Source organism: Cervus elaphus, chromosome 30 (genome assembly GCF_910594005.1).
Source record: "Cervus elaphus chromosome 30, mCerEla1.1, whole genome shotgun sequence".
NCBI classification, from domain to species: Eukaryota; Metazoa; Chordata; class Mammalia; order Artiodactyla; family Cervidae; genus Cervus; species Cervus elaphus.
In genome coordinates this window covers 15,966,115-16,110,293 of record NC_057844.1, presented here as the reverse complement: position 1 = coordinate 16,110,293, position 144,179 = coordinate 15,966,115, and the positions used below count along the sequence as shown (strand labels likewise).

The 144,179-nt window shown below is 42.7% G+C and overlaps 2 protein-coding genes and 1 non-coding gene across 5 annotated transcripts; 2 read left to right on the top strand and 1 right to left on the bottom strand.

Annotated features, from left to right (window-relative positions):
* Positions 1-23,510: 23,510 nt before the first annotated feature.
* Positions 23,511-55,861, bottom strand: GPALPP1 (GPALPP motifs containing 1). Of its 3 annotated transcripts, none has more exons than XM_043891894.1 (9): positions 55,660-55,861; positions 48,063-48,195; positions 46,780-46,884; positions 43,299-43,404; positions 39,739-39,870; positions 38,407-38,571; positions 34,246-34,344; positions 27,142-27,360; positions 23,511-26,529 (listed from the first exon to the last, which is right to left on the bottom strand). In XM_043891894.1, exons 1-8 carry the CDS (start codon positions 55,745-55,747, stop codon positions 27,142-27,144), a joined length of 1,047 nt encoding a protein of 348 aa, XP_043747829.1. In that variant the 5' UTR covers positions 55,748-55,861; the 3' UTR covers positions 23,511-26,529. The 3 variants fall into 3 exon arrangements, with proteins under 3 accessions (XP_043747829.1, XP_043747828.1, XP_043747830.1); XM_043891893.1 differs by having other exon boundaries at positions 39,739-39,873; positions 55,660-55,860; XM_043891895.1 differs by lacking the exon at positions 55,660-55,861 and adding an exon at positions 55,381-55,606 and having other exon boundaries at positions 39,739-39,873.
* Positions 55,862-55,907: 46 nt separating this feature from the next.
* NUFIP1 (nuclear FMR1 interacting protein 1) lies at positions 55,908-87,336 on the top strand. Its single transcript, XM_043891892.1, has 10 exons — positions 55,908-56,375; positions 57,373-57,455; positions 58,938-59,036; positions 59,612-59,674; positions 60,365-60,441; positions 69,844-69,936; positions 73,475-73,668; positions 80,217-80,333; positions 83,601-83,833; positions 85,135-87,336. Exons 1-10 carry the CDS (start codon positions 55,970-55,972, stop codon positions 85,249-85,251), a joined length of 1,482 nt encoding a protein of 493 aa, XP_043747827.1. The 5' UTR covers positions 55,908-55,969; the 3' UTR covers positions 85,252-87,336.
* Positions 87,337-104,641: 17,305 nt separating this feature from the next.
* TRNAE-UUC lies at positions 104,642-104,713 on the top strand. Its single transcript has one exon. It is a non-coding gene; the product is annotated as a tRNA-Glu (tRNA).
* Positions 104,714-144,179: the final 39,466 nt, after the last annotated feature.

Below are 144,179 nucleotides of genomic sequence, written 5' to 3'. Positions count from 1 at the left end.
TTTAATTTAAATTTCCTATTAAATTTGAATTTCAGATAAACAGTGAATACTCATTTTAGTATAAAGCATGTGCCAAATATTGCATGGGACATACTTATACTAAAAGATTATTCACTGTTACTCTGAAATTCAGATTTAACTGGGCATCTTGTATTTTTATTTGCTAAACCTGACAATTGTACCTCCAAGGTGTAGGACAGCAAGACAAGTACTGCCCTACAGAAACAGAAAAATAAGATGTGAGGGAAATTCAGGGCCTGCTATTCATACCGACCGTCCAAACTTTGAGGCCCTTTTCTCTGAGCAGAGCATGTACTCCGTGTAGAATCAGAAAGCATGAGAGGCTTGATTTCCCAGGCTTCCTTAAATATATATGAGGGCACTTGCCAGGGAGCTACATCTACCCTGACTCTGATTCGAAAGTTGCTATTCAGCAGCCGCAGGCGCCGTGCAGAGTCCATCCTGGTGTTGGTGATGACCGTGACCTTGGCCGCACCCAGGGTCCGGTGCTGTCAGTGGAGGAAGCTCTGGGGTCCAGCGTCCATAGCAACAGCAGCGTCTCTAAGGCCTTATCTTGAGCGCCATTCCTGGCTGCAAAGCCTTTGGTGCCTGGTGCAGAGTTCTGGTGCCCCCTGGGACCCTGCAAGGTGCCAACGTTCTTCTGATGAGTGCTTTTTGCTCCTTAACTATGTCAGAGTCAGTTCTGTCCCTTGCATGTAAAAAGTGTGCATGCATAGTCCATGAAGGGTGAAATATAAGCCTTTTCAGACCCGAGAAATTGTGGAGAGAAGAATACAGAGGAGTGAGAAGAGAATGGCCCGGGAGAGAACAGAATGGGCAGGACTGTGTCTGGAGAGGAGATGGACACAGTAAGTAGGGGAGGGTGGAGGCCTTGGGGGGAACTCCTGTGCTAGTCTTCACTCGGGAAGCTGTCCTGGGGGTTTGCAGCCAGTTCTGGCAGCCTGATGGGGATTATAAGGATGGGTGTCCATTTGGACTGCATCGTGCTCGTGCTCTTTAAGCATTCAAATATTTTCGTTTTATTTTTCCTTTCTAAAACTGTAGCTAAAAAACACATAATATAAAGGCTGCCATCTTAACCATTATTAGGTTGAAAGTGAAAGCAAAAGTCGCCCAGTTGTGTCTGACTCTTTGTGACCCCATGGACTATAAGGTCCATGGAATTCTCCAGGCCAGAATACTGAAGTGGGTAGCCTTTCCCTTCTCCAGGGGATCTTCCCAACCCAGGGATTGAACCAGGGCCTCCCGCTTTGCGGGCAGATTCTTTACCAGCTGAGCCACAGGGGAAGCCCATTATTATCTGGTTGAGTTCAGCAGTAGTCAGAGCCTTCACACTGTTATAAAGCAGATCTCCAAAACTTATTAGTCTTGGAAATCTGAAACTCTCTCCTCATGAGACAAAACTCCTTCCCATCCTCCAGCTTCTTTCTGTTTCTATGAATTTGACTCATACACTATTTGTCCTTTTGTGTCTGGCTTATTTCACTCAACATAATCTCAGAGTTCATCCACGTTTGTGGTGTGTGACGGGATCTCCTTCTGAAGGTTAAACAATGTCCCCTTGCATGTGCAGACCACATTTTCCTCCCTCATTCACCGATCAGGGGGCACTTGGGTTGCTTCCAGCTCTTGGCCACTGAGTATGAGCATGACAGTGCAGACAGCTTTCGATGGCTCTTAAATATTTTGAAATTGCTCTTGAGTGCAAGCGTTTCATCTTGGTGAGAGAGAAGGAGTTGTGGAGGTTTAGCTGTTCAAAGTCTCCCTTGACTCCCGGGTGGCCCAGATACCATCTAGAGTGTAGCTGAGGAGCTTGATGGGGGCAAAAGAGGTGGTTTTGCAGCTAACAGCCGTGCAGGGAAGAGCACTCAACCCTGGGTTGATGGGGAGTCACAGAACGACCTCAGAACAATGGGTCAATGAGGACTCATCGTCCAGGGATTGCTGCTGGGCTGGGTTCACCTGAGTTAGACTGAGTCATCATGGATTTCCAGACTCAGATACCAGCATGACTGGCAGCACCCCAGGGAAAAGAGCTGCTGTGCCAGATTCCCGAAGTCCCCAGCCCTTCCCGACCATGACAAGGTTGCAAAAACCATGGAACTCAGCACTCTTTCAGGAAGAGAAGCTCTCTGGGAACCACAGGCTACCTACAGGATTGGTCAAATTGTTGTATTAACTATTGAGTTACTTCTGTATCTGGCAAAGGTGTGGATAAGACAGAGAAGGAAAGGTGGATCAGTGGCAGTTGTGGTTCAGTCTCTAAGTTGTGTCCGACTCTTTGAGACCCCATGGACTGCAGCACGTCAGGCTCCTCTGTCCTCCACTATTACCCAGAATTTGCTCAGATTCATGTCCATTGAGTCAGTGATGCTATCTAACCATCTCATCCTCTGCCTTCCCCTTCTGCCCTCAATCTTTCCCAGCATCAGGGTCTTTTCCAATGAGTTGCCTCTTCACATCAGGTGGCCAAAGTATTGGAGCTTCAGCTTCAATATTAGTCCTTCCGATGAATATTCAGGGTTGATTTCCTTTAGGATGGACTGGTTTGATCTCCTTGCTGTCCCAAGGGGCTCTCAAGAGGCTTCACCAGCACCGCAATTCAAAAACATCAATTCTTGGGCACTCAGCTTTCCTTGTGGTCCAACTCTTAAACAGTTAACTTTTTGTTACCCTGCTCTATTTCCTTACCTCCCAGCTCACATGATGTGCTTCAGCCCCACTGCCTGCTCATCACTCCCCCAACCCACCCACACATCATCGCTCGGGCTCGGGAATGCCCCCATGGAGTTCTGAGCAAGCAGCCCGGCTGTTGCTGTCTGTGTCCTGGAGAAAAATCAATGGTTTCCAAGGCGCCTCAGCTTCAAACCCCGCGGGTTTCTGTTCGTGCAGTTCCCTCGGGGTGGATCTCTCCCATTGCCACTTGAAAAAACACATTTGCCCCTCGAAAGTCAGACCAAATGCCATGCCTGGGATATTTACTGAGACCTGTGTTCCCTCTCCAGGCAGAATCAATCACAGCAGTTTCCCCAGCCTTTTGTGTTTGATGGTTACGTGTCTGTCTGCCTCGCTGGGCCATGAGCGAGCTGACGGCGGAGAACACACGGTTCTCATCGTTATACCCCAGCTCCTGACCCGAGCCTGAGCGGAGCACTGTGGGCCTTCCTGGGAACAGACTCCCCCCACCCCCGGGGCCATACCCCCATCTCTGGCTTGTAGAAAAGCTTTAGTCTCCTAGGCTTTCACTGAGTTCCAAAGAGCAAATTTAACCAGAGAAGTGAGAAAATGCAGAAACAAAGGGAAAGAGGCAAGCAAGACAAAATGAGAGATTAGCCATAAAACAAAGTCAAGGACCTTTAGCTCCTCTTCCAGGGATGTAGATAATATCCCGAACCATACCCTTGAATTGTTGTGCAGATATTAAAACCCCCACCAGGTGGAAGAAGTTAACTGCATGTTGACCACAAGCAAGAAGGTCCCAACACCGACTGGAATCAGAAGACTGATGAAGTTAACACCGGACATACCACCTTGTCTCCTTACCACCAACCAGTCAGAAGAATGTCCAGAAGGTGACCATGTACGGAGCCCTCTCCCTCATTTGCTATGGAGGAGAGTCAGGAAGCCTAAAGACAAAGGTAGAAGACTTTTTCTAGGAATTGGGTTGTGAAAAGGAAAGAGAAGAAGATGATCAGAGAGAGTAAAAAAAAAATTTTCAGGGACTTCCCTGATGGTCCAGTGGTCAAGACTCCATGCTCCCAATGCAGAGGGCACAGGTTTGAACCCTGGTCAGGGAACTAAGATTCCACACGCTGTGCAGCCAAAACAAAAAAAAAAAATTGTTTTCTAAATAATTATTTTTTGGCTGTGCCACATGGCAAGCGGGATCGTCCTCAACCAGGGATTGAACCCATGGCCCCCGCTGCATTGGGAGTGCAGAGTCTTAACCAATGGACCACCAGGAAGCGAAAAAAAAAAAAATTTTTTTTTTTAAATAAGAGAAAATAGACTTGGACCTGCTTGTATGTTGAGAGGAAAATGCCAAATGAGGGGATGGACTGAGGATCAGGAAAGAAGGGGATAATTGAGGCGTGAAGGAATTTGAAGGGACTGGGGAGCTGGAGGTTGGGTGCAGTGGGGGATTGGAGGAAGGCTGACCCTTCGAACCATAGAGGAAGGGCATGGAGACAGGAGCTGACGAACAAGTCTGCGAGCAGTGGCAAGTGTAGGGGTTCAACGAGAGACGTCTGAGGGAGACTGTGCCCGTGGACTCTAGCTAAGTGAGCTAGGAAACACCTCATTTGAGGGGGCGTGATGGTGGCCCAGCAGTAAAGTATCCACCTGTAATGCAAGATCAGCAGGAGATGCGGGTTCAATCCCTGGGTCTGGAAGATAACCCGGAGGAGGAAATGGATACTTACTCCAGTATTCTTGCCTGAAGAATTCTATGGACAGAGGAGCCTAGCGGGCGACAGTCCATGGGGCTGCAAAGAGTCGGACACGATGGAGCACACATGCACACAGGACCATCTCACGGTGATGCAGGCTCCAGGGGCACAGCTGGGGTTCACATTCTCTTTCTGCTGTTGACCAGCTTACATCCTTGAGAAATTTACTGGAACACCCTGTGTCTCCATTTCTCATCTGTACAGCGGAGGTGATAATACTCCTCAATGCATCGTTGTAAGAATTTTAAGACTTTTTTGATGTGGACCATTTTGTCTTTATTAAATTTTTTTTTTACAACATTATTTCTGTTACGTTCTGTTTTTTTTAGCCCTGAGGCATGTGGGATCTTAGCTTCCTGACACCAGGGATTGAATTAGCAGCCCCCCGCATTGGAAGGCCAAGTCTTAAAAACTGGGCCACCAGGGAAGTCCCTGGATCATTGTAAGAATTAAATGAGTTAGAATCTGCGAAGGGCTTCACACAGCCTGGGCATAGAACAAGCTCTGTATAGCAGCTATTGTTGTTATCATCTTCTGTACCCCCATTCTCTGTGAAGCCAGAGGGTTTCACATGCAAGCTGGATGCTGTAAAGATTTGGGCCAGCTGTTAAGCAAAATAGGAGAAGGGAGTAAGAACATGAAAGATTGCTGAGTTACACTGTGGGGTACAGATAAGACTGGAAGATAAAGCTTGCCAGCAGTGTGAATCTTCCCAGCTGTGTGAAATTATCGCTGGAGAACCTGTAATAGGGGCTCCCCAGGTGGCACAGGTACGTAAAGAACCCGCCTGCCAAAGCAGGGGAGACTTAAGAGACCTGGGTTCGATCCCTGTGTCGGGAAGATCCCCTGGAGGAGGGCATGGCAACCCACTCCAGTATTCTTGCCTGGAGAATCCCATGGACAGAGGAGCCTGGTGGGCTGTGGTCTGCAGGGTCACAAAGAGTTGGACACGACTGAAGTGACTTAGTACGCACACACGACCTATAAGACAGGGCTTTACTCCCCTCTTCTAGATGCAAACTTGTGGTTTAGAAAGGTCCAGTCGCTTGCCTCGGGTCACACGCTGGTGAGTGGCAGACACGAGGGATGTGACTCCAGCGCTCCACCTTTTAACCCCCTGGTGTAAAAAACACGCTACAAAGCAGCTCACAAACCAAACTGGCATCAGGCCTTCGAAGCTGTGGTTGCAGGGGTGATAATGAGGTTGTAACACACACAGGGAAAGAACAAAGAAACGGACAAACAGGATGCTTATGAACTGTGCCAAGCACTGCTATGACACTGGCTAGTGACCGTTTCCTCCAACATGAGAGTAGCCTAGTTCACAGCTCACTTACTGGAAACACAAAAGTCAAAGTCTGTTGGCTCAGATGGCAAAGAGCCTGCCTGCAGTGAGAGACTAAAGGTTTCAATTCCTGAATCGGGACGATCCCCCTGGAAAAGCAAATGGCAACCCACTCCAAGATTCTTGCCTGGAGAATTCCATGGACCAAGGAGCCTGGCAGGCTACAGTCCTTGGGGTCACAAAGAGTTGGACACGACTGAATGACTAACACTGGTGTGTCTGTGTGTTGGTCACTCAGTCTTGTCTGACTCTTTGTGATTCCATGGAGTGGAGCCCACCAAGCTCCTTTGTCCATGGGATTCTCCAGGCAAGAATCCTGGAGTGGGTTACCATTTCCTTTTCCAACAATGGTATTGAAGCTTTTCGGTAAATGCATCCTTTATTCAAGGACTTGGCTCAACGTTAAAGCAGATGTGACAGGTTGTCTGGGATATATACTTGGTGGATCCAGCAGTGCCTGGCACACCAAGGTGATTAATGTTTGCTTGCTGATAAAGTGATGGCTCAGGAGGGTAAGGGAAAGATATTTGGGAGATCCATCAGAAATTGGTGTAGGGCCTTCCCTGATAGGCCAGTGGTTAAGACTCCACACTTCCACTGAAGTGGGCACGAGTTCGAAAAAAATAAGAAAGCCTAACAGAGGAAATTCTCTCAAAAAGTCTCATTTGAGGGAGGGTGATGGTGGCTCCCTGTCACCTTCCTTACACCCAACTATCCCCTCCCTATACCCAGATTTCCACTTCTGTGAAGGAAATAGTCTATATATCTTATTAGCGTTATTTCTGGGGCCTAGCTGAAATATAATAGGTACACGGTAAAGTTTGTAGGAGAGAGGGTTGGGTGGAAGGATGGATGGATGCAGGGATGGATGGATACATTAATAGATGGAAAAAGACAATACCCAGAAATTACTTAAATGTCTGTAAAACACTCACCTAAACGGAAATCATCCAACCATATTAACTGTCCTTCTAACAGTCAAAGCCCTACCAGCTTCTAGACGGTAATGGCCCAGCTGGTTTAAATGGGTCTCCATGGTTACAGGCATGCTCTGGTTTCCATGGTTACATTTCCCAGTCCCTCACAGGAGTTAGAGATATATACTTGAAATTTAAAAGGATTTTTCTTTCTTTTCTTTTGCCAGCCTACACAGAAATCCAGGGTTCTATGGTCTGGGGTGAACATTTCAGTGACCTCTTAGGAAGAAAAGGGGGAAATGGTGATAATATTTGCAACAGTTCTATTTTCCTCATTCTCACTGAGTGAGGCAGAGAGGATTCAACAGGGAAATATCATGGCAGTAGAATGAAATTGCTGTATCATGAGCCTGAATGTTTTGCTTAATTAGTGGAGGAGGAAAATGGGAGAGGCAAGAACATCTGATATGGCTTCAGTGGGAGGTGGGGGATGTTTTCCAAAGGTGGAGGGGAGTCCGTCTATGTCAGAGTTCTTTTAATGTGATCTTCCCTCTTTGCCATAGCAGTGCTGTAATCACTTTGCATTAATTTTCCCATTTCAAATGTTTGAAATGAAATGTCCTCATTTCAAACAGCCCCTCCTGGCCCATTTTGGCTCCATCAGACATCTGTCAGAAGGCATCAGCCCGGGTCAAGATACTTGGTTGGATCTGGCTTTTCTTGGCAGAAGGAACCCATGTGGAACTCTAGTGCCTCCTTGTGGTAGATCTAACATTTCCAGCTCTACTTCACTCTGGGAAAAGATGTTTTTACTTGCTATCATTTAGGAAGCAAAAATATTCTTTTCCCATGTATTAATGTATCCATCCATCTATCCTTCCACCCAACTCTCTCTTTCCCACAAACTTTACTGTGTATCTATTATATTTCAGCTAGACCCTAGCAATAATACTAATAAGAAATATAGGCTATTTCCTTCACAGAATTCACAATCTGGGTATAGTTGTTCAGTCTGACTCTTTGTGACCCTATGGACTATAACATGCCAGGCTTCCTGTCCTTCACCGCCTTTCGGAATTTGCTCAAACTCATGTCCATTGGGTCAATGATGCCATCCAACTATCTCATCCTCTGTCACCCCCTTTTCCTCCTGCCTTCAGTCTTTTCCCAGCATCAGGGTCTTTTCAAATGAGTCAGTTCTTCGCATCAGGTGGCCAAAGTATTGGAGCTTCAGTTTCAGAATCAGTCCTTCCAATGAATATTCAGGGTTGATTTCCTTTAGGATTGACAGGTTTGATCTCCTTGCAGTCCAAGGGACTCTCAAGAGTCTTCTCCAGTACCACAGTTCAATAGCATCAGTTCTTCGGCACTCAGCCTTCTTTATGGTCCAACTCTCACATCCATACATGACCACTAGAAGAACCACAGCCTTGACTCTCTGGACCTTTGTCGGCAAAGTGATGGGTAGGGAGGGGACCAAATAACCAAACAGCTCCTAAGAGTACAGAGAACTATGGGAGAAAGACAGAGGGAGGGGCCCGCTGGCTGGGGGAGCTGTGTCAGCTACGGAGCTGGAAGACATTGTAAAGCTGGATGTTCAAGGTTGCAAGATTTTCAAAAATGACCATGTTTCATCCAGAAGGAGTTTCTGGCATCAAAATAAACAGGAGTATAAATCATAGTCACAGCTGTCTTTATCCGAGTTCATGTACTTGCTACCTCAAGGCAGCTCTGTTGACAGAAGCAGGTACAAAGACGCAGTGCTGTTGAAAAAGAGCCGAGAAGAAGCTGGCAACATTAGACCCAGTGCAACACAGCGTCAGCACAGCATCAGTTCTGGGGCATTCGGGGCAGAGGCGACAGGCACCTCCTGGAAGGTCCAGGCTGGTCACCGGGCAGAGGGTGCTCTGTGTGTGTGTGTGTGTGTGTGTGTGAAGAGTGGCACAAATGTAGGAGAGGAGGAAGGCACAGATACCCCTTGCCTTCCCCTCAACAATGAGCCCATCAGAAGAGATGGTGCCTTAATCCGAAGGCTGTGGAGTCATTGAAAGATTTAAGTAGGGCAGGAATAGAATCAAATTTGCATGTTATAGAGGTCATTTCTATGGCATTACATTCATAACCGAGGTCAAGAATGACTCCTGGGCTCTGGGTTGAGTGACGTCACCGACGGTGGTACTGTCCACAGAGAGAGAGAACCTAGGAGAAGAGGTTGGAACACGGCGGCCGCAGACCGGCTTCTTATGTGTTCTCTTAAAGCAGCATATTTTGACTTCAAGTGGATAATGAAATTCTGTGTTGGGCATGGGTCTGAAGCACCTGTGGAACTTCTAAGTGGAGATGGCTGGCAAACAGGGGAAAGAAAGTGAAAGTGTTAGTTGCTCAGCCGTGTCTGACTTTTTGTGACACCATAGACTTAGCCCGCCAGGCTCCTCTGTCCATGGGATTCTCTAGGCAAGAATACTGGAGTGGGTAGCCATTCTCTTCTCCAAGGGATCTTCCCGACCCAGGGGTCGAACCTGAGTCTCCTGCATTAGCAGTCAGCTTCTTTACCATCTGAGCCACTAGGGAAGCCTGGTGGGCCCCTATCCCAAACCAGAACAAGAGTGCCTCTTCTGTTCCAGCCACAGTTCATTGACCCAGGGGTGGACGGCTGAGCTGACCCAAGCCAACCCTGAGTTCTCCCAAGGAATTTTTTTAACAAATAAAACATTCAGTACACAGCCGGAGCACTCACACACCCTGACCTGGGGACAGAGCAGGGTGTACCTAGCTTGCGCTGTCCCCAGTTGGTGGGGGCCCGGGGGTGAAGAGCTGACACGCCCCTTCATTCCCAGCACAGACTCTCAGAAGGGCAGATGCTGAGATCCAAATATCAGGATTCAGCTACCAGGGCTCACCCTGCTCCAAAGAAGCTCAAAGGACCTGCTGCCAGGAAGGCAAGCCTTCTGCTCCTTCATCTTACCCTGAGGCATGAAGCCCTCTCTCTGGCCAGGGCTGGCAGTCTGCTGGTGAACCCCAGGAGAAAGCAGTCATCTCTCCATGTGGAGCCACTGCGCTAAGTCCGACACCCCATTTTCGAGCATCCCTGCAGTCAGTTTCTGGGGGTGTTGTTGATGCCCAGCGGACATCTGGGGACAAACTCAGAGCCCTGTGGGAGGGTGGAGTTAGGGAGCTGATACTGGAAGAGGGGCGGTATCCTGCCCACCCAAAGCCCAGCATCCAGCAGCACGCTCCAACAGGCTGCTGGCTCAGGTCTTGGCGTCCTGGGAGGGGGAGGGGTTGACAAGCGCGAGAGCCATAGCGCAGAGCATGCATGGGCCACCAGCGTGGATGGAGCACGCAGTAATCAAGGCCCGGGAAGAGCCGTAGGAAAACTCCCTGGGAATTTTCATGCCCAAATGAAAAAAGAGCCAGTCTCCCTGGCGTGGTTGAAACTGTAAAAGTCAAGTTCAGCAGCTGCGTGCTCTACCACGTGGAGAAGATTAACCTGCAGGGACTGAGGCTGATGACACAGAAACTCAAAGGGGAGCAGATTTAGAACACAACCAGTCTTGGGATTTTCCTGGTGGTCCAGGGGTTACGATTCTACACGTCCAATGCCGCGGGCATGTGTTTGATCCCTGGTCAGGGAACTAAGATCCCACATGCCACACCGTGTGCTCCCCTCACCCCCAAAGAAGAACAAAACCAGTCCTGAGGGCGGGAGTTTCCGGTTCCAGTGGCCTAGGAAGCCCAGAGCCTCCTTGCCTTTCCCGAGCTCTGCTGTTTACTATCTTCCAGCCTACAAATGGCCCAGGGCTCCTCCAACGAAACTCTCATAGTCCGCCTTGGATTTCTGCCCTTTGCTAACAAGACTAATACTATAAACTTAGACCAAGCATAACCTGTAGGAGACAAATCTACACAGCTGGAGTACTCACACACCCTGACCTGGGGACAGCTTGCGCTAGGTAACCCCCGGGGCGGGGGGTGGCTGTGAAGAGCTGACGCGCCCCTTCATTCCCAGCACAGACTCTCAGAAGGGCAGCTGCTGAGTTCCAAATATCAGGATCCAGATACAGGGCTCACCCTGCCCCAAAGAAGCTCAAATGACCTGCTGCCAGGAAGGCAAGCCTTCTGCTCTTGCATCTTACCCTGAGACATGAAGAGTGGGGTCCCAGAAGGGAAAGGGGTTCAAGAAGGGAGTCATCGCTCCAAAATTGCAGAAAAGTTGAAAAAGACTGTTAGATTTAGTTTCAAAAATGTCACTGAAAATCTTAATGACAACAACTTTAATGGACTAATTAGGGATGGCAAATTGAAGCAGGTTTATTTTTATTTGAACGTTATGAAAGTTTCATGGGAGAGGGCTCATCCACTAAGGATATATGAGTTTCTATTTTTAATTATAATTAAAAATTATAAAATTGAAAAGTACAAAAATATGTAGTGAAAAATAAATCTCTCATTTTAGTACCCCGGTTGTTAAAGTTTCTTCTCTAGAGGCCCAGAAGCAACACTATAATGGGTTCCTTGATTACCTACAGAGATATTCTAAGTAACAAACATACACACACATATGGACATTGTTTTTCCTCCTGCCTTTTCTTCCTTCTTTCCTTTAATTTTTTTTTTTGGTAGTATAACATTATGCTCTTTAGTATTTTCACTTAATATCTCTTGGAGACGGTTCCATGTCAGGATAGACAGAACTGACTGAATCTTTTAAACAATGGCCTTATGCTCCATAGAATGAAGGCAACAATTTATTTATAACCAGTCCTCCATCGACATTAATTTCTTGCTGTTATAAACAATACTCAATTGAAAATGACTTGTCATTCTACACTTATGGGAGCATACTTGTCGAATAAATTTCTAACAGTGGAACTAAGGTTCTGTTGTATGCAATTTTTATGAATGTCGACAAATTACCAAAGAGGCCACATTAAATTCCATTCTTCCCAAGGATGTATGAGAGAATGAATTTCCCACCGGCCATGCCAACACAGGGTATTTTAACTTTTGCTAGTCAGCTGAAAAGTGATTTCTCATTGTAGTTTAATTTGCATTTCTTTTTTATGAGTAAGGTTGAGTTTCTTTTCATGTATTTAAGAACTAGTTTGTTTCTTAGGCTTAGATCAAGCATAACCCATAGGTTATGGGTAGGTTATAAATTCATGGGTTCATATCCTTTGCTCGCTGATAATTTTTTCTTGTTTGAGCTTTTCTTATGGACTTTTATCAGTTATTCAAATGCTAAAATAAGGCTTTTGTGATGTGAATTGCGAATATTCATTAGTCTTCTGACTGAGTCTTCTATGCAGAAATTTTCTTTAATATAGTCCAATTTATCAATGTTTTATTTTAGGGCTTCTGGATGTTATTTAAGCAATCTTTGCCCATTATGAGAGTACCAAAATAAATGGTCTCAAATTTTCTCCTGGTATGTTTAAATTTTCATTTTTTACATATAAATATTTTATATTTCTGGAATTTGTTTTTATCTACAGTGTGAAAGGTCCAACTTATCTTTTCTCCCATATGTCTACCCAGGAATCTCGACATCTTTTATTGAGTAATCTATTCCCCCACCCAGGTGATTTGAAAAGCCTTCTATGCATTTTTGTCTGTTTCAAAACTTTCCATGACAGGTGAGCTTGAATTCCATTTGTGACCTTGTCCTTGAAGGAAGAATTCATTTGTTATTGTTTTTTCTTTAAATTGTTGTTGTTTTTAACCTTTTGGCTGCAACCCACAGCATATGGGATCTTAGTCTCACCTCCCCGACCCTAACCAAGGATTGAACCCACACCCCCAGCACTAGAAGGCAGAGTCTTAACCAGTGGACCTCCAGGAAATCCTCATTGCCGACGTTTTGCTTTCAATTATGGGAGAGGCTTGAGTAAATTTGTATGTGGAGGGAGAAGTAGGCGGTGCAGACGTTCAGTGGAAGCACAAATGGCCCAAGAGGGAAACAGGGCAATTTAGAGCAGCTCCAAAGAGCTGACGGTGTGCCCACCTCTGGCAGCGGAGTGCGTGCTGGGAATTGTCCCAGCAAGACTGCAGGCAGCTTCCTTTCCAGCTCACAGAGCACCCCCTCCAGTTTGTCAGTCTCCTCATGGCCTCTCTTCCTCCCCACTCAGTCTGGAATGTGTTTTTAAGATTTATTTTATTTATTTTTGGCTGCACGGGGTCTTCGTAGCTGCATGAGGGCTTGCTCTAGCTGTGGCGAGGAGGTTGTGTTGCTTGGCCTTCTCACTGCGGAGGTTTCTCTGGTTGTGGAGCACAGGCTCTAAGCGTGCGGGCTTCAGCAGTTGTAGAACACAGGCTTGGTTGCTCCTCGGCATGTGGGATCTTCCAGGACCAGGGATCGAACCCACCATTGGCAGGCAGATTCTTAACCACCAGACCACCAGGGAAGCCCTGGAAGGTGCGCTAATCATTTGTGTTTCCTCCTGGGATTCCACTTCTCTTAACCTGATCCCAATCTGGATCAAGGCTACGACTCATCTTTTGCTGGTTTCTGAGATGGCAAGGGCCATCTCCCTTGCCCTCAGGGTTGATTCCACACCTGTAAGCCCCTAACCCCTTCCTCTCAGCAACTGATCAGTCTCTTCTGGGTGGAGTGCAGGTTCTCTCTCCAGAGTCCATGGTTGGAATTCAAAGGCTGGGAAACTGAAATTCTAGGTAAGAATCTGGGTAATGTGCATTTTTAAGAGGTAGAACATCCAGAGTGTTCATCACATTCTCCACACAGCCCAAGGTTAAAAAGAAAAAAAAACAAAAAACTTCAATTTCAGCAAAATGATTATGCCAGGAATAATCTTCCTTATCCTTTTGAACTTTACCTAAAACCTATTGATACCCATAACTGCCCTCATTTCCTCCTCCCCACTTTCTGAGGGTGTGGATTTCTTTTCCTCTTTATCCCAGGCTAATCCCTGTTCATCATCCTTTTATTAATTTATTTGGCTGTGTTGGGTCCTAGCTGCAGCATGTGGGACCTAGTTCCCTGACCAAGGAGCGAACCTGGGCCCCCAGCATTGGGAGTGTGGAGTCTTAGTCACTGGACCACCAGGCAAGTCCCCACCATCCTTTAGCTCCAGCCTTTCAGCGAGATTGTTTTCCCTTAGTTCCCCGTGTCTCCCCTCCACTGTCTTGCCGTTCGGACCGGTCCCTCTCACTCCTAAACACACGTAACAGCGCCTGTGTCGCCCTCTGTCTCATTTGGTCTCAGCTCAGCCCCGTGGGCCCAGCTGGCCTCCTCTGTGCTCTCCTGCTGTTCTCCGTGTATCTCTGTCTTGGCCTTGGTGAGCTGCGTTATCATGGCTATTTCTGTCTCTCTCTCTCTCTCTCTCTCTCTTGGCTGTGAAGTTGAGGACCACGTCTTAATCATTTTTGCATCCTGAGACCAGGGGCTCAAACACTGGGAGCTTGAAAAATATTTGTTCACAGGACTTCATCAATACAATTCTCCTCCTGTAGACATCCTTCTTCTCTACTATGTCTTTCCTTGAGTTACAGAAACTAGAACAGGGAGCAGTACAACTATCTCCCTTGTATTTCTTTTCTCTCTTATATGATCCAATACCCTACTAGCTTTGGGGGCTATAACTACGCACTGAGTTGGTCTGAATGGCTCCTGAATTGCCTTGTGACTTTTCTGCCTTATAACCGAGAACTCAAGGCTCATATTCTAATAACTATAATCTGTATTATTATCGCCTAAATTAATGTCATTACTGCCCACACTGAAGCTTAACTGCTTGTGAGGCAGTACACACAAAGCTCATTTAGAAACAGCTACCCATGTAAGGAAAAATACTCCACCTTTTGTCTCTCTAGAATGACACGTTTACACATGATCTAACTGCCATGTATAGGAGGCCAGGAGCAAATATGGCAACATATCTGATTGCTAATTTTAAACAGCAATTTATTAACGAACTACCTTCGTTTGACAACACTTATTTTAAAAAAAAATCCATATTTAACTATTTCATATCAGGCCTTTTATTAATTGTGGTGTTTTTCATTTTTTCAAATTTTTACCTGCCCAGAATTCATTTTCTTTCCTAACAACCCCTCCAGTCTCTCTTAGGGTGCCAGCAATCACAGAGGCCAGAATCTTTAGTGCACCTGACAGATCTACTGACCACCAGGCCCTCAACCAATGATGGTTGCTGAGAAGTTGCTAACACTAGGCTTCACCTCGGGCTTGAGGAAGTGAAGGCAAATTTGTTGGTCCTATTTTTTTTTTTAATAATTTATTTAGCTGTGTCAGGTCTTAGCTGTGGCTCGTGGGATCTTTCATTGCTTCACATGGACTCCTTGGTTGTATGTAGCACACAGGGTTAGCTGCTCCCCAGCATGTTGGATCTTAGTTCCCCGACCAGGGATCGAACCCATGTTCCCTGCACTGCAAGGCAGATGCTTAACCACTGGTCCGCCAGCAAAGCCCCCTATCTTGTTATACTAGTTTCCTAGTTGCTGCTGCAAAGAAATTGCCAAAAACACAGACTTGGCAACTTAGAACTCATCTCCCCAAAATTGCATAGGCCAGAAGTCTAAAATCAAGGAGTCAGAAGGCTCCAGGGGACAGTTCTTCTTGGCTCCTTCCAGGTTCTAGTAGCTTGGAGAGCTCCTTGGCTTGTGGCAACATAACTTCAGTCTCTGCCTCTGTCTTCTTGTAACCTTCCTCTCAATGTGTCTTTGTCTTAAATCACTCTTTCTCTTGTAAGGACACTGGTCATTGGATGAAGGGACCATCTGATCTCATCTTGAGATCCTTCATGTAATTATATCCACAAACACCCTTCTTCCAAATAAGGTCACACTCGGAGGTTCTGGGCGGACACATATTTTGGGGGCTACTATCCAGCCCATGACTTTTCCCCCTGACACTCCAGACACAGCTCTCCAGGTGCTCAAGAGAGAAATCTGAGCATCTCCTATTTCCCTTCCTGCTTGCCCCTAGTTTTGTGATTTGGGAGTTTGGGGCCCCAGCTTTGGCTAACCTCCTTCAAGGGCTGCCTCAGATATTGGACGCCTTCTATCAAGATACATGATAAATCGGCAATGTCAGGCAAGCTTTCTCACTTGGGTTGAGGGTGGCAATTCTTTACATTTTTTTCATTGCCTTCTTGTCTTTTTTTCTTGCCTTGTTTGTAAATGGAAGGGCTAGATCAATCATTTGGAATTGTATTGGGGTTTATATACGGCGGCAGCATGTGGTAAATAAACCGTGACAGCCTCATTTCTTATCTTCCTTGTGCTAAATGTACTTCTTGATGCCAGATTTCACGGATGCCAATAAATAGGGGACACGCAGTGCTGACTGACGGGGCAGAACCTACCCAGGCTAAGTCATCCCTGAAGCCGGTCAGTGTGTGCTTGCTCTCTCTTTAGCCCCCACAAAAAATTCATAACCATGGGAACTGAAAAAAACAGACACCTAATGCAGAGGGATTCACAATGGTGAACCACAGGTGAATAGAGGGGTAGATGAGTGATATTCCATTTTGGTAAACAGAAAACTGATATTCTTATTAATGAATTAGTGAGGATAAAAAATAAGATGGGGGCTATTGAAAGCACCAGTTTTTTTTTTAAATTGGAGTATAATTGCTTTACAAGGCTGTGTTGGTTCCCACTGTACAAGGAAATGAATCGATATGAATACTGTGCTCTGTAGCATGGGTTATCTCGTTGCCAGTTATAGCACTTTCACTTTCTTTTAGGGAACTACCCTCACAAGTTCTCAGAAGTTCTCAGCCCCTATGGTTTAGATTGGGTTTAATAGGTGGAAGCGTGAACCAGCCTGGACTACTGGGTGACCGACCTCCTGACCATATATGATTGATTCAGGGGTAAACAAGTGACCAAAGTTGATCCCTAGAGCCAATTAGCATCAGTCCTTGGGTATTATTGGCTGGAACTAGTAGGAAAGAGAGGATTTTTTTTTCATTTGTTGCTAAGCTGGTAGGTGATGCACAGGCAAGCCTGGGGTGCTGCGGTCCATGGGGCCGCAAAAGAGTCGGACATGACTGAGCGACTGAACTGAACTAAGGTTGCCGGCTTAGAGGGGGTGCTATCTGTGTCAACCACCTAAGCCCACCTAAAGATGAAGTCCACACAAGGGAAGCAGGCTGAGGGACAGGGACAGAATCCTAGTGACGTGACCTGGGTGTCCACATCCAGTCGTACCTCAAGCCTGGCTACCTTCTGAACTTTTCATTACATGAGTGAATAAATTATTTATTTTTTGCCTAAGCCAGTTTGAATTAAGTTTCTCTCACTTGCTGCCAAGACTCCTAATAAATGTAGGGATTTTTTGAGGTCATAAGAAATGACTAGGGCTATTATCCAGGAATAATGATAACCATCCTTTATTGCTGGATTTTGTGCTGTTTAGATGTGTCTTCTCATGTAACTCTCATAGCACTCTGTGAGGTGTGTGTGTGGACTAAGTCACTTCAGTCGTGTCCAACTCTTTGCGACCCTACAGACTGTAGCCCACCAGTCTCCTCTGTGCTTGGGGATTCTCCAGGCAAGAAGGGAGATCTTCCCAACCTAGGGATGGAACCCACATCTCTTATGTATCCTGTACTGGCAGAGGGTTCTTTACCACTAGCGCCACCTGTGAGGTTATCAGTTCAGCTGAGTTCAGTCACTCAGTTGTGTCCGACTCGGCAACCCCATGGACTGCAGCACGCCAGGCTTCCCTGTCCATCACCAACTCCCAGAGCTTGCTCAAACTCATGTCCATTGAATCGGTGATGCCATCCAACCATCTCATCCTCTGTCGTCCCCTTCTCCTCCTGCCTTCAATCTTTCCCAGCATCAGGGTCTTTTCCAATGAGTCCGATCTTTGTATCAGGTGGCCAAAGTATTGGAGTTATCAGTGTCCCCTATTTTAAGACAAATTACAGCTGAGATAGTTTAAGAAACTTTCTCAAGTTTACAGTTAGTGGCAGGGCCTGGATTTGATTTCAAGTTACTGTTTCCAAAATTTATGCTCCTAACTAGCAGAGCATAACGCCCTTGTGTTACTCAGAGCTCTTAGTTGCAAACAAAATAATGTATCTGGCGTTTATGTAGGTCCAGAAGCTATATAACCAGGGGTATGTCTGATCTCACTGCAACGCGCATGTCACCACTGCTTCATACCATGTTACAGGCCTCCAACATGTCAGGTTATCTAGCCTCCACCAGCGTAAGATCTTTCTGGGAACACGTGCTTCTTTACTTTTTACTTTTCTCTTCTTGGAATCCCGATGCTACGTGGGTGCCCCTAATTGGCAGAGCCCAAGACACACACATACTTGTGCTCTAGCAGCAAGGGAGGCTGGGAAATGAGTTCTGCCTTCTACCTCTCCCCTCATCATCATTACTGTTCATTTATTTGGCTTAGTTGCTCCACAGCATGTGGGATCCTGGTTCCCTGACCAGGGATTGAACTTGCATTCCCCACATTGCAAGATGGATTCTTAACCATTGGACCACCAGGGAAGTCCTGTTGTCTATCCTTTGAATCAAGAGGCTCAGTGGCCACAGCATGACAGCAATCTGACCTTTTTGATTCTAGAAATCTTAACGTGCCATCTTTGGGCCAAATCAAACTTTGAAGCATGTTAGAATTGCTTGGGAAGCTTGTCAAAAATAGATGCCTGAGTTCCAACCAAAATCTCTGATAATGATGCTAGGGCATCTATATTATTAATAAGCTCTCAGGGGATTCTGATGAACACTGAAGCTTAAAAAACATGGACCCAGAGGTTTCTGTTGTCTAAATTGGTCCACATCATGCTTGTTCAACTACCACCCCTCATTCCTCTAAACGTAGGTATTACTCAGTTCTGATAAATGCTGAACTGAAGATGCAGTCCTTCTGGGTATTGATATGCAATCATTAACAAGAATATAAATGTGATTATTTTTTTAAAAAAGCTCTTTATGATTAGCTGGTAAAAGGAAATGCTCTGAACCCATCTTTTCACATTACTATCTTAGAAGCACCACCGTACAACGAGTGGGTCAACTAACATAAGCTGATGGGGTTGAAGCCTTACCTTGTCTTTATTGACAAACACGTTTGACTGGCAAACATTTTTAACTCTAAGAGTCTCATTTTCCAACTATGACAATTTTATTACCAGTGTATAAGGCTGTTGGAAAGAAAAAGACTAATTTAAAAGACTATAAAATATCTAGTTAACATGAAGACTGAAAAATGGCCACAATTTCTAGATTGATTCTTTGGGTGAATTTCATAGAACGTGGTGTCAGAAGTAGCAAGCTTAGGTTAATGAATTGCTTTCTTAGAGTGTGTTGTGTGTGGCTGAGGTATTAGAGTATTATGTATTCTTAGGGGAGCAAGATATGTTGCTTTCAGCCATTACTCAAAAAGATAAAAATCATCTTAAGTTATATACATTGGCAGCTCCATTTCTGCTTTTGTGTCCAGTTATAAAAGGAACAAGTTAATTTTTATCTCAGAGGGCTGATTATCTAAAAGGAAAATTTTAGTACTAAATACCTGATCATATGACCTGATTAGCCAACATTAACCCATCCTGAGGAAACCAAATGGAAATTCTATAAAAGGCTGCACAGTGGAAAGGAGGTGATTAGAGAGACTTGAAAATGAGTTTCAAAATGCTTTTCAATATTCTAGCATAGGTTCTTGACATTTTTCAGGCTTAATTAAGTAATCACATACCTTTGCTGGTTGCCATTCTTTTATCTATAGCTATCTTTTATTAGCAAAGGCAGAAATTGATAGCTAAATGTAACCTGGCTAGCTTAGTTAAAATAATACTTAAGCTGCCAAAGCAGTTACCTAAGACCTCAAAGTACTTCAGTAACAGTCACTGATTAATTCCCCTGAGGAAAATAGTCACAAGGCACCCACTCTGAAGTTCATCTTTAGCATCCTGCTGAGCCCACTTACCCTCTCAATGTTCTATACTTCCAGGGTGTTCAGTGATCTCCTGGGCCCCCAGGCAGCCAAGGACAGAGATCTTATAACCTAACTATTGTTCCCAGGGACTTTCTCATTTTCAAAGGTGCCCAAGAGAACACAAAGTCTAATGAAACTGAATTACTACTGATAGTATAATCTTAAACCCTGCAGCAGCTGGCTGGTAAAGATGTTTGAAGAATGAAAATGTTTAAGCATCAATTTACTCAGTCGAAATGATATTCCACTCTTCATAATGCAAGTATTACCAGTACTGGTGAATATAGCCATGTAACATAAAATGATTATGTTTTAAAGAATATTTAATATAGGAAAGTGACTGTATCAGGGAGAGGGGAAGGTTTACAGGGATATACATAATAAGTGCAGTGATTCTCAAACTTGACAAAGAATCATTAGAGATAATTGTTAAAAATGGAGACTTCTGACTCTAACCTCAGGTTCCCTTTCAGTAGAGGTGGCTTTGGGAATCTGCATTTGAATAAGCTCTCTAGGTGACTCTGATGGAGGTGGTTCAAGGATTACAAATTAAGGCACAGATCTAACTGTATTCTCCAGTCCTTAAATGAAAACATTCTGTCATGTCCTGGAATTCTAAAGATTAATTGCTATCAATCGACATCTGTTGAATTAATCTAGTGCTATTTAGCTCTTAAAAAGGATGTATATACTCCTCAATAATTAGGCCTAAGAGGAGGAAAGGAACAATAATTCATAACAAATTCTGAGAAAACAAAAACAAAGATCCCAGACAGCTCTATTTAAATAATGGCAATTTTGGTAATATAGGCAGGAGTTCAATGGACTAATATTCTGGTAACTGATGACCGTTATTAGTGGAGTTTCATACAGGTTTTCTTAGACCGTACAGAGCAAGGTCTTAAACTCACCATACAGAGCAAGGGTCTAAGGCATGAACTCAGACATGCTTACAGAGAATTCTCGAAGGCCAGAAAGGTAGACCTTTGGTGTCAGGATCCATCAGGCCAACTGCTATGTGATTTTTATGACGTGACCAAGAGCCATTCTCTTCTGTAAGTCTCCATTTAGCTTCTAAAACCGGGGTAAGTGAAGTTCCCTGGACTTCCTAGTATCTACTGACTCAGGGACCAATCCTGATTATATTTCTCACTGTACACCACCACGCTGGTGCGATTCTTCAAATACCACGGAACTAATGCTTCAGGGTTTTGGCATGTGTGGTCAGGCTGTAAGCAGCTTTAGATAGGAAAGAGCTCTCTGCAGGAGGCCTCTTTCATCTTGTCACTAACCTTAAATCAGAGCACCCCTATGCTCTGCTCATCTCTGGCCCTAGCACATCTTTCAAATCTTTTGATCACACAATACCCTGCCTAACCTGTTCTTCCCATAGGTCAAAGAAGTAGAAATGGAAACTAAGTAATTAACCAGATGACCCGATCTCTTCCCTAGCTTCCCCTTCAGTAATCTCATGAACCAATTGTGTGAACAAGAGCAACAAGCCTGCACACAGTCTATACACAGTGGGGGGTAGCAACAACTCTGACTCCCAACCTCAACGATCAACTGAGGCTACTTCCCTTTTTCCTTTTAAAAACTTTCACGACTGAGTAGAATATTCAGAGGGCACTGATTCCACTGTCTGCTCAGATCACCATTCTGATTAAAAGCAACTTTCCTGAGTATTTGACTGATGAGCAGCCAGACCTGATTTAGTAACAGGTCATTTTTTGAACTGTTAGCTTGAAAGACCCTGATGCTGGGAAAGATTGAAGGCAGGCGGAGAAAGGGACAACAGAGGATGAGATGGTTGGATGGCATCACCAACTCGATGGACAGGAGTTTGGGTAAACTCCAGGAGTCGGTGATGGACAGGGAGGCCTGGCGTGCTGTGGTCCATGGGATCGCAAAGAGTCGGGCACGACTGAGTGACTGAACTGAACTGAGCTTGTCATTTTTTTAGGTTTCAGCTTAAATAACATCTCTTCAGACTTTCCTTCTCTCTTTACTCAGGTAGGATTTTCATCCTCAATTACATGTTGGAGTGTCCCACAGTTTTCTTTATAACACTTACTACAATATGTGACTCCCCCCACCCAGTTTTGAGTAGTTGACATACATCATCGTATGAGTTTATGGTGGACAGCACGATGCTTTGATTTACATATTGTGAAATGACGCAATGGGTTAGGCTGACACCCATCTTCTCATATAGGCACAATAAAATGAGAAAAGAATTCTCCTTGTGAACATTTAGGATTTACTCTTTACTTTCCTGTCTACCACACAGCAGTTATTAGCATTGGCACTCGTCATTTACCTCTACAGAGATTAGATCAGGTGCTGCTGCAGCTGCTGACCTTTAACACCCCCTGGAAAAGTTCAGGGTGAAGAGCAGAAATGAGGCACTCCGCTCTGGGAAAAACTGGCAGAACAGGTCTTCAGATAGTTATTTTCAGGAGCTGGTTTTATGAACCCAATTCTTGTATCTCCTCATATCTAGAAAAGCACAAATACTTCATGGTTTTTTCCTTCATCCTTCATCCTCCACTGCTGCTCGTGACTGGAAGTAACCTTCATGAGACTTGCTGAAACCTGCTGCAAAAATATGTGCTTTAGTTGCATGTACTCCCCCATCACCAAAAGCACATATTTACTGACATTTCTCACAACCTTATTGGAGCAGTTTCTCAGAGCTATCTGAAATACTGTCTCCCGGGTTATAGTCCTCATATTGCCCCAAATAACTCAAAACTCTGTTATGCATTTTTTTTTAAGTCAACCTCATCATGTGCACTTACTTTTTTTTTTTCTTACTTTTTAAATGACATCTTCTGCTCTCCCACTTATCACAAGGCAGGGAATCTGGGTTACGTACCTGTGAATACTCTGTAGTGACTAGCACAGAACCTCCTTTCATGGACAAGGGCTACGAATGTCTGGTTCACCACTGTGTTCTTAGCACCTAGAATACACCCGGGTATTTAACAAATGTTTACTGAATGAACAAGTGCAATATTTCCTAAAGAAATACTTACTATAGGGAAACGATCTGAAAATTCAAGGGCTCTCTTTACTTGATACTCTACGTCCAGATTCCTATCATTTAATGCTTAGCTTTTGTATTGCCAAGTATCTCCTTTGGTCACTTCCCCAGTTAAGGAACAGAGAAATCCTGAGTCCTGTCTCCCTAGTAGTTCAGTTTCTGACACTACGTAATACAAAATTAGAGCTTAAAACCAAAAAGCTCATTTCTCCCTGGGATTATAAAAGAATATATGCTTTCTGAAAGAATTTGAAAAGTAGAAAAGGCAAACAAAACAAAACAAAAAAACCCCTCAAAACAAAAAGCAAAACCCACAGAATCTCATAATCAACAACCCAGGAAAAACCCAAAACTGTCATATAATCTTCCAATATGCAGAACAATGAAATATTGGTTATAAAGCTAGTGTCAGCCCCTCTTGTGTCATGGTGCTCGTAAGGGCATTTCCAAATTGTCTATCTTATGTTTTTAAATAAATGGGTAATTTTTTATTTAAGGCTGAGCTATGTGGCATGAGGAATATTATTTTCCCAATGGGGCTCAAACCAATGCCCCTTGCATTGGGAATATGAGTCTTAACCATTGAACTGCCAGGGAAGTCCCAAATAGTTAATATATTGGGATAATGAAAATCTGGTAAGTGAGTTGGGTAGAAAGACTTTACCCCCACAATGATCTGATTGGCTAGAATAAATCTTTACAGGACATTCTCTTTAAAAACACTGCCTGCTTCAGATAAGCTAATTAACATTAAACAAATAAAGCAAAAATAAAAGGCCACAACTTCTCAGATATAGATGCATCTTTATTCATACATAAAAAATAACACCTCAGAAATTCTTTTCTAAAAAGTCTTTTAATCATAAATTCAAAATGAAAAGATTGAAAGACAGTGTATAGCTTTTTAATTTTGTACACACTATAGTCACAGTAAATATTTAAGCTGCAAAAAAATATACCTCTCCAATAACAGGAAATGCATGACCTTCTGGAACTGTAGACTAAACTTACATGATGGTTTCAGAAGTCAAACTAAAAAAAAAAAAATTAACATTCTCAAGTAGAAGACTTGGCATTGCTGTTATTTGGGTGACTCTTTCTAGCTACCTCCCCCATGTCGATTCTTCCTCTTAGGTATACAGCTCAACAGAGAATTTCTTTTCCCTAATAATACCTATCATTGCCATGGAAAACAGGGAAGAGAAGTGATATGGGCTGCTGTAAATAGTCTAAAAACTATCTCCCATGATCATATGTTTCTAAGTGATGATGTTAACATTATCCACCCTATATAAGAGACAAAAAGTACCAAGATGTTTCAGGATCAAATAATTTATATATGATGACTGATTATCTCTTATGGAGCATGTAGGCCTCGGTACCATGTAAAGCTCAACCTTCCTTATAAAAAATATCATTACTTCAAAGAACCATAAAACGTTCAAGTGACAAATGTGAAGAAGCTGCTACATCCAAACAAGATAAAGACTTCTTAGTAAAACTGTAGCTTTTCTTTTTCTTTGGGCATAGGGATTAATTTATGATATTTTTCCCGATACAAAAAAAGTCATCTGATGAGACAACTTTATTATGGGTGTAGCTACCACCTCTCACCTTTTGTTCCCTCTGTCAATTCCCCCACTTGCTGGAGCCATTGATTTACTGGTAATGTTGGTATTATTTGAAGCATCAAAATCTGAGATGACAATTTAGAGAGTGGAACAAAAATCGTATAATTTCAGGGACAATGAACTTAAAATATCACCTTCACCAAACAGTAAAAAATGCTAAAACTGTCTGCTTTACTCTTTGAACTTGAGTTGTTCTTTTTTCTTCTTTATTTTTAGGTTTCAAAAGAGGTCACAGTTCTACAAAATTGGGCCAAGAAGTAAAGAAAATTAAAAAGTTCTTAGAAAATGCCAACAATCCCAATTTTCTGCCAGATGGAGCACAGACTTGATTTTTCAGGCCTTGGGCAGCTTTGAAGAGGGGAGGAGATGAAATGAAGACCACTTTTCCATCTTGTGCAAACAGCTGTTCTGTTCTTTTATTGTCAGTGTTGTTATATTGGGCTTAGTGTTTCCACAGGGCAAAAAACCTCTGGTTTGGCCTCACATTTTGTAAAACTGTCCTCAGGGTGGCATGAAAGAGCAGTAGACCTGCAGTACCAGTGATGTGGTCACTTGTGGAAAGTATCAGTATTTTCTCTCTCTTGGTGAGGTTACAGACATTCCAAGCATGATGGGAGAAACAGTAAATACGTACTATAGGAATATCCCTCTCTATCTTACGGTGAGGAAAGCAAAGCAAAAATAAGTATTCAAAGACCACATTTTTATCTTAAAAATACCAAAAGCTTCTCAAAAATATATATATATTAGGAATTTACATGAGGATAAGGACCTAGAAAACATCTCATCAGAAGAAAAAAAATTATAACAAAATCAGTGAAAGTAATAGATACTCTTCTACAAAATTCTGTGTTCAGAAAATATCACCCACTAAAAATGACCTTCAGTCAAAAGGTAGCTCTATTCAATTCTGCTTAGACTAGGAACTTTTTCAATTTGCTTAGGAGAAAAAAATCCATCTTTTAAACAGTAACACTCTTGAGTGGATTACTCTTATGGAAGGTATCATTGTAGTTCTATAGTCAAAAGAAGAAAAATCTGGCCCACAATCTGACTGAACAATTTACTCAATTTTCATGAAGCCTAAATGAACTAGGACTCAGAATCTCTTCCCATTAAAACCATGTGCGTCATCAAAACTAGAACACAGAACTAGCAGAACAATTGGGATTAATCTGTAAGAAAGTATAACTTCCAGAATTTGAATTTAGGCCTAACTGTTGAGAATTTTCTATTTAACATCTTCAGAGGCAGCGCTTGAAGCATCACGGGCCACCATCCTCCATCACGGTGGCTTTGATTAGTTTCCATTTTTATATCTGGGGAATATGAGTTTGATTTTTTTAAAAAAAGTTATTCATGGTTGATTGTAAAGATCTGTCCACAATGAATTAGCTAAAACATGTTACATATAAATGAGCCAAGTCAGATCACCCTGAGGCAGTTTAAAGACTTACAAAGCTTCGGTGAAGAACACAGAGACCAGGTCTCAGACTTCACACCACTAATGGTTAACGGTGTGACCTCTGAAGGCATCCTCTAGGCTTACTTACTAAAGTTGGAAAAATCAAAGTAGTTTTTCCTTAGCACATGCATAGGTCCCTCTTTGTGACACCAACCAACCAACCAAAAAACCCAAACCACAAAGAAAAAGCTCTGACAGACCAAACAAGCAAACTGCTAACAAAATAGAAAAAACCTTCACACCCTCTGTTTTCAAGTAAATGTTGTCTGTTCACTGACTGCAGTTTAGAGGGAAACCAAAACAGCTTCAAATTCATGGATTCACTGGGAGGATCCCACTCAGTCTCTCAGGGCAGGCTGGTGATATCTGATGGGGGGTTCGGGCTGTGGGAGACACCCTAGATGGGCCGGAGCAGATCTTATGGAGCACACGTGAGGGTGGGTGGGAGGATCCTAAAAATGATTATTTGAAGAAAAGCCCACATGTCCTCAGAAGCCAAAGACACATAAATAAAATTCTCCTCTAAAAAGACACACCGGTTTTATGTTTTCACGTGATTTTAAAGGACGCACAGAACAAGGTAAATCTTTTTGGTTTTTTAGACCAAAGTCATCCTCTAATCTTAAGAAACTCAAAAGAAAGGAATAAAGGTGGACGGACAGAAAAAAGGGGTATTCTTCAACTCTTCTTCATTGCACAGGGAAATCCCCCTGAAGTAAGAATAAGAAAATTCAGTAAGTCGGAAATAATTCTCATCTGAACAGTATTTTCCCTTAAAGCCACACTTTAATACTGATGTAGGCTTCATCCAATTAAAAATCACAAAGATTTTAAGAAGCAACCTTAGCTTTTATGCAATCACCATTATGAACCCTTGTCAGTTTGGGCTATGTATGGGTGATGTAATGGCTTTGAACCTTAACTTACACAGAACCTTTTAAAAGCAATGAATATCTTCTGTGATCTTATTTAATAACCTAAGAAACCTCATTCTTTAATAAAGCATGCATATTTACCCAAGCTTCAAATCACACTTTTCTTTCCCGTTTCTCACAAATGAAAAGCTTTTATTTCAGCATTCTGAATAGTAATGCCCTGTTAGGTTACTATCAGGACAAGTCTACTTTCCCAGGATAACATATTTTTTATTCCACAAGGCTGAATTTTCAAAATTCACAGTTATTTAGAAAAAAGAAATCTGCAGGTTTATAATCTACTTTATTATAAAAGGGATTCAATTTTTACAGTTATAGGTAATAGTATTTAGGAAAAAAGTTCAAAATTTATCAATATGAAAATATACCTTACTGATAGATACTTACTTATAAAAACATATTGCCTTTGCCATGTGAAAACCTGCTGTTTAGTTCTCTAGATTTCTTTATCAAGGCTTTTTTCTGAGCTTCATCAAATCGATGAACTTTGAGATCTGTATCACGGTCAAATGGTATTCTCTCTTGGGGCTTATTTTTATCTTCAGCAGCTTTATTCTTTAATTTTTTATGATGAATGTCCATAAGAGATTCTGACCTTTTTGATTCCTGGGGAGAGCAAGACGGCAGAAATAAAAATCTTAGTTTGGATAGGTCATTGGCAGAATATAATAATCATGAAACAAAAAATGAAGTAGTAATGGTGAACATTAAGGAGGGCTATTTACAAACCCCAATTGTTTCTCTTCTTTAAAAAAAAAAAATTATTATTTTTATTTACTTGGCTGTGCTGGGTATTAGTTGCGGCATGTGGGGTATAGTTCCCTGATCAGGGACTGAAGCAAGGCCCCCTGCATTGGGAGCACGGAGCCTTAGCCCGGGACCACCAGGGAAGTCCCCTTCTTTTTTTAATACTTAAAAAAAATTATTTATTTTTGGCTGTGCTGGGTCCTCTTCACTGCACGAGGACTTTCTCTAGTTGCGGTGAGTGGGGGCCACTCCCGACTTGCAGTGTGAGGGCTCTCACTGAAGTGGCCTCTCCTGTTGCAGAGCACGGGCTCCGGCACACGGGCTCCAGGAGTTGTGGCCCTCGGCCTCTAGAGCTTGGGGTCAGTGGCACAGGCTGAGCTGCTCTGCGGCTTGCAGCATCTTCCTGGGCCAAGGACTGAACCCATGTCCTCTGCATTGGCAGGTGGATTCTTAACCCCTGGACCACCAAGGAAGTCCCTCAATGGTTTTTCTAAATCCAAGACAGCATCTCTGAAGAAAATATGTATCAGAGGCAAATTCAATTCAACCAAAATAAAGGTATCTATGAACTCATGGCACATGATCAAAAAAGAAAAAAATGGACATGAAACTAATGTTTAAATAACCATCATGCAAAGCATCGTATGATGAGTCAGTGTTAATGGGTGAGAAGGGAGCAATTACTTTCTCTCTTGGGAGCCTGATTAAAGCTTCACGGATACGCTGGTCCACGAAGCCTTTGTAGGTGGGATGGAAAAGATAGGCACCACCAGGCTGAAGCAAAAGCACGCTCAAAGAAGAAAAACAACAGCACAGAGATGACAAAATCCAAGGCTGGTGCAGGTAAAGTCTGCGTGGTCCTGGCATAGACTGTGTGCCAAGAGAATTTCTGTCCCTTTCAGCTTTCCTTATCACCCTCATTTTCTTTCTTTTCAGCTGGGGAAGGTGCTCATATTTTCTTTTTAAAAAAAAATTGAAGTATAGCTGATTTACAGTATGATATTAGTTTCACATTTTCAAATATATCTAGGAGGATGAGGTTTGAGCAGAGGCAACTGGTTTTATAAATTAAGAGATTCATCACAGACCTTTCAGTATTAGTTAAAGGACAAGACAGAATAGCCCTGGATTGGAGGAGCAGGGCGTGAGACGCGCGAGTAGGTGCAGGCAGTACAGACCAGCAGCCTCCAACTGCAGTGCGTGTGTGTGTGTGTGAGTGTCTGTGAGATGCGTGAGTAGGTGCAGGCAGTACAGATCAGCAGCCTCCAACTGCAGTGCGTGTGTGTGTGTGTGTGTGTGTGTGTGTGTGTGTGTGTGTGTGTGTGTGTGTGTGTGTGTGTGTGTGTGTGATGCGTGAGTAGGTGCAGGCAGTACAGATCAGCAGCCTCCAACTGCAGTGCGTGTGTGTGTGTGTGTGTGTGTGTGTGTGATGCGTGAGTAGGTGCAGGCAGTACAGATCAGCAGCCTCCAACTGCAGTGCGTGTGTGTGTGCGTGTGCGTGTGTGTGTGTGTGTGATGCGTGAGTAGGTGCAGGCAGTACAGACCAGCAGCCTCCAACTGCAGTGCGTGTGCGTGTGTGTGTGTGTGTCCCTGGGGGCCACACAGAGCGGATTCCAAGGGGTATTGAAGGCACGGGGGATTTCAACGTTCTCTACCCGTGATTCTCAGCTGCTTCACGTAGCCTCACTTGAAACGGACTCGCCTGATGATGCATCTTGTGAGGATGTCTACCCTTTTATTACAGCCCTTTTCCATTTAATGAAGGAGAGGCCTTTCAGAATCTTATTAGAGAACACTGTCTTGAGGAACAAGGCTCCAGAGCATCAAATTAAAACACCTGCAATACTGGTATGAACGAAAGTTCTAATCAAGGAACTGGAAACCCAGGAGGCTTTGTGCTCTTTTGTGTCTCAAACATAATTTCTCTTAAAAGAGTGTGATATCCTTTTGGAATGGTATTTCTGCTGTTGTTGGAATGTTTCTGAATTCAGCTACATTGCAGAATGGGACAGTGAAAGACAGGGCAAGTTTTGCTTAACAACCTCATCTCCTCCAGACCCTGTCTCCTGTCAGAGAATGTATTTGAGAGCAAAGACATGAAGAGAGCTCAGTGAAGGCAAAATAACTGGTAAGAAATGCTGAAGGTGGCAGCATCTTATTTCATCAGAAGACAAATTCATGGCACCTACCCGCCTACGGTACAATTCAGAAGTGTCATAGAAATGATCATAATCATATTTATTTGAACAGAGAAATGAAGTCAGACATTTTCACAGAAAGTTAGTCTCACTTGTCTGACTTGACAATGAGATCTGACTTTGTCAACTAGGTTATGTGGTTGTTATTTCCTATAAATTGAGCTCTAGCTGGATGCTGTAATAGTAAGTATTTATTTAAATTAGCACTATTTCCAACTTCTCAATCCCTCTCATATAAGTTGGTCATTTCATACATCTTTAGGAAACAAATTGATTTGCAAGTTAAGTGCTTTCTAAACCTTTATTTTTAATGAAATTGGAGGTAAAAAGAATCAAATATTGCTAAGAAAAAATAACCTATCAATACACATAGCATGGAGAAACAGTTAAGAACATAAGTGCTGAATTTGGAAAAATCAGAGCAGCAATGATGGTGCTGACATTTTCAACACATGTTGATCACAGGCAAGAAATTTATGCCTAAGTTTCTCAGCCGTAAAATAATAAACCCTGGTAGTAATAATGTCCAAATATTTGGATGAGGTAGGAATTAGGTCATCTAAGGAATACAAAGGATTTAGTATATCGGAGTACATAAGAGTCAGTCAATAAATGTTAAGTATTCAATTTACTGAGCATTTACTATATTGTAATCTGGACAAGATCTAAATTTATAATCAATATACATTAAATGTTATTATTTCCACTATACAGATTTGGAACGTGAGGCTGAGAAATAAACCCTGTTCGGGGGGCTGCAGAGTCAGGGTACTACAGTCCTTCCTCTCCCTGTTCACCCCGCCCTTCAGTATCCAGTAGGGTGGTGATGCTGCCTGCTTGTACCCTTTGGAAAAAGATGGAAACAGCCCTCAGCTGAGAAGTTACTAAATGTCAAACCGTTCGAGTTGAAAAAAAAAGGGACCGATGTGAAAAAAAAATCAAAGTTGAGACAGAGTGAAAGTGGGGAGACATTAATAATAATAATTTTTTGTTAATAGATCATTCTGAGGTTTAAGTAAATAAATAGAAACTCTTTAAAGAACTGAATGACATCATGATAATGAACTGTGTTCCATTCTTACCCACTGCTTTATGTGAACATGGTTTCCTAACTCTTAACCATAAGACTCTTAACTATAAAAATGAACAAACAAAAGAACATATTTGATGTTGAAATCTGTCTTATTCTAGCAGTAAGTAACATTCATCAAAAGACCAGAAAGTAACTGGAAAAAAGGTCTTTCATTAAGATATTAAGTTTACATTTTACTTTTGAAATTTAATAATTATCAAAATCCGAGATATGTTTATATCATTTTGATCAACTGAATTTACAACTTAATCCAAAAGGAAAGAAAAGTGTAAACATTTAAAGACTTTAGATATAGGAAATTAAAACCTTTTGGTTTCAATTTATGTGCATAGATTTGCTGAAGTGAAATATGACTTATCAAGTCTAATCACAGAAGACTTTTAAGCATAAAAGTGAATTCCATTAAGATAAAATTTGTGGCATAAGAGAAATGAAATTATGTATTCAAGAAGAAAAAAGGATGAAATAAAATTTCCAACTGTTAAGGAAGAGCTTGTTCATACATATTTTTAAAGGATATTAATAGGTAATAAGTTGCTAAGGCATTTAGATATCATTTGAAACACTGAAAAGAATAATAAAACAAGCTATAAATTGTATCTCTGCTAACTATCAAAACTTATAATGACATCCAAACTATTTTTGGATGTCCAGGAGAAGTTTTTTGAGGGGATAATACTCTAAATACTGAGTAAAAATACTTGAAAGACCATCTCTCTCCACCCTTGACTGACTGAAAAGAAAAACAGATTCCTGAGCCCCATGACAGATCCAACCGTGGATCTCAGGAACCTGTGCTGTTAAAATCTACCAGCTTCTCACACAGGTGTCCCGTAAGACAGATGGTTCTGTCTGGTAGTTTGGTATTAACAGAGGGGGAAAGAGAATGGATAGCACAGGAGTAGGGTTAATCTGAGGATGGAGAACTATAATGGAGAATAAATATAATTATATGTGTACATATAAATGTAAAACATTTATACTGTAAAATTTAATCTTTTAGTGCAATTTCTTCACATTTTCCCTCCCTTCTTCCACTGAGATAATAATTCACTAATGAGACAATAAGGATGAAGGCAGACAGGCTATCAAGAGTCGGAAGGGAAAGGCTGAAGATTTAAAAAAGAGCTGGAGGAAACAGACAGCAGAGTCTGGAGAAACTGTGAGAAGCTGTAGAAGTCCTGCTTGTCCTTCCTAGAGCTGGTGCTGAGGAAAATGGTCTACACTGACGGGCAAAACTGTAGAAGGTAACAAAAAGTGAACACAAATGGAGAAAAAAAAATGGTCAGTTTCCACTGACTGATCCCCTACAGTAATAAACTGAACACCAAGAAAGACAGAGGAATACATTAAACCACTAGACTATTATAGTCAAATCACACAATTCAAGTGGACTGTTATGATAAAAGAAATGAACTGTTACATCAGTTTGTTTCAGGTGTGCCGTCTACCTAGTTTAGCACTATTTGCACACTGTGACTGATGCAGAGGACCGAACTTATAAGTAAGTAATAAAAACATCTAGAAGCAGTTAGTTCACAGAATATCACACCAAAAGCCAACTCATGTGAGATCAATTTGCCAAACCACCAGTTTGTTGATTTACCAAATTTAATAATTTAACAAAACGTGTATGTTTTATACTAATTTGTAAAAAACTAGGGCACTTAAGTTTGAAGGTGATAGCTTCTCAGAAGCTTTAGAAAATCCATGCTAAGGTTCTAATTGTTTGGTTTTCCTTTTGCCTTCATGTGCTTAGTCGCTCAGTCGGGTCAGACTCTTTTGCCTTCATGGTCATATTTTATAAAGATTGCTGAATTTATCAATACTAGGAGGTGGTTCAGTCTGAAAACCATATTAATATTTTGAAAAGTAGGTCTCATAAGTAACCAAAATTTCACCATAAGACTCAAACCCTAATTTTTTGGAAGCATTTTAAAGTAAATTGCAGACATCATTACATGTTCTGTATTTGTTTACACTGTTTTCTTTTTTTTTTTTTTTTTTCACTGTTTTCTTTTAAAGTAAATTTACATACGATGAAATGTGCAAATCTTAAGACTACATTCACTGAGCTTTACAATTTGAACTCCTAGCAATATGTGGAATGTATTTCCATCACTTCAGGAAGCTCTGCATGTTCCTTTCTTGTCCATCTCCACACTCCCACTCCAACAACAACTATTCTGATTTTTTCCCACCACAGACACATTTTGCTTATTGTGGAGCTTCATATAAATGGAATCATACAGTGGTACACGTGTGTGAAATCTTGGGTATGACTCCCTGCACTCAGCATAACGACTTTGAGATTAATCTACAATGTTGCATTTATTTGTAATTTTCCTTTTTATTCCCAAGTCGTATTTCATCATATATATACCCACCCCTTGCCCCGCTGCTTACTGGTAGATACCTGGGCTTATCAAAGAAATTAGCTGTTATGAATAAAGCTCCTATGAAGATTCCTACAGAAGTCTTTTTAAGGCTATTGTGAGTGAAGCACTCTCAAGTCTGTGAAAACTTTGCTAACTATATTTTTAATGCTTATAGAACTTTTCATAAACTAATGCACTGGGAACAGAAGGTAATTTTCCTAAACACCTGAATACCTTTCAGGAGCTGAAGGGTTCAGTGGTTTATTTATTCTTTGAGTGAAATACCAGGTTTTTTGAAATGAGTAAGAGACAATTACAAAAATAATAATTTGCCCAATGAATCCTGACTGTTTTCAAGTTTAAATTGAACTATATTTAAAGTTTCATACTTTTATTTAAATCTTTACATCAAATATTCTAAATTGACTTATATTTAGAAATGTATGAATTGGTATCTCTAGGAGTTAACAGGGCTCTTACTTTCTGATCATGTGCTACCCATCTCCAGGAATTGAATTTCTGATATATGATTCAAGTAAAAAATGAACTGGGGTGGGATGATTTGGAAGAATGGCATTGAAACATGTATATTATCATATGTGAAACGAATCGCCAGTCCAGGTTCGATGCATGAGACAGGGCACTCAGGGCTGGTGCACTGGGATGACCCTGAGGGATGGGATGGGGAGGGAGGTGGGAGGGGGGTTCAGGATGGGGGACACATGTACACTCATGGAGGATTCAAGTCAGTGTATGGTAAAATCACTACAATATTGTAAAGTAATTAGCCTCCAATTAAACTATATTAAAAAATATATATATAACTAAAAAAAAAAAAGAACTGAAATATTAAGAGATGCATTAAAAAAGCCCACAACATGAGGATTATACATATATGTGTATATATATATGTACACACAAGAGTATCTTTCAGAACAGATGTATAGAAAAAGACTGAGATGAAAAGAAAAACATATAAAAGAAAGAGAAACAAGAAAAAGAGAAAAAAAATGAGAAGAGCATTAAAAGATGTTAAAAAAAAAAAAAAGGTTACGCATTTTATTCTCTGACTTACATTGTATGAGGAGACTTGCTCAACCAATCTCTTATCCCTTCCTGACAGTATATATTCTTCATCCTTCTTACTGAATGACTTTCTTGCTTCTTGCATCTCCTGAGGAACGAACAGATAACACATTATGGAACCACATTATCAGGAAAAAATGAACAAGAAATACTGTTATTTTAATTCAGATTGAGTAACAGGAGACTAGACAAGGCCAGGCCTGTTGATTCTCTTCCCACTAGAAATGTTAATATTCTTGGCAAGGGATCTGTTAGTCTCCTACTCTAACATTTTCCTGAAAACAACAAAAAAAGCCCACAAAACCTCCATCCAATCAACTAACTGGATTCTATCAAACTCAGAGATGAGTCTGACAAACTGTAATAAAATGTAGAAGAGAAAATAAGGCTTAAGAAGAAATCTTCCATTACTGTTTTCAAAACCAGGAAAAGCACTCTTGAGGGAAAAAAATGAAAAGAAAGAAACAAAAGGGATATAGAAAAATAAAAATAAAACTATCTTTAATTCACAGAAGACATATGAGTGTCAATGTAGAAAACTCCACAGATCTATTAAACAACTCGGCATTAACACGGCTGAAGTGGCTTAGCAGCAGCAGCAGCAGCGGCATTAACAAGCAAGTACAGCAAAGCTGGGGCTTCCCAGGTGGCTCAGTGGTAAAGAATCCGCCTGCTGACGCTGGAGACAGAGGAAATGTGGATTTGATCCCTGGGTCAGGAAGATCCCCTGGGGAAGGAAAGGGCAACCTGTATTCTTGCCTGGAGAATCCCATGGGCAGAGGCGCTCAATGGGCCGACCATGGGGTCGCAAAGAGCTGGACACGACTGAGCACACAGATGCGCAGCAAAGCTGCAGGACACCAGGCCAACAGACAAAACATACCAGCAACGAACAATCAGAATTTGAAATTTAAAAAGATATACCATTTACTATGGCACACACACTGATGAAATACTTAGGTAAATTTCCAATAAATTTTAGTTGTTAGAAAAAAAAAAATTCTGGAGAATACAGCCCCAACCAGGAATGACTAAGGCTCAGACACAAACTGAAAACTATTTTTCTCAAAGCATGTTTTTATACTGTTGCTATCTCCTTAAGATAAAGTCTAAGAGGACCCCAATTTTTATCTAAATAATGGACTAAAACAACACTGTACTTAATAAAGTATGCTAAAAACCATAACATAGGAGTAGCTCATTTCTCATTTTTCCATAACAATTTTCCCAGAAACAGATTCTTTACTTGTAATATTAAGAGAAAAATGATGTTCTGATAAGATGGAGGTGAAAACCTGACCATCTAAGAGTTAGTAAATCTAGTCAAGACTGGGAGGCAAGATCATAACAGATCTTATTCAATTAGTTTATGCATAACACTTTCATTTCTTTCTAATCTTACTTCATTTAGGCCATGTTGGCATTAGTGGTGGGGAGATGAATGCTAGGGAATCAAACATAAAAAGTAAGACAATAAAATAAATTTTAAAAAAAGGGAAAATGATGGAAAAAAACATACAAAAAGGATATTTGGAAAGAGAGGAAAAAAAGGAAACTTGACTAAGATCTGTTATAAAAATAAAAAATTAGTCATGATCTTTATCAAGGACAGCTCTATGATACTTTCTGTGATAAATTCTACCACAAATATGTCTGCGGTATTACATGCTGTGATATAGTATCACATAAGATTTAAGGGGTATTAATAATCCCTTTGTGAGTCTGTTGCAAATATACAACAAAACACTTTTAGCCGTAAAAAGAAGGACTGGGTCTAAAGAACTCAATCACAGGATCTAAAATCTTAAGTTCAAACTGTACTGGTTACTCTCTCTTCGTTCCATTTTTCTGTGTTATTTTTCTTTGAGGAAGACTTCTTGCATATCTAGCTGCAGGCTAGACATCTACTCACACACAGTGAGGAGCAGGAGGTCTGAAAAAAGCACAGATAAAAAGTCCACGTAAGGGATTTTCCTGGCGGTCAGGAATCCGCCTTGCAATGCAGGGGACACAGGTCTGATCCCTGGTCAGGGAATTAAGATTCCACAGCCTCAGGGCAGCTGAGCCTGCACGCTACAGCTGGAGAGTCTGTGGGCTGCAACGGAAGATCCCACACGCCACAGTGGAAGACTCTCCATGCGGCAACTAAGACCTGAATAAGCCAAATAAATAATATTAAAAAAAAAAATCCATGTAAGCAAGGGTATTAAGTTGTCTTTTTGGAGACGATCTTAAAGGCTAAATTATAAAAATGCCAGTAGGTTATTTTTATAGAAGACCAGTTAAGAAAGAGCAGACAGGCATTCCAACACTAGTCATTCACAGGCTCATATCTTTCAATTTTTTAAATGTATTTATTAATTGGAGGATAATTGCTTTACCACATTGGGTTGGTTTCTGTCATGTATCAGCATGACTCAGCCAAGGTCTACATGTGCCCCCTCCCTCCTGCACCTCCCTCCCCCGCTCCAGGTGGTCACAGGGCCCCAGTCTGAGTCCCCTGGGTCATGCAGCAAATTCCGACCGGCTCTCTATTTCACACGTGGTAATGTATGTTTCCACACTATGCTCTCCATTTGTCTCACGCTGCCCGTCCCCCACAGTGTCCACAAGCCTGTTCTGTCTGCATCTCCACTGCTGCCCTGCAGATGGGTTCATCAGTACCATCCTTTTAGATTCCGTATGCATGTGGAATTAATACACGATATTAATCTTTCTCTTTCTGACTTACTTCACTCTGTGTAATAGGCTCTACGTTCATCCACTTCATTAGAACTGACTCAAATGCATTCCTTTCTATGGCTGAATAACATTCCATTATATATATGTATTCATACCACAAATTCTGTATCCATTTATCTGTCGATGAACATCTAGATTACTTCCATGTCTTAGCTATTGTAAACAGTGCTGCAGTGAACACTGATGTCTTTTTCAATTACGGTTTCCTCAGGGTATATGCCCAGAAGTGGGGCTGTGGGGTGTGGCTCACCTCTGTACCCCACCTTCTGCCGCAACTTCTGCCCCCAGGTGTGTTGGTTCATCTCACCTTTCTATTATAACTCTTGGATTTCCTTGAATCTTCAGGGCAAAAGAGAACTTATGGTTTTGCCACATATTCTGCTAAAATGAGGCGTTTCCCACATACCATCCACATTTTAAGAACAACACTATTTCACAACCAATTCTTCATGAAAATCAAAGTGTCTTAAGGAGCTTTTTCTGTCACCTGTGACCAAACATGATGCTTGCCAGAGGAGACATTCAATTTTTGGTTATAGAGTGAAAATAGAAATCTTCATAATTCTAGGTACTAATGAACAAGACAAACAGAGTTAGGGGTATGGATTAAGTAAGGAACTGTTTAATTTAGAACTGATAAGTTATAATCGTAAGGTGCCAATTAGTCAAGCATTTAAGATAGCATTCACAACTCAAGGAAATTGGAATCTCTGATGAAGTGAATTTAAGGAGTTATCTGGTTGGATTCTTGACAATGGAGTATTTCATAGTAAGTGTAGAAATCCAAGAAAAGAAAATCTAATAATAATGATGTATTTTATGCAGAGCTTTTGCTTTTTCTGGTAAATTACTCAATGTATTAAGGAAAGGGCTTTTTTGCCTATCTTGACAGTAATGTGAAGTTTAGTGCAATGGAGCTACTGTTATTTTCAGAGACAGTCACCATCTATCACTTAACTTGCTAGGTTAATCTGTGCCTTGGTTTTTTCCAAGATATTCTGAAAGAAACTTCCATGGAGACAGTATGACGTATAAAGACTGGGGGATTTGGAATCAGAAAGGTCGAGAATGGAATTACTGTTCATCACTTACCAGCATTTAATTTCAGAAAAGAAATGACCTCATAGGGGACAGTTGTCTCCTTTCATAAAATGAGGTTAATAAACTTACGTCTCCAGGTTCTCTTGAGGTTTAATGAGACAAATTTGTTGGGAAACAGTATCAGTATAAGTGAATACACAGGAAGCAACTGGTGCCGCTTTCTTTTCTTATAACTTTCCTTCAAGGGAAATCTTTTCCCTTTGGAATCATAAGCTAAGAAATTGTACCGTGGAATAATTCTGCTTTCTATTTTTTTCAAAATAGAGCCAACATGGACAGAAACACAGGAACGCAGAAGCCCTCTCACCTTAGCTTTCCTTTCCCTGTCGGCTGGAGTGTCGGTCCAGACTGATCGGTCTCCAGATTTGCCATCAGCTCTTCTCTTGAAAGTTCTGGGCCCGAGACCAAAGTCTTTCATTTCTGGAGGAAGTTCAGTCATCCAAGACTCTCTCGTAATTGGTTTAGATGAATCCTTTAAGAGAAATAAAAAGTTAAACAAAAAAAAAGTAGCCTGCAAAGTGTGGACATTTATGCATATATGTGTAGAATACTACCTAAGTGACTATGCTTCTCAACTGAGGCAGATGTTAACAGAAAGAGACATTAAGAGAAAGACAAAGGCCCGTCTAATCAAAGCTATGGTTTTTCCAGTGATCATGTACGGATGTAAGAGTTGGACTATAAAGAAAGCTGAGTGCTGAAGAATTGATACTTTTGAACTGCAGTGTTGGAGAAGACTCTTGAGAGTCCCTTGGACTGCAAGGAGATCCAACCAGTCCATCCTAAAGGAGATCAGTCCTGAATATTCATCGGAAGGACTGATGTTGAAGCTAAAGCTCCAATATTATGGCCGCCTGATGTGAAGAATTGACTCCTTGGAAAAGACTCTGATGCTGGGAAAGGCTGAAGGCAGAGGAGAAGGAGAAAAGCATGACAGAGGATGAGATGGTTGGATGGCATCACTGACTTGAAGGACACGAGTTTGAGCAAGCTCTGGGAGTTGGTGATGGACAGGGCAACCTCGTGTGCTGCAGTCCATGGGGTTGCAAAGAGCCCAACACGACTGAGCAACTGAACTGAACTGAAGAGAAAAGGATTTAATAGATGGCTGATTTTTCTTGTCATATATGTTATAAATACTTTCATCTAATTTATCGTTCTTTGGACTTAATGTTATCTTTTGCCATACCATCATTTTTTTTTTTTGTTTTCCATTTGCATTTTAATTACTTGAAAATTAATGCTCACAAATGTGTTCCCACGTACAATGATTGTTTCTTCTATTATTCAATTCTTATCCAAACATTCCACTGAAGTGAACCAAACTGTTAGTTGCTCAGTTGGGTCCAACTCTTTGCAGTCCCATAGACTGTAGCCCACAAGGCTCCTCTGTCCATGAGATTTCCCAGGCAAGAATACTGGAGTGGGTTGCCATTTCCTTCTCCACATACCATCATTTTTAACTGGGCAAATTTGTCAGTTTTCTCCTTTTATGGCTTCTGAGTTACCCTAGAGACTAAATTTTTATATACATACACATGAAAAAGGACATTTTTTAAGTGTCTGTTATCAAAACTGAGATTTTTGATATATCTGGTCGATTTCTCAGAGTAAAGTGTACTATGTATTTGAAACTTACGTCATCTCCTTTAGTCAGTTTTTCTTTCATTCTCTGGGCCCTCTTTTCAAACTCTGCTGTTACACTGGAGTTAACTGGTCCTTTGGCAGGCATCGGCCCGACAATGTCTTCCTCCTCACTGCTATCCATTTCCTTCTGAAACAAGACAGGACCTTTAAACCAAGAGTGGAGCGACACATTATAGAAAATGATCCTAAATTACTCAAAATTTAACTGAGACCGATAACCTAGAAACAGAACAAAAGAGCAAGCACTGTGTTACTGGCTAATCACTGAGCACCTTTCCTGTGCCTTCGTCAAGTGCACCAGAGATCACAAATCCAGGGTGTGAGGTCTGTCCCGCCTCGCCCCCTGTGTCCACGGCAGAGCTCATTAACTCACTTCAGCTCTATTCCTGATGGACACAGATGTGGCCTCACAATTCCTCTATAATACTCCAGGGAAGTGGTCAGGGAAGACAGAGTTGAAACCATTTTCTTTCCTGGCACAGAAAGAGCTCTTTGGAAGAAGAAACACATGAATAAGACATTCTTGGAAGCTATATTAGCCTTCATGATTTAGTACAGTCCACTGGAACAGAAATGCTGTCCAATACCTTCCAAAAGGCTGGCCCAAACGAGTGAATTTGGTGCCCAAATTACTCTAGGGATACAGTATTACTGCAAAAATTGGATTCAAATTATTGTTGGAAAATCATTTTAATAAAGGCTTTCATGTAAGACTCTGTGTTAGATGCTATATACACTAGGGTTTAAAATAGTCCTTGACCTCGAGGAGAGAGAATAAAATAAACAACAAGATGAACAACAATAAGATGTTTGTACTCCAGCTGTGACAGGTAGTTTCTTCCTCTTATTTTTTCAACTACCAGGATCAGGCGACTTAATCTGTGTTGTTTACACTTTCCCTGTTAACCACTCGATGGTAACTCTCTGTGGTTTCTTCTCTGAACCTTTATAGCAATTGTTCTCAGCACAAATAACTAGATAATTACATCTTGTCTTGTGGCTGATTCTAAGCCACACACTCTCTCTCTCTCAATAACTGGACTTTGTCTCATTTGAACCTCATAATAAAACCGGGAAATAGCATTATTATTCCTGTTTTCTTTTTGAGGAAACCTAGGTTTAGAGAAATACACTTGGAAAGATTAAACAACTTGTCTGAGGTTATAAAACATGTACCTAAGACTTAAATGTTCTAAGATCAAAGCCAGTATTTTTTCTACTTATACTACAGCAGACTATTATTTCCTTTATTTCAACTGCTAATGATTTAACTTTAAATGTTTTAGCTTTTCTCGACAACAGTAAGCTCTTTGATGGCAAAGACATTATCTTAAACATATTTATAGCCCCCTACAAACATAATACTTGGTGACATAAAACGAGCAGATGTAAAAGATATAATAAACTTTAAAAATTACAAGAAACGTGATATCAATAGAGTGTTGACATTTAGGATGATGGGATAAGTTAATGATATTTACACTTCCTTCTATTTTAGTATATGTGCTGCCGAAGCGAGCACACACTTCCTTCTAAGAGATAGTTTTATAAAGGCAGAGGCCTGAAATTTGTAGGGATTGTAACAGCTCCAACCAATAACTATTGCTAAGAGAACCCAGTGTTTTGTTCATGCTGGTTGGAATCATGCTCTTTTTAGGAAACTAAAACCTTCTCTAATTTCTGGGGAAAATGCTGATAATTCTAAACCAATCACTTTGGTTTCACTCCTCCTGCCCAACTGATTGGCTTGAGCATGGGCATATGATTTAGCGTGGGCCGCAGAAATCTGAGGAGAGGTCTATGGGAAACCTGGAGAGGTTTCCCTCCCCCTAAAAAGGGGAACAAGATAGCGTTCATTCCTGTGTCTGGACACTGCCACCTGCATGTGAATCTTAGGACTCTGGCAGGCTTCCTGGTATAAGGAAGGGGTCAGCCTGAGAGGAATTAACATACTGCAAGTGACAGAGAAGACATACAAAACTGGGGTCCTGGGTGAGCTCGTGAGGCTATTAAGTTAACCAACCGTGGAATGACCCTATCTCTAGACCTCATCTTAGGTATGAAACACATTTTCCTTAATTTGGGAATACAGATTATAGATCATTCAGGAAGTTAAACAAACAACCCATTTCCTAACTAGGAAGGTGAGACTAAGCTTCACTGTGAGTTGGACTTTCTGTTATTAGCAGCTAAAAGTGCTGTAGCTGGTGGCAAGCCAGCCACATAAATATCTGGGGGAGATGTGGACAGCAGGTATCAAGGCTCAGGGGTAGCAGCCTGCCTGGCATATTTAAGGAGCAAGAAGCCCAGTGTGGTCAGATCGAAGTAAGAAGAAACCAGGGAGTTAATGGAAGACAGACTGTACAGGGCCCTGTAAGGACTCTGGCTTTTATGCAGAGAGGGGAGCAGCAAATTAGTTTTGAGCGTGACTGACATGATCTGACTTTATCTGGGCCACTCTAGCTGCTGTGTTGAGAAGAGGTAGCAACAAGGGCTAAGACATGAAGACCAACAATAACACAAGTGAAATAGGATGCTGGCTTGAGTCAGGGTGGCAGCAGAAGTGGCTGGATTCTGGACGTTCTGGAAGGTGGGAACAGAATTTGTTGTCAGATTGATTTCTGTGACTAAGTGCCTGACACACTTAGGTGTTCTATAATCATTTGTAGGTATTCTATATCATTCATTGAAAGAATGAGTAAATGCTGGAGTTCATGAGCTTAACCACCGAATTATATTTCTTTCAGTAACAACCTCTGTGGAACTGATGAATTCTCAGTGGAGATGCACAAGAGTCTATGAATTCACATATAGGAAAGCACAGCAGAACAGCAGGCTGAACAGTGATAGAAAGTCCTAAGAACTGGGTTCTGAGTTTTAGCTTTACTAAGTAGAAACTGTGCTATTTGGAGTAAGTTATCCAATGTCTCTGGCTTTTAGCATCTCTAAGATACAGATCATAATTATTTCATAAGGCTTTGGAGAAGCTGAAAATAGTATCCATATATGGAGAAAATGCATTATAAATTATATTCTTCGAATCTCAGCTATTGTTAAGGACCAGCCCTCTAATAAAGAAAATAGACTTCCTCCTTGATTCCAGAATCACCTGCTCTTTCTTTTCAAAACATCATGTACCCACGAGTGACCCTGTTAAATAATGGTACCAGAACTGGGTGGGACAAAGTTAATTTCAATATTTTATAATAATCATTTCACTATTTAAACATTTCTCAGCTTGCTCTCTTTTGCATCAAATCACAACAATTCTTTAAACTGTTCACCGTATTCTACTTTCCAGGACTTAAAAGCTTCCTTTCAAGGATGAGAAGCATGAATAGATCACACCCTGTCAACTCATGACTGCCTTGTTATTTTCCTAACAGAATCTCAGGTCTGTGAAAGCTTTTGATTTTGTCTCCCTATGCTGTAATCCTAAATTAGTATGACTATGACACATCTTACATTACAGTTGAGTCAAATGATTATAGTTATTACTATGTAAGGTCTTGGTTTCTTACATCTTGTTCTTTAATAGAAAAATCCCCAAACCTCAGAGTTGAAATATGATGACACTTGTCCTGGATCACTTCTGCTTTTGTCACTTTTCTGTGTAGATTTAAGAAAACCAGGTGGTAGAGCAGGACCTATCATAGGCCTGAAAAATAAAACGTACCTTTAAAAAGTCAGCTTTCAGTTGACTTTTACTTTTCAGTAAAAGCTCACACAAATAATAAAAAGCCAGATAATAATAACAAATGTGGAAAATGAGAATCTTATTCAGTGTACTATTTTTACTCTGTAACTTAGTATTCATGTATGGATGTGAGAGTTGAAGCATAAAGAAGGTTGAGAACTGACGAATTGATGCTTTTGAACTGTGGTGTTGGAGAAGACTCTTGAGAGTCCCTTGGGCTGCAAGGAGATCCAACCAGTCCATCCTAAAGGAGATCAGTCCTGGGTGTTCATTGGAAGGACTGATGCTGAAGCTGAAACTCCAATACTTTGGCCACCTCATGCGAAGAGTTGACTCATTGGAAAAGACCCTGATGCTAGGAAAGATAGAAGGCAGGAGGAGAAGAGAGAGACAGAGGACGAGACGGTTGGATGGCATCACTGACTTGATGGATATGAGTTTGAGCAAGCTCCGGGATCAGTGATGGACAGAGAAGCCTGGCATGCTGCATCCCTGGGGTCGCAAAGAGTCAGACACGACTGAGCCACTGAACAACAAACCTAGCATTTTTTCACCGAGTATCATAAAAAAATTTAATTTCTGCACTTTAATTTTCTATTTATTAGTTAATGATTAGATGCTAAACCAGTAATTCTCATTCTTTGTGGCAGCGGTATAAACCCACTTCCTAAAAGAACTAGGTAAATAAAAATAATGACAAAAAAAGAATCCTTATTATGGACTAAAGCCTGTGAAGATCTTTTTATCTTGTGCCTTGGCTTTCAGTTTTGATATTCACTGTCCACTGAAAAATACCTTAGTGGCATTTTAATTACAGTCAGAACTACTTAGGTACAAATGGAATCTTAAGGACATATGTAGCAAATGCGAACAACAGCTGTTAGTAATTTACTTATGGTTACATGCATCAAGGCAGTATAAAAACCAATATTTTGTCCTCACTAACAACCCAATTATGATGCGGAAATGTGTAACAAAGAAAATAGTTCATCTGAGACCCAGAGAGAAAGGAAAAGGTAGTATGCTAACCCCATTTCAACCAGAGAGTGTATTTTTCTGTTTCCCTAAAAAAAAAAAAAAAAAAAAAAAAAAAAAAAAAAACCTGGTTGGGATAAGTCGCTCCATTTTCTACCTAAGCCAAAGGATGCCCAAGGACAACACACACTAGGAAGTGGAAGAGCTGGAGCTTTCGCTTTGTTTGGTTTTCTTTTGGGCCACGCTGCACGGCGTATGGGATCTCAGTTCCCCAACCAGGGGTCAGACCTGTATCCCCTGCGCTGGAAGCATGGAGGCTTAACCACTGGACTGCCAGGAAGTCCCCAGAGCTGGAGTTTGAACCCCGGTCTATCTGATGGCAAAGTTCATTTTCTTTCAAGTTGCCCTACTGCCACAGTCTGAGGCAACTAACTTCTGTTCAAAAGAGAAAACTTGCTGAAATTCTAGGTCTTCGAAAGAGAAAGTGCTTTTTGTGTGGAAAAAACAAAAAGAGGAATGCTACTTTCTACTCTCTTTCATACTATTAAGTTTCTCCATTCTATCTTTGCCTTTTTCAAGAGATGGCCCTGTGTGAGTGGAACCAACCAAGATGGCAGGAATGTCCTAAGCTGAATTTCCCAGGCGGCACTGTCCAACCAGAGTTTTACACACAGGTTTCCCGGCAGGGCGAAAACAGTACCAGAGTCACAAGGCCTGGGTTCTGATCCTGGCCACTTGGTTACCTCTTGTCTGGGTTCATAAAACTGCTATGAACCGAAACAACTGTACGTATGAAAAATGCAGAAGTGTGCTATTAAGAGAGATCAAATCAGTTGTCGTTTATAAAGTATAAGGAAGTGATGTAAGAGTTTTTTCTGAGCTTTTAGCAGATCTACAAATGCAAGTACAGCTCAATTCTCTGGCCTCAGGGAATTTTGTGAGGTTAAAATTACTAATACATACAATCTTAAAATATAGTAAAGGAACATAACCACGGCATGCTACAGGCTCATGGAAGGTTTTCCTTCCAATATATCCTACCACCTGTTTATTTCAAAGATATATTTTATTATCGTCAAGATAGAATTCTCAAGAAACTGCTCTGCCTCTAATAACTATTTTCTTGAAAGGCATGTTATATCCCAGCAGTCAGCACGTTTCCCATAAAATGCCAGGCGGATGTTAGGTTCTGAGGGCCACGTTTGGTCTCTGCCGCATATTTGTCTTTTCATTTTAATGGCCCCCCAATGATCATTCTTAGCTTGGGGGCCATACAAAAACAGCCATGGATTGCCCAGCCTTCTTATTTCTTTTTCTTAATAATAAGCACCCTTTTATCTGCAGACACCATTACAAAGACTATTTTATATTCACAAAAAAAGTGTTTTTTTGAGTTGTAGTCAGAGGCAGTTACTTCCAGAAAGTTATATGAAAATTAGAAGCTGACAATTGTGATTACAACCTCTGAACATAAAACGTACAACAGCCTTTCCTACTTGTTCTTGCACATTGGGATATACTGTTATGGATTATAAACAATTTGGTGTGCAATTTCATATTCAGCATTTAAAAATTTTATAATTTCGAGAAGACAATATTTACTATATGTTTATTCTGTGCTAGGCACTATAGAAGAGTCACACGTTTATATATGTATACAGATACGACATCTCAATCACCATGACAATTCTGTAAGGGGTGTGTTGCTATCTTAATCCATGGATGACACATTTGAGGTTCAGTTAACTGTGTAATTTGGTACATAGGGATTTGCCTGTTCTTTCAATAAATAATTAAGGAGATATCTGAATTAGATCCCTGGTTGGGGAACTAGGATCTCATATGTCAAGTGGTGCAGCCAAAAAAAGAAAGAAAGAAAGAAAAAAAAAAAAGATCAATTACCAGGATTCTAGTCATTGGCTATATGTGAAACTTTGTTTTTTTAAAAAAAAGGGAAAAGGGTCATGTTTCACCCAGCCTATCACAGAATGCTGTTGTATCAAATAAGTCACGTGAGTGTTTTTCATGAATTGTTAAGTGTCATAAACATGTAAATAATTTATTTTTCTTATGTGGATTTAAAAATTTTTTTCACTTCAAGTTTATTTCAAATGTTATATAAGTTAAAAAATAATTTCAGGGACTTCCCTGGTGGTCCAGTGGTTAAGACTCTGAGCTCACAATGCAGGTGGCCCAAGTTCGATCCTGTGTCAGGGAACTAGATCATACATGTCATGACTAAAACCCAACGCAGCCAAAAAAATAAAAGTAAAAAACAAAACAAAAAAACAATTTCAGACAACTCTTTAATGAATTAATAGACACGAGAAAAGACTGGCCTGAAAGGGTACACATTCTTACCGTGGAGGAGAATCATCTTGCTTTTTAAACCCAGGAGGAAGAGCTGGCCCAAAAAACCCTTCATCATCATCATCGTCATCATCATCTTGATTTCTCCTCGGTTTTCTGAAAACATAGTAGTGTAATTTTATGCATGTATGTCAGAAGTTTTTTCATAGGGAAATTTTTAATTTTTAAAGGCATAATAACTTTAACTAGTTGTATAAATTCTGAAACAATAAATCTATCTTGCCAAGCAAAAAAGAAAAGGTACCACAGATCTTATACTAATCTTTCCTGGGAATTCACTTGAGGTCAAAATAGAGACTGGTTACTTCTCTACAGCAGTGATGTATCAATTTTCTGTATTTTATGTGTTGATAAAGACTCTAACCAGTGAAGTTTCAAATATTCTACTTACTAGATATTTTTTTTTTTTTTTTTAAAGGTGTTTATTTTTGTTTTGTTTTGGCCATGCTCTATGGCATGTGGTATCTTAGTTCCCCGACCAGGGTTTGAACCCGTGTCTCCTGCATTGAGAGCATGGAGTCTTAACCACTGGACCACCAGGGACGCCCCTACTAGATATTTTTAAGCAAAGAATTTATGACATTGGCTTTTAAATTCACTTTCGTAAGGGTTGCTATTTTTGTCCCTTAGTCATTAAAATGCATTAAAAAAAACCCTTGCTATCCCTTAATAAAGATTTGATTTCTTATCTACATGGGCCTTGGGTGAGTAAGGCTAGATCAGAGGGAATTCTTCATTTACTTAAAAAGCACACACTGCACACATTAGTTTTAAAAGAAGATGTATGGTTTACTCATAATATTTAATCACTTCAATAATACCTTATGGAAAGATTCTTTATAAAAGACGTTTATTGAAATTCTAGATATCTCTGGAGCTATATACTACCAAGATACATTTTTCTGTAAAAGGTATAGTTCATGAGGAAATGAAATATGAAGTGATTTCTTCTTGTGCTGTATAAATGCAGGTTATGATAGCTTCTTGGGAAAGTGTTAGTTGCTCAGTTGGGTCTGATTCTTTCACGACTCCATGGACAGTAGCCCACCAGGCTCCTCTGTTCATGGGATTCTCCAGGCAAGAATACTGGAATGGGTTGCCATTTCCTTCTCCAGGGTATGTTCCTGACCCTGGGATTGAACCCGGGTCTCCTTCACTGCAGGCAGATTCTTTACCATCTGCGCCACAGGGAAGCCCCTTACCAGCTATCTACTCGAACCAATATGTACCAGATTCGGAGCGTGGTTTACCATTTAACGTAATAACGGACTGACCGTGCCGGTGGACCAGTGTCGTCTTCTTCAGATTCTTGATTTCCTTCTTCGGACAAAGAACTACTGTCCTCGTCGCTGTCTGATGACTCTGAACTACTGCTTTTATAATTAGGGGGCAGAGCCGGTCCTGCAACTGAAAAAGATGTCTTGTGTTTGTCATAAGTAGTCACAACTGTTTCAGTGAATCTCTTAGCTCAGGGGTCCTCAACCTTCAGGATCTAATGCCTGATGATCTGAGGTGGGGCACATATAATAATAATCAAGTGCACAATAAATGCAATGTGCCTGAGATCACTCCAAAACCACCCCCTACTCCATCTGTGGAAAAACTGTCTTCCCCGAAATGGGTCCCTGGGGCCAGAAAGGCTGGGGACCGCTGCCTGAGCTGACATTTCACACTTTATTTTCCCAAATTGACAGCACTGGCGGGCTACCATTTATTACAGACTTTAATCTCCTTTGCTCTTGTTCTGAGTATAGTGGTTTAGTCTTTCCAACTCCAGGAAGGCAGAGATCATGTCTTACACAGCGTTAACTATGAGATTCACAAAAACTTTAAAACCCGAACTTATAAATATAGCAACAGCATGTAAGTTCCCTGATATCTTACAGTTTTTGCATTGGTTGTAATTTTGGTTGGTGCAACTGCCAAAATGGCTTCATGATTTCTTTTTTACTAACAGACAGCATATGGTAGATAATACATCACAGAGTTAACTAAACAACAAATCTGCCATTTCATACTCTATTATGTTAAAAATCAAAATTATCCATTCTGGTTGCTGACTAAGAATCACCACTTAAAAAAAAATCTTTACGAGCATTACCATACTTCTCAGTTAGTTTTCTGTTCAAGATGATTTCCAAGCAGAGACAAAAGCAGACACTAAATTCTGCTCCTTCCTGACAGAGACTCAGAAAAGAGAATGAGGCTGCACTGGGGTGGGGATGCTGAGGGAGGGATGATGGTCTTCTGGGCCCACTAACAGAGCCAACTGCTCTTACTTTATGGCTCAGCAAAAATTATCATTGCTTGATGTCACACACATAAAACTGTCTATGTCAATTCTAAGCAGTGATGCCAAAACTCAAGCCTGGATGTTTAATAAATTCACCAAAATATTTTTTAAAAAAAGATTCCTGGGCCCTTACCCCAGAGATTTTGACTCAGTTGGCCTGGTGGAGGACCTGGAAATATGATTTTCCAAAGAGCTTTCCAGGTATGCTATTCCCTCAATATTAACAGCAACAAAAACTTAAGAGAGACTTCTGTGCATTTACCTATTTAATTCTGGCAACAACCTTATTAGGACAGTAGTATGACTTCCATCTCGCAGACAAGGAAACTGAGGTAAAGAGATAGTATCTCGCCCAATTTCACACAACTCAACAGAGGAGTTATGATATGAACTTCTTAACCACTACACCAAACAACATTCAACAAAGGTCAACATTCAACAAATATTTATTGAGTAAATACTTCCAGAGACATAACTTAGAAAATAAATTAAAAAGGTGACTGTGAACGTGTGGGAGGATAATTCTAAAGACAGAGGTCAGGGAAGGTACCCCTGAGAAGACGTTTGTACGGAGACTTAAATGACAGTGGCCATGGAACAATCTGAGGGAAGAACATTCTAGATGGGGGAATCCCTGCTGCAAAGGTCCTATGGAGAGAACAAGCTTGAAGTGCTTGAGGGACAAAAAGGCCTGTGTAGCTAAAGCAAAGTTAAGCAAAGTGACAAGACAAAAGGGATGGTATAAAGGGGTTAGTTACAATGTATGCTTTGGGGTCAGACTCTAGCCATGAATTCCAGCTCAGCTGCTTATTAGCTGTGTGGTTTGAATGTTATTTAACCTTCCCATGTCACGCCCTCCCTTTTTCCTTTTAAATAAGATTGACTGATTTCTGGCCGTGCTGCACCACATGTGAGATCTCAGCTCTCCTACTTGGGATTGAACCCATGCCCCCAGCAGTGGGAGTGTGGAGTCTTAACCACTGGACTGCCAGGGAAGTCCCTGTCTCAACAAATTGGATGCATTTTTTTCTATATATCATTAAATAAAGGAAGGACTTTTAGAAAAAAATGCTAAACTTGTAACACAGCATGCCTAGAAAAGAATAATCAAGCAGCAAAAGGCGGAAAACATTAAGAATTAAGGGACAGAACTCCTGTCTCCCACTGCTGTGTAAGATTGCAGAATAGTTAATGTCTTAGTATGTAAATATTCCTCAACCACAAATGGAGATTACATATGACTTCTGATTGTGATGAATAGCGCCTTTACTGATTTCTGGTTTATCTCTGTATGTAGTACTAATCCCAGAGAAAGCATCTTTTAGAATATAGCAAGAAGTGGAGAACACCACCTTCTACAAATAACCCTTTCTTCAAAATTCTAGGGAGTCATAGTTTAACATGAAAGAGATTAAAGTTAAAAGTTAAAGTGAAGTCGCTCAGTCGTGTCTGACTCTGTGCGACCCCGTGGACTGTAGCCTACCAAGCTCCTCTGTCCATGGGATTTTCCAGGCAACAGTACTGGAGTGGGCTACCATTTCCTTCTCCAGGGGGTCTTCCTGACCCAGGGATCAAACCTGGGTCCCCCACATTGCAGGTAGACGCTTTACCTTCTGAGCCACCAGGGAATCCCATAAAAGAGATTAAGAGATTACATTTCATTCCCATGATTGGTTCTTTCCATCTTCTTGTTTCTAAATATTAAGGAGGGAAGTTTTTTCTTTTTCCCTTTATTTTTTTTCTCTTTTGCTCCTTCCTTTTCTTAAATATGGGTGTTATCAATGTAATTTGTCAATTTGATACTACTGGCTAATTTTGGGTTTGTTCCAATCAAGATGAGGTTTTAATATTCTTTTGTAAAGTTCAAATGGTTAAAAGGTTAAATGGGTTAAACATGTGCTATATTACAACTAAGGGATAAATCTGCCTTGAATTTTTAAAGAAACACATGGGATATGTTTAAAGATGGGAATAAACAGATGAAGACAAAACTCCTCTGAGAAGAATGTCAGGCCTTATTTTTTTAAAAAATGACCCCAGGAAAAATAATGTAGAAAAGTAATATTCAGAATACAGCATTATTTATTTTCCATTTGGGTTATGTCAAAAGAAATAATTACTACACAATAAAATAATACTAAGAAATGGTAATACTTTAAAAAAAGAATATTGAAAACATAAGTTAGTACAATATAAGCCCCATTACAGACTTTCTAATAAAATTGAGGATATGCCTGGCTTCACTTTTTTATAGGTATCATTCTTCAGAACTATAGAAAATGTCTTAAAATACTGTTTTAGGTGCTTGTAATGAACAATTCCATCTCACTCCTAGAGTAGTGATGCGTGTTATTAAGGCAGCTCTCCCACTGCAGTAGTAATTTTACCAATAGATTACAACTTCCATAAGAATACAGATTATGCCTTATACATTCCATTATGTTCCCCTTGTAGTAACTATCAGATAGAATTATGCAGACACAAAAAGAAGTACTCAGTATATATCACATCAGACCTCTTTACAGATCAGCAATTGATTATAACAGGAAACACTGACTCTGAACCCCAATTAAGTAAAATGTTATTCCCTCTAAAGCAATTCCATTCTTCTCACAAGTATGTTTATACTACAAAAGAATTATACTCATATTATGTTTTCAATTTCAACAATAAAAACTTAGGGACTTGCCTAGTGGTCCCAAGGTTAAGACTGCACCTTCCGATGAAGGGGGTGCTGGTTCGGTTCCTGGCCAAGGAGCGAAGACCCCACGTGCCTCTCAGCCAAAAAACCAAAACATGAAACAGAAGCTATATTGCAACAAATTCAATGAGACTTAAAAAAATTTGTGGAAATTTGTTTTCTCTTTTGTTTCATACAGACTTTCACAATAATCTTGATTTTGCCTGTTGATGGGCAAAGTCTAAAATATTTACTGTCTGGTCCAGGAAAAGCTTGCTGATCCTGTGACAGGTTTAAGTCATGGAAATATCAATAAAGAGCATCCAAGTGTCTTTTGATGGGAGTAGGTAGTGACATCAGAGAAAGCTGCCTAGAAAGAGCGATGGGTGGGCTGAGGCCAAAAGATGAGACTGAATTAGCTGGGCAAAGGGAGTGTGGGTTGGGGCAAACGTGGCCCACGCAGAGGGAAAAGCACCTGCGATGAACTGCAAGCCAAAGGGTCTGACGCATCTAGAAATGTGCTCAGAGTGGCTGGAGCCAAGAGAGGAGAGAAGGAGGGACCATGGGAGTGGGAGTGGGGAGGGGGATGTTGCTGTGAGGTCAAGCAAGGTCAGGACTGAAAAGACTGCCTTGAATTTAGCAACAAGTTGCTGAGAGGGACTTCCTTAGTGACTCAGTGGTTAAGAATCCGCCTGCCAATGCAGGGGACCTGGGTTCCATCTCTGGTCTGGGAAGATCCCACATGCCGCCAGGTAACTAAGCCTGTGTACCAGAGCTCCAGAGCCCGTACTCTAGAGGCCATGAGCCACAACGACTGAGTCCATGAGCAGCGACTGCTGAAGCTTGTGTGCCCGAAAGCCGGTGCTCCACAACGAGAGACGCCACCGCAGGGAGAAGCCCATGCACCGCAACTAGAGCAGGTCCGGCTTGTCACAGCTAGAGAAAGCCCGCAAGCCGCAACGAAGACCCAGTGCATCCAAAAATAAATAAATAGAAAAAGCGATTTAAAAAAAGGTGCTGAGAGACAACTGGTGGGTTGTTTACTTTCACAGTGAAATTGGTGAGAGTTTTTAGGCAAAGTACCAGAAAAGTGAGGAAGTTTTTTTAAGATGGCATCTACTTTTTCTGTGATGGAGAGAGAGGCTAAAGAAGAAAGAGTAGGCTTTAAAAAGTTAAAGTTGATCACTGGGGTGGACAGCAGTGTGGGAAAACATCACAGGATAGCAGGGCAGAGCTGACCCAGCCAGGGAGGAGATTATGGTCAGCAGCAGCAATAGCCTGTGGAGGGGTGAGGTTTCATCTAGCAGCATGTGGAAGCCTGGGTGTGGTTCACTAGGGGTGAACGTCTTGACTGATCCAGGGTGGAATTTTTGTCAGATGGATTTATAGAATTACTGGATGGGAAAAGGCAGTGGAAGATACTGACAAGAGAACGGATGAATGGATAGACCACAGAGGCTAAGTTGAGCAGGGACAGAAACAATAAAAGGAAGGAGGTCCATTAGGACTGAGGCAGAGAGGCTCAATGAGACTAAAACCAAAGATTAAAAAAAACTGTGATGAGAGTAACCAAGCAAATTAAAAAGCAGAGACATCACTTTGCTGACAAAGGTCTGTACAGTCAAGCTATGGTTCTTCCAGTAATCATTTGTGGACGTGAGAGTTGGACCATGAAGACAACTGAGCACTGAAAAACTGATGCTTTCCAACTGTGGTGCTGGAGAAGACCCTTAAGAGTCCTGTGGACAGCAAGGCAATCAAACCAGTCCATCCTAAAGGAAATCAACCCTGAACATTCACTGGAAGGACCGATGCTGAAGCCGAAGCTCCAATCCTTTGGCCACCTGATGCAAAGAGCCGACTCACTGGAGAAGACCCTGAAGCTGGGAAAGATTGACGGCAAAAGAAAAGGGCAGCAGAGGATGAGATGGTTAGATAGAATCACTGACTCAATGGACGTGAATTTGAGCAAACCCTGGGTGATAGTGGAGGACAGGGGAGCCTGGCATGCAGCAGTCCATGGCGTCACAAAGAGTCGGACACAACTTAGCGACTGAACAACAACTACCACTGATCCACCCTTCCTTCTCCGCCTTATCCACACCTTTGCCAGATATAGATGTAACTCAATAGCTAATACAACAATTTGACCATCCTGTAGGTAACCTGTGGTTCCCAGATAGCCCCTCTTGCTTTCTCCTTCTCTTCCTGAAAGAGTGTTGAGTTCCACAGTTTTTGCAACCTTGTCACAGTCAAGAGTCGGACACAACTTAGCGACTGAACAACGAGAGTAACCAAGGAAGAATGATGTATGAATAAGGGGTTCTGGCTGAGAATGAGACTGAATTTAAGTTTTCAGAGATGTGGAAAATCCCTGGCGGTCCAGTGGTTAGGACTCCGAATCCATGGTCTCACTGTGGACGGCCTAGGTTCAATTCCTGGTCATGGAAATAAGATCCCACAAGCTATGAGGTGCCTCCCTCCCTTCCCAAAAAACTTTTCAGAAATGGAATAAGGTCCGGCGTGTGACTGCAAGTGTAGCTAAGATGAGTGGTATGAAGGTCACTGCAGATGAAGAGAATAAAGTCAGAGTAAGAAAGGCCCAGGTTCCACTCAACTTCCACAAAGCAGTATCTGGATGTTGGGACTTGTCTGGAGAAAACATTTTCACCCCAGTTTTTAAACATGATCTCAGGTGACATTTCCCAACATTCAGTTATCCAGAGTATTCAAATAAAATTAATTTGGTCCATCTCAAACCTGTGTGCTAAATAAAAAATTGGGTTAACTCCACTTTTCTTCAATCATTGTTGAAGGGAACTTTCCTTGCTAAAATAAACACGTAACTTTTTAAAAACCACAGAGAAACCAAGATCTGGAAAAAAATCTCTGGGTGGAAACATGGCCTCTGGGTAGTCAAGAGTGCAAATTAGATTCAGAAATGGGAGGGTTATTCCTTCAGCTTTACTGTTTTCTAACTTCAGTCAACCCCAGGCTACAAATCAGAACAAACATGAAAGGAGATGGATGCTCAGGGAGGGCTCCGAGAATCTTTTTCTTTGGCAAATACGAGGTACTAGTTGTGTGTTAAGACTAGAAGATGACTGAGCAATGGGTGGAGACAGCTATATATCAACAAATTATTTCAAAAGTGTATTAAATACCTGTTGTATTTAAGTAGGAAAAAAACAAAACAAAAAAAAACCCCCATGGGTAGAAAGGAGGGCGAGACAGTTTGGAAAGGCTTCACTGAGCTGACGTTGAAGTTAGGGCTCAAAGGATGAGGTATGAGTTTGTCAGGTATGTCAAAAAGGGCAGGGCAAAGCCCGAAGGAGCCTAGGGAACTGAAGAACTGCGCAGACACTCGGACAAGTTTGAGCGCTGAACTGTGTGTCAGATGAAATGACAGGATGAGAGGGGCAGGAAGGCTGGCCGGGGACTTGAGGGCAAAGATTCTGCAAGATCCAAGGGTATTCATTGTACGTCAGAAGGCAAGACAGCACAGAGGTTCGGAGCACGGGCTTCGCTCTAAATAGGGCTCTTCCACTTAACGAGCGATGCACCATGGGCAACAGCCCGAGTCTCAGTGTCCCCATCCGTATCACCGAAGAATAGTTACCTCACGCAGTGGCCAGGAGGGTTAAAGGACTGACATGCGTATCGACGGTTTAGCTGAGGGTGCAGTCCATTAAGCGCTAAGTGCGGATGCTTCATTGTGATAATGGTTACAGGCCAAAGCTAGTTTCTGCAGCCCCTAGGACTCCGCTTGGGAAGGAGAGTTACTTCGGACCCGGCCGCGCCCACTCGCCAGGCGTCCGCCCTCCCAGGCGTCGGGACCAGGGCCAGGCCAGAGACTGGGCGGGAGGGGCCGGCGGGCGGGTAACTCGCCGCCGCTTACCGGGGCTGGAGTCCCGCTCCTCGTCCTCCGCCGACCCGCCGGCCTTGAAGCCGGGCGGCAGGGCCGGCCCAATCAGATCCCTCGCCATCCGCGGGGTCAGACACTGCAGGCGTACACAAGTGTCTCCAAGCCGAGTCAGAACTCCACGACGGGCAGCCCGCGAGGCGCCGAACGCGAGGGAAGCTCTTCCGGCGCCGGCCGATGACATTTCAGCTTGTGATTGGTTGATCTTTGCTATTGGCGGTAACGGAAGTGACGCCTAAGGCTTGCTGCGCACTCGCACGCCGGGTTGACTAGCAGGCGGGTGGCGATGGGCGAGCCGGTTGGTGATGCCGTGCCTCCCGCCGGGTGGTTCCCAGCCCCCGAGCTGACACCCACGCTGGGGCCTCTACGCGACCGAGCCTCGCGGCCGAACAACTGGATGCTGTGGGCGATGCCGCCGCCGCCGCCGCCTTCGTCGCTTCCCGCAGCAGGGTCCGAGCCTGCCTTAGAGGCACAGCCCCGCGCGGAAGCCCGCACTTTCCCCGGGGCACCTCCCCCCTTCGACGCCCACATTCTTCCCGGGGCGCAGCCCCCCTTTGACGCCCAGTCCCCCCTCGATTCTCAGCCTCAACTCAACGGCCAGCCTTCCTGGAATTTCCAGGCGTCAGCGTCACGGTACTGGACGCAGTCCCCTGGTAGTTTTCCTTGGCATCAGCAGCCCCACAGCACTCCAGGTAGGTTGTTAACGCCTTTCCGTACCACCCCTTATCTTTCTTTTCCATCCCTACTTCCTCCTCCTCTTCCACCCTTCTTCTCCTCTCTTCTTCTGATACTGCCTTGCTCTCTTGGAGTTTGGTCGTTAATGTCTCACAGTTTGTTCCACAGTTAACGATTTCCCGACTTGTTCATTTAGTTCAGCAGTTATTTGGTTGATTCCAACTATGAGCCAGGACGTGAGGGTACAGCAGTGAGCAAAACATTCAGAAATCCTTATCTTAGGGCTTGCCATCTCCTGGTGTAAGCTGACAGAGACAATGAACAAAATAAAGCGGTGCCTATTAGAAGGCAGTGAGTGCTGTGGAGAGAGAAAGCAGAGTCACAGTTTTAAATGTCAGTGTCAGTCATGAGTAAGGTCACATTGAAGCAGAGACTTAAGAGAGGTGAGGGATCAGTTGTTACTGTTTAGTAGCTAAGTCATGTCTGACTGTCTGCGGCGCCATGGACTGTAGCCCCCCATGCTCATCTGTCCATGGGATTCCCCAGGCATGAATACTGGACTGGTTTGCCATTTCCTTCTCCAGGGGATCTTCCCCATGCAGGGATGGAACCCGAGTCTCTTGCAGTGCATAAGTCTGGGGCTTAGCCACGCAGGCAAGAGAGACTCATAAGTGCAGAGGCCTTGAGGCAGGAACTGTGTGTGAATCACTATTCTTCCTAGAAAGGGTGAAAGTGAAAGTCGCTCAGTCCTGTCGGACTCTTTGTAACCCCATGGATTTGTAACCCTGACAGGGTCCTCTGTCCCTGGAATTCTCCAGGCAAGAGTTCTGAATTGGGTTGCCATTCCCTTCTCCAGGGGATCTTCCTGACTCAGGGATCAAACCTGGGTCTCCGGCATTGCAGGAGGATTCTAGTGAGCTGCCACTATTGTAACTCAAGTATTTATGACATGCTCTAGCAAAATATTAAATAATCGTACAGTTTTTAACATTTATGGATCTTTTTGTTTTCCAGTTAAACATACTTATTTTCCACGAAAGCATGATGCAAGGGTCAATGACTTCAGTGGCTCTCCCAGAAGAAAACAGAAAAAAAAGGTATTTTTAAAGATGTTCTAAAATGTGACACTTTGGTCCCTATGTCACTGCTTCATATCTCATCTGTCATAACTGTCTCTGTTTTGCATTCATCGTTGACACACCGTAGCTTTGCTATAAAAGAATCTTTAAGGGTCTTGGCTGTAAGTAAAAACTTCAAGCAAAATCTTCTTGTGAAAAAATGGAGAAACTGTAGAAAAAGAAAACAATCAATCTATTTACATACAGTATCAGGAGTAAATATGGGCAATTATGATTACAGATAAATGTAAATGTTATTGAATTTCAATGAAGTAAAAGATATATACTTATACATAATATATATATTTATTTTACTAGCAGATTGGGAGGGGAAGGATGAAATGAAAAGTTTTTGTGTGTTTTCAACCCTTGATTATATTCAGAAACTGAGCCTTAAAATAGATTTCCTTTATTCTGATGTAGCTTAACAGTCTGGTCTTTCGACTTTTAAGATATATAAATAATGTCATTAGAATAAATTGAATAAGATCTACATAATGAAATTACTACCCTTCATTTTGGTATCAAAACTGTGTTGCTGATATTTACAAAATACTGTGAATATGTAATATATCTAATAACATAATCTCAACATTGAACAATTGGAGTCTACTTCCTATATAGTCTTATCATTGTAATAATCTTTTTTGTTTTATGTTTAAACATAAAAATAATAAATTGGGAATAAGAAAATAACTAATATTTACCTAGTTATTTTCTCTCATTTAGTAGTTTTATATACACACACACACACACACACACACACACACACACACACACACACACTCTTTTATTTATCCTAAAGGAAGAAATGCTGTGTTTACAAATATTTATTTTTAGGTTATTTTGACGTATGCTCTACTGCATTTTAATTAGATTACCAATTTGAAATCTATTCGTAGTTTATATTAACTCTATTCAGATTAAATTTTTTTTTTGGCCATGCCTTGTGGCATGTGGGATCTTAGTTCCCTGGCGTGCCTGCTTAGTCACTCAGTCATGTCTGACTCTGTGACCCGATGGACTGTAGCCCACCGGGCCCCTCTGTCCATGGGATTTCCCAGGCAAGAAACGAGGAGTGGGTTGCCATTTCTTCCTCCTGTGGGTCTTCCTGACTCAGGGATCAAACCTTCATCTCTTGCATCTCCTGTATTGTCAGGCAGATTCTCTACCTCTAAGCCACCTGGGTAGCCCTGACTAGGCATCAGACCTTGCCCACCACATTGGAAGCGCAGAATCTTAACTGCTGGACCACCAGGGAAGTCTTAAATTTTTTTTTTTTTTTAACAAACCTGGCTTTTCCTAATGTATGTGTTGAAGAAACAGAATCACCCCTTCATTAGAAATATATTCAGAAGTTTCTCCCACGTGTAAGAGTATATGAAAAATCAAAACCTGCATATTTTTACTGCTGATTGAGTTCTCACCCAAAGCCTAATGCTTCTTCATTTTTATTTGCAGAAAAGAAAGGAACCCGTTTTTCACTATTTTTGTGATACCTGTGATCGTGGTTTTAAAAATCAAGAGAAGTATGATAAACATATGTCCGAACATACAAAAGTAGGTTTTTTGGTTATCCTGATTTTATTTAGCAAAATGGGTGTATTTGGTAGGAATTCTGAGCTTTCTTCCTGTAAAAGTTTAGAGTTATCCTAGAAATGTTGTTTGAAGGCAAGTTGAGACAGTAACCCTGGGATTTGCAGTTTGAGGGTGGGATGCCTCCGCTTCAGGAGTTGGTAGGATGGCAGAGGCGAAGGGAGGTCTGGCAGCTGTTGAGAAGGAAAAACGTTAGGAAGTTCTTAGTTGGGTAAGTGCTCTTCAGTTTGTGGGAGTCATGCTCGACTTGAGGAAATAAGAACATTTTACAACATTGCTGATGTCCTGCGTTCACTCAAATGGAGAAGTGAATGCTATGTATTACTGTGCTATATACTTTTAGAGCGCAACTTGGTTTTGGAGTGAATTTTGTCTTGCTATTGTTGTAAGTTTTCACGGATAACACCACATAGACAGGATACTAGGTAGTAATGCCAGAATATGTCTGTCTGTATAGTAGAAGGGTACATTTTTTATGGGAAATGTTGAATTGAGTCTTTTTTTTTTTTTTTTTAAAAAAAAAAACAAACTTCTTACAGTGCCCCGAGGTAGATTGCTCTTTTAGTGCACATGAGAAGATTGTCCAGTTCCATTGGAGGAATGTAAGTTGTTTTTTTTTTCGATACACGCTCTTTTTATTTTATTGATCTGTTATCTTCATAACACTTTATCTACATAGCCTAATAATAAGCAACATTCATGAGCCTTTGTACTTGGTAAGGCATTTTTATAATCCATTATTCAATTTCATCCTCATCATCCACTGTGGACTAGATAAATCTTGGCCCTGTTTAACAGATTTATAAAATGATTTGCCTAGGGCCTCAGAACTTATTCTTGCACTTGGGTTTCTTAGCTGCAAATTCCATGCTTTTTTACTAAACTGTGCTGTTTCAGATTGTTTTGTGTACTCATCATTTCTCTAGCTAATTCCCTCAACTATAGTTGGTCGGTCAGTCATATGAATATCTAATATTACTCAAGAAATTGATTACATTTGCTTTATAACTGAGATTATACCATGGCTTGCTTTTCTTTTTAATCAATAGCACTAAAGATATGAAAAAGGGAAAAGGGACTTTCCTTTAAAGGAAAAGTCATAAAATAAATCCATAGATAAAACCTGCTTGCTTAGTTTTTTTTTTTTTTTTTTTGCTTGCTTAGTTTTAAAATTCTCTCTCCTAGTAAATGTACCGTTGGGTACAGCATCTTCATTATCCCCTATAATTCTTCAGATTTAGTCAAAAGCATACAGTATGCTTTCTGATATTCACCAGGCCTTTTCCCCTTAGATGCATGCTCCTGGTATGAAGAAAATCAAGTTAGACACTCCAGAGGAGATTGCAAGATGGAGGGAAGAAAGAAGAAAGTGAGTAAAGAGTTCAGAACTTGTGCGGCAACTTTCTTTTACCCTGGCAGGTCTGAGTACTTCAAAATAAAGACCATCTGGCCCTAAGGACAATTTGAAAAAGGAAATTTGGTCTTTTATAGCATTGCAGATGTTCAGCTCAAAATGGCCAGTCCTAACTTTTGTTGTTGTTCTTCAGAATTGGTTTACAGTGACTTTGAGAGTGTTGTTACTTGATGTATGATAATCACACAATTTTTATTATTGTAGTTTTGATTCATTGCATTCCCTTATAATCTTGCTGCTAGGAAATGGGACTGTCAACTGTATTATATGAGGCTATTGTTAAATGTAGCTTTTGGTAGACCTAATAGGAACTCTTGATAAATAACTGATGTCATAATGGGACTTTGCTCTTTGAGGGGAGCCGCTGTGTGCCCCCTCAGTTTGATGTTCAATACAAGGCAGTGATGGGTGGTGCTATGTTAAAAAAAAAAAGTTTAGTACTTTGCTATGTTTATTGTTTTGATTATTTTTTAAAAAGTTGTTGAATGCTTGCAGTATGCTAGGCAGAGGGAGTACAGTGACGTGATCATGGTGCAGTATGGGGAGAATCTGGTGGCTCAGATGGTAAAGAATCTGCCTGCAACGCAGGAGACCCAGATTCAGTCCTTGGGTCAGGAAGATCCCCTGGAGAAGGGAAAAGCTACCCACTCCAGGCTTCCCGTCTGGAGAATTCTATAGACAGAGGAGCCTGGTGGGCTACAGCCATGGGTTCACAAAGACTCGGACTCTACTGAGCAACTAACTTCAACTTCACATGAAAGGAACCAGTCTTGGCATTGATAAGAAGCCTTAGCCGTGGCATAGTCAGACTTGGAAATCAAAGGAGTTGGGACCGTGCCATGATTTGACTTAGTGAAGAATTTGAAGCAGTGCGTGTAAAGCGCCTTATCTCTTCTAGGTGGCTTCTTTACAGGTATAATGTTTTTCTCCTTGTGATTCCACTTCATTCAGTTTTTTTGGTTTTAGTTTGTTTTACTTGTTTGTTCTTTATCTGTTGGTTGTATCTTTTTCTCATTATTTTGCACGGAGGAGTGCTTACTTCAGCAGCACATATACTGAAAAATTACTTTGCACAGAGGAATAATCAAACAGGAAGAGTTAGCTCCATTTCCTGACACTTAGTTTTTGAGGCCCTGGTGATGATGGTATCCTGTTAGATGGATCAGAAATGTCCTATCTGCAAAAGTTTTTCCCCACTGACTTTCTCCCACTGACTTTCCTCTGACTCTGGTCAGTCAGAAGTTGTTGCGGCTCAGTGGTGCTAGCCAGTGTTGTGTTGATAGATGTTTGATTTTTTGAGGAGAATGACAATAGTTACTAGTTGGCAATGATTATGAAGCAACTCCCAGCTTCCCTGATGTCTCAGAGAGTAAAGAATCTGCGTGCAATGCAGGAGACCCAAGTTTGATTCCTGGGTTGGGAAGATCCCCTGGAGAAGGAAATGGTAACCCACTCCAGTATTCTTGCCTGGAAAATCCCATGGACAGAGGAGCCTGCTGGGTTACAGTCCATGGGGTCGCAAAGAGTCAGACATGACTGAGCAACCAACACACTACACTACACATAAAGCAACTAAGACGTTAACTGTGTAAGCTGTTTAATCTCTCAAGTTTTGCGTTCACTTAAGGCGATAGGGAAGGTCTGAAATGAGTCGCTGACTTGCCATCTTTGGTTCTTTTATCTCTAGCAGTTGTTTAAATTAAGTCATTATGTAAGCTGAGAAAGTTGGACCCATTATTAAACTCTGTAGCTGTTATACTCTCCCCAAATCCCCCACTCCACCTTCCTCCTCTGCATACAAGAGGAAGGACGTCATCTAGTCGGGGGGAGTGGGGTGTTCCTTGATGAAGGGACGTTGAGTTGAACTTCGACCTAGTTGGGAAGAAATAAGGGGGGGGCAGGGACTAGTACTCAGACAGGTTGGCATGGGCCTTGGTGAGAGGCGATAGCAGCCTTTGAGAGATGGCAGTTGTCGGGACAGAGAGAGGGAGGTGGATGGAGAACGCGTGGGAGATGAAGACAGGCATTGTTTGGTAACTGAGTGAATGCGAGGTGAGGAGGAAGGAGGTTTGGAGGAGGCGTCCAAGTTGCTGGGATGAGGTGGCGCCTGTGACTGAGAGAGGGACCTTGGAAGAAGATGGGGTATGGGGGTGTTGCTCTGAGACATCACTGAGTATGAGGAAATTCCAAGACACCTATTTGAAGATGCTGTGTAGGCATTGTGACTCAGACCAGATTGGCTAGAGAGAGACATTTGAAAATCACGAAACCATGAATTCAGAAGACTTTAGGAACTAAGTTCCCAATCAGGCCCAGGTTCCACTCAACCTCGCTTTGTCAAGGAACACCCCACTCTTCCAGACTAGATGAGGGCCTCCTCCTTAGACGCTGAAAAGGAGGGTGGAGTGGAGGATTGTGGGAGAGTCAAACAGCTACAGGGTAGAAATTGAACAGTGGGTCCAGTTTTCTCAGTTTATATGAAAACTGGTTGGTTTTACTCCGTGTCACGCTATCTTCCCTTTCTGCTCCACTACAGAGAGAGGGAAGATAGTGTGACAGGGAGTGAAACCAAGCCTGCTGAGCGAGAGCCCGAGAAGTAGAAGAAAACTCAGAATGGGACCTGTTGTGGAAGCCAGGAGAGGGAGGATTTCAAGACAGGAAATGTGGAGGTCAGTGCAGATTGCTGTGGAAAGGTCAAATAAACAAACCCCCAGAGTGACTGGTTTTGCGATACATAGGGCCGCCTTGATGTGGATTCCAGACGATTGCTGCTTGGCCCTTCTTGGGGTTTCCCGCCATCTGTCTCCACAGCTTTCTGCAGCTCTCACACCCTTCCGCATGATTCTTAACAAGAGGGATTGCCATTGTCTTGGCCATTGGGGTTGCAGTTCCACCGGAAGTGTGTATACTTTGAATTCCACTGACTTTTTGGGACTCACAGTTTACTGTAGAGTTCATCCGGCACCTCTTTACCTTCCAGTTTCCACGGCCGTTCATCTCCATGCAGTTTCTGCCACTTACTTTCACGGTCGCACCATGGATCTGATCTTCTGGGCTTTCTGCCCCAGAGGTCCCAGAGTTGGGCTTACTCCTCTTTGGGCCTAACTTCTGTTCCACCCAGCTCTCTCCCTGTCCCTTCTACCTCTGGGAAAGGCACCAGTCCTGGATGACCTGAGACCTCTCATCTCTTACCCCCTTTACCTTCTTTTCTCCTCACCGCTCTTGCATCTTGGCCTCCCGCCGAGTTGAAATCCCTCCCACCCCTCTCAGCAGCTCAGCTCCCTCATGCCGTTGCCGTCATCACACCCGCCGGCAAGAGCCTCAGCTCTGCCTCAGTTGGTCAGTGTTGTTGAAGAAAACCACACAGCTTAAGGTGCTCTGCAGGTGAATATTCAGCAGTGTTATCACACTTAAGGAATTGACTTGACCAGCAAGGTTAGGTTATTCTCTTTGCGTTTGCTGTTTTTTTTTTCATGCAAAATTAGATGCTAATATGCATGTATTTCTTAGTTATATAGGTGACTATGTAGAACAAAATATAAAAATAAATTTGTTAAGCTGATTTTATTTTAGCCGACTCATATGCCAGTGGAAACAGAATGCCTTGGAATTGACAGTGAGAGGCGTATGAGGTGGGCTTCATACGTCTTGTCTTTTCTGATTAACCGCACGTTGCTTGCTTACAGAACTCTGTCCCAGCCAGACTTGTTTTTTCCTTTTATCATATCCCAAGCGGGTTCTTTGAAGTTTTAGCTTCAGTTTTGATCATGCTGCTGCTTCTAGAAAATCTTACCTTTTCCAGCCTTGAAGTTCTGCTCACTGTTTTAGTCCAGCTGAAGTCCTGCCAGCCTAAGTTTGGGGGAATATTTTTCCTCACCCGTCTAGAGGAATATCTTGTCCTACTTTGAATATGGTATCCCCTCTGCCTATTTGGTGTAGATGCCCCTTATTCTGGTCCTGTTGATGAACTTTTTTGCTTATGAGTCTTTAAAAAAAAATTACAATCTTTAGAAATGTTAATACCCACAGTTTATGTGACTGTTTATATCCCATGGTGGCATAGATATAAGGGATGGTTATAAATGTTAATGCTGGGAAAGATTGTAAGGCAAAAGGAGAAAAGGGCAGCAGAGGATGAGATGGTTAGATAGCATTACCGACTCAGTGGACGCGAATCTTGGCAAATTCAGGGAGATAGTGAAGGCCTGGAAAGAAGCCTGGTCTGCTGCTAAGAGTTGGACATGACTTAGCAACTGAACAATAACAACATAAATGTTGATACATGTAAATGAGATTGGAATATATTTTTATTGTGGGTGTAATTCTGTTTTGGTACTTCAAAGTAAGCGGTTGGAGAAATTGTACTGAGATTCATATTTTTAATTTATGTTATAATTGTATATCATTGTTAAAGAAATTGGGCAGTGTTGATCTGATTAGTAATGATAGTTGGAATTAATATAATTAGTGGTACTTAAACTGCCGTGGTTTTGAACAGTAAACGCTCATCTCACAGGACAAGTCATCACTGAGACAAGCCAAGCTGATCTGTATTTGAACGCGTTCCTTTCTGCAGTGGCTTTCCTCATGTGAACGTCAGCTCTGCCACCTTGTGGCTTTTGTGCAGCACGTGCTTTAAAGGAAAAAATTCCACTGGCTGGAGAGACTTAAGGAATAGTAACATGTGAACTAGCTTAGGTAGTGTGTATTTATATAAAGTCCCTGGTGGAAGACCAGTTTGGTTTGCTAATAGAAGTCTCAGCCACCTTTGAATTTATGTTGATATACTTTATAGCTTTAAATAACTTCCTGACAAGAGTTTAGTTTGAAATTAGAGGTAAACATTCAGTATTTGGGGCTTCCCAAGAAAACTAAGATCATGGCATCCTGTCTCATCACTTCATGGCAAATAGATGTGGAAGCAGTGGCTGACTTTATTTTTTGGGGCTCCAAAATCACTGCCGATGGTGATTGTAGCCATGAAATTAAAAGATGCTTACTCCTTGCAAGGAAAGTTATGACCAACCTAGACAGCGTATCAAAAAGCAGAGACACTGCTTTGTTAACAAAGGTCCGTCTAGTCAAAGCTGTGGTTTTTCCAGTAGTCATGTATGGATGTGAGAGTTGGACTATGAAGAAAGCTGAGCGCAGAAGAATTGATGCTTTTGAACTGTGGTGTTGGAGAAGACTCTTGAGAGTCCCTTGGACTGCAAGGAGATCCAACCAGTCCATCCTAAAAGAGATCAGTCCTGGGTGTTCATTGGAAGGACTGATGCAGAAGCTGAAACGCCGATCCTTTGGCCACCTGATGCGAAGAGCTGACTTTTGAAAAGACCCTGATGCTGGGAAAGATTGAGGGCGGGAGGAGAAGGGGACGACAGAGGATAAGATGGTTGGATGGCATCACTGACTTAATGGACATGAGTTTGGGTGAACTCCGGGATTTGGTGATGGACAGGGAGGCCTGGCGTGCTGTGGTTCATGGGGTCGCAGAGTCGGATGCGACTGAGCGACTGAACTGAAGTGGTGCTAGTGGTAAAGAATCTACCTGCCAATGCAGGAGACGTAAGAGACATAGGTTCGATCCCTGGGTCGGGACGATCCCCTGGAGGAGGGCATGGCAACCCACTCCAGTATTCTTGCCTGGAGAATCCCATGGACAAAGGAGCCTGGTGGTTACAGCCCACAGAGTTGCAAAGAGTTGGACACGACTGAGGTGACTTAGCGCAGCATGGCGTTCAGTATTTGAAAAGGCAAAGCTTGTTTTGTATATGACCAAGGGTCCTGAAAAACAGGGGTAGACTCTTGCCCTTAAGACCCTCACTCTAATAGGGGACGTAGGAAGATCTATAAATCGCCAGGAGACCACAGGCAACAGAAGTCTTCATTTTTGCCATGTGGGGCTAACACTGTCAGTCAAGGGATACCTGGTGTCTTTCGAAGGCAGAGAAATCAGATCGTTTTGTAAGACTTCTTGTAAGAGGGGTCATGCCACCCCTCTCCCCACCCCAATTTATTTTAAGGTGGTATTTATTCTTTTCTAATGTCTAGTTCCGATAAACATGCGGAGTTCTGTTCAATTAAAAACCTTAAGGCTTTCCACTAATAATCTGCAAAAAAAGAGACTGCAGCCGAAAAAACTCAAAGTGATTCTTTCTTCATTCCCATCTTCTGGGGGTACAAACGCTGTATGATTTGGCATTAGGGAAAATTGAGTGACAGAGGTTCATTTCCAAAGCCTGGCTTTTCAAGACTGAAACCCACCTCAGAGCCAATGGGGTGTCCGCTAGGTGGAGTAGCTCTGTGTTATTTACTGCAGCAGTTAACTGGCTCTGAGGAAACGCTGAACAGTTGCGCCCCCAGTTCTTGCAGAATTCCAGCAGCGGGGGTGTGCTCCTGAAGAATGCTACATCTTTTTGAAGTTTGAAAAGACTTTGAAATAAAAATGTAGTCGGGTTGAAGCAGCTGTGGTTCAGTGAGAGTCCAGAGAGATTGTGTTTTTCTAGAGAACAGGCTTAAGGGAAAAGCCAGTGAGTGGGTGGAGATTTGAGAAGGAAAGGGTAAGATATAACCAGAATGAGATGTGCCAAGATAATTATTGGTTCCGTGTTGCCCATTTATTGACTCTGGGGCTCAAGAGCTGTCACTGGAGGCTTATGGCTTAGGCAAGGGGAAGGCAAAGAGGAGTTAAGAAGTGAAAGAGAGAAAGAAAAAAAGTGTTACAGTTTCAGGGTCATTTCCTTTTGGGATGTTGGGGAAAGATGGAAGTAGGGAGAAAAGTGATAAAAATAGAGAAACCAACTGTGAAAATATCACTTCTCACAGTCTTTATAGCTTCATAACATCCATTCTTTACCAGGAGATATTGAACTAAGCTTTATCATTATGTAACTGTGCAGTCAGTGTAAGACCATTTGTGATATTTTTTCCAACAGTTTGCTGTGTGTTTGTGTATTTTAGAAACCTGAACTGTATCTATATCCAAGATCCAGACTTTTCCTTAATCTTGTATCTCAGTAGTATGTTGCTGGAGGGAGCTTCCTGATGATCGTTGTATGTATAACTAGGTCTTGTGTTCCTGGGAGTGGTATAACTTTGGGGAAGAAAGTTTTATTTAAGCACTGAAAAACAAAATCTTACAACTTTGGGAGGGTTATAAACAGCCACTACCTTTAGGAAAGTGATAACTTTAATCAGCCAGAAAGAAAAAGTGAGCTGTTTTTTTTAAAAGACTTCCACCAAAGGAATTTCCACAACATCCTTGATGTCTCATTTAAGGGGTTCTTTCTTGTATCTCACCTAAAATCCACTTGCTGTCACAAATTCTGTATATTCCTTATCATTGAGAAGCACTTCCACACCGCCTGCTTGCTTATTCACGCACCACTGTAGGACCACGTCCTTGTGTTTAGCATATAGCCCAACATGTTAAGTCAGGGTTGGTCTGCAATACTCAGAAGAGAAATGTTAAAGAAACACAAATAGTAAGAATAAGTGAATTTCAGAGATGTGAGAATTGTTGAGTAGCTGTGCGTTACATGTCTAGACACTGCGGGGCCTGTGAAAGTCATCACCTTTTCCCTCGTCATCTCTGCTTATGTGGAGTTTGTCTTCAGATGGCGAACAGCTGTCGGCCATCTTCTTAAGATTGTGGTGTTTTTGTCACTTCTCTTCCTCTTTTAAAGGCTGCAAGTTGTTCCAGTTCCCTTCATCTTTCTTCGGAGGTTTTATTTTTCGTCCTGTTAATCATCTGTGAGTCCCTTCTGAATCCCTCCCAAGTTTGGTTTTTCCTCAACATTCCTTTTCAGTTTCGCAGTACAAAGCTGGCTGTGTCGCCCTGAGAGTTTCTGGTCACTTTTGAGCGTCGTGAGAGGAGGACTTCACACTTGTACCTGCGCTGGGGTCCTTCTGTTTGCTTTCCGAAAGTGTAGTCATGTGGTGCTGACTGGCTGTCAGATTTTTATCTCCTGTGACCTTGGTCTTTTCCTCTAATGTTTATTTATAGCTTGTACATTAATCATGTTTTATTTATGAAGTTCATTTTTCTTGGCTGGGTAGATTGCTTTGTCCTGTCCTCGCTGAAATCCATCGCTTTTTTTTCTAATTACTTCACCGCTTACTCAATGTCATTTCCATTCTTATCTTCCAATGTGCCCAGCCCATGAGCTGCATATTGTCTGAGCTGTGCACATCAGTGATGCAGATGTTATAAAAAGAAGGGTGGAAACAGTGTCCTCGAAATAATGGCAGAACGCGGTGTGTTGATGTTTCTCAGAATTCATTCTGATGAGCAGCCAGGCTGAGTGGTAGGAGAGCTTCTGTGTTCGCCCTCCTAGGATCTGTTCCTCTCACCACCAGAGTTTGGTGCCTCCATTTCCCCACAGCTGTGCCAAGGAACAAAGAAAGCTTTGTCAGAGCAATTCATCTTGAACACTGCTGTCAGATTTAATCTCACTTACTGCCTTGTTCATCTCTCTCCCTGTTCATAACTTTCAGTGGCTCCCCATCACCCCTGAATCAAAAATAGGCTTTCTAGTATGGCATTCAAGGCATATTTGGGCCCCCGCCTCCCTTTCTGGTCTGATTGCCTGTAACTGTTGCATCCAAAATGAACCACTTGCTACTCCCTGGGTATCTCTCTCACTTTTAGACCTTGGTTTGTCTGCGTTGTCTGCTCTGCTTAGAACACTGACATTCTCCCATTGGATTTGTGTCTGTTAACACCATTTAAGGCCAGTGTCTTTTGTGTTCCTTTCTTTGTGGATTTCTTCATCTAGATAATGATCTTTCCTCCCCACCCTCCAATCTTTGTACTCCCAAGGGGGCGCTTAATTTATTTTGTACCTTGTTATAGTTGTTCTTTTAGAAATAACCATGCTTTTCTTGTCCTTCCTGGTGGACTGTTTATTTTTTGAGAAGTGTCTCTTCCTTATCTTGGTAACTTTGGATATACCTACTAGTATGTGTTTGCATAAGTACATGCCTAAGAAAATACATTTTTTTTACAGTATTTATGGATATGTGCCAAACATATGAATTACATCCATTTCATCACATTATATATTTGACTTGCATTCTACTGTAAGTTCCTTACCTGGTAGCAGAGTTTGTGGACTGGCCACCGGTCTACATCGTTGTAGACCTACTTTTTTTACCCTGAAAAAATCTGGAGTAGCATCGTTGTAGGCTACTTTTGTTACCCTTAAAAAAATCTAGAAGGAATTAAAAGTTTATATCAATTTACTGTGTCAGTCATTTTTAGTTAAACCAAAACTGTTAAATTCAGCAATTGCTTGACTGCATAATTAAAACTGTACTCTAAAAGCCCTTTTCTAATGGATTCTTATTGTTTTCTAGAAACTACCCAACTCTGGCTAATATTGAAAGGAAGAAAAAGTTAAAACTTGAGAAGGAAAAGAGAGGAGCGGTGTTGACGACGACACAGTATGGGTGAGTTCCTGAAAGCTGCTTGCACTCTCAGTGCTCGCTTTAAATGAATGTGCATTCTTACAAATAATAAAAAGAGGACACACCCAAATCCTAAAACTTCTGTATTTTCAATTCTGAAATTTTTGCTTTTGTAACTTTTTTGCTGAATTTTTAAAACTATATTTTAAAATAATATACCTGTACTCATAGGTATAGTAGGAGTATAATAATACCCTATACTTACATGGTTTTCAAAATGGTTTATATTAACAGGTCTTTTCTGTCTTTGTCCCCTGGCCGAACAGTTCTCTTTCCCAGAGGCAACCCGTTTGGTCCTTCTAGAGATATCTTATTTGTATACATCACATAGATAATAGTCTTTTTTGTTTTTTTCCTTTTTCGATATAGTCTTCCATCTTGCTTTTTTTAGCCAAATAATAAATTGTCCTGTATTAATATATAAATAAGACTCGTCATTGTCTGAGGGTGTGTAGGAATATCCTGACAAGGTTGTCTTTTTTTCCCTTAAACCAATTCTCTATTGACAGACATTCATTTTCAATCTTTTACTGATAAAAAGTTGCCCTTATTGCCCTGTACATAAATTTTACACGTGCAGATATTTCTGAAGGTGCGTTCCTAGAGGTGGATTTGCTGAGTCAGAGACATATATTCATAATATTGATAGCTAACTGCCAAGTATCTGTCATAGAAGCTATCCCATTTTACTCTCCCAGCAGCAGTGTATGAGACGTCCCATTTCCCTAGTACCTCACCTTCACAGAACTTTCCCATTTTATTTTGTATTGTGTACAACTCGATGAATTTGTCCATGCACACATACCTACATACCCGTGTAACTTCCACATAGATTAATAATATATAGAATGTATTTACCTCACAGAGCTTTTCTCTCTTAGACCTTCCTACCTAGTTCCATGCCTCCCCACAAAGGTAACCTCTTTTGAGTTCTATCATCATAGATTTATTTTACTTGTTCTTGGGACTTTGTATGAAAGTGGAAGTGGAATTTGCTCGGTTGTGTCCAACTCTTTGCGACCCCATGGACTATACAGTCCATAGAATTCTCCCAGGCCAGAATACTGGAGTGGGTAGCCTATTCCTTCTCCAGGGGATCTTCCCAACCCAGAGATTGAACCCAGGTCTCCCGCATTGCAGGTGGATTCTTTAGCAGTTGAGCCCCAGGGAAGCGGAACCTTGTATAAGTGGAATCACATAGTATATCTTCTTTGGTATAGTTTCTATGGCTCAAAATTATTTTGTGCTGTTCATCCATATTGTTGTATATAGCTGTAAATCCATTCTTAACTGCTGTATAGAACTCAGGTGTGAGAACATATCTGGGTTGGCCAAAAAGTTCATTCTGGTTTTTCTGTAAGGTGGTATGGAAACAACGGAGCAAACTTTTTGGCCATGCCGATACATTCATTCTGCTGTTGGACGTTTGGGTTGTCTCTCCTTTGGGCTGTTGTGAGTAAAACTGCTGTGAACATTCTTCTAAGTGTCTTCTGTGGACATGAGTGCTTGCTTACTGTGTGTTTAGTTATGACAGATATAGGCAAACAGTTTTCTGAAATGGTTGTATTGATTTATATGCCTACTGACTCTGCATCTCATTTCTCTGTGTCCTGTTCAATATGTGGTATTGTTATACATTATACCTTTTCCTTATGTCATGCCATTTCCCTCATGACTAATGATGTTGGGCATCTTTTTATATGCTTACTGGTCATTTTAATATTCTCTTATGAAGTGCCAGTTCAAGTCTTTGACTGTTTTTTAATAGAGTTGCTTTTCTTGATTTGTAGGCGTTACTTACTTAGATACTGGTCATTTTTTGTATAGAGTGTAGGTGGTGCAGATGCAGTCTTGCAACTAGTGGCTTGCCTTTTTACTCTTGATAGGTGTCTTGTTGTGCGTTTTTTTTCCCCTCTCATATGTTAGTCTCAATAGCACACGTATCTGAGGTCAGTTGGGGGTTATCTGCTGATCTTGACAGAGTCACAGCCAGCGGTTAGTTAGCTGATGGCTAGGGTGCCTGTGTGGTTAACCATTTCTCGTAGCCTTCATTCTTGAGTGTAGATCATCTTTCCATCTGATGCTATTTTTCTTTTGCCTAAAAGACTTCCTTTAACATTTCTTATAGTGAGGGTGTGCTGAAGATAACTTCTTTCAGCTTTATGTGTCTGAAGAGATCTTTATTTTACCTTCCTATTTGATGGAGAAGGAAATGGCAACCCACTCCAGTATTCTTCCCTGGAGAATCCCATGGACAGAGGAGCCTGGTGGGCTACAGTCCACATAATTTTGCTAGATATGCAGTTCTAGGTTAATGGTGTTTTTGATATTTACAGTACTTTAAAGATGTTGCCCCTCTGTTTTCTTATTTGCATGGTTTCCAAGAGAAACCTGCTGTTACCATTACCTTGTTCCTCTATGTAAAATACCTTTTATCTCTGGTTGCTTTTAAGATTTTCTTTTCATCACTAGCTTTAAGCTTATTATTATATGCCTTAGTATTATTTTCTTACCTTGTATTACTGTCCATTGAGAGTATATGTAATGAGCCTTTTTTCAAAAGGTCTTTTTTTTTTTTCCTGTGCATAGTTTCCGTAAGCATGTGCTCACATAATTATTTGTTTTCCTCTTAAGTATAGTAATTAAGGTGGTTTGAGAGGGCACTTGATTTGAGCTAGCTGTGAAATTGTGCTTGGTCTGTGATCTTTAAGTTTATCCCCCTGTAACATGAAGAGAATAATAATTGAGTTGGCCAAAATATTTGTTTGGGTTTTTCTGTAAGATTCTGAAAAAGGTTCTGGAAAAACCAGAACCCTTTTGCCAACCCAATACCTGTCTAATCTGTTTCAAGGCGTTATCATGAAGCTCAAACAAGAAACAAGGTAGCATGTTTGTAAAATCGTCAGAAACTTTAAGACTCCTTAAAATTAAGTAGATAAGAGTTAACACACTTCGTAAAGTCTAAGGAGTATTTTGTGTGCTATGTCGCTTCAGTCTTGTCCAGCTCATTGCAACCCCGTGGACTGTAGCCTGCCAGGCTCCTCTGTCCATGGAATTCTCCAGACAAGAATGCTGGAGTGGGTTGCCCTGTCCTCCTCCAGGGGATCTTCCAAATCCAGGGTTGGAACCCACACCTGCACTGACAGGCGGGTTCTTTACCACTCGGGCCACCTGGGAAGCCCCGAGGACCATTTTATCTTATGTATGATAGGAATGAAAGAATGCTGCCAGGTAAACTCACTTGCTGTTGATTGTACAACATAGCCCAATTTAGAGGGAAGGAAATTTATGGAAGGAAATGGGCAATTTGGAATTGATCAAGTATGATATATTGTGTGTTTTCATTTAACATTCTGTCTTTGGAAGCCATTGAGTTTATTTTTTTCTGATCTCTTTAGTGTAGTAGGTGACAAGTAATTGATTTGACAGTTAAGTTTCTTTTGCATTTAGCAATCTTTTTCAAATTTTTCTTGAAAGGTCAGTGCCTTTTATATTAAGAATTGCATTTTTCTTATTGCAGTAAGATGAAGGGGATGACCAGACATTCGCAGATGGCAAAAATCCAAAGTCCTGGCAAACATCACAAATGGAAAAATGGCCATTCTGAACAGAGAACAGCTGCTGGATCAGGCAATCATTTGTGTGATTTGAAGCCTGAAAGTCCACCTGAGGCAAATTCAGACCCCCTCGGTGTTTTGGTAAACACTGATTCTGGTAAGCTAAATAGGAAAACACCGTGTTTTTAAGAGTATAGACAATGATGCAGAAGTTCATTCTTCACATCCTTGTTTATGGAGAGTTTAATGGTAAAAATGTAAAAAAGTAGAATGATGCTTTTGTTCCTAATAGGAGTGTCTTATTTAAAACGTCACTTTAAGAAACTTTTTATGAATCTTGGGAATGAATGCATGAAGCACGCAGAATGTGGGAGAAAGGTTATATTTATTGGGTAATTTGTATAGTATCATATAATCTTTAAAAATATCTTAAGACTGTTTTGAATGTATTGATGCTGTGAATTCACATTTACACCATTAGATGAATTTTCCCACCTAGAAAGCAGTATTCCAAGGGAAGCCAGTATTTATGCTGCTCAGCATGAAACTGGTCTCTTTGGATAAATAACATTAATTCAGTATATTAAATAATACAGTTCTTCCTCACAGCATAGAATATATTTATATGTTTATTATTTATTCTTGAGTTCCCTCTAGAATTTGGGAGATAAATTTACTCTTGCTTACAAGTTGAAAAAAAAAGGACAGAAATGTTGCTGTCACAGAAAGATATCATTCAGCCTCTAAGGCTTCGTTTCTCTTCTGAAAAATGAAAACATCAGTGTAAATATTTTGCCATCTTCCCTTCTAGTAACAAGGTGTGAGGCTTTATCTAGTTCCTAGTGCTGCTGCTTCTGCAAAGGCGGGTCACCAGTGAGTGGACTGATGAGGGGTTGTTGTAGGTTTGCCAGCAGGCCCTGCTCAGCTTGGGGGAAGGTGGCTTCTACGATAATCACACAGCCGATTATTGAACTTAAAGGATGGGAAGAAATGGAGGGGGGACTGCTTCATTGACTAAATCAGGATGGAAAAAGATCTTGGCATAAGGAAATGTTGGGCTAAGAATGACAAGATAAAATTCAGTAGGAATAGTAGTAATACATATTTTAACACCAACTAACACTTATTAAGTAAGGTACTTAACTTTGCTCTGAGTGCTTTGTGTATAGTAGCTCTTTGCTTCATAAGAGTCTTTCATGTACATGCAGTTGCTGCTTCCGTTTTTGAACCGAGGAACTTAGAGTCATTTACCTTAGTCATGCCGCTAGTTAGTGACAGAGTCAGAGTTAGGAGTCTTACTCCTAGTATACTGTACTACCTCCAAATGTGAAATCTGAATCTGGCCCCAAAAAGCAAATCTATGTTGTATGGGTCTAGGATAGTTGAGATGTGGAAGAGAGTTTTAAAAAAGCATCTTCTTATCCTTGCTAATAGTGAGGAAAGGGCAGGAGACATTCGGGGCCAGGGCTCAGTTTACTCTTGGGCACTGATTTGTGTTTTTTTTTTTCCCTTCAAAAAATGTTGGAGAGTGCCCACATACTTATTCAAGCTTACAGCTTCTGACCTTGATAATGAAATACAATCTGTGCCTAAATAGAAACTTCCACGTCATTAAAATACTTGAAACACAAATATGAAGACTACTGTTACGAACATTAACTAACTTGAAAATTACGTAGTTCTTCGCTTTATGCAACTTTCTAAATGAACATTTGAACGGTTCTGTAGTGTTGAATAGTCTTTGCCTTCGTATTGTTAGCTCTGGTTGGGTAATTGTTTTCCCATTTTTTAAAGAAGTGTTTCAGTGTGTGCTAGTCCGGTGAAGCACTAACGAAAAGATGACTGTATCTTGCCTGTATTTAAGCCTGTGTCTAGATCTTCAAGAGAACACTTTAGACTTGAGAAACAGTAGTTAAATACCTTTCATCCTCATAATAGAAAACATTCAGTCAGGTTCCTAGGAGCAGTTGAGTGAGATATATCAAGTCATTTTGTTGTGGCTTAATGTTGAAACCCTTACTTTTGTGAAGGTCAGAGATGAACATGTAAGGCTTGAATACAAAAATCCTAAAAGTAAGCTATATATTAGTGATGTTGTTCTTTGAGGAAATCAGAATACCAACAATCAAATTATGGTCGATTGATTTTGTAGGAAAGGTTCCATTTAAATTCCTGTTATCCTTTACTTGGGATTTCTTCTGGACTTTTACACTTTACAAATCTATGTTTTAGAGCATTGGTTTTTCAACTTTCCACTCCCAAGTATAGCTCCAGGAAACCACATGTACCCTTTTTTTCCCACATACCCTAAATATTCTCAGCATCTCAACTCTCCAGTTTATCAGTTTTACCTTGTTTAGAGAAGCTTCCTTCACATGAGCCAGAGTCATATGTGGTGTGTCCCCAGAACATAACTGTAGGTAATGAAATAAGAAAAGAGCTGTTCATTCGTGTGAACTCCTAGCTCTTACCCTTAGGAAGGCAGTTACGTATAGTGAGCTGTAGGGCACTCCTAGTAATGAGTACACCAACCACCCAGGTTGTGGTTTTAACATCCGTCTAAAATTCTTTGCTATTCCTTATTTCAAGAGATAGAGCTTAATTTCCTTCCCCTTGAATGTGGGCTGGACTTAGTGACTTGTTTCTAGAAATAGAGTAAGGAAAGAGAAGAATAGTAACTTTATGGTGGAGACCCATAAGTGGTCACGGCTGACATCACCAGTAATAAGTCGGGTTGATGTGTCCCCCCGGATACACGATGAGAAGGACACTGCCTAAAATCCATAACCTCGGTCTGACCATCAGAAAACATCAGACCCAGCTAAGGGATCTTCTGCAGTAATTGACCAGCAATCTTTAAACAGTCAAGTTGAAAAAAAAAAAAAACAGTCAAATTGGTGAAAGGCGGGGAAATCCTGAAGATTGTCGCGGGCTGAGAGAGGGCGCAGATGAGGCGCCTGGAGGCTGAGCGATGCGCTGCGGAGGAGGGACTCCTGGAGCGGAGGAGGGACGGCAGTGGGGACTGGTGAAGTTGCAGCGCGGTCTGTAGCTTAGGTGGTGGTGCTCTCCCAGTGTTCATTTGTAGCTATGGTAAATGCACTGTAGTTACGTAAGATGTTAGCATTAGGGGAAGCTAGGTGAAGGGTTTATGGAAAATCTTGGCACTAGCTTTGCAATGCTTGTGTAAATCTAAAATGGATTCAAAATATAAAGTCTAGAAAAAAAAGAAGGCAGGGTTGATATGTAGGCCAATTAAAGCTATGCAGTCCGCTTCTTGAATTGTGAGGAAATTCTTGCCTCCAGATTTCATTTTCCTGTGTTTTCTTTATAATTCATCTCTTGATTATAAAAATGATGCAAAAAATAGGGGGAAAAAAATGGAAAAGCATAAAATAAAAAGCAATATACTTCCTTAACTTATGGAGACAGCCACTGCTCACGTTTTATATCCCTCAGTATTTTTCTTAAGATACATATATGTGATTTTTTAAGAAAAATAGAATCATTTTATTGAAAAAACGAAATAGTCTTTGAATCCAGATGAAGCCAGTTTTCTGTTATGGCCCCACCTCGGCATAGGTCAGTCATTCTGTTCTAGTTACCTGTTTTGAACTTGTCCTTATTTAACTCATTCATGCAACAGTTTGTTCTTCAAATATTTGTTGAGCATTTATGTACTGTTCTAGGCTCAGAGGATACAGTATACTGAACAAAGCCAAACCCCTTCTCTCCTGAACCTTATGTTCTGCTTGGGGAAGCTACAGTAAATAAATATGGGTTGATATCCTTCATGAGGATGAGTAAAGTCAAGGAAAAGAACTGAGAATGGCAGTTGGAGAAAGGAGTGTGCTATTTAGTATAATTAGCGAAGGCATATCTGATAAGGGGGTACTAAGAAATCTGAGTGAAATCAGGGGCTGAGACGTGAGGGTTTTCCAAGCAAAGAAAGCAACAAGTGCAAACACGGCACGGGGAGAGCTTGCTGGTGTACTGGGGGGAGAGCAGGGTTGGGGTGGAGTAAGCCAGGAAGAAAGTGGTGAGGGACCAGCTCTAACAGGGTCCTGTCTGAGGCAGGAAGGGACTTGGGACTTGACTCTGAGGTTGAGCAGAGAGGTGGTGTGATGTGTTAAAGTGGCGAATGGACTGCAGCGGTGGGCAGGTCATATCAGGCTGTTCTTTCAGGAGGATGCTAGAACTGTCTAGGTAAGACATGTTGACTTGTACTGCAGTTGTAGGAGTGAAGTAATGAGTATGATTCTGGATATATGTTCAAAACAGAGCTGGCAGTATTTGTTGCCAGCTGGTAATTGTTGCCAGTTTGGATATGGTGTGTGAGAAAGAGAAGAGTCAGGATGATTGCTAGGTTTTGGTATAACCATTGGAAAGAGCTGGCATTTACTGAGATGGAGGCTAACTGGCAGGCATGTTTGGAGGAGAAATCAAGTGTTTTTTGTTTTGGGGCATGCTAACCTTTCAGATGCTGGTTTGATATCTGAGTAGAGATGTTGAACAATGGTTTATTCTGGGGTTTAGGGGAAAACAAGGTATACAGTTGTGATTTATTGGCCTCTAATACTTTAAGATTTGAGGTACAGTGAGATCATAAGAGGAGAAAGAGGCACAGAGGGAAAGGTTGCTGAGGACTGGACCCAGGGACACTCAGGAATTTTGAAGTTGGTCAAAGAGGAGAAATTAGTAGGGAGACTGGGAAAGGAAAGCGAAGTGAAAGGGTTCTGGAAGTCACAGGAAGGTCTCCCGTTGACCTTGAACAATTGCAGAGGTTAGGAGCGTCCGCCCTCCACGTGCTTGAAAACTCGAGTCCAACCTGTAGTTTGCCTTTCATGTGATGTGGTTCTGCATCCACCGCCCTGAATCCATGGATTCAGCTAATCGCAGGTTGGTTTCAGTAGTATTTAGTATTGAAAAATACTTGTGTGTGAGTGGACCTATGAACTTCAAGCCTGTGTTGTTCAAGGGTCGGTTGTACTGTCAGATGTTGTCACTAGGTTAGATGAGGTGAACACCAACAGGTGACCTCTAGACTTGGCAACACAGAAGAATCCGGTGAACTTGGAAGAAAAAGTTCACTGGTGTGGTGGGCCTGAAAGACAGATTGGAGTAGATTCTAGAGGGTCAGATAGTTGTAGGAAATTTCAGGCCCAGGCGACTTCCCTGGTGAGTTATATAAGTAGTTGGGGTTTTGCTGTGAAAGGGAGCAGAGAAATGGGCTGTAGCTGAAAGACATTTCTTAGCGTTATTCTTGATCATAGAGAGGGCTTGGTAGGGTGACTTAATTATCAGAAGACTTTATGTATCTGTAGGAGATATTCTAGCCCACTACTTAATACTTGGGATTTAGGGTCAGGTAGCCAGGATTTAAATTTGACCCAGCTGTTGTATAGTTGTGTTACCTGAGGGATCATCCAGTTCAGATTCTCTTGAATTTTGGTTTTATCACCTTTACTTAATAGTGAAGGTGATACTTCAAAAGGGTTAAATGTGCTCATGCTTTTAAAGAGCACTATATAGTCATCTGTATTGTACTCTCTGGTGTGTCTGCGTTTTGGCCTATCATCGTTTAAAACAATGAGATGAACATTCTCCACACTAATATTGTTGCAGATTCTGTTTTATCCACTAGTAATTTATAAATAAAACTGCATATTTTCAATTCCCCTTTATTAATTCAGGAGAAAAGATAATAAGTTAGCTCAAAATGGACAAAGAGCAGTTTTTGGAGTGGGTACTGGGCAGTGTGGATTGGTGGAGACAGAGGATTTAACTTCATCTGCCAGAAGGTGGTAGTTCCATACTCATATAAAATTACACTCCTTTTTCCTACTGGCATGCTTTGGTTTCCTTAGACTGACTTGGTGAATGTTCAGTGCTGTCTTGAAACATTTCATATTGGTTGTGGATCGAGCTGGTTCATTACACAGGCAAGTTATTGTCTTCATTCTTCCGTCAGGCACTATTGACTTGTTCACAATGAATGTAATACACTTTCAGAGCTGCCAAAAATAAATGCAATAGGTGGTGTCCTGGGGCTACAACTAAACTTGCTGGGCTCTGATCAAACACTTTACCTCTGGCAGTCTCTTAGTACTCGCTAAATTCTCATACTTGGCTTGTTTACTTAAGTTCTTAGAAATTCTAAATAATAAAAATTTAGGCCAGATTCAGTGAAGTGTATGTTTGTGCCTTTAACTGTAGAAAGGTTGAAATACTACTTGTACCCTCTAAACCAGTCTTAAAAAGAATGGCCATTTATATTTTATTTACTCCAAATCTGATTTTCAGAGTCCATGATCCTAGTCCAGTGATGTTAAATACATTTATGGCCTTCCTGGTACTGTAATAAAATTAATTAATAGCATAAAATAATTAATGACAAAGACTGTCTGATTCATTCAGAGAAGACCCAGGTTCCATACCAGTGAGCTTGGTAAGAGACTTGAGTTGCGTACAGCTCCATTTGCCCCTCTGTTTTCTCTTTGGAGCAGATAGCTTTTCTGACTGTAAAGATTTAAACCAAGGGGAAAGTTTTCAAGTCTCCTGGATTTCTTTTTCAGGAAGATTGAGGAAGTGATCAGAAAGGGCTTTCTTTTCACTAGCACATAAGGGAGTGGGGGGCTGTCAGCTTCCTTGTTTATGCGGGTAGGTGTTTTTGGTACACAGTTTCATTCTCGGTGCTCCCTGTTCCAGAATCTGACAAAGAGGAGAGACCGCAGAGCGCTGTCATCCCCAAGGAGGTGACCCCAGCGCTGTGCTCCCTGATGAGCAGCTATGGCAGCCTCTCGGGGTCAGAGAGCGAGCCAGAAGGTAAGCCTCGGCTTCAGGCGCTGACGGTTGGGTGTGTGTCCTTCCGCTGTTGCCTTTGGTGTACACTGTGTGACAGTAGCATCCTTTCACGTGTGTGTATCTGAGGACGAGATGTGTCGTGCACGTTCTTTAGTTGAGCCTCAAATTCCTTTCTCATTTGATTCAGGAGTTAGCATGGGATGGACGTAAGTGGGAGAGATGGAGAACTGTGTTGCTCCTCTAGGAGAGAGGGGCAAAAACAACATAATGAGAGAAGAGGGAGGGAAGAGAGAATATCCACTAATGAATCAGAGAAAATTCTAACAGATAAAGCAAAGGAAGTTAGTTACTTCTTCCCACTCTCAAGAATCCTTGTCTTAACATGTTTCACACCTTACAAAAGAAAAAATAAAAGCCCTAAAATCTTGATTATTTTTCCTTTTTTTTTTTTTGGACCAAATACTCATTTTCCTCTAAATTTTTTATCTGTGGAACTTTTATACAATAAAATCTTTCAAGTGAAAGACTGGGGTTTTAAATGAGGTGAGAGGTCCTTTATGACAAAGAGGATGGTACAATTCCTTACCTGTATATGGGGCATTGCTCCTTATAGAGCACATTTACCTAAACTGCCTCATTTGGAGAACACAGGAATCATATATGCTTGTGTTGCATTAGCCTGTGTATTTTTAAGGTTGGGAGACATGGAATCCTTTTGAGAGTGGTTCTGAGAAGTTAACGTTATTTAGGATACATGTTTTAATGTTAAAAGATGATGACAAACTCCCCCTCCCCCCAAAAAAGCGATGGTGATAAACCCACTCAATATCTAGCATCTCTTTTAGGGCCTCCTGAAAGGGCTACGAATAGGCTTGGCAGTATGGGCAACTCAAGCCAAGGTTCACGTCAGTAACCCTGCGTTTGTTTAGTGAATGACCATGTGTCCTGTTGCACCTCTGAACCTGGCTCTGCGTGGTTGTTATATCTGGGCTTCACCAGTCACAAGAGAATTCTGAGTGTATGTCTCAGATGCGTCATCATGGTAGGGCCTCTACTGAAGACAGGAATAGAGGGTCTTCAAAGTGAAAATGTAGGATGAAGGGGAGATTTAAATGTAATTGGGTGAAGATGGCAGGACTTTTAATGTTGACTAAGCTAGAGAAAATCAATGTTTATTAGTTGGAAGATGCTGAAGAAGGAAGAGTTGGGCTTTAATATGACAGGTAAGTTTTAGATCTGGGTATCTATAACATAGGAGTTTTTTTTCCCCTCTTTTTGAAAGGCCAAGCTTTACTATGGTAACTGGTTAAAGGCTGCTTGAATTTTGAAATATAATCTACTTTGGCTTTATCAGAGGAGTCCTTTACAGATGGTTGCCTCTTCTTTTTTTTTTTTTTTGAATTTTAAGAAAAACAGTATTTAGTTCCTTACTCTTGTTTCCAGTACACTGATATGAAGATGAAGTTATTCTTTAAACACATATTACGTTTCCTGCTTATCTTATGTATTTATGACAGGTGATAGCAAAGAAAGCTGTTACTAGATTACTGAATCCCATAAAAACAGCTCTACAAATACTTTCCTCTCTCATTCCTAAGATAAGATATTTAATAGTTTTATACTCATGTCTTCCTTTTGGGCTGCCACTTTGAGAAGGCAGAGAGGAAACTGGAAGGGATCAAGGTTTCAGCCCTTTATTTTATAGACACTGAAGCTTCAAGAGGATACACTGGCAAAACTAGTATGTGGCAAAGCTGATGTAAAGCTTAGGTCTAAAGAAGCCAACTATATTGCCTTCCATTACATCTTTCTTTGTGTGGCAATAGGTGGTGCATAGCTCTTCTTTTGCCTTTGTATGAATTCAGTTTGACTGATTGTCCAAAATGTCCTGCCTTCAGGGAAAAGTCCTTGTTTCACATTCCTGAGCCTTAAGAATTATTTTATGTAATTTGAATTCACTTTTATTAAGCCATCCAGGTCACTGGCAGATTTCTAACTTGCAGTGTTACTGGGCTATAGGATGGGATAGGACATTGACACAGCAGGATTTTGCAATACATAAAACAGGGAAATAAAGTGAGCCTTCCCTTGTTTATGCGGGTAGGTGTTTTTGGTACACAGGGAAATAAAGTGAGCCTTCCCTGAACCATGAAATAGCATCTCTGTTGTTTTTGTTTTAGTCGCTAAGTCATGTCCTACTTTGGGACCCTGTGGACTATAGCCCGCTAGGCTTCTCTCTCCATAGGATTTCACAGGCAAGAAAATTGGAGTGGGTTGCCATTTGCTACTCATGGGGATCTTCCCGACCCAGGGGTCGAATCCGCATCCCCTGGAGCTCCTGCATTTCAGGTGGATTCTTTACAGCTGACCCACTGAGGAAGCCTGTGGTTATTAACCATTAGTATGGTTATTAACCGTATACTAATTTCAGTATGATGTCTCAGGGAATAGGGAGGCCTGAGGAGAAGGAGAGAGAGAGGAGAATGGCAGGAAGGTGGAGCAGTCAGAACATAACGTTGTCAATTGGTTGTCTTATATGGACATGGTTCATGGTGACCCAACACAGTTATAATAGTAGTATCAAAGATCAGCGATTACACATGGCCGTAACATACAATAGCAGTGAAAGTCTGAGACATTGAGCAGAAATCATCAGAATGTGATGCAGAGACATGAAGTGAACCAACAGTGTTGGAAAAATGGTGCTAACAGACTTGGTCATTGTTGCCACAAACCTTCCATTTGTACAAAATGCTGTGTCTCTGAAGACCATTAAATCAAAGCGCAGTACAACAAGGTGTTCCTGTAATTTAAGAATTTTACAGCAATATACTTAGATTTTCCCCTTTCCTTCCTTTGTGTTATTCTCTCAGGTTTTAGTTCTGTGGATGCTAATAATCCCCACATACATTGTTATTATGCATTTTTGCTTTCAATTGTCAATTATCTTTATAAAATTTTTTCAAATGAAAAAGGTCTTTTGTATTTATCCACATATTGACTGTCTCTGGCACTCTTCATTCCTTTGTGTAGATCCAAGTTTCCATCTGGTATTACTTCTTTCGTGGGGATCATTTTCCATAGCTCTTTGCAGTAGTCTCAGTTATTGGCAGTTATAGTTCCCAATTTGAAAAATTCTATAATAGACTGTACATGCTCAGTTTTAATTAAGTAACTGTTAGGGCTGGGGAAGGAGATTATTGTGGGGGGTGTTTTTACTGGTTGTTTTTGGAAGTTTTACCTGTGTTTTACTTTGTTATTTTCGTGTTTGTTTTTCATCATGTGTAGAAGCTCCCATCAAGACTGAAGCAGACATTCTGGCAGAAGACCAGGTTCTTCACAGCAGTGCTCCTGAGAAACCAAGTCAAGATGCTAACGCAGCTGTTAAAAAGTCCTCAGAAGCCAAGTGTGAGAGCCAAAGGAGAAGCTTTAAAAACGCAAATCCTAAGAGGAAGAAAAAAGATCTCAACTACCGAACATTGTTTGAACCAAGAACACACCATCCGTATCTCCTGGAAATGGTAAGCGGTCTTTGTGTTCTCGTGTCCTGAGAATAGAGCTGCTGGGCGTGTGTGTGCGTGTGTGTCTATCCGTGTGTGTTTTGAGGTTGCCAGAGACACATGCTTCTTGAAGGGTCATCTGTGTACCTTCGTTCTGAAACTGCCTTGGGAATATAGATGATACTCAGTAAGTGTGAGATAATTAACAATTTTCAAAACTGCTTAAAATAAAAGAACCTAGGCTAGGTAGTTGGTAAAGTATCGAAGTGTACTGACCTTTTAAAAATTTTCCTTGAAAGCACAGCTAAATACAGTGCAGACTAAAGGGAGAAAAAGGTTTTTGTGTGTTTATTTTGTGCATTGTTGACTTTTCTCAGTGTGATGTGCTCAAAAGCTTATGATTTTTCTTTAAATTATAAAGAAACAATGCCTCTTTTGATTCTAAGTAATGGACATGAACCTGTTCAGACATCTAAGACTTTCATATCTAAGAGTGATAGAGATACTCTGAAATGTTTAGTGGAATTGTGGAATCACTACCTGGTGACGTTCTGTGCAGAGTCTGATTTTTGCCTGGTTAGAGAAGTGCTTGTGCTGCGGCTCAAGTGTTCTGTCACTACAGACTATGGCATGTTACATGTGGACACAGTTGCTTCTTAATAAAATTGATCTGAAATGTACTCTCCTAAATTTTGGTGCTATGTAAAGGAAACTTCGTTCTTAAAATGTTTTCTTTGGAAACTTCATTTTTAAAATGTTTTCCTTCTGAAAGTTCATGTGTGGGTGTTTCTGAACTACATTGACATCAGAAATAAAATGAGTAGTTACATTATTCTTCTTGGCAAATCACATGTGATTCCTTGGTTATGTATTCTAGATAGCAGGGATTTTCTTTCAGTTACAGTAAGCACAAAAGTGGGAAATTCTGAAAGACCAGGAATGTTGGGATTATTTACTGATAGTTTATTACTGTATTTACTATAGCTCCATACCAGTTTCTGTATTGTTTATCGATTTCAGTTTGGGAGAATCCTGTTTAACGTGGTTTTTAGATGTAAAAAATTGTAAACTTCTGAACCTAATTTTCCCGTCCCTTCCTTGATACTCCTGGAGAAGACCTTGAATACTAGTGTTTAAATCTCAATAGTTTTGGTTAAAAGGAGATATTCTTCCATTGTTTTTTAGTGAAATAATTAGTAAATATAATACAAATATTTATTATTCTGTGTTCTTCATATAGAGAAGGCACATAGAATATCTTAGATGGTGCTTCTTGGATGTATTTTATTTAAAAGCTAATCTTTTTATTTATTATTTTTTAGCTGTTAGCTCCGGACATTCGACATGAAAGAAATGTGATTTTGCAGTGTGTTCGGTACATCATCAAAAAAGACTTTTTTGGACTTAATACTACTGCTGTGAAAACTAAAGATGAATAGGCATCTGGTGTTTTAGCACACATGTCTGAAGCATGTAAAATAGTAACAACCTCAAGTTTGTGGGTGAAAATTATTCTTTTTTCAACTGGATTAGTAATTAAATTGTAAGCCTCATGGGCTATTATGTAGGATTTTAAGTCTTTGATGCTATACAAATAAATACCTAATTGATTTTTAAGACTGTCTGTATTGTTGGGATCAAATGTAATATTTGCTAGCAGAATTCTACTTTGTATTTATTGCTGTTGTATAAGGAAGTCTACTCTTGGGCCAGATAAGAATTGAAGATGTTGATTTAGTGGTAAGGGAAAAAACTTAAAAATTTTTTTAATTCAGCTGAGGAGAACTGTAGGTTGGGGAGAGAAATAGTCATTTTGTTTTTAATAAATGAGAGAGGAAGAGTCTCTTTAACCCCTGTAAAGGGAGGGTATTTTAAAATAAACCAGAGCAAATTAAAACAATGAGAACATCTTGAAATTTAAATTTCTGCTGTTTATTTCAAAAGACATGTTGACATTCACCTATTGGCAGCTCAGGTATTTATCATTTGAAATATTATAGATATATGGCTTCTGTTTATGTTCCAATTCAGTAGAAGTGCTTCTTTTTGGTATGGTTCAGAATTGGACATTTAAAAAATTTTTTCCTGTGAAAAAGTATGTAAAGTATAGTACTTGATGAGGTTAAGTTAATTTTTTATGGTATAAATAGTAATTTGTGAAATATTACATGAGTTTTAAAGAATTAAAATTTGCTTATAAAGGTAGTAATTGAACCTTTAAAATATGTTTTAAATAAATAACAGCTACTAAGGTCTTTTTATCCTATAATGCCAGAGGTTCTGGTCTTTTATGTTCTAGTCATTTGTGCTAGCTAGTGCTAGAGCTCTACTCTTTTTTTTTTAAATGTATTTATTTTTAATTGAAGAGTAATTCCTTCACAGTATTGTGTTGGTTTCTGCCGTATTATCAACATGAATTAGCCACAGGTATACATATGTCCCTTCTTTCCTAAGCCTCCCTCCCACCTCCCACCCCATCGCACTCCTCTAAGTTGTTACAGATCCCGGGTTTGGGTTCTCTGAGTCATACAACAAATTCCCATTGACTCTTTTCCACGTGGTAGCGGGTATGTTTCCATGCTGCTCTCTCCGTCCGTCCCACCCTTTCCTCCCTCCTCTGCTACCCGTGTCCGTGTCTGTTCTCTATGTCTGTGTTTCCACTGCTGGCCTGCAGATAGGTTCGTCAGTACCTCCTTTCTAGATTCCATATATATGCATTAATATATGATATTTGTTTTTCTCTTTCTGACTTATTTCACTCTGTATTAGGTTCATCCATCTCATCAGAGCTGACTCAAATGCATTTCTTAGAGCTCCTCTCTTGACATTCAGTCAAAGGAGCTAGATTTTTAAAATTTAGTCTCTTGTAGTTGGAAAATTAATTTTACTTGACATCATGATTATTGAAATCCATGAATCTTGACTTCAAGAAGTAGGGCAAGAGAGCTGATAGCAGCCCTCTGCCCCTCTTGCTCCTCTACGTCTGAAAGATCCCGTCCCAAATCCTGGAACATCTGGTACACGACACTCTGACATCACAGACCTGAGATTAACAGTCATATTGAGGTCAGTGTTTCCCAACCTGGCAACAACCATATAGACCTTTTGATTCTGTTTTACTCTCTTCCTCCAAAGAGCCCCGTATTTTGGAAAATTACCAACTAGTTCATTCATTAATTCAGTTCATATAATACTTTAATGGAGTAAAAGAAAAATGAATAAAACCTTGCATTATTCAAAGGTGTGACTCTTAACCCACTTCATCTTAACAGGACAGAGAAGTAACCAATATTACAAACTGATTTAATATTCAAATTTTGACTAGGCTGCAGTTTTATCTCAGGTTAGCATGCAATTTCCATAGGTTTCAAATATATAAATGAATTCACAGACTCCTAGTGTATTTTCAAAGAACCATCATGTCTCCAGGGGCTTTGACAATCACTGCTCTAAGGTATATTGTGCGAAGTTTTATTTTCAGTCTTTCTTGTTTTTTGTTAAATGTAGTAAAGCCTGAAAATGCCCCACTGTGTACTGCCCTGGCTGTGTCCAACAGTGTTAAGCTGTGGTGACTGTTGTTTATTTCTCGGGGGTAATTTCAGATTCAGTTCCCTTTATATTTAACCCAGGAATTGCTTAAGTATGTTTACAATTCCCAAGCAGGTAGAGTGTAACCTGTATGGTTTCTGCTTTATGGAATGCATGGTCAATATTTGTAAATATTCTGAGTTTTGAGGGGAGAAGGGTGCCTTGCCTATTCTTTTTGGGATTTACCTTGTTAATTGTCAGACCTTCTACATTCTTGATGTCCATTTAATGAATTGATTTCAGAGATGTGAAAGCATTGTGTGACTGTTGGTGAGTTGTGCCTTTTACAACTATGAGATATTCTTTTTTGTCCTTAATACTTTCTGCGTGGGCTTCTATTTTCGAGACAGGTTTAGGGGAGTTCAATCTAAGAGTCTTTGGGAAATTTAATCCATTCATATTAATTGAAACAGTTGAAATGTTTGGACTGTTCTGCCATTGTATTTTGTATTTTCTGAATATTGTGCTTGTTTTTATTTCACCATTTTATTGGCTTGATTGTTGTTTTTTCTCCTTGTTTTTCCTCCTAGTGCTTTGAAATTAATTCAACATATTGCTGTTTTGTTAGGGGTTACTTTTTTTCTCTTTACTTATTAATCAGTAGCCATATTTTTCACTCACCTCCCAATTAAGTCAGTTACCTTAGCATTCTTTCACTTCCCCACCTGGATCCTCTTCTCCTGGTGCAATCATGTGAGTTTTTTTAGATTCATCTCTATTATCTTTGTGTGTGTGTTTGTGTCTTGACATTATGCATCATTACTTAGAAAACTGTTAGTTCACTGTTTCCTTCTCACTGTTTTTCCCTTTATCCCAGGGTTAGTTTTTTTGGTTTATTGCAGCATATCATCAAGTAATTAAATGTTGAATCCTCATTTCAATTAAAAAAAATGAGTTTAGGGTATTAGGTTCAAAATTGAACACATGATTGCTAGTATCCAGTATTGCTTCTTAAAAGTCAGACAGCAGTCCAATTCTATCTTTATTGGCAAAAAGTTATTTTCACCTTCATGAAAAACCTTGGGTTTTCTTTTTATGCTTGGAGTCCTAAAGTTTCATCAGTAATGCCCAGGTATGTGGGATATAATATATGTCATTCATTCTGCTTATCTGATGGTCCTTTCACTCTGAAGAATTGTACCATTCTTGGACTAAGGACAATTTCTAAAATGATTTTTCTTTCCATTTTTTCTTTTGTTTTTCTGGACTTACCAAGTGAATATGGAACTTCATGACCTGATCCTTTCACTGGACTTAAATAATTTGTCTTGATCTTTTTGCTCTATTCTGAAAGATTTCTCCAGATGTTACCTTCCAAGGACTTCCTTTGTAGTCCAGTGGTTAAGACTCCGAGCTTCTACCACAGGGGCGAGGGTTCAGTCAGGAAATTAAGATCCTGCATGCTGTGTTTGGTACAGCCTTCTCCCCCACCCCCTCCCCCAAAAATATCTTCCAAATCACTAATTCCCTCTTCAGGGAATTCCCAATTCATTTTTTTGAATTGAAATGAGGATTCAATATTTAATTACTTGATGATATGCTGTGATATGCTACAATCATTTAGCTTTTCTGTTTAGTTTTTAATATTTAGTAATTTGTTTTCAAATATTCAAGATTGCTTTCTTATTCTAACTGCTTTTTTCATAGGTGTAATACCCTTATATTTCTAAGGATACCAGTGAGAATTTTCATGTTATTTTCTGTTTGAATTATTTGCTTCCCCCTTGATTGTCAGTTGTTCTGTTTGTTCAGTTTACTGAACAATTATCTTTACTGCCAGTTGTTGAAAGAGTCACTTTTACATATGAAAGAGATTCTCTTGATTAATGGGTTGGCATGGATTTTTCCCAGATTTGTATAAAGCCTTTTTTGCTCCAAAAGATGTTTACCTTGACTGAGAAAAAGAAGCTTTGTTCACACAGATTTTTTAGAATAGAGGGGGAGTGGGCAAAAAATCTAGGCTCTTGGCGTCACTCCCATCTCCTTGCCAAAATACCAAGAGTTTTAATCTGAGGATGGAGCTTTCTTCTGGGGCAGAATTCTTACCTGCCACTGCCACCAACCGCTTGGTTTTGGAGGTGGGCAGGTTTAGGACTTAACTATTGCAGCTAGTCCCCGGCTTTCTGTCATCTGTTGGCTCGGCTTGGAGCACCTCTGGACTCACTGTTAACCTTTCCTGTGGTTGTCTCCGGGGCTGGTTTGGGCAGAGGCCTTCCTCTTGTTTCTTGTCAACCTGGTCAGCTTCAGAGTGGTTCTCAAACTTTGGTTCATCAGAATCACTTGCGGGGCTTGTTAAAACCAGATTGCAGGGCTCTGCCCCCAAAGGTTATAATTAAGAAGAGTTGGGATGTGGCCTGAGAATTTGCACTTACGACAGGTTTCAGGTAGTGCTGGCGAGCTTTGGGGTGGGGGTGCATTTTGAGAACCACTTTGAGGAACTTAGGAGTTTCTCAAAACCACTAGTTTCCTGATACCATCCTTTATCTTGTATTCCTTCTCTGTTGTAAATCTTCAGTTGTTTTTAAAAATAATCATTTCAAGGATTTGGAGCATAGGGAGAGAGTAATCGATTGTTTTAATAAAGACTTTTAACCGAATCTCTCTTTTCATTATGCTCTGCAGTATTTTAGGTAAGTATCTTTATTTTACTTTTTTTCTCTCTCTCTCCTTTTTTGTGGCTTTTTTTTTTTTTAAAGTAATTTTTGCTTACTGGCCGCACCATGTGGTACGTGGGATCTTAGTTCCTGGACCAAGGATCAAACCCTCACCCTCTGCATTGGAAGCATGGAGTTTTACCCATGGAACAGCCAGGAAAGTCCCTGTGGCTTTTTTAAAAAGCATTTTATTTTGGAAAATTTCAAGCACATGTAAAAGTATGTGAAGTATAAAAAGTGAGTAATGTAATGATACCCTTCTTCCCACCCATCCTGCAGCCTCAGCACTTATCTGTCTGTGGCTAGTCATTTTCATTTAAACCTTAGCCATGCCAGCCCACCTTACCTCACCCCACCCCACTGGAGGTTATTTTGAAGCTTATGCTCGAGAATCTTACTATTTTATCCCTGTATATTTTAGTATACATCTCTAGAAGATAGGGACTTGAAAACAAAACAAAACACCAAACTATCATTTATAAATTAATTCCTTAAAATCATCAACCATCCAATCAGATAAGCTTCTATAACTTTTTATGATAACATAGTTGAGATCATCCTGTATATTTTGTATTTACCTCATTTTGTGTATGAGAAGTGGAAAACTATATTTTGGGTGTATTTAAAAGCTCAGCCTATTTCTTGTATTTACTAACACCTTCCTGTTTTCCATTAAAAAATGAGAGTTGAATTCTGAGGAGGACAGGTTGTTTGAATTTAAGCGTGAAGATGGTGCTCGGTGGAGCTCTTCCCCACTAGGGTGCTAGTGGTCTTTGAGTCCTCAGAGAGAGGGGAGGCGAGACCCCGGCTGATGGACAGGCCTCCTGAGGGTTTTCTAACTTCCACAGCCCACACTCTGAATTAGCATTTGAAAGTTGCCTCATTCACTTCTTTTGTCCGGTGACTGCCGATACATAAGGCTGAAATGGACTGAGAGGTCGCCAGGAGAAGAGAAGCCACTTCCTCTGATGGAAGCTGAGCTCTGGAGGGCAGACTTGCTCCCAAACAGTCTCTTGTTAGCAGACCTGGAGGCAGCTTGGGAATGACTTAGCAAATGAAGGATTATTTCTTTCTTAAAATTGGAATAGGGGAAAATCAGTAAGTGTGATTAAATGGAGCAATAAAGAAGACAGATACTCTGATATACAGACAAAAGACCCCAACTCGAAGTTCTCTTCTTCAGAGCTGTAGGCCTCGAGACTGTGCCCGCAGTGCAGCGTGTCCTGTGAAACACACTGGTGGGGCTGACGTTGGGAACACTTGCTGGGTCTTCTCATAAAGAGATCAAGTGGGACTTCCCTGGTGGTACACTGGATACAAAATCTGCCTGCCAATGCAGGGGACATGGGTTCTATCCCTGGTTCGGCAAGACCCCACCTGCCACAGAGTAACTAAGCCCCTGCACCCCAACTACTGAACCTGTGCTCTCGAGCCTGGGAGCCACAGCTACTGAGCCTGTGTGTTGCAACTAGTGAAGCCCGATCGCCTAGAGCTTGTGCTCTGCAACAAGAGAAGCCACCATAAGGAGAAGCCTCCACACCACAACTAGAGAGTAGGTCCCACAACTAGAGAATGCCTGTGCAGCAACCAAGACCCAGCGCAGCCAGAAATAAATAAAATTAATAACAACAAAAAAAGAGCAAGTCTTTTCTATTGGCCCTCTCTACCCGGCTGACTTACATAAGTCTGTACAAATCCTGGAAAAACTATGACATCTTCGCTTCAGGATCTTTCACCGCTTGTATGAAGGTTTCCACATTCCAGTTTCTGGCAACTTTATTTCTGTTTATTGGGAATGAATGCCATCATTTCCTGGGTTTAGTATTTGCAGTTCAGTGTCTGCATGTTTTTCTGCTTATTTTTGTGCTTTAATTTGTAAAGCCAAACTACAGGCTTTATTTGAATTAATATCTTCAAAGGCACAGTTACTTAATCAAGGCTCCCTTTTTTTCCTTGCTATGTACTTGTCTCCATTTTCTTAAAACTACTGAAATTTCTTCCTTGTTTTTTAGGGGGTTTCTTTGGCTGCATGGCATGCAGGATCTTTGTTCCCTGACCAGGCATCAAACCCACGTCCCTTGCAGTGGAAGCATGGAGTCTTAACCACTGGACTAGGGAAGTCCAACTTCCTTGTTTTATTGGAATGATAGCAGTAGCCACTTCACAAATTCTGGTTTTACACAATCAAAGATTGCTCCCCCTAACCACTAATCTGAAGATAACCAATAATTGAGGCCTTTTTTTTTTTTACGTTACAGTGACCACTCATTTTTTTGTCCCTTTTCACTGGCCTTATATCTTTAGGGAAGTAAGTCATATATCATTATCTTGCTTGAGAGTTTCTGAGACATGTAAAATTATCTACAGTAGACCATTCAATGTTATTGGCAGATGAACTGCATAAATCCCAGGATGTGGAAGAATTTTAAGATAGGAAAATTCTTAAAAATTCTGTTGCTTGAAAATAAATCTGGGATTACATTCATGGTTTCAACTCTGGAAATATTTTCTAGTTTTTGTTTTTAGACATTGTCTCAATTCTTCCCATATTTATTTGTATGTTTATTTAAAACACTGCCAAATCACTATGATAGAAATCTATTTCCTTGCAGAAGCAGAAAAAGGAAAAAACTGATATAGATGCATATTTGTGTTACAAGGCTGGGCACTTTTCTTTTGAATATTTTGGAATGTTGGGGACATTTTCAAGAAATAGTTTTTTGACCACAACTAAGATAGCAATGTTTGAATTTGGTAAGCGCCTGTTAGATCTCATGTGGTTTTTGGTGAGTATGATGATGAGACTGAGACAAGGAGATATTCATCAAAAAGCATCAAAAGAAGAACTCTCTGAAAGGTACTGTTTTAAAATCAAAGAGCTGAGAAGATAGAAGATATGAATCGAATTACGCACTGAGTTTGGCTTGTAGAGTTTGTGGTACTTACGGCCCTCAGTCACCTAGCAAGGAAAAGTGGCATATGAAGATTAATTGATCACCATGTCAGATGCTGAATTACTTTGATGTCAACCAGTGGCTCCTAGATCAGGCTGATCACCTGAACACAGGTTCCCACCCTGAGATTCTGGGTTTTGTAGATATGGGAATGTAGCCCAGGAATATTTTAACAAGTTCCTCAGGTGATTGGGATGATTGGACAGGTGTGAAAACATCTCATGCAGACCATTCTGTGTATTAGAAGCCCCTGCAGGATGTCTTGCTTGTTCCAATATAGATTGCTGGATCCACCTCTGAAGTTTCTGATTCAGAGGTCTTTGGTGGGTCCTGTGTGTGTGTGAGTCGCTCAGTCATGTCCAGCTCTTTGCAACCCCATGGACTGTAGCCTGCCAGGCTCCTTTGTCCATGGGATTCTCCAGGCAAGAGTATTGGAATGGGTTTCCATTCCCTTCTCCAAGGGATATTACCAACCTGGGGATCAAACTCGGGTCTCCCTCATTGCTGGCAGTTTCTTTACCATCTGAGCCACCAGGGAAACCCCTTGGTGGGTCCTGAGGATTTACAATTAAGTTCCTAGGAGCTGCTGCTGCTAGTGGCCCAGGGACCACACTTTGAGTGCCACTGACACAGACTATCCCCAAGGCTCCCCAGTCCCCGACTGGTCAAACTCAACAAGCAAACTACAAATTGAGTTCTATGGCAAGGTTCTCAGTTCATGTTCCACTTGGTCATTTTTATCCTTTGGCTTGAGCGTTAACTGATGAACTTCTGTCTTTACGAAAAGTTTTGTGGTTTTTGTTTGGTTTTTGACCAGGATGTGGAATCTTAGTTCCCCCACCAGGGATCGAACCCATGCCAGTCGTAACCACTGAACTGCCAGGGAACTCCCTCTATGGAAAGTTCTGAGTGGAAAGAAGGTGATGTTTGTTGGCTAGGATGGCTTGGTAGTAGAATGGAATGTGTAGCTCTGGGCTAAATTCCCCATTTTTGACCTTGGTTGTATTGTGACCTTGGGCAGGTCACCTGATCTCTCTGCTCTCCAGCCATGGAGCTCCAGCCATGCTTCCTCCTGCCAGGAGACCTTTACTCCCCTCCATGCCTGGAAAGTTCTTCCCTTTCTCCTAACATCTTACTATTGCTGGCTTTGACTTAGGTCTCTGCTCAGCCCTCACTTCCTCAGGAAAGCCTTCCCTGACCTCCCCAAGTAGGTCAAGTCCTCCTTTTTCACATACTCACACCATGTACCTGCCTTTCTCAGAATTGCCAAAGTTGTGGTTTTATATTTACTTGTGTGATCATTTGATTTGTCTCTCTCCACTAGACTGTAAGCTCTGGGACTTACACTGTAAAAATTAAAAAAAATCCATTTGTGTTTCCTGTTGTGTTCAAGCTGCAAATACTGTGTGTGGTGTGTAGGAGTTGAATGAATGACAATGAATGTGGTTACATTATACAGAGAGGCAAAGGCAGGTTGGGCATTTCAAAATAGGCTGCATTCCTGCCTTGGGTTTCTAGGAGACACCCTGTTATAACAAATTCTTTATTTTGCACAATGGACTCGGTTTCTGTTATTTACCAGAGTCATGACGGTACAACTACTATTTATCAAAAGCTTCCTATATATGTCAGGCATCAGCTATGGTCTCACACTTGACATTGATCTAGGAGGTCAAGAATCTTAGTCTATTACTATCTAGGGCATTACTTTCCTCTAAGGAAATGGCAACCCACTCCAATATTCTTGCGTGGAGAATCCCATGGACCAAGGAGCCTGGGGGGCTACAGTCTATATTGTCGCAAAAAGAGTCGGACATGAATGAGCGGCTAAACAACAAGATTCTAAAAGCCAAGTGTACTGTAAAGATATCTATAGGTAGAAGATAGATTTCCTTAGCTCGATATTAAGGAAAAACAGCAGAAAGCAATTTCATGCTCAAACTAAATCTCTAAGGTGGTCTTTGAGGGTGGGTGGTACCAGGGGAGAGTAAGGAGATTTCTAGCTACCGTAGTCCCTCCTTTTCCACTTTCTGTGGTTTCGGTTACCTGTGGTCAAACGCAGTCCAAAAATACTAAATGAAAATTCCAGAAATAAATAATTCATAAGTTTTAAGTTGTGCATTACTCTGAGAAGCATAAAGTCCCATACTGTCCTACTTTGTCCTGCCCAGGACAGGAACCTCACATCATCACAAAAAGGAGGGCAAGTACAGTACAATAAGATACTATGAGAGAGAGGCCAATTTCATGTAACCTTTATTACAGTATGTTGTTATATTTTATTATTTAGTTATTGATGCTAGTCTTACTGTCTCTAATTTATAAATTAAACTTTATCATGGGTATGTGGGTATAGGAAAAAACATAGTATTTATAAGGTTGGGTACTATCCATGCTTTCTGGTGTCCACTGGGGATCTTGGAACATAACCCCCAGGAATAAGTGAGGGCTACTTTACTTACAAATAATGACTGTCCTATCTATATAGTTAAATCATATAATGGGTAACATCTGGACAGTGTGATCACTTTCTAAGGACAGGATGGTTTAGTTACTGGACAGAAAAGACTTGACTAACATTTATATATTCAGATTACTTCCATGTCAATGAGAAAAGGGATTGACACCCTGTAATTTAGAAAATTTAATTTAGAAGCTGAAACTCCTGTATTTTGGTCATCTGATGCGAACAGCTGACTCACTGGAAAAGTCCCTGATGCTGGGAAAAATTGAGGGCAGGAGAAGAGGGCGTCAGAGGACGAGATGGCTGGATGGCATCACTGATGCAATGGACATGAACTTGGGCAAACTTCAGGAGATGGTGAGGGACAGGGAGGCCTGGCATGCTGCAGTCCATGAGGTCGCAAAGAGTTGGACATGATTGGGCAACTGAATAGCAACAACGTAGAAAAATCTAGATTCAGAGAGGCTTAATGGCACTAAATAAGAAAGGGGAACTCTGGTCCAAAGACTGAACTATTCTAGATCACTGGTGTGGAAATGTAAGCAATTCAGTTATCCAGCTAATTGTCCTTGCTCTGTGTTCACATGCAAGCTTCAGATAAATGTTGGGAGACAGTTCTCCTCTTGTGTTTTCTTTTTCAAGGATCTTTAAGTAGCAACCAGCCTTGAAAAGAGATGTTGTCTCTCTAAAGCACGGGGCAGACGTGCTTACTGCACATTATAAAAATATCTAGCTTCCCTAAACTCAGGGTTCCTCTGACTCAACCCACTGCTTGCACAGGTGCCTCTAGCTCTGTTGTCAGCGCCTCGTGAGAACTGGGGCTGGACAAAATAATGGCAATGCCGACACTTGGTTGTACTGTTGCCATGAGCAGAAAGCCCTTTCTCTCCAATCCAGGAGTTTGGGGGCTTCTGGCACCCATGAAACCTGGCCAGGCTAACTTGTGGTCATGCTGGCTCAGATGTCCTCTTCCCCATGGAAGTGATAAAAGGGACTGATTTGTTTTTATTTTCTGACATAGTTCTGATTCTTTCAAACTGAGGGCCAGTCCCTGGCCTTGAAGGAGCATGAATTAACAGAGATAAATAAGGGCTTCTTGGAAGATAGCAACCAGCATTTGTGTTCTTAAAGAAGTGTTGACATGAAATCAGACTGAATGAGTTCCTTTATTGGACTTGTATCAGAGTCCATCAGGCTTCCCAAGTGGCACAGTGGAAAAGAATCTGCCTGTCAATGCAAGAGATGCAAGAGACATGGGTTTGATCCCTGGTTCGGGAAGATCCCCTGGAGTAGGAAATGGTAACCTACTCCAGTATTCTTGCCTGGAAAGTTCTATGGACAGAGGAACCTGGCAGGCTACAGTCCATGGGGTCACAAAGAGTTGGACATGACTGAAGTGACTGAGCACACACATCAGAGTCCATCAGGAGACAGAAACCACAGCAGGTATTTTAGTAGTGAAAGTGAGAAAAAGTGAAGTCGCTCAGTCGTGTCCGACTCTTTGCAACCCCAGGGACTGTAGCCTACCAGGCTCCACCGTCCATGGAATTTTCCAGGCAAGAGTACTTCAGTGGGTTGCCATTTCCTTCTCCAGGTGATCTTCCCGATGCAGGGATTGAACCTGGATCTCCCGCATTGCAGGCAGATGCTTTACCGTCTGAGTCATCAGGGAAGCCTTTAGTAGTGAACTTAATATAAAAAAATGGTTAGCCAGGTATTAGGAAAGAAAAAAGGCAAAGACAGGCCACAGGTGCCATAGAGGTAAGAATTATAGGAAATAGCCATCATCCCTAGTGTTGGGTTAATACAAGGAAGAGGCTGTGATTTTTGAAACCTAGAAGCTTGGTGTTGTCCCCTGACTGAGGCCTCTGGGCTGGAGGAGATCCTGCTTTGTTGGTCCTAGTTCTTCAAAAGCTTAAAAGGGAGACTGTGAAGCTGGTACTCCCACCTCCTCTGCTGAGGGCATGCTGGCCAATCAATGCTGGTGTCTCTGAGCAGGGAGGGCAGGTGGTGGTGTGTTGGTTCTGGAAATGTTGGAAGCAACTGCTGCTACTGGAACCCACAGTTGCTGCTAAGATGAATTACAGTATGGTCATGGGGCTTCCCTGGTGGCTCAGACGGTAAGGAATCTGCCTGCAATGTGGGAGACCCAGGTTCCATCCCTGGATTGGGAAGATCCCCTGGAGAAGGGAATGGCTACCCACTCCAGTAGAATGGCTACCCATTCTTGCCTGGGAAATCGCAGGGACAGAGGAGCCTGGTGGACCACAGCGCATGGGGTTGAAAGAGTGGGACACCACTGAGCAACTAACACTTTCACTTCTTCCGTGGTCACCCTCAGAAACTGGAAGCAGCTCCCCAGTCTCCCTCTAGCGCCCGCTATTGGCAGAGCCAAACAGGGAGCCTGCTGGAGAGGGTAGCATGGCCACAGTGATGCCCCAGCATTACAGAGCGGTTCTGTTGTCCAGTCGCTCAGTCGTGTCCGACTCCGCAACCCCATGGACTGCATCACACCAGCCTTCCCTATCCTTCACCATCTCCTGGAGCTTGCTCAAACTGATGTCCATTAATGCAGTGATGCCAACCAACCATCTCATCCTCTGTCGTCCCTTTTTCCTCCTGCCTTTAGTCTTTCCCAGCATCAGGGTCTTTTCTAATGAGTCAGCTCTTTGCATCAGGTGGCCCAAGTACTGGAGCCTCAGCTTCAGCATCAATCTTCCAGTGAATATTCAGGATTGATTTCCTTTAGGATTGACTGGTTTGATCTCCTTGCAGTCCAAGGGGACTCTTAAAGGGTCTTCTCCAACACCACAGTTCAAAAGCATCAATTCTTTGGCTGTCAGTCTTCTTTATGGCCCAACTTTCATATCCATACATGACTATGGGAAAAACCATAGCTTTGATTATACAGACCTTTGTTTGCAAAGTAATGTCTCTGCTTTTTAATACTCTGTCTAGGTTAGTCATAGCTTTTCTTCTAAGGAGAAAGTGTCTTTTCATGGCTGCAGTCACCATCTGCAGTGACTTTGGAGCCCAAGAAAATAAAGTCTGTCACTGTTTCCATTGTTTTTCCATCTATTTGCCATAAAGTGATGGGACTGAATGCCATGATCTTAGTTTTTTGAATGTTGAGTTTTGAGTGGAGGAGAGAGAGAACTAGCACAGGGATTTTAAAAGCCTGTTTGACTAGAGGTTAGGTTGTGGAAGGAGGGAATGATTCATTTCCTGGGGACAGCTGGGCAATTGCCTCAGGAGTCTCCAGCATTACCTTGAACTTAATATTTTTCTCTAGGTCAGGGAAGGGAGCAGCCAAGGACAGCTAACTTGAAACTCCTGTATTATTATTTGGCAGCATGGGCCTATTTTGTGGGGTACATTAGGTGGAGGCAGGAGGAAACATATTCAGATGATCCAAGGAGATAAGCCCATTGCAACTTTATCAGATTACATACGATTTTATGGCCTTGTCACAAAGCTTGTGTAAATTCCCATGTCTGACCCACACCCTGATAATGACCGATATCTTTTAAGATAGAACACCACAGATGTTTGATTATAGCTCACCCTTAACTTGTGAGCCACATGAGTTCATTGTCTGTGAGCTGATTTATAACCTGTGAAGCATGATGTAAATGAGAAGTGGTTTTATTATTTGTATCCTTTCTGGTCCTTAACTGAGTTCCACAGAAGGGATGGGTTTTTGTACCCAAGGGAGGATTTCAGAGAGATAAAGAGAATCAAGAGCAAAGGCTCAGAATTTACAAAATTAACAGAGCAGTTTTATACTTTTAAGATTTGGTGTTTACAAATTATGGCCCCTCTGACCATTCATTTAGAAGCCAGAATTTGGACCCAGGTAAGTTGGATAAATATCTCAATAGAGAACTCTAGTCCATGAATTGTCACTTTTAAAGCAGTGACTGGGACTTCCACAGCGTTTCAGTGGTTACGAATCTGCATTTCTAGTTCAGGGGGCTTGGGTTGGATCCCTGATCGGGGAACTAAGATCCCAACTGCTCTGCAGTGTGGCCAAAAAAAATAAAAAAAAATAAAAAAATTAAAAAAAAAAGAATAAAACAGCAGTGACTGACTTGGACCATGTATTTGGAAGTTTCCAATAAGACTTTTTTTTTTCAGAATCCATTTATATTAATTGAATGGAATTTATTTATAGTCTGGTACCATGAACTGGATAAAAGCTCATGCCATACCAATCTTTAATGGTGGATAACTAAGTTTTAAGGTGTTCCAGGAGTCAATCTAGATCTAGGTAAGGAGTACTGTCATACGAGATGCTGTTACACCAGCCTTTATTATACTTAACCAGTGTATGTTGTTTGGATTGTGAATGTGGAAGGCTTATTTCATTCTAACCATTGCCATGTGACTTTTAGATTAGTAGTTATCATAAGTGAGAATTTAATTAATCAGTACCTGTGTATATATATATAAAATAACTTTGGGTTTCCCAGGTGGCGCTAGTGGTAAAGAACCCGCCGGCCAATGCAGGATATGTAAGAGACGCAGGTTCGATCCCTGAGTTGGGAAGATCCCCTGGAGGAGGGCATGGCAGCCCACTCCAGTATTCTTGCCTGGAGAATCCCATGGACAGAGGAGCCTGGCGGGCTACAGTTCACGGGGCTGCAAAGAGTTCGATACAACTGAATCGACGTAGCACAGCAGAGCAGAACTTGTAGTCAGTTGCTTTGCCCCCTGGGTGCTGGGTTGAAACCAAGACTATTCTGCTGGGGTTGACTGATGGATTGATTACTAAATGAATGAATGAATCAGGCAGGCGACGACTTAAACATTTGCTGAGTGTGGCTGATGTGGCAGGACAGATACCATGCTGTGGAGGTATTTTTACCTGCCTGAGGGAGAGCTGCTTCTTGCCAAGCACTGTGCCAAGAATCTGGGGAGACAACAGAGTGAGACCCAGACTGTGCCACCAGGAGCTTAACATCTACCCTGGATGGAGAGGCAGAGAAATTCATCCAGCCCGCTGACTGATGGGGTGGGCCCACAGAACAAGACCTAACCGAGTTTCGGGGGTTCAAGGGTACTTGTCCTGAGTCCTAGCATGAGTAGGAGATACTAGACTTGGGGTGGAGGTGAAGGGCAGGGTTATATAACCTAAAAAAAGCCCCGAGGAAGCTCTGTTATCCCAGTGGCCTCCTGAGTTCAAGTCCAATTTTAGAAACTGAACCAAGTGTTAGGCCATGAAGATTAACTCACCCCGAATGGTCAACAGGGGCAGGTGCTGTTACCCAAAAGAGCTTTGAGGTTAACTTAATGCCCTAGGCTGGGTCTGTGCCCGCCAGAGCTCTCCTTGGGAGAGTGGAACTTAATTGGCATTTATTTTCGATGCCCTTATAAAGGGTGACTCCTGGGCCCGCTGAAATGGAAACCATCCGAGCTCCTAAATGACTGGCAGGGGACCTGAATTGCACTCTCCGCTTTGGTTAATCTAGATGCCCGGCAAGTAGAATGTATTTGGGGCTTTTTTCCAGGATCAAATGTATCAAATGGTGGATGAAATGGGAGAGCTGCCCAGTGAGAGTCAGCCTTAGATGCATGGGAACAGGAATAGCGGTTCCTTCTGTCAACAAGGAGGCTTTTTTGTGTGTGTGTGTGTGGAACTAAAGAAATTCAGCTCACTTACTGGTCTGGCTAAACTTCAAAAATGTGTGTTTTTTCCCTTCTCCCAGGAACATTTTGTTCATACTGTTGGTTAAAAGCAGGCCGCTTTCACACAGAAGTACAGCAGGAAGTATTTAAGTTAGATAAAAGGAAGGACTACTTGGCAAAAGGAGTGACTGCAGGAATGGGTTCCCAGGGGGATTATGGAACCTGATTTTTATTCATGGACTTTCCTATTAAATAACTTAAATAATAAGGGTGGCTAGGCATAAGCCTATGTCGCCATTTTTTAGAGGCCTGTGCTTTGAGATTCAGAGGAAATGAACCCACAGCCCTGAGGTGGCTTTATGGGGGTTGAGCTGGCCTTGGAGTTGGGATCAGATGTGGGAAGACGAGTAGGGAAGGTGCAGAGTGAAATGGATCAGAGACCAGGGCAGGACATCATGAGGGGCAAGTGGGACAGAGAAAGCAGGGTGACCGGCACGTGATCACTGAATAACAGGCATGGGAGGATAATGTTAGCAGGTTATGTGAGGGCTGGGTTATAGAAAGCTGGGAAGGTTTGGCCAGGGAATTTACAGATTTTACTCAACAGGGGACTGGGCCTTCCGTGGTGGTTCAGTGGTAAAGAATCTGCAGGCCAATGCAGGAGACTCGAGTTCGACCCCAAAGTTGGGAAGATCTCCTGAAGACAAATGACAACCGACACCAGTATTCCTGCCTGAGAAATCCCATGGACAGAGCAGCCTGGCAGGTTACAGTCCATAGGGTCCCAAAGAGCTGGACATGACTTAGCAACTAAACAACAACAGAAAAATGGCAACTAGCGAGTCTTTTTTTCCCCCCTCACGTTTTTCAGCAGGAAAAGGAAATGATGGAAATTGTGCTTCAGGGGTCATGGCCTTTTAGAGGTCGAAGGGAACTTAGGGTCATGTAAGGATTTCTCAAGCTCTAGTGGCATCTGAGTCATTTGGTAGGAGTGGGGGTGGTGTACTTGTTAAAATTCAGACTCCCAGGCCCTGCTCCTAGAAGTTCTTATTCGGGAGCTCTGGGTGGGGCTAGGAATCTGCAGTTAAACAAAGGCAATGGTGCTCTGGTGCCACTGGTCTAAGACCTACACTGGGAGGCCACTGCCAGCCTTCTGGGAGACACTGTTCATGGGGTCCAAGCAAGGAAGCCTCTGGTGAACTCCTGGAGAACCACTGAGAAAAGAGCCCTAAAACCACGCGAAAAAGAGTTTGGGCCCAGAAGGCAAGAAGCTGACTTTTGGTGGCAGCAGTCCAGTAGGAGGTTTCAGTCTCCCTTCCTCTTGCTCTCTACACACTCCAATCTTGGAGGGCCTTGAAGCATCTATGGGAGGAAGGCCAAAGAAAGAAAAGAGAAATAGAACACACCCTCTTTCCTGGACAACAGACCCTTGCCGAGTCCATTGAACCAGCACACTAGCTCTCCAAGGTAATAAGCCCTGCCTTGGAGCATCTGCCTATTTCTGTGGTGTAAATACTCTCCACTATGGCCATCTACCAATGTGACGTCAGGAATACAGGGTTAGAAAAAGAAGCCAAAATAAGATCTTGTGAGCTGGCAGGAGCCTGATCCAGCTCATCACTGTTCCTAACCTGAAGTCATGCCCAAGCTGGGGTAGTGGAAAAGAACTATCTAGAATGAGGACAGAGTTGCTAAATAGTATATTGTCCTAAACTGTGCTTTATTGTTTAACGTGACCATAGGGGAACCTCCCTGTTAGTCCAGGGCTAAGATTGCTGCTCTAGCCCAGCCAGGGCCCAGGTTGGCTCCCTTGGTCAGCGAACTATATCTCACATGTGGGAAACAGTCATAGAAATAAATATAAAAATAGTAAATAAAATAATATAAAGTGACCATAGGGCTTTCGGGTAAACTACTCAAATTCTCATCCAATGACAAGGGGAAAACTGAACAAATTTCAGATTGGGGATAGTAAGAGACCAGAAAAAGTTACAGTTTGGTTATATCCTAAGGATGGTGCCTGTCTTACGGGCTACTAGGGGAACTTTTATCTTTAAAACTGGTAAGATACTTTTCAAAAAGAATTATGACGTGGAAATACAAAACTGAAAGGTACACGTGAACTCTTCGAACCTCGGATTGAGAACCACAGATGCGGGATATTCTGTAGTTGATGAGGTTTTTTATGGAGTTTTCTTTACTGTTCCGAAGCAGATGTCGGCCAGAGGAAGGCAGCTGTCTCACTGATGGCAAAACAAACAAGTGAAATTGTTCAAAGATGCAAAAACTGGTACAGGAAGAACCCCCAAAGACGCGCATGAGACCTACCACATAGGAATACTATGATGAAATGAGCAAACAGACTTGAACGTGTCTAACACACATAGTTTGCAGTCAGTAGGTTGTGGTTTTCCTTCAGAGCTTCATTGCACTTAGGTGGTGTTGGATGTTGACTCCCTGTGAGGGAGCATCCTCCGTGTTAATAAATCTAAGAATAATTTCTATTTCCCCTCTGAAGAATGTCACAAGCGAAGCCTTAGGTAGCCTCAATGAAGGGGAGAGCGAGAACCTTCTAAGACCCTTTGGCGGGTGGGGGATGAGGAGGAAGTAAATGAGAACCAGAACCAGCTTTAAATTGGGCTCCAAAAGTGTCGGGCGCTCGTGCAAACAACTTCTGGGTAGTTGAAGCCGCCTCGAGAACACCAGGAGCGCAGCTCTCCCACACGGGCTTCCTCATCCTGGGGTTCATGGAGGCAGAAAAACTGCGCCCGGCGAGATGCTGCTTCCAGCCGAGACCGGGCGAGGAATCCGCGGGGACCCTCTATCCTTCATGCTTGCTTTCAACGAGGGACTTTCTCCGGTTTTAAAAACTACGTTCACAAGCCACCATCTCCCACTTTCAACGGCACAAATACTGCTTTTTGCCATTGGGTCAACAGAACCTGGAATGTTCCAGGCAGCCCCGTGTCCTGTATCTTGAGAGGAAGGGAAATTTCTGGGACGGGACGGGGCGTGCGTGCGGCACTGCACGGCGCTGAGGGGAGAAGGGCAGACCCCCATGTGCCGGGAACACAGCCCTAGCGCTTCCCCGGGCGCGCGGGTCTGCCCGGAGCTCGGCGAGCGGGGCCAGAGGGCGGGCGGCACCGAGGCTCGTCCGCGGCGCTCCGGGCGGGTGCCTCGCAGGTGCCCCGGCGTCCAGCACACGTCGGCCTCTGTGGAAGCGGTTTTATGTCTTCACCCAAAGCAGTGCCAGCCCTCTGGTACTCTGCCGCCTTCTCCTGAGGAATTATGAATAATGACTCATCAATCTAGAATCTACACAGACGAAGACGCGGTGTCTAGAATCAGGAGGCGGGATGAGATCACAAAGGACGCGAATGTGCAGAGAAGAGATTCGAGCGCCGTCTTCTCAGGGCGCCGGCCGTAAAGCAGCTCCGCATGCGCAGAAGCAGGTCTGTCAGCAGCTGCCGGAAGGGGCGGGGCAGGAGGAAGCTGAGACTAAAGACTCAATTTGTCTAGGTTTGAACTGGCGCTCGTCGTCTCCCACATGGTCTAGCGGTTAGGATTCCTGGTTTTCACCCAGGCGGCCCGGGTTCGACTCCCGGTGTGGGAACGCCATCACATTTTTGGACAGAAGACGAAAATAAATCAAACACCTCTAAACTAGGGGAACACTGGTGTTTTTAGAAAGAGCTATAACCCCATTTCAGAACACCCAGGGGAAATTGAAGCTGAAGAGAATCGGGGTCTACCCTAGAGTGAATGGTTGTACAGCCCACTCAAAGCCGGTTGACCGGCAGGAGCAAACGGAAAGGAAGTAACTCGAAAGAGTGCTGACTTTGCTTTTGAAATGTCTTTAAATCTGAGGAGCAGGGAGTTAGCCGGTCTCATGCTAAGATAGATGTTTCAGTTGGTTTTTCTGCGCAATTTCTCCTTGTACCGTGAATATGAAACAAATGATAAAAAAAAAGTGCTCTTCTTTGAAAGGAAAAAAAAAAAAAGACAAGACACATTGTAGGACATTATAGGCTTTTAAGTTGCCTAAGGCCATTCCTTTGAGGACAGCAAGATTTTCAGAAAAGTCATATTATTGAGGGCAGAGTAGTTCAGACTACAGTCGACTGTATTTTGTGATTCAAAAGCTCACTGAAGCAGTTACCGTGGGGGGAGAGGGGGAGGAAGGAAAATAGAAAATTATATTATTACACATATTGAGGAGTGAGGCAATGGCAAAAAATAACACTTTCTTCTCACGCCCTAACTGTTTGACACATTCTGTTTTAAAAAACTTCAGGAATTCATGATACACTCAATAAGATCTCTAGAGTTAGAAATGTTAGTACTGATGTGTGACAAGACAGTTTCCAACTGTTACCCAAATAAGTGCATCTTCTGCTGTAATCGTTTATCTTGCTTGCTTCTCCAAACATTTGCCGCTTGGAAAAACCTCCAGGCATTTAGAAGCCACACTTCTGTCCCACTGGTGTTGAACTCTTTGAAGCTTCCCCAATTTGTTCTCAGACTACCATTAACCCTGAGAAACGACTGAAAAGACTTGACATCCACATAACTTTGTTTGAAATTTTCTCTCTTTTTAAAGTCCTTTGGGATTTTAAGGGGACACAAAAAATGTCACTTTCAATGAGAAACATCAAATTTTCTAATTAAGAGCCTGGAGGAGAAACTGATCATCAGCAGGTGATCTGCAATTATTAAATCGAGTAGGACAGAACAGATAGGAAAATATAAAACCCAATAATAATAACAATAATAAGTATTTATTGAGCACATACTATGAACTTGGACAAATGTTTTATATACTTTTTTCAATTTAATCCTTATTTTGTTATCAGATAATATTATTATGTCTGTATCAGCCAGGGGCCCAATAGGAAACTGATGACATTCTTAACAGAGTTTAATAAAGGGACTACTGAGGGTTTGTTGAGGTTCTAGAAAAACAACAAAGAGTGATGCAGTCTCCAGGGCTCCTGGATCTAAAATGAATAAGGGGAGGGAGGGTGGCTGCCATCCGGAGCTGTGGTTTCTATGTGTCTTAAAACTTGCTTTCTTATGGCAAGTGTGCTCCATTCACATGAAGACTGTTAAATCCATTCATCCTATGAATCATTCATTTCCATAAAATAGATTTGTGGCCTCACAGATTTGACAAAAGCATCCTTTGGATGAATATGATACTTAAGAGACACAGCATAGCAGATGCCTCTATAGACACGTACTTAATTAAATGAAAACAGCTTAACTTTGTGGGGAAATATTTGCTTGAGTTTTATTTGCCATTTTTATAACTTTGTATTTTTTGCAAAATATTTTGCCATAGTTTTCATTAATCATCTTCCTTATCAGTCTTTATATTTATAGACTATTTTGAGCTACAAATGTCCTTTGCAGTCATTTAATGGAGCCTTTCATTTTAACCATGAAGCATTGGGTCCTGGATTTTATGCTTCAGATTCCCCAGGTTTGGTTTTTAATTTATTTATCTTTGAGATATTTATTTATTAAAAATAAAATATTTATTTACTTATGGCTGCATTGGGTCTTCACTGATGTGCACAGGCTTTCTCTACTTGAGTTGGGCGGACTTCCCATTGCAATAGTTTCTCTTGTCGCAGAGAACGGGCCCTAGGCTGTGCGGGCTTCAGTAGTTGCAGCATGGGGGCTCAGTAGTTGTGGCTCATGGGCTCAGTATGTGAGGTAAAGGGGCTCAGTTTCGTGGTATACGGGATATTCCCTGACTGGGGATTGAACCTGTGTGCTCTGCATTGGCAGGCAGATTCTTTACCACTGCTCCAGCAGGGAAGTCCCAGGTTTGGATTTTTAGATTATGTATCTCCCTAATTTGAATCTTTCATGGTGTCCTCGACAGACACCAGTCCCTCTTGCACCACTGGGTGCAGAGGAGATAAATTTGAAGAATTTGGTTGCATCTTGCTTTTGGTCAGTGTTCACAGCATAGCTGCAACAACACAGTTGTAACATCTTTCTGTTTGAAGTTTTGAGTCATTAAATTGTTTTTATTCACCATATAAACATTTCTAGAGAGTGATGATCTTATTTGGGACATTTGAATTAGTTGTAGGTTCTCAGTACGCTTTTATTTTTGTATATGGTCATAAATTTTGGAGGCATCTGCATAGATATCACTTTATGCCTACTCACATGGGTACATAGAGTCACATAGATTTGTATGTATGTTCCCTCAGAAATATATGTTACATATAAAAAATGTCCTAATTGCAATATTAACACTTCATATTAATGCAGGAAAAGGAAGGCAAATATGAATTTTAACTTATCCACGTTGTAAAACTGAACAACCTGGAAAAACACTGAATACTTGGAAAATCACTGGAACGAATAATCAAAAAATCAATTTGCAAACACCTAGAAGACCACAGGGTACTGGGTAATCATCCCACATAGTTTTGTGAAAAACAAAGCTGATCAGATGAATCTAATTTCCTTTTGTCACAGAGTGACAGGCATGGTGGATGGGGGAGCAGTCAAGATAATCTATCCTGATTTAAGAAACCTTGGGATTTTGTACTTTGTTGTACTCATGAAGAAAATGTAGGTAAGACTACTGCTGTCTGGCAGGAATACATTCAAGCTGAAGTTTGGGGCTCAGCTTCACCTAGACAGGCAGCTTACCCTCGTTCTACACAGCATGACTCTATCCTCCTTCCTGAGTCTTTTCTGCCTGAATTCCTTAAAAAAAGAAGTGTTAATTCAGATTCCCTGTGCAAATGACATCATCTCTCTGTTCCTCAGTTTCCTAGACTGCAAAATGGGGGTAATAATCGATCTATCTTATAGGGTTGTGAAGATTAGACAAGATAATGCATATAAAGGGCTTGGTCCAGTCTGGGGCCGATGACCGTTGGTTATGTCACCACAATCGTCATTGTTATCATTATCATGTTTAGTTCCTCTTTCTCTACTTCTAGTCACAATGTTAAATCTCATCTTTTCTACCTCTTCAGTGATGCCAAGGTATGTTCTTATCTATTTCCCCTGCCACTGTGCTGGGCAGATTGTCTTGTTCCCTGCACTATTACAATAAGCACTAAATTGGTTTCTTTGACCCCCTATCTCATCCACCTTTTCTGTCTCACATCCTACTGCGCATTGCAGCACAGGGCTGAGGGTGCTGCTCCTCTGCATCTCGGGGCTTTGACCTGCTGTGTGCTCCCAACCTACCTTTACAACCTAAATCCTACCGCCTCCCTCTGTGCATCCCAGTTTCCAGTTAACTTCTCACTGAGCCCTGTATCTGGCTTTTGCTCAACATTTCCTCTGCTGAAATGCTCTTGTGCCCTTTCCCTAAATATCTGCATCTTATCCATCCTTTAAGACTTAATTCTAATGTCCTGCCCTTTGTGGAGCACCCCTTACCTCTCCTGCTGGGAGACTCCTGATGGGAATGTGTTCTGATTCCCCTTAGCATCTTATGTACCTCTCTTCTGATATCAATTCCTCTCTGACTTCAGGTCTTAGCTGAGATGTCATTTCCCCCCTAAGTCTCTCCTGCTTCACTGGCAGTGGGGGAGATGCTTTGCTCTGCATGTTTCTCTCTCATTGCATCCGCCACCCTGGCCACGCACCCCTCTAGAGCGCATGCTCCAAGACCAGTGCCCTGCAAGCAGTAAATACTTAATAAACATGTGTAGAGGGAATGTGTGAGCCAGACAAGGACTGTATTGTCTCAAGGAACATCTTAGGTTCCAAGTTACAGAAAACCACTGGCCAGAGAGAGAATGATTGGGTTATGTAACCAAACTGTGGGAAGTGGGGTGGTGTGGTTGGCCTCAGGGACAACCAGAACCAGTGTTCCCTCTCTCTGCCTCTCTGGGTGTCAGATTTATTCCACCCATTATGGACCGGCTATTTCCACATGGCAGGGATCTGGGCACCACCAGCTCCATATTCATTTCTCACAGCTCCTCCAACTAAGAGGGAAGCACTTGGTTTTCTTAGTTTTTGTTGGAAAGTGCTGGGGAGGAGTGTGGCCTTCCCTGAGCTGTGTATCCTCCTGATGATTGATGCACATAGGGTATTGTGATTGGCAGCCTTCCCAGGTGGCTCAAAGGGTGGAGAATCTGCCCGAAATGCCGAAGACCCTGGTTTGGGAAAATCCCCTGGAGAAGGGAATGGCTATTCATTCCAGTATTCTTGCCATGACAGAGGAGCCTGGCGGCCTAGTCCATAGGGTCGCAAAGATTAGGACACGACTGAGGGACTAACACTTTCATTAGAACCACATGGTGGAGAGGAAGGACAAACAGGGACTAAAATTAAACCAGAGAGGGACTTTCCTGGTGGTCCAGTGGTTAAAGTTCTGTACTTCCAATGCAGGAGACATGGGTTCGATCCCTGCTCAGTGAGCTAGGATCCTACCTGCCACATGGCCAAAAATAAGTTAGTTAATTAAAAAAAAAAGAGAGTGAGCTAAAGCTTTGATAAAAAATTAAGCCAGAGAAATTAAACACTGGTGATGGTTGTGTAACTTTGTGGATACACTAAAAACCCCAAATGTAAATGCTGGATTTTATGGTATATGAATTATATATCAATTAAAAAAAGAAAACAGAAAAGAATTAAGCCGGAGATAAAATTTTGTTGGCAAGATGAGCTCTTTTAATTCCTTTTACTTGAGCTACTCATTTATTCAGCAAACATTTGTAGGCATCTATTATGGCCCAGCACCCATTTAGATTTACATTTTAGTTGGGGAATCTTCCAAAGACACAAACACATGAACAGGGTTAGAAGTCTGGGTTTCATTCTAAACGTTATGGGAAACTTCTGGAGGTTTACACACAGAGTGGGTTCCAGCCCCCAGGATGAGATGCTCTGGATTTGAGGGGCTTTGAGAATCTTCCAGCCGGTTTCTCTGTTTGTGGTCAGCATCACCCACACTTTTATGGGAAGATGAGAAATGTTTAACAGGTCTTTGAAATAACTTACATCACCTCATTTTCAGAACCCGGGAACTTTGTCATAACGTGTCCTTGTGGACCAACCTGGATCACTTTATGCTTTGTTTTCAGCCCATTTGCCTGTGAGCCAAACTGCAAAGTTTGGAGGCGCAGTCGTCAAGACTGCCTTCACTTTGGACATTGTCCTCATGTCTGGGGCCTTGCCAAAACCACCCTCTTGGTTTGAGGATGTGCTAGAAGGACCCACGGAACTCAGTGAAAGCTGCAGCACTCACAGTTATGGTGTATTACAGGAAAAGGAGACAGACTGAAATCAGCCAAAGGGAGAGACACAGGGCTGAGTCTGGGACAGCTTTCTGGTGTCCTCTCTCCCCTGTGGAGTCAGGATGAACTGCGTCCTCTCCCCCCAAGTATTGATGTGTGACACTATGCATGGAATATTGCCAATCAGGGATGCTCACCTGAGTTTTTATTGGGGCTTCATTATATAGACATGATTGATGGATTGATCTCCCATGTGGTTAAACTCATTCTCTAGGCTCCCTGATAACATGTGACCCAAAGCCCCCATCCTAAATCCTGTCCTAAATCCCATGGTTGGTCTTTCTGGCTCAGCCAACTCCCTAAAGCTATCAGGTGTGGCCTGCCCTTGCCCTAAACAAAGATCCTCTTATCAGGTCCGTACATCCTACGTTGCTTCAGTCGTGTCCGACTCTTTGCTACCCCATGGACTGTAGCCTGCCAGGCTCCTCTGTCCATGGGATTCTCAAGGCAAGAATGCTGGAGTGGGTTGCCATCTCCTTCTCCAGGGGATCTTCCGAACTCAGGGATTGAACACACATTTCTTACATCTCCTGCTGTGGCAGGCAGCTTCTTTACCACTAGCTCCACCTCAAGACAAAGATTGCTTTCCAGAAGTCAAGGGCAAAGGTCAGGTCTCTCTTTTGTTGTTATTCAGTTGTTCAGTCGTGTCCGACTTTTGGCAACCCCATGGACTGCAGCACTCCAGGCTTTCCTGTCCTTCACTATCTCCCAGAGTTTGCTCAAACTTATGTCGATTGAGTCAGTCTTTCCTAGCATCAGGGTCTTTTCCAATGAGTCAACTCTTTGAATCAGGCGGCCAAGTATTGGAGCTTCAGCATCACTCCTGGCAATGAATATTCAGGGTTGATTTCCTTTCAGAAATCTCTTTGGGCAAGGCCAAATTCTTTACTATGAACCAATTTTTGCCTAGTTTTCTTCTCAATGGAAATGGAGGAGACAGAATTAGTTATGGCCATAAACCGTTTGCCAAAATGCAGTTAAGTGCTCAGGGCACCATCTCATGATGACTCTGCTTTCTCTATCTTTTTTCCCCCAATTTTCTAAGGGGAATTTTGCTATGCTCAGATGGTATAGAATCTGCAATGCGGAAGACCTGGGTTCAATCCCTGGGTTGGGAAGATCCCCTAGAGAAGGGAATGGCAACCCACTCCAGTATTCTTGGCTAGAGAATTCCATGGCTAGAGGAGGCTGGTGGGCTACAGTCACAGGGTCAAAAAGAGTCGGATACGCCTGAGCAACTAACACAAGGGCAAGTTCCATAACGAGAGGTGAGGAGGGGCTTTGGGGAGTAGCAGGTTTTCTCTGAGGCGTACATTGTTTGTCTGGCTGCCTCACCTCATGCTCTGACCTTAAAATGAAAGCAATGGCCCCTTGGGGAGTGTCTGATGCTGGGGGTTTCTGTCTCATCAGAACCACAGTGAGTCTGAGGGGTGTCACCTGCATTAAAATTTCCACTGGAAGCTCAAAAGCAAAACTGCAGACTCGTGTGCAGAAGTTGGAGGCCTGTTAGGGTTCTGTCTGGAACCTGCAGTGTCTGACAGTGGACCAGGGGTGTTCACCTGGCTGTGATCAGGGGACCCCACCCCCTCCCCTCAGAGGGTCTTAGCTCTGTTGGCCCAGCACCTACAGCAGTCCAGTGGCATCATTGCCTTTGACCCTGACTCACTCATGTATAAACTTAAGTGAAATGGAATATTTCCTGCCATATCAATAAACAAGGATGTCACAGTCATTAGGGATACTGGCCCTCCAAATGTGAATTTCTGAGCCTAGGAAGAACAATGTCTGTTATCTGGCAGCCACTGCACCGCCACCGCTCCCTACCGTGAGCGAGGCAGTAAGGATGTGAAAAATCAAACTGCAGGATGATTTCAGTAAGCCAAGAATCTTGTGCCTTCCCATACTTAGAAAAGCGCTAAATTCCTTGAGATGTCTGGTTTTCCTTAATTAATAATAATCTTTCAATGTTCAGACTACCTGCCCCTGGCTTGTAACTTCTATGTAATCTGACTCCTCCCACCCCCAACCCCATCCCCGGACTAGTTCTCCCAGGATCACTTGAGATGCTGTCTCCCGGACTTGAAGTCCTAAAAATTACCACCGAATAAAACGTAACTCTCAACTTCCAGGTTGTGACTTTTTTTAAAAGTTAACACTTCGAACTTCTATTTGCCAAAGGCAGAGAGCTCCATCATTTATTTCTTGCCTCCGGGTACCTCTGTTCAGGGCTGTTTTCCATTCTAGGCTCAGTACAGAAGTTTGGGGCTGCAGGGAGGGTGCAGAGGAAGGCAGGAGATTTCATAAGCATCAGTGTGTTCATTGAGTCTGAGGTGGGCACAGTGAAGCTGTCAATTATCAGAAGCTGGAGTAATTTTCCATCACCGGGGCTCGTTAATGTCCTGGGATTGGGGTTAATGGATTCAGGGGTGTTGGTGAGAGTGGCGCATTAAGGGGAGTGAAGCAGGAATAATCAGAATTTGGCAACAGCTCAGCAGTGGGGTGTGAAGGGCAGGGGTGATTTGCTGACAACCCCAAGATGATAAGCATCCCAGGAGAGACTGAGAAGTGGGGCAGAGAGAATGAGATTTGTCTCCTCTGACAAATTTGAGGCACTGTGGGGACGTCTAAATGGAGCAGAGAGCGCAGGCAAGCCAGGCTGGAACACCTGTGAAAGCAGACACCTCGGGGGGCAACTGTCGTGGTCAGGCAAACAGCAGGCTTTGAGGCTTTCTAATGAATGGTGCTTGGCTGCTGTAAGCAGCGGTTTGGTGGAGACAGTGTGTGTGCCGGGGAAGAAGTGAGATGCTGCTGCATATCTGGCCTGCAGTGACAGACACACACTTTTGTACATAAACCTCTAGCCTGCAGTGACACATTGCTCAAGAGCACCAAGTGAGCACTGCGGAGCTCACAGGGCCTCCAGTTCCACTGTAGTCATCATTAATTCTGGTAACTTTCTGGCAGATGGCAGTAAAGGGTCTTGAGAACGGTGTGAATTTTCCAATTTGAGCAAAGGTACTATGTAAGCTTCCAGGAGCTCTGGGGTGCTTGTTAGCCGCCTTCTTTTTTTCTGACTGCGCCGAGTGGGAGGTGGGATCTTTGTTCCCTAACCAGGGTTCAAACCCATGCCCCCTGCATTGGGAGCACAGGGTCTTAACCACTCGACCACCAGGGAAGTCCCCCACTTTTTAAAAATCTTTGCGACCCCATGGACTATAGCCCGCCAGGTTCCTCTGTCCATGGAATGTTCCAGGCAAGAATACTGGAGTGGGTTGCCACTTCCTTTTCCAGGGGATCTTCCTCATCCAGGGATTGAACCCATGTCTCTTGCACTGCCTGCACTGGCAGGCAGATTCTTTATCACTGGTGCCATGTTGGAAGTCTTTTTAAAATAAAATAAATAAAGCCTGCAGAATTTTTAATCCCTTCTGATCTTGTTACATGATGTGAAGAATCAAAGACCCTGAACTACTAATTATTTTACAAAGCGGGCACTTTAATGTTGGCACGCTGTTACTTGTACATATTTTGTGTGTGACTGTGGGACATGCTGGAAAGTTGAGTTGGTACCAATTTCATGGAAAATTGTTTAGCATGCAATACACATCAAGAGTCATAAATATGTTTCTTCCTTTTATCTGCTTATTATACTTTTAGAAATCTACATCCAGGGAAGAATCAGAGAAGAGAAAAGATACAGACTGATGAACAAGGATGCTATTTTTTTTCCTTATAGCATCATCTATCATTAAAAAAAAATACTTGAAACAATAAAAAAAAAAGTCCTGTAATAGAATGAATGAACAAATGGTACACCCATATGGTGGAATATTGTACAGCTGATTATTTACAGCCAAGATTATCTAATGACACGGAAAGAAGCAGAATCCCAAACTCTATGTATACTTTGAGTCCAATTTTGTCTAGAAGGCAATACACACATACATAAAAACAGGAAGGAAATACCAAACATTAACAGTGGCTATTTCTGGATGGCACAGTTACATTTAATTTTTTTCCTTTTACTTATTTCAATTCCCCAAACTGTTTTTGAAATGAGTATATGATTGCTTTCATAGTCAGGAACTTTTCCCCAAATATGATTGCTTTCACAGTCAGGAACTTTTCCCCAAAATAATACCATACAGTTTGGGAGCCTGGGTTGAGTGCCACGAGATACCCCATGGTAAGCTCTCAGCAACCCCCAGCACAAGGGCATTTCAGAGCCATCCAACATTTTGTGGGTCTCTATGTGGTGCTCTTACCCTTTAGACGTGGGTCCTAGGCTGAACCCTGCAGTGGGCAGTGCTGGCATTGAGGGACAAGGCTTCATGCCCACTAAGGACCCCTTTGGGCTCTCATCCAGGCTGACGTGGGTGGTCCACCTTCTCATCAGAAAACAAAATCTGAATGCCCTGGGTCTTATGCAGGAAATGCCATTTTAGCTGTGAGTGCCTTCCCAGGTGGCGCCAGTGGTAAAGAATCTGCCTGCCAAGCAGGTGATGCAAGAGATGTGGGCTCGATCCGTGGGTGGGGAAGGTCCCCTGAAGTAGGAAATGGCAATCCACTCCAGTTTTCTTGCCTGTAAAATTCCTTGGACAGAGGAACTTGGTGGGATACAGTCCATGGAGTCGCATGTGACATTCTTTTAGGAAACCAGGATTGAACCATTCACTGACAGCTCTTTGCTAGCACTAAGATTTTAGAGCACAAACCTAGATCTCATTAGTCTTCTTCATCTGGTAACTTCCCTCCTGACAGTGCTCTCTTTCCTTATTGCTCTTTTGCAAATGAAAATCAGAGTGGCTTTAAAAAAAATTATTTTCAGGTGGATTTTTGATCCATTGGGTGTAGAAATCCCTGAGATACTTATCAAAATGAAATTCTATATCAAGAATCGCAAAAATTGGAATTCTTATTTGAGGGTTAGCAGAAAAAACGGGGTAATTTCACAAGGTCGGGAGAGGCCAGTGTCAGATATGACAAATTAAAATAGCAAAAAGAGAAAATTGAATTCATTTCTATTAGGCTCAGTAATCATGAAAGCATAATAACTTGGATATTTAGAGAGAGCTCTTTATATTTTAAACATGCTCTTTTTTTTTTTTAATGGATTAAAAAAAAAATTATTCGGTTGTGCCAGGTGTTAGCTGTGAATCTAAACTGTGATTCCCGCTCTGGACCTTCGATCTTTGTTGTGGCACGCAGGGTCTTTCACTGTGGCAGGTGAACCAGCAGCTGCGGCCTGTGGGTTCTAGTTCCCCAACCAGGGATGGAACCCAGGCCCCCTGCACTGGGAGCTTGGAGTCTTAGCCACCGGACCACCAGGGAAATCCCTTAAACATGATCTTTTGAGGGAACAAAACATTGACATGTATATGTAGAAATTCATTCGGCTTCCAAGAAAGTTAGACCCCAAAATTTTGTAACTCTCCAGTCTTCAAGGACTCTTGTCCTCGGGATGAGACCCCAAAGGGCAGAGACCTAGAGGAAGGGGAACGTAGCGCGTGTGACTACAGCGCTCATCTCAGGTAAACAACTGTTAACATTCAAATGTTCTGCAGCTTCCTGTGAGTATACAATTATTTCAAAATAGAAAGTTAAAAGAAATTAAGTGAGAACGAGAAACGTTAGAAGCCTAAGGAGTGTAGCTTCATTAGAGTAACTTTTGCCACCATCCCTAGGAATATGACATAAAGGTAAAGTTAGATGCTGGTAAGTGGAGGGTAACTGGCTTGGGGGTAAGGGGTAGACAGGATGCAGACAGACTAGAAAAAACAAGATAGGGTTCCACTGTTCCACACTACTACAGGACAGAGGGGGCAGCAGCTGAATTTCTGTGAATATTTTGGGAAAAGTGTTAGTTGCTAGTCATGTCTGACTCTTTGCGACCCCATGGACCGTAGCCCGCCAGGCTTCTCTGTCCATGGGATTCTCCAGGTAAGAATATTGGAGTGGGGTGCCATTTCCTTCTCCAGGGGATCTTCCCAACCCAGGGATGGAACCTGGGCCTCCTGCATTAAGGGCAGATTCTTTACCATCTGAGCTACCAGGGAAGCCCTGGTAATATAGGATGGAATATTATGGGAGTATGTGAATATTTTGGGGGAAGGGGTAATGCTAGAGTTGGTTGTGTGGGTTTTTGGTTTGGTTTGGTTTTGGTTGGGTTGTTTACGTTTAGATGACTGGGTGCAGACACGCATCTCTGGCATTGCTGTTGAATTCCAGTGTAGACACGAGGTCTTCTGTCCTTTTCTCACCACCAGCTGCTAGCTTGTTCCACCCAGGGCTGAGTTAGGTCAAACAAGTTCAACAATTCCTGGAGATGTTCTGAGGGATCAAGTGTGCAGCCAATGTAAGATTCTTTTTTCAGTTGGTGTCATGGATTCATTCTCCAACTTCTGCTTGGGCCACAAGCCACTGGTGGATAAAATGATCTCAGTGACTGGATGCGGTGCCCATGGGGTGCTCTTCCATCACTGGTTCCGTTTGCCCTGGAAGCTGAAGCTAGACCCAACCTTTTCTGGCAAGATCCCCGACTGGCCTACATTTTTAAAAAGCCAGCAGGTCTGGTTAAAGAACCTTGGCGCTTCCATGACACTTTTTGTGCACAGAAGCTGGTTCCATGCACTTAGCGGTTGCCCAGCGCACAGCTCTGAATGGAGGTCTTCCTCAGTCCTTCCCACTGGTGGCCATAGCTCGTGCTCCTTTTCTGGCAAGGACACCATACACAACTGCCTGTACCCAGAGAGCTGGCTCCGCTTCCTAGCAATTCCACGAGGTTCCCGCTCTGTGATGGTAAACGTGGAGCAGCCTAAACTTTTCCAAAGCACTGGGATCGAAAACAGAAAGTACCTGGGGCCCCGGTGACAAGCAACAGAGTCCCCCCCCCCTCAGCAGAGAGCTCTTAGAATGTAGAATAAATCTGGCACTGAAGTTTCGGTCACAGTGATGGCTTCAATTTGGGGCACAAATATTTCAAATTTCTTCTCAAGGCTTGGACGACTGCATGCATAAGCTTTATTTTGTCATCTGTAATCATAGGCAAGAAGCTAGTTTTATAGAGGAGTAAAGCTGGGCCGTGAATCAAACAGCCCTGGTGCACAGCTTCAACTTGACATAGACTTGGAACTGGTTTTATTGCCAATGTGTGATATTGGGGGGAGATTCTGTGTTTTCTTCAACTTATAGTTCTTTATCTGAAAACCAATAGAAAATGCAGTGCCTGTGTGATAAGGTCAATGAAAGAATAAGCAAATAAACTAATACAAAGGCACCCACTAAGCACTCTAAAATCTTTCGCCTACCTTCTCTCCTTCTGCTCTTCATCCCGTTTTTCTGTCTCTAGAGTGGTAATTTTCAAACTGTTTTAATGTCTGGAACTTCCTTTTTTTTTTTTTTTTTTGCTGCCCTGTGCTGCATGCAGGATCTTAGTTACCCAACCAGGATGGAACCTGTGGCCCCTGCAGTGGGAGCGTGGAGTCCTAACCACTGGACTGCCACGGGGTTCCCATGTCTGGAACTTTTATTTATTTATTTGCTGTAAACCACTACTTTTATTTATTTATTTATTTCATTTATTTTTATTAGTTGGAGGCTAATTACTTTACAATATTGTAGTGATTTTTGCCATACATTGACATGAATCAGCCATGGATTTACATGTGTTCCCCATCCTGATCCCCTCTCCTACCTCTCTCCCCATCCCATCCCTCTGGGTCTTCCCAGTGCACCAGCCCTGAGCACTTGTCTCATGCATCCAACTTGGGCTGTCTGGAACTTTTAAAACATCCAAATATATATGTATGTAGAAACCTGGCATAGAAAATAGATAAAACCACCAAGCTGCTACAGAAGTGCCTGACTGGTCCTGTCTTTTCTCAGAAGTTTCTTGCAATTTAATCCTTGAGGATGGCCTTTCTCCTTTACTGGGAGACCCAGGGGGGAGTTGTTGTTATTCAGTTACTAAGTCATGTCCGACTCTTTGTGACCCAGTGAACTGCAGCACACCAGGTTTCCCTGTCCTTCACTATCTCCTGGAGTTTGCTCAGACTCATGTCCATTGAGTCGGTGATGCCATCCAACCATCTCATCCACTGTCACCCCCTTCTTCTCTTGCTCTCAATCTTCCCCAGCATCAGAGTCTTTTCCAACTAGTTGGTTCTTCCCATTACGTGGCCAAAGTATTGGAGCTTCAGCTGCAGCATCAGTCCTTCCAAAGAATATTCAGGATTGATTTTCTTTAGGATTGACTGGTTTGATCTCCTTGCTATCCCAGGGACTCTCAAGAGTCTTCTCCAACACCACAGTTCAAAAGCATCAGTTCTTTGGTGCTCAGTCTTCTTTATGGTCCAACTCTCATATCCCTACATGCCTACTGGAAAACCATAGCTTTGACTATACAGACTTTGCCAGCAAAGTGATGTGTCTGCTTTTTAATATGCTGTCTAGGTTTGTCATAGCTTTTCTTCCAAGAAGCAAGTGTCTTAATTTCGCAGCTGCAGTCACCATCCACAGTGACTTTGGAGCCCAAGAAAATAAAGTCTGTCACTGTTTCCACTACAGGGACAGAATCGGATCGCTGGTCCCTGCGATGCCCTCCCCCCACCCCCCCCCCCCCCCCCGACCCCCGCTCCCCGCCACCGCCGGGCCCACTTTCTACAGTCTCCTCCCCTTCCCTAGATTCAAGCATCTGAAAACTTCCTCAGGAGGGCTCCATTGTGTTCTGGGTTAAAATTCATGCATTTGGGGGTTGAATTCTTTCCACTTCGGTGTTTGCTCTGATGAACTCTCTATCTGGAGAGGAGGCACCGCTGGCTGACCGAGGGCACTCAGCAAGGCTGAGACTTTATTGGTTCAGGTGCAAGGAGAGCTGTGTGAGCTCCCGTTTAGTGCCCAGGTAGCAGAAAGCAGGGGAGGTGCTCGGTGAGCACAACTCTTTACTTGGGTTTGAGTGTTTATCTGATTTGTCATTTGCACACATGCTCAGTCGTGTTAGATCTTCACGACTCCATAGACTGTAGCCCACCATCTTCCTCCGTCCATGGGATTTCCCAGGCAAGAATACTAGGCTGGGTTGCCATTTCCTTCTTCAGCGAATCTTCCCCACCCAGGGATGGAACCCACCTCTGTGGCATCGCCTGTATTGGCAGGTAGATTCTTTACCACTGGCGCCACCTGGGAAGTCACTACCCGAACTGTATTGACACCTAGAAAAGGCTGATTGAATTAGGCCCGCTGGTGCAAGATGGGGGCATTAAAGGGTGACTCACAAAACGCTTGGCTGTGACCTGGGGACCTGAGCTCCTGTAGGACCTGCTCTGATGGGTGTGTCTGCCTCCGAAGAGTGAGGTGGTCTCGGCAGGAGACCGGCTTCAGAGGGCCCGCACCTAAGCAGGTCCCCGCCCACCCAGAGCCAGGAAGTCCTGGTGGGTGCCACGCCCCATCCCACCCCCGGACTTGCCCTGTCCCCGCCTCCTTCTCCTATTGGCTCACGATTTCTTTTCCTGCAGGACCAACCTGGGCCTTTGGAGTTGTGTCCACGGACTGGGGAAAGAGCTTCTCCCCTTCCTGTGGCTCCTATCATAGATCGCATGGTCTGAAGGGTGAGGACTGCCTGGAGTCCTGCCCTCCGCCGGGAGTCGGAAGTGCAGTGGTGCTTTCAAGATCTCAGCCATCGGTAAACAGCCTTTATGCTCTGGGTCTGGCGTGTTCGCTCTTCTGCTGGGCCGCCTGTGGTTGCCATGGATATGGCTTTGTCTCCGGAGGCCTATAACCAAGGAGGATTTAAATCCTCGTGGGTCAATATTTCCATAAAACCAAAAAAAAAAAAAAAAAAAAAAAAAAGAAAAGAAAAAGAAAAAAAAAAGGAAAAAGGGAAACTTTCTTGAACAGCTCGAAGCTACCTTAAACCATGTGACCAAAACAACAACAAAACCATCAGGCTTTCCAGAACCCATGGGGACACACATTTGAAAAAACTACTCCGAATTATGAACATGAAGCCCACTTAATGTCTCTGACTGCAACAAGTGAAAATGATGGTATTTCCCAGTGAGTGTTTGGACAATATAAAGATACTTTTTTTTTTTTTAATGCTAGTGCTTATATTTCAGAATGCTGGATTCGCCATTTTTACGATGTGCCATATTCCAACAATAAATGAACCTGTGTTTCAGGCAAACAGCAGTTATTTCTGTCTGACCCGGGAGGTTCAGTGACACTGGGGGATGACTATGGAAGATGGGTAGATTGAAAAGGCTTAAAAAAGGAGAAGAAGCAGAAAGACTGTGTCCTGCTCAGTAACCAAAGAGCTCTGGCTGGAGTCTTTGTTTGAAAACACAGGCAACGTCCTCCTGGGATTCCTCATAAGTTACTTGGGAGAAAGCGACTGTCGCCTGGTAAAGCGGAGGTCAGGGAGATGGGGAGCAGCCACAGTCCCGCCATGCCTTGGTTCTTTGCTCAAGAGCCTCATCCTTTTTAATGGGCTGCCCTTTGTGTATGTTTCTTTATGTCTCCAGGGACTGCACTGCTTCGGCCAGGGAAGCAAGCTGTGGACTTTGGGCTGAGGACCTCGGCGGAGGTGCCCATAGCTGGGAAAGAGCTGTTTCCATAGCAGCACCCTCGCCAGCATCACTCAGCTGCCCCCCACTCCTCATAGTAACAACTCAGGGTCTTATCTTCCCTCCCACTTGCTGCCCTGTTTATTGTCTTGGGGAGCAAGACACTTCCAATAAAGAAGTTGTGTCTGAGTTGCAATTAACCAGCGACCTTTTTTTTTTACTGAACTGGGGCAAAAAGTGACCTTCATTTCCTTTCCATGTACTTGGGTTTTCCCGTGTTGGTACTTCGTAATATCCACAATCTCCTTGCTTGCCTGCCTTAGGAGTTCTCCCCAAACCTTGCCTGTGCCGGTCACCCGGCAACCGCTGGGCCTTCCCGAGTGAAGGTTAGGACCCTCTTGCTCTGACTCCCGGTGCCTGGATTGCAAAGGCCTTGGTGATGATTTGGAACAGAGAGGGCAGTGCACTGCTGGCAGGCTGCCACCAGGGTCGGTGGTGGCTTGTCTGGACAACGAAGGGGAGCTCAGGCTTGAAACTGCCACTGGTAGGTCCTGGGAGAAATGGTTTACTCTTGGGCCAGCTTGCCCCCATCCTGCCGCCAGCTGCCTGGGAGGCAGAGGCAGGGTGCCTTGGTGGTGGGCCAGTGAACAGAGACTCAGCTTTTTGGCTTAATGAGGTCAGTTGTGGGGTGGGTCTGGGAGCCCTAAGAAAACTCTGGGGTGATAGGAGGAATCCCTGGATAAACAGCTGCTAGGTTCTCTGAACCACTGTATAGACCCTCAGAGAACTTTTGACCCCTGCATGCACGTATGCATGCATGCTGAGTCCTGCCTAACTTTTTGCAGCCCTATGGACTGTAGCCCATTAGGCTCCTCTGTCCTTGGAATTTTCCAGGCATGAGTACTGGGGCGGGTTGTCATTTCCTTCTCCAGGGGATCTTCCCAACCCAGGAATCGATCCTGCATCTTCCTAATTGCAGGCAGATTCTTTACCACTGAGCCATTGGGAAAGACTTTGACCCTTATGGCTTCCATAAAGTTCCTCCAGGGCCACCACCAGCGGGGAGAGATTTCATGAAAAAGCTGGGCGGGACACCAAGCTGAGAAAGATCATTTTGATCTTGACTAAAAGGAGTTTCCTGATGTTCCTAGTTCATGAACGGGATAGAGAGATGCTTGTGATTTGTATTTGAGGAAGATTCCAAAAGGACCCGGGAAGGTTATGAAGTTTTATGTGACATCCTATCTGTACTGATACCGAAAACATCACGCGGAAGAAAAGGAAGAGGCAGCTAAAAGAACTGATGTGCTGGTGAGGGGAGGCTGTTAGAGCTCTGATTTCAGATGAACACAAACAAAAGATGGAAGGAGGGGTACATAATGAAGGGTGTCACAAAAGAATAGCAGGAATCTGTATATTAGTGTCAGGAAAAGCTGAAGTCCAGAATATGCTAAGACTTGTGAAATAGCAGCTGACATGAGAATAATGCTCCATAGTTTGCAAAGCATTTTCATGTAAATGATCACATGGATCCTCACAATAATCCTTGGGGGATGGGGTGGGTAAGAGTTATTATCCTCAGAGCATGTGGGGGACGTCTCGGAGGCGAAGCTGGGATTTGAGCCCAGATCATTTCAGGCCAAATGCTGGGTCTTTCCATGACTTCACATCTCTTTCTGTGACACTGCTCCAAAGTATATTTGGAGAAAGATGGGGCAGGGCCAAGCGCTTAGGGAGCCAGGGTACCACAGGCAGGTGATAGAAAGCAAGACCAGCAGGTTCTTCAATGCATCATAAAGCAAAACCATCTTTAAAGGCTAGAAAAAATGTCTCAAGGTGGATGAGACCGTCAAGGGGGGTTGAGTTTTCCAAGCCTTGGGTCTGGATGTGATAGATGTGTATGTGCTGTGTGCGCTCAGTTGTGTCCGACTCTGCAACCCTTTGGACTGTAGCCCACCGGGCTCCTCTGTCCATGGGATTTCCCAGGCAAGAATACTGGAGTGGGTTGCCATTTCTTTATCCAGGGGATCTTCCTGACCCAGGGATCAGACCCAGGTCTTCCACATTGCCAGTGGATTCTTTACCACTGAGCCTCCAGGGAACCCAGACATTGTAGATGGCTGTTTCCCAAAGGGACCTGAATTTCTCCTGCATGACACTCACTCCAGAAATTACGTGTTCAGTATCTGTGCTCCCCACTAGACTTAGCTTCTCGAAGGCAGGGACCATGGTCATCCTGTCCATCATGTTATGGCCATTGACTGTTCAGGCATTGAATGAGTAACTGATCACAGACCTGTGAGCAGTCATTTCTGGGAAATTATGGGAGGTATGCCGCAGAGAGAGGCAGAAGTCATCATGATTTACAAAAATGAGAAAAGGCAGGTTCTAGAGTCTACTTACCAATTAGGTGACATTAATCTTGAGGTATTTACCTTTATGTCAAAGATAAAACTGAAGTCCGAAGGCATAAAGCGAGTCCTGTGAGACCATCTCACTCAGCCCAGAGACCTGATCAGGAAGCATCTGTTTTGGGTTGCTCAAGACTGAGGTCTTGAGGGGCCATCTGATCCACAATGTGTCATAAATGCAGAAAAACAAGATTTTGAGGCAAGAATAGTCTTTTTTTTAGGCTTTAGATCTTGCTTTTACAGTGAATTGTTCTGTTAACTATTTAGTCTTAGAAGAGGAAGTTTCACTTTCTGCTTGTGCTGGAAAATACATATTTCAGAGAAGTTCGAAGTGGATACATTTAATACCAAAGTTTAGCGAAGCTTTCAATTGTCAACCCATCTCATCATCACCATACTTACCAGATGTCAAAGTGTAAACACAGGCAGAGCCCTTTCTAAAGGACTTTGAGATCGTGAGGGACTGGATTCAACTGAAACAGGTTTTCAGACATTTCTTAAGCTCCTCTCTCCTGGGGAAGGACATTGGTTAAGGGTGGACCTCCCATTCCCTCTCTTCCTGACTCCAGGCCCACCTTTCCAACTCTAGGTGTGGACTTTTAAGGGCTAAAAGGGAGCCTGAGCTAACCCCATCTCATGCCCTTCTCCTTATTTGTGTCACTGAAGCCAACAAGGGTCTTCTGTCTGCCCCTCTAAATGCCCAGTGTGTTCCCACCCCGAGGCACTGGCATCTGCTGTCTCTTCTTCCAGAATTCTTCCCCAGGTCCTAATCCCCACGACTGGCTTGTGATCATTCAAGCCTCAGCTCAATCAGTCTCCTTGGGGAGAGGCCAGCCTGACTCACTCCCCGTTGTATTTTCTTCATCATACTTTCATCCCAATATGAAGCTACTCTCTCTTCTCCCTGTTCTAGGTCCCCTTTCCTCTCTCTCTCCTTCCTGGTTGCTCCCGTTTCCCTTCCTCATCTGTCTCCCCCACTAAAATGGGAGCTCTGGGAGGTGGGGAACTTGTCTGTCTTGCTCTCTGATGCATCCTCAGTGTCTAGGATGGTACCTGAGCAGGTGCTCCATACACATGTGTTGTCTGAACGAGTTGCCTCACCCACATTCTTTCTTGGCTGCTTCCATTGGGAGCCCTTCGGGACACTAGGATCATCTATTTTCAACAAACGGAGAAAGGGGAAAGGTCAGTGGAGACCACTGAAAGCCCTCTGATATTGGCAAAGAGTATTCATGGTCCAGGGGTCTCTAATAACCTGAAAGCAAATCACAGTGACAGGCTCAGATCACAAGTGCTGGAAGCATCCTTAAGTCTGAAGGAATGGTGCTCTGTCTCGGTGCCGTAAATGAAACCTCCAGGGAAGCTGAATAAAAGGAATGGGGTGGGTTCCCTCTTGGAATGTAAAGAGCACTGCTAACTGAAGGTAAGCCGTCTCAGGGTTTCTGAAAATATCCTTTACTCAGATCATGTTGGACCACCTAATGGATTCCCGTGAGCAAGATCGAGGTTGGAAGGAGCTAAGAAAAGGCCAAGAATAGGAAGGAGAGAGAAGCTTGGATAGCAGAGGAGGCAGAGAAAAGCAAGTCTCAGGAGGTACTGGCTCAACTCTAGCATTTCTGCTGATTTTATTGAATGATGTAGGCATACCCCCTCTTTACGTTTGGCAAAATGGGGATGGTACTGCTGACATTTTTAGTGGAGAAGGTAGGAAAGGGTGAGACTCTCAGGTCATTTTTGGGAGCCAGACCCCAAATAACAGTCAATTAAACAAGATAAGAAGTGTTCTGTCACATGGAAACTCTCACATGAGCCTAAAGCACTAATAGCTTGCAAGGTGGTGGTGGAGTCATTGACCCAATTGCCTTCCACTTTGTTGTTCTGCTATCTTTGGAATACTGCCCTCATCTGCATGATGGTCACTGCCTCATCTGTATTTAGACCAGAAAAAAGAAAGAGGGGGAAGACAGTCACATTACAAGCTCGTACTTACCTTCCATTCACATCTTATTGGCCAGAACTTTGTCTCATGGCCATACCTCAGTGCAAAGGAGTCTGGGAGATGTGATTTTTAGCCAGGGTGGCCGCATCCCAAGTGAACATTCTACAACTACAAAGAAAAGGATATCAGGAGACAGCATATCTGCCATGGGTGACTGGAGGAAATACAGTCACATGTGTTGTAAGTACAGTGTCGGCTCTCCTTTGCAATTGCCCCAGGGGAGGAAAAGCAAATGGAAATTGAGAGGTTCTCTGCCAGGTCTTTGCAGAGCAAGGAACTGCCCGGATTCTGATGAACAAAGCAGTGAAAGTTTATTCCTAGAAAGCATATTAAGCCCACTGATAATAAACAAGGCATGTTAATGCCATAAAACAGAATTGGAGCAATTCTGAAATCTTCATGAGAATATAGTGGCTACCAGCTAATGTAGCTAATCAGTCAGAATACTACTTCCTGCCTCCGCCCTCAACCACTTAGAATGAACTCTAAAGCAGGTCCAGTGTGGAGTCTGGATCTAGAAATACTGGAATGTAAGCGTTACAGGAAAGGGTGGCAGGCCCTGATTCACCCAGTGTACAGTGACTGAGACCTTGTCCAAAGCGTCATGCTGGCCGGTGGGGGTGCGGCAGCTTGGCCCTGGAGAATGAGGGAGATGTACCTTGAGAGTTCACTAACAAAACGCCAGCCTGTGAGTTCATCCATTCACTCAACAGATGCTTACTCTTATGAGTCAGACTCATTGTAAAAGGGATGAAAAGCTGGTCAAGATTTCTGGCCTCAAAGTGCACATCCTAGGGTGAAAAAAAAAAAAGAAAGAAAAAAGACCAGAGGGACTTCTCTGGTGAAGAATCCACTCATAACAAGGAGCCAGGCAAAGAGGTGGGAAAAAAGCTGGGGGCGTGAATGGACTAGCAAGGGTGCCAGTGTGGCTGGAGTGAATGAGTGAGGGGAAAGGGACGTAAGCTGAGACGAGAGGAAGGGGCTGCACCCAGAGGGTTTCTGGAAGGCTGGGAGCTTTAGCTGGTCCTGGAAAGACAGATAAGGGTTTAAGTCTGAGAGAAGGGGAAAACGTTTTCAAAGCAGGGTGAATTGTCAAGGGCTTGAGCAGTGTAAGTGCAGGCTCAGGCTAGTAGATGAGAAGGGTTCTTATTGGGAGCAGGAGGTAAAGGCTGGAAAGAGAAACTGGGGAAAGTTCTAGAAGGTCTTAAAGGTCAAGGAGCTTAAATTCTCAAAGATATCGTGCAGCCATTTGAGCAGGAGTGAAGCATGATCAAAATGTGGTTTTAGAAACATTTTCTCGGTACTTCATCAAGGCTTCTTAATCTTGGCACTGTTGATGGATCTTTTTTTTTTTTTTTTTGTGGTGAAGGGCTTTGCTGTACATTGAAGGATGTTTAGCAGTATCTCTCATCTCTAGATGCCAGCAGAACCCCTTCAGGCATGACAATCAAAACGGTCTTCAGATGATTGCCAAGTCTCCCCTGAGGTGTAAAATGGCTCCTGGTTGAGAATCAATGCTTTAAAAAAAATTGCTTTAGGTTGTTTTTATGTTTTGGTTTTCAAAAATCAGATTTTTGGACTTGAATTATCTTGGTAATTGACGTTGCTCCTTCCATTGTAATTGTGTGGACATAGGAAGGAGAAATTGTAAGTAGTGAGAAGGCAACCTTCATTAGAATTAGAATTCTTGAATTTTATTTGAAAATTTAAGAAAAGCTCATATGATGTTTATACAAACAAATTTTTTTTTTTTTTGGCCCTGCCACACGGCATGCAAGTTTCCCAGCCAGGGATCGAACCCATGACCTCCTGCAATGAAAGTGCGGTCCCTGGAGTGGACCACCGGAGAAGTCCCACAGGTGAGTTTTAGTTCACTCTAAAATGAGGCTGTGAAAGGGATCTTTCCTCCACACTTGACACCGACATTTTTACTATTCTTACGGTATGCACTGCTCTTCTCTGACAAGCAGCCACCCTAGAGCAGGTCCTGAACTTGGGAGGTGGGAGAGGCAAGGCACAGAGGAAAACGGCTCTTTTCTAAAGAGGAGCTGTGTATATTGAGCTGAAAAATAAGCAGTAAGGAGGATCATTGTGAAATATTATTTTGAGGCCCCTAGGTTTAAATTAGCATTGTGGCAACTTTTGGGGATTAAAAAACTCCCCAAATTAAAATACTGTATTTTTTCCCTTCTCCCCTACATGATATTTGAAAGATACGCAAAGAGAATATGAAGAAATCCAGACATGTTTTTTAAAAATCCATCTTCTGGACTTCCTGTGGTCAGAGGTTAAGCATCTGCCTGACAATGCAGGGGACATGGGCCCGATCCCTGGTTTGGGAAGATCGCATATGCCTTGGGGTATCTACTGTGGTGCCTCCAACTACTGCGCCCAAGGCCTAGAGCCCATGCTCCACAGCAAGAGAAGCCCTCACACCTCAATAGAGAGGAGCCCCCGCTTGCCGCAACTAGAGAAAAACCCAGCAACGAAGACCCAGCACAGCCAAAAACAAAGAAATAAATTAAAAAAAAAATCTATATTTCTATGTCTTTCAAATTGTGTACTGGGTTGAATAATGTCCTCTCCAAGTTCATGTGCATTTGGAATCTCTGATTTGGAAATGGTCTTTGCAGATGCAGATAGTTAATAAGATGAGAGCATCCTGGATTACAGCGGGTCCTAAACTCAGTGAATGGTGTCCTTAAAGAAGAGGAGAGAAGGCCCAGGGAAACTCTGAGAAGAAGGCCATGTGGAGATGGAGGCAGAGATGGGAGTGATGCACCTGGCTGGTGGTGCCAGAACCTCAGAGGAGGCAAGGTAACATCTTTCCCCAAAATCTTTGGAGGGAGTACCTTGATTTTGGACTTCTAGCTTCCAGAACCATGAGAAAATACATTTCTGCTGTTTAAAGTCATCCAGCGTGTGGCAACTTGTAGATCCCCCGGAGAAGGGAATGACAACCCACTCAAGTATTCTTGCCTGGGAAATCCCATGGACAGAGGAGTTTCATGTGGTCTGAGAGTCGCATGTGACTGAACAACTAATAAACAGTAGTCACTGCAGCCCTAGGAAACTAGCACAAAAGGCAATTTTATAACTGCTTTTAGGTTTTTTTAAATTAACACTTGGGCTTGCTTCTTTCTCCCTGGAACTTCCTGCTTTTCAGAACCGGCATAACTTGCAGCAAAAGGCTGGTCTTTGTCCTGTGCTTGGCAACCAGTGGAGTGGCTTCAAACGCGACCACTTAGACTTCATTTCCCGCTGCACCCAGAAAACATAGCCAAGAATTCTGTGCGCCGAACACGTTTCCAAATGGAATCCCGCAGGTAGCAGTGATGCTTCCTTCGGACCAAATTCCAAGACTAGAGGCTTTGGGCCGCCCTCTGCCTGGATGGGTAGTGACTCTCAGTCTCCAAAATGAAGGTTAGTGACCTCGTTAGAGAAGATGTCACAACCCTAAATTGAAAGGGAAAGGGGGAGGCTTCTGGTTAGATCCCAGAGGAAGTCGGGGGAGGTGGGTCAGTCAGTGGACCATGGGGTGGGAATAGGAGGGAGAACTAAAGACTCAGGGGTGGGGGGGCACCCGGGGGAGGGGGAGAGAAAGGGGAGCAAGACAGCTGAAGCCTTTCAGAGGAGGGGGAAAGGGTCTTAATTTACCATAGGTCAATACAAAAAAGCAAGATTACACAACATTGTTAATGACAGTGTTTCTGTCGCTCATCCTGATGGTAGTCATTATGTCTATTAGGCAGATTTGGTGGTTAAGGTGCCTTCCTGCCAGCCTGCTCCCGAGGGGCTTGATGCGGGAGGGTTAGCATCACCAAAGAAAGCCTGTGGGGTCTGGAAGCTCTCATTTGTAATCTGACAAATACACGAAGTTTCTGATAAAACCAGCTCTTCGAATTAACTAGAACAGGTAGACATTTTCTCCTCCTCTCAGCCCTGTCCTTACAATGTCCTGTGTTTTTCTGCTGATGGAGGAGGCTAGACATTTGCTGGGCTTGATTTTTAGCCAAAAAAAAAAAAAGAAAAAGAAAGAAACAAAGAAAAGGTTTGCACACATATTTTTAGAAGTGACTGTATTGCTTGTCTAGAGAACAACTCAGAAATTCACCCCAATTTTATGTGAGGGATGGGGATGGTGGGGTGGGGGGCATTGGGTAAATGATTTCCAGGGCAGCCAGGGAGCAAACACTGCCTGCTGATGGCATGGAAACATGTACTACATTTGAAAACATTTATTTAGCACTTACTGTGTGTTAAGCACTGGTACAGGGGCTTTGGATTTAGAAATGATTTTTCTAAAGGGAGTCTACAACTTACTACAAAGACGGATGATTAAATGATTCATTCATTCATCAAATAGTTCCTGAGTGCCATCCATGTGCTATTTACTTAAGGTACAAGTAAAACTGAGCTGCCGAAGGCCCTACTTTCTCTGGATGAAAGGGAGGAGGCACATGTCCTGTGGATGGAGGAGGTGTCCATTTGGCCTGAAGTAGCTGAGGAAGCTTTTTCAGCACAGCTATCCATAAAAGTGTGAAAGGCACTGAGGAGGTCTGCCCACTGCTTTTAAAAGAAAACCTATTTATTTAACTGTGTGGGCATCTTAGTTGCAACACATAAGATCGTCAGTTTCAGCATGTGGGACCGAGTTCTCTGACCAGGGATCAAACATGGGCTGCCTGCATTGGAGCTCAGGGTCTTAGTCCCTGGACCAGCAGAGGGGAAGTCCCTAATGACTGCTTTTTTAAAACTGTGACTTTGCAAAGTTTATGTGTGGTGATCATCACCATTGTACTTCCTAATAACTCAGAAGTGACCTGACCCAGGAAACACAGCCTCTCAACAGTGGCCATTTTATTTTATTCTGTTTATTTTTTGGCAGTATTGTGCAGCGTGTGGGATCTTAGTTCCCAAGCAGGGATGGAACTCACGCTCCCTGCAGCGAAAGTGCAGTCTTAACCACTAGACCATCAGGGAGGTCCCAAAGGACATCCCAAAGTGATGTTTTGTGTTACCCATCTTCTCAGTCTACTCACTTCTGCTATGCATATTTGTCCAGCCTCCAAGTGTCAACCCCTTCCTGCTCCCTGATGACCCCAAATGCATGATCCCTGAGGTGCATTCCCCTGGCTCCTGGGTTTCTAATTCTTCGGCTGTGAGGATCCATTAGCAACGTTCTCTGAGGACTCAGCTGAAAATACAATTTGATCGCAGCTGAGTTTGGGATGGGAGGTTAAGAGGAAGGGAGGAAGGTGGTTGGTCCCGCCTGGCCTCAGAGGTGCTTGGCTCCTGGAAGGGCTTCAGGCCACTCTGTCGTCTCTGCAGGGCCCCCGCTTCCAGCCCTGGGGCTCCCCTTTTTGACCACAATGCTATTGTTTCCTGGGCAGCCAGCAGCCTGGGAGACAGAAGGCAGGAGTCTTGGCCTGTTGGTATGCTGGTGCTTGACCCGCTTCTCCTGCTGAATGAGCTGTGTTCGCTTACTGCTTGGAGGCAGCATCTCTGCCCCGCGGTCATCCTCAGGGCCTCTGGGTGTAGTGCTCCGTTTACATCAATCCTCCGCTGGGCCTCACTCGGGGCCCCACCTCCTGTCTCACCATCGCCATGCAGTGCAGCCATTTGAGAGCCATCACTGAATCACCTGGTGTCCCCCTTCAGTCCAGGCATGCATTTTAAACTATCTTTTCTATCAAGACTCAGGTGACACAGGCCTGCCCCCTTCTCTGCCCTCATGGAACACGCTAAAGTCAGCCATGAGCTGTTATTCCACACAGCGGGGCTCTTGCCACTGCTGAGAAGCAGCACTTGCTACTTATTAACATTTGGAACCTATTCTAAGTATTTCAGACTTTCTGAATGGCCGTGGAATTAATTTTAGATTTAGAGCCTTTATCGAACTGCTAGAAGAGCCCTCGTAGACGGAGAAATCTAGCCCCTCAATTTGAGACTCAGAGATGTTGAAGCATTTTCTTGAGGTCACACAGCGAGTTTGGAGCAGGGCCAAAAGGAAAACCCAGGTCTTCTGAGTCCCAAATAGAGGCCCCTTGGTCATACTCTAATCTTTAAAATGATAACAGAGTTAAGTAAGGAAATCAAATCTCTAAAATGACCAAATATCCAAGAGAATAGTGAAGTATGGTCGTTCGCCTAAGGGTGAGTAATAGTTACCATTATTCAGTTCCTTTGTTCCATTAAATCTGTAGAAACGAAGCAGTTAAACTCTAAAAGTAGAGGTTTCCCTGGTGGTCCGGTGGTTAAGAGTCTGCTTTCTAATGCAGGGGATGTGGGTTCGATCCCTGGTTGGGAACTAAGGTTGAACATGCTGTAGGACAACTAAACATGCATGTCTCAACAAAAATCTTTCGAACCTCAACTAAGACCCAATGCAGCAAACCCTCAAAGCAGAAACCAAGATCTCAGAGAAAAGAAGGAGAGAAAATAAAATCTCAAAGAAAAGAGAAACTTCAATAGAAATGGTGAGTCACGGGAGCTTGATTACCGAAAGCCATCAGAGTGTGAAATGGAGCAGGGCCATGTGATCCTTGCCCCCGTGTTCTCAACCTGCCTTTTGTCTATAGAAAAGCTTTAGCCAGAGAGTAAGTTTAATCAGAGAAGTGAGAAAATGCAGAAACCAAGAAAAAGAGTCAGAGAACCAAACGGTAATAGTTTAGTTAAGAAGCAACGTCAAGGACGTTTAGTTCCTCCTTGAGGGTTACAGATTACATTCTGAGCCCTTTCCTCTGAGCTGTCTTGTAGATACTGAAGCTCCCACCAGGTGGAAGAAGTTAACTACGTGATGACTAGACTGTAGCCATAACATAAGTTGCCACAATTCTGAGAACTGCCCTCGAAGAAATGAGAATAAACCAACCCTGGAACTAAAGACTAACTGTACTTAAAACAATCAAGATGACGCTGATCAAACCACCGCACGACTAATTTCAAAATGATGATCAGATCTGGCTGTGCTGTTTTTGCAGGTAAGCCTTTCCTCCATGTATAAAAGCTCTTGCCACTGATTGTCATGGTAGGGAGTTGGCCTTTGGACAGGTGTCCACCCCCACCCTCTGTTTGCCACCATCCAAAATAAAGCACACTTTCCTTTCCACCAACCTTGCCTTTTTATTGGTCTTTGAGTGGTGAGCAGCAGGACCCCAGTTTACAAGTGGACATGTAGGGAGGCTGCAGAATGTATTTGAAAAGGTGGGAGCTCTAAACTCTGCGAGACAGTTTTACATCCCAGCTTCAGCATTTACTAAGTGTGATTTGAACCAGTGAACCAGTGAAGTTGCTCAGTCGTGTCTGACTCTTCGCGACCCCATGGGCTGTAGCCTACCAGGCTCCTCCATCTCTGGAATTGTCCAGGCAAGAGTACTGGAGTGGGTTGCCATTTCCTTCTCCAAGGGATCTTCCCGACCCAGGGATTGAACCCAGGTCTTGCGCGTTACAGGCCGAAGCTTTACCATTTGAGCCACCAAGGGAAGCCCAAGTGTGATTTGGGGGCAGCTAACTTCTCAGAGCTTCAGTTTCAGGCTCTGTGAAATGAAGCTAACATCTGTACTGGAATGCTGATATAGTGATAAAGTAGGAAAATACACAGAAGCGTACCCAGTGGTGACTTGCACGCAGTAAGCACTCGGTAAGGGGTAAGATTTGTGACCATAACACTTAAATTAGAGGGGAGACCCTGGTACCTCTGAGACAAGCCCTGAGCAGTTTTAAAAGAGGACTGGAAGAGCTCTGTCTCTGGCACCTAGTGTCCAGTAGCCCAATTTCCCACCCAGGATTCCAACTGGGCAGGCCTCGAGGCCGTAGGGGGACCCAGATGGACCAGGTGACTTGGGTTTATCCTTCCTGGTGTGTGTTGAAAACTCTTCTTTTCTGTTCTCCTGCCTTCTAACATGGACGTTCATAACTGGGAGGCTGATTTTGCCCCCCTGGAAACATTTAGCAACGTCTGAAGACATTTTTAGTTTCACCACTGGGGTTAGAGTGAGGACAGGCTCTAGTGGGTAGAGACTAGAATGGAGGAGGCTGCTCAACATCCTACAAGGCCCCGAACAGACCTCTCACAACGAAGAAGCATCCAGCCCCAAATGTCAATAATGAAGTTGAAAAACCCTGTTCTGCTACATCAAACTGTGTGTTTATTTATTTAAGAGGAATGCTCAGGTTTGTTCAAGTTAGTATTGGGTGCAAAGCCAAACTTCACAGAGGATGGGAGACAGGGCTGAGTCTGGGGGCTTCTTAGTTTGTATCACATGATGACTTTGTTTTAACCTCTGTTGTAACTGGTGGGGTAGAGAAGGAACTGGCAACCCACTCCAGTATTCTTGCCTGGAAAATCCCATGGACGGAGGAGCCCGGTGGGCTACAGTCCATGGGGTCGCAAAGAGTTGGACACCACTGAGCAACTTCACTTCACTCACTTCATACTTTATCACTGGAGAAGGAACTGGCAACCCACTCCAGTATTCTTGCCTGGAGAATCCCATGGACAGAGGAGCCTGGTAGTCCATGGTCCACCGGGCCGCAGAAAGTCGGACACGACTGAAATGACTGAGCGTGTAACTGGTGGGGAACTGGGCTAGGCTGTGGATTTCACTCTTCAATAGGCATCTCTTGTTTCCTCTCCACCTTCCTCTGGTAGCAGCATCCTGATTTTCTGTGAGACACTCACCTTTCTGCACTTACTGTCCCTGTGGTTTGGGTGGAGCTGACTTCAGGTGTGGGACTGTCACTGTATATATGGTTGGTTCAGCATGGACACCAGCCAGTTAGAAGCAGGGGAGATGAAATTCCAGAATGTCTGTGAATTGTGGGGAGAGGGACTGTCTTTTTTTTTTCTGGATGCACTGAGAGCAGAGGATATAGGCTTTAAGATGCAGAAAAGCATCTTGCTATTAGGATCACATATGTGAAGATGTACTCAGCAGAGTACTCACCAAGAGACTCAAGAGATGTTAGGCATTCTTGTTATTATCAAACGTGAGGATAAAGTGAATGGTCTATTTTGTGCCTTTGAAAATGAATTTGCCAGAAACACTGACAGGGAATCAGGGTCTTTCCTTCTACATCTTATTCCTCAACTAGAGTTATCATCCTTCGTTCATGACACTGCAATTAGTCAACACTGTAGAGAATTATAAAGTTGTAAATTGAAGATTAGGATTTCAGGTGAGATGTAAATGGGAGAGAGTGGCCATTTTAAAGGTTTTTTGTTTGTTTGTTTTGTGTTTGTTAATGATATTTTCCCTTGATTTGGTCAGTTAGCTGTTCCAGGCATATTTTCTTTTGCATCCCTAGCTCCTAACCCAATGTCTGACACCAAGTTGATGTTTAGCATGTCTTTAGTGTGAATTATATTGTCTGAGCCCTACATGTCCATCAGGTACCAGGGCAAGTGTGATGGTTTGGCATATGAGAAAGTAGATGACAAATACCAGATGTGGCCCCATGAGTGGGCACAAAAGGCTGAGCAGAGATGGCGTTCGATCTGATCTACCTATCTATCTGTCTATATATATGTATATATATAATATTTTGCTTTGTTTATTGGCAGCACTGGGTCTTAGTTGCAGTGTGCAGGATCTTTGATCTTCGTTGTGGCACGTAGGATGTTTAGTTGTGTCATGTGAACTCTTAGTTGAGGCACGTGGGATCTTGTTCCCTGACTAGGGATCGAACCTGGGCCCCCTGCTTTCGGAGTGTGGAGTCTTAGCCAGTGGACCACCAGGAAGTCCCGGAGCTGATCTTGAAGGGGAGAATGTGTGTGTGGATATGGCAGCTTGTCCCATTGTCCAGTGAAATGGCTTTTCTGTTGGCCCATCTCCTAGTGAAGATCCCTGTCCTTGGCTGCGTGCTGGAGAGATGTTTCCTTCCTTCAGAGCCCTCTGGGGGAAAGTGGGATTTAGTGGTAGGTCTTTGAAACCTTTTTGAGATGGGGGGAAGCATTTCAGCGCTCTCAGCTGTTTTCAATCATGCATGAGGTAGGGTCTTGAATATACCTTTGATGGAAACTATTCCTTTTTTGGGCTTCCCAGGTGGTAAAGCATCTGCCTACCAATGCAGGAGACACAGGAGATGTGAGTTTGATCCCTGGGTCAGGAAGATCCCCTGGAGAAGGAAGTGGCAACCCACCGCAGTATTCTTGTCTGGAGAATCCCATGGACAGAGGAGCCTGGTGGGCTACAGTCCATGGGGTCACAAAGAGTCGGACATGACTGAGCGTGCACACATTCCTTTTTTTAGGGAGATCCACCAGAATGGGCCATTTAATTGAGAAGTCAGAGATGCCAGCAGTTAGTCGCTGCTCTTTGTAACAATATAAAGGCTGTGGGAATTCCCTAGTGGTCCAGTGGTTAGGAGTTAGTGCTTTCACTGCCGGGGGCGGGTTCAAATCCCTGGTCAGGGAACTAGGATTCCACATTCTGCTTGGTGAGGCCAACACACACACACACACACACACACACACACACACACACACACACACACACACACAACAACAGATATAAAGGCTATCTTTGTATACGTGGGGAGAGGTGTATCTCTGTAGCCCCTATTTCCTTTGGGACAGGCTTTTTGTCTGCCTGTAGACCTACCGGTGTAGTGCCTGCAGACCGTTGTGCTGTGGAGTTGAGTGTTAGGTCTGGCTCAGCTGCTTGCAGACCACAAGGAGCTTAGAGTCCAAGCCCACAGGAGGAGGGCGCTGGCATCGCCTTGGCCCCGCGCTGGAGAAGGGGCAATGAAAACGCTGGACTGCGGTCGGCGAATGTGCACTGGTTCTCCTCTAAGTCTCGGGATAATCTAGACTTTAAAACATAATAAAATGGAAGCAATTATACTCCAAAGTAAATGAATAAGTAAGAAATGGAGGGAATTCCCTGTAGTCCAGTGGCTAAGATTCCGAGCTCCCCATACAGGGGGCCTGGATTCGATCCCTGGTCAGGGGACAGGATCCAACATGCTGCAAACTAAGACCTGGCACAGCCAAGTAAATAAATAAATAAAAATAAACATAAATAAATAAAACATAATAATAAAATGGAAAACATAGCTATTGACTGCTATAGTTGCCTTGGGAGGGAGATATTCCTCGGAGATAATTCATCCAGATATGCCTTAGAATTTGTGCAATTTTCTCAAGGTATATTGTATAGCAACAAACATTTATAGAATAAAGGAAAGAGCTGTCCATTCTTTAGGTAATTTTTGCTAATTTAGGGAGCAGAGACACACTTCAAACACTCCATGAATATTAGATGGATACAGCCTTGGCATGGGGAGGGGGATTTTCCCTGAACCGAGTGGACTTTGCCACTGTCATCACCTGGGAAAGGACAGCGTGGGGACTGAAAATAGGAAATTCGCTTGGCAGGACTTCTGCGGGGTGGGAGAAATGCACCCCTTTCTCCAGACCTTATGATCCTGGGGACTGAGATATTTTGGTAATTCAATAGTGGCTTTTAGCTAGACAGGAAAGAATCTTGTAGGGGAATGCTTATCAACCCTTAAAAAAAATCTGTGCCCTATTTGATAAACATAAAAGTGTCATTGATGAGAGGAAGGCTTTGAAGGATACCCAGAGACAGGAAGACTGAGGTGTGTCTGGGAATTCAGTATAGAGTGACTTCAATTGCACGGTGCAGACTCCTGGAATTACCTAGAAAGGGCGTTTTGGAGTATTCTCCGTTCACACTGTATTCTCCTTGTATTGTAATCATCTTCCCCTAGATCGCGTGTTTCTGAAGGGCAGGCGTCAAGTCTATAGCTTTTAGCACATCACTTGGGCTCAGCAGTATCTGTTGAACAAATGCTTGAACCTCTGTGCTCACCTGTTTTGTGATGCGTTTCCCCATCTAAGCAGTCTTTCCCTAGAGACTCACCTTTTTATCCCCAAGCCCTGGCACAAATCTGGGGCTCTGTAGACATTTGGGGGCCTAATGAAGTGTTGAAGTTTGGTCAGTGATAGACAAGTCCATCACTGGTGCTAGAAACAAGGCGGTAAGAAGAGCCTTAAGTCCTCAGAAAGCAGAGTGAAGTGGGAGCATATAGAGTAGAGTGCATCTGCTTATGGAAACTGAAGCACGCAGGACCATTTTCATAAGCATAGTCATTCACAAGCATCCTCCTTGAGACCAAAACACTGAGTCTGAAAGAGAAAGGTTAGCAGGGCAAGAATAACAGATTCTTTCAGGATGGATTCATTTCTCTTCTGCCTGAACTGACTCACTCTTGGGGGGAGGGGCTGGGGAGCACTTGTGCCCTGGAGTGAAGACGGGAAAATGAGATGCTAATTTTACTACTTGATTTTATTTCTCTTTTAGGCCATTTGGCTGCTGCCAAGATTTCTCTTTGCTCCCAGGGATGTTAAAATAGAAACAGTTGTTGATATATTTAAGAACCCTTTCAGAGTGTCATACTATCCTAATTTCCCCCAGAGAAACACAATACTCCTGGGGGCACACAGAGTTTGGTGGCCTTATAACCACAGTAGCTTCTATTTAGGGGGAATTTATTGTGTGCTGGTGGCTACGACAGTAAAGAATCTGCCTGTAATGCAGGAGTCCCTGGTAGATCCCCTAGCGAAGGGAGTGGCTATCCACTCCAGTATTCTTGCCTGGAGAATTCCATGGACAGAAGAGCCTGGTGGGTTACAGTCCATGGGGTCGGAAAGAGTTGGACAAGACTGAGTGATTAATACTTTCATTTTTTTTTTATCATGTGCCAGGCAACAGGCTAAACATGACATTTGAATGATCTCACTGGCTATCACAATTTCCCCTTTGACAGGTGAAGAAACTGAGGCTAGAGAGCTTTGGAATCTTAAAGGTCACAAAGCCAGTAGGTGGCAGACCTGGGACTTGAACTGGGCTGAAAACTTGGAAGGCTTCCTCATTGACTGGCTCCAGGGGAGGAGAGGGGTTGTCATTTTGCTGGATTCCAAATGGTGAAGGATGAATCAGAGTATAGGATGCTTCTAGGGGACCTTGGAGCCCTGTGAAATCCCGATCACTTCCCAGAGGTGGTATGTGCTCGCTGTCACTTGCGTCTCTTTAGGACAGTCTGGGTTCTTTGACATGGCACTGGCTGCTACTGAGACACAAAGCTCTAGAGGTCCCAATGTGGAGTTGCAGACACTTGCTACAACCCCAACCTTCTAACTCTTCCTGTGGCTGGAGTTTCAGATTTTCCTGCCTTTGCCTGTCTGTTGTCCCAGTGGGCATACGGGCTCCAGTTGACGTCAGATGGGTCCAGCAGTGCTTGCCTATGCACACACTGGCCACCTCTCCCCTCTCCCCACTCTCCATTCTCTCCCCCCGGCAGGACACCTCTGTTGATGTCTCCATGAGACCTGTCTGGTGCCCACACATGTGCCAGCTGAAAGTGCAGGAGAGTCCCTGCCCTGTGGGATGCACCTTCAACCAGTGGGAGGCAAGAACTGATGAAAAAACTCTCCCCCTCCCCACACTAACATGGGCAGACTTTAGATGCTGTTGCGATGATTTCTCTGTGAGGACAAGGACCAATTCTATAGCTTTTTGCATAATACTGATGGCTTAACGAGTATTAAAGAAATATATTGATACTCGAATGAATGCCAGCATTTGTACTTAGTGAAGGGAGGCAGTTCCATGACTGGCATCCTTGAATTGATCCTCTCCCTGTCTCCCTTGATCTCACTTCCTGTAATCCTTAGGGGATTATATTCCCTAACAAAGTTTTTTATTTTTAGACATTCTTATTTACTTTTAATTAATTGATGTTTTATTTGAGTATTATTGCTTTCAACATTGTGTTAGCTTCTGCTGTACAACAGAGTGAATTATCTGGCTATGTGTCTTCAGCCTCTGTCTCATCCCACCCCCCTAGGTCATCGCAGAGCCCTGAGCTGAACTCTCAGCAGCTTCCCACTAGCTATCCATTTTACACATGGTCTCGCATATATGCCGGTGCTACTCTTTGTCCCACCCTCCTACATCCACAGGTCCGTGAACCAAAGGTTTGAAGCATCTGAGCCCTCTGCCACGGATTCTGCTTTCTGGGGAATCCTGTCTAAGACAGGTGACGAGGTTGGAATAGTCTGGTGTTTATTCATGGTCTCTTGGGGACAGCCAGCATGCCTGGTAGGCACACAGGTTTGTGGTTTTGAGTTAAGGACCAGACCCACTGAGAGGGAGCGGAACGCTGTGGGTCTGTGACCTGAGGCTGGGACGTAAGCCGTAGAGCCTGACCTATATCCTCCTTCCAACAGCTTTCCGTTTCCTTCTCCCCACATCAAACTCAGCTGTAAGTGGCCTACCCGCATGACTAAGAAGTTTCAGCAAAGGTCAGCGCCACCCACTCTTCTTAGGCGGCTTCGTGCCGCTTTAGGGAGAACAGGTTTGTGACATTTGTCTTCATGCTTATCTGACTGAAACCTGACTCCCGGCCCCCCGAGGGAACCAGGTGCAGCTTTCATTGCACTGGGAGCATGGACACACGACATGCAAGGAAGACACGCGAGCGCTGCAGGGGCGTCTGAGACCCCGTGGGAAGAAGGATGAGGTCTTCCAGCCAAAGAGCAGATTGAGGGTCAAAGTTTCTCACCACGTAAGACCGTCTTAGGTGGTCATCAGGCTGAAGAGAAGGGGTCTGATGTGCTAGCAGCCAGCGGGTTCTGGGTCCTTGGCCCCCAGCCGGGGAGGAACTGTATTTATCCAGCAATATGTGTCCTGTTGCTGCTGGCTGCCCCAGAGAAACTACTGGGACACCCTCTCTAAAAATGCGGCCTACAGACTTCCCTGGTAGTGCTGTGGCTAAGACTCTGAGCGCCCAGTGCAGGGGACCCATGTTCGAGCCCTGATCAGGGAGCTAGATCCCACATGCCACGGTTAAGAGTTCACATGCCATAACTCAAGATCGCACATGCTGCAATGAACATCAAAGATCTTGAGTGCCGCAGCTAAGGCCTGGCGTAGCCACAAAAATAAATACAATAAATATTAAGAAAAAATTAAAAATGGGGCCATTTGATGGCGCTCCTGATTCTTACGGAGAGGTGAGAAATTCAGTACCAACAACCCCTAAAAATCAGCACACCTAAAAACCATTCACATGCTTACACGCGTGGCAACTGTGAAAGAGATGGAAGTGAATATAACTGATATGAGTTGCTGCACAGCCTGGAGCCAGGATCAAAGGCCCCAGGGGCTTATTTATTTGTGTATAATGGTTCATAGCATAAGTTTCATGTGCACAATGTTATATTTCCACTTCTGCGTATACCACAGCATGCTCACCATCAAAGTTTTAGTTTCCATCTGGCATCATATAGTTGACCGCTTTACCCGTTTTCCGCCAGTCTCCCTTCTTCTATGTGTTTGTTTTTGGTTGGTATGACTTGTTCATTTATTTTGGTTTTTGCTTGTTTTTTTTTAGATTCTACATGAGTGAAATCATAAAGTATTTGTCTTTCTCTGCCTGACTTATTTCATTTAGCATAATAATCCTTGAGGTCCATCTACATTGTTGGAAATGGCAAGAATTAAACTTTTTAGGGCTGAGTAATATTCCAGTTTGAGGTAGTTTATTTTTGTGGCTGATGTAAGATAGTGATCTAGTTTAATTTTTTTTTTTTGCATGTGTCTGTACACGTTTTTCAACACTATTTATTGAGGAGACTATTCTTTTTCCATTGTATTTTCTTTGCTCCTTTGTTAGTATATGAACGGGTTTATTTCTGGGCTTTCAATTCTGTTACATTGATAGTATGCCTGTTTTTTCTTTTCTTTTCCTGCCAATGCCATGTTATTTTGATTACTATAGCTTTCTAATATAATTTGAATCAGGGAATGTGATACCACCAGCTTTGTTCTTTTTCCTCAAGGTTGTTTTGGCTACCTGGAGTCTTTTGTGGTTCCATATTTATTTTAGGATTTTTTTTTTTGTCCTATTTCTGTGAAAAATGTCATTGGTATTTTGATAGGAATTGTATTAAATCTGTAGATTGCTTTAGGTAATATGAACATTTTAACAATATTAATTCTTTCAATCCATGAGCAGAGAATATCTTTCCATTTCTTTGTGTCTTCAATTCAACAATGTTGTACAATTTCCAGTGTACACATCTTTCACCTCCTTGGTTAAATTTATTCCTAGGTACTTTATTCTTTTTGTTGGATTTGTAAATAGTATTATTTTTCTAATTTCTCTCTCTGCTAGTTCATTATTAGAAATGCAATAGATTTTTGTATGTTGATTTTGTACCCTGAAACTTTATTGTATTTATTTATTATTTCTGATAGTTTTTTTGGTGGAGTCTTTAAGGTTTTCTACATATAAAATCACGTCATCAGCAAATAGCAACAGTTTTCATGTCATCAGCGAATAGTACCAGTTTTACTTCTTCCTTTTCCAATTTGGTGCCTTATTTGCATTTCTTGCTTAAGCGCTCTGGTCAGGACTTCCCAGGCCTTTATTTAAAAAGGCTGAAAGGATCCAGACCTGCTTCTGCAGGTTGAGCAGGCAGAAAGTGAGCCTGATCAGACCATTCCCACAGTTGGTCTCTGCTGCCACACCAGTGCCATTGTTGGAGACAATTCCTGCATAGCTCCACCGTCTGCTCAGATGGTTCCCCAGCTGACCCTTACCCTGTCTTCAGTGGTTATTTGAAAGATGACAGCCCCACTCCTTGCACCGAGCTGTGCTCAGCCAAGCTGTGCTGAAGGCTGCTCACCTTCTTCGGTGTGTTCACCCGTGGCCCCCAAGCAAGGCAGCTGTGCCAAGTGGCTGGGTCCTGGGGGGTTTAGCATGCCCACACCAGCCTGACTGCCGCCTTTCTTTGTGCTGAGGGAGCCTACGTCCTTCCCCAGCCTTCCTTGGCTTCCCTGCTGAGGGCCATCTTGAAGCATGCTGCCACACTTGCCATTCTGCATGCTGTTTTGAAACTTGAATGTTGGCCTGGTGTGTCCCTAGAGAACTGCTGGCTATATCCTCTGGTATGTGTTGTTCAGAGCCCTGTGTCTGACCACAGATGGTCCCACTGTCCCCTTCCTTCTGGGCTGCAGATGATTTCTGCCTCTATATACTTTATGTTAACTTCTATAACTAAGAAGACACCCCAGATATGATTCTCAGAGGGGATGATGATTCCCCTTAAGGTGCCCTGAAGCTCTTCCCAGGCTTGGGATGGATGCCATAATGTATAAATATCCCTCTCAGCAGATAGCTATGTAATCTCTGCCTCAAAATGTACCATTTTGAATCAAAAAGAAGCATATTGGGACTTCCTTGGTGGTCCAGTGGCTAGGGCCTGGGTTCCATCTTGGTAGGGAACTAGATACCACAAGCTGCAAATAAGAGTTCACATGCCACAACTAAAGATCCTGCATGCCGCAGCTAAAAAATAAAAACGAGAGAGATCCTGTGTGCCAAAACTAAGGCCCAGTGCAGCCAAATAGATAAATAAATATTTTTTTAAAAAGAACCATATTCAGCAAAAGTGTAGACAGAAAACTTCTACTGAAATGACATCAAGCTGGAAAACAAAGTCCCTGTTTCTTATTATCTGTGTTGAACATTTAAAACCATTGTGACAAAAGGCAATGAAGTGTCTGTTCATCTGTTCACAATATTTCTCTGGTGTTTGTGCTTGCAAAGAGCCCTTTGCTAGCTTAGTTATAAGAAGTAGGGTTGCTTGCTGTCCTGGGATTCTTGAAAATGTGCAGAGGAGAAGAATCATTCTTCTCAAGTGGCTGGGAGAGTCTCAGGTCTCATTTCTTCTTCTCTGTGTGTGCACAGTCGCTTTCTGACCCCATGGACTGTAGCCTGCCACACTCCACTGTCCCTGGGGATTACCCCCAGCAAGAATAATGGGGTACGTTGCCATTTCCTCCTCCAGGGGATCTTCCCGACCCAGGGATCAAACCCTCATCTCCTGCGGTATCTGCATCGGCAGGTGGATTCTTTACACTGAGCCACCAGGGAAGCCGTCTTCTTATCTAGTTCATCTTTTTTTTTTTTTTTTTTACTCTTTAACCTGGCTGTGCCAGATGTTAGTTACAGTATGGGAATTCTTAGTTGAGGCATGTGGGATCTAGTTCCCTGACCCGGGATCGAACCTGGGCTCCCTGCATTGGGAGCATGGAGTCTCAGCCACTGGATCATCAGGGAAGTCTAATGTGGTGGTGGTGCTCAGTCGTGTCTGACTCTTTGCAATTCCTGGACTGTAGCCCACCAGGCTCCTCTGTCCATGGGATTCTCCAGGCAAGAAAACTGGAATGGGTTTCCATTTCCTCCTCCAGGAGAGCTTCCCCACCCAGGGATCAAACCCACATCTCTTGAGTCTCCTGCATTGGCAGGTGGATTCTTTACCATTGCGCCTCCTGGGAAGCTCTGGTAATGTGACAGGGTGAATTTAAATTTGATAACATTCTTGTGGACTGAAATTTTTTAGGAGTTATTTTCAAAGTTTCGCTGAACATCCACAAAGCTGAAGATACCTGAGGATGCCAGTTCTGGTCCTCATCAGAGATTTTAGAGATTCCTGGCTAGTACCTATTTCTTCTTGAGGCCACAATGAGCCAACTAGAGAGAAATTCTCTTGCTTTACGTTCAAGACTTTGTACTGAGTTCCCAGTAGAAAAGGCGTTGACCCTTCTCGAAGCCTCCTCTGCTCCTCCGTGTCCAAGAAATGCCCCTAAGGAAGTGTGAGAAAGGCGAGGACCAGTCTTGAATTGATTATGTGTTATATGGATATTTCAGGGCTGGCTTCTCTAGCAAAATACCTCCACCCAGCTGGGCTCCACATGTAGAAAAGAAGGGCCCTTTTATAAAA

Bases quoted from the DNA above. Each gene is read 5' to 3' on its own strand.
- GPALPP1 (XM_043891893.1), bottom strand. From the start codon at position 55,747: ATGGCGAGGGATCTGATTGGGCCGGCCCTGCCGCCCGGCTTCAAGGCC. The intron at 38,572-39,738 runs GTAAGTTTCAAA...TTTCTCTTAAAG, and splicing joins AACTGACTAAAGGAGATGAC to GATTCATCTAAACCAATTAC. The intron at 27,361-34,245 runs GTAAGTCAGAGA...TGCTCTCCCCAG, and splicing joins AGCAAGTCTCCTCATACAAT to GAATCAAAAAGGTCAGAATC.
- NUFIP1 (XM_043891892.1), top strand. From the start codon at position 55,970: ATGGGCGAGCCGGTTGGTGATGCCGTGCCTCCCGCCGGGTGGTTCCCA. The intron at 57,456-58,937 runs GTATTTTTAAAG...TTTTATTTGCAG, and splicing joins GAAGAAAACAGAAAAAAAAG to AAAAGAAAGGAACCCGTTTT. The intron at 73,669-80,216 runs GTAAGCTAAATA...TCCCTGTTCCAG, and splicing joins TTTGGTAAACACTGATTCTG to AATCTGACAAAGAGGAGAGA.